This window comes from Hyla sarda, chromosome 9, assembly GCF_029499605.1.
Source record: "Hyla sarda isolate aHylSar1 chromosome 9, aHylSar1.hap1, whole genome shotgun sequence".
Lineage (NCBI taxonomy): Eukaryota > Metazoa > Chordata > Amphibia > Anura > Hylidae > Hyla > Hyla sarda.
In genome coordinates this window covers 167793154-167937332 of record NC_079197.1, presented here as the reverse complement: position 1 = coordinate 167937332, position 144179 = coordinate 167793154, and the positions used below count along the sequence as shown (strand labels likewise).

The 144179-nt window shown below is 44.1% G+C and overlaps 5 protein-coding genes across 9 annotated transcripts in view; 2 read left to right on the top strand and 3 right to left on the bottom strand.

Annotated features, from left to right (window-relative positions):
- Nucleotides 1-23302: 23302 nt before the first annotated feature.
- On the bottom strand, nt 23303-40741 carry NEU1 (neuraminidase 1). Its single transcript, XM_056540951.1, has 6 exons — nt 40482-40741; nt 37014-37206; nt 33166-33428; nt 26152-26334; nt 25857-26076; nt 23303-24834 (listed from the first exon to the last, which is right to left on the bottom strand). Exons 1-6 carry the CDS (start codon nt 40551-40553, stop codon nt 24617-24619), a joined length of 1149 nt encoding a protein of 382 aa, XP_056396926.1. The 5' UTR covers nt 40554-40741; the 3' UTR covers nt 23303-24616.
- Nucleotides 40742-45739: 4998 nt separating this feature from the next.
- STK19 (serine/threonine kinase 19) lies at nt 45740-64631 on the bottom strand. Of its 2 annotated transcripts, none has more exons than XM_056540953.1 (7): nt 64263-64631; nt 57405-57547; nt 56203-56348; nt 52940-53175; nt 51511-51608; nt 48210-48357; nt 45740-45907 (listed from the first exon to the last, which is right to left on the bottom strand). In XM_056540953.1, the coding sequence occupies exons 2-7, from the start codon at nt 57505-57507 to the stop codon at nt 45862-45864; spliced, it is 777 nt and encodes a 258-aa protein (XP_056396928.1). In that variant the 5' UTR covers nt 57508-57547; nt 64263-64631; the 3' UTR covers nt 45740-45861. The 2 variants fall into 2 exon arrangements, 1 of the variants encoding a protein (XP_056396928.1); XR_008848022.1 differs by having other exon boundaries at nt 45795-45907; nt 51511-51621; nt 64263-64403.
- On the top strand, nt 64455-74223 carry LOC130291746 (decapping and exoribonuclease protein-like). Of its 2 annotated transcripts, XM_056540948.1 has the most exons (8): nt 64455-64588; nt 64679-64805; nt 66663-67044; nt 67933-68159; nt 71239-71458; nt 71547-71682; nt 71905-71999; nt 73207-74222. In XM_056540948.1, the coding sequence occupies exons 2-8, from the start codon at nt 64775-64777 to the stop codon at nt 73328-73330; spliced, it is 1215 nt and encodes a 404-aa protein (XP_056396923.1). In that variant the 5' UTR covers nt 64455-64588; nt 64679-64774; the 3' UTR covers nt 73331-74222. The 2 variants fall into 2 exon arrangements, with proteins under 2 accessions (XP_056396923.1, XP_056396924.1); XM_056540949.1 differs by lacking the exon at nt 64455-64588 and having other exon boundaries at nt 64683-64802; nt 73207-74223.
- Nucleotides 74224-91565: 17342 nt separating this feature from the next.
- LOC130291747 (decapping and exoribonuclease protein-like) lies at nt 91566-115860 on the top strand. The gene is made up of 7 exons (XM_056540950.1): nt 91566-91979; nt 92379-92760; nt 94507-94733; nt 113495-113714; nt 113800-113935; nt 115069-115151; nt 115382-115860. Exons 1-7 carry the CDS (start codon nt 91970-91972, stop codon nt 115494-115496), a joined length of 1173 nt encoding a protein of 390 aa, XP_056396925.1. The 5' UTR covers nt 91566-91969; the 3' UTR covers nt 115497-115860.
- A 12393-nt stretch (nt 115861-128253) lies between these two features.
- The window catches only part of DDX39B (DExD-box helicase 39B), a 27770-nt gene continuing 11844 nt past the window's right edge, over nt 128254-144179 (bottom strand). For 2 of the 3 annotated variants that reach the window (XM_056540946.1, XM_056540945.1), the window contains exons 7-11: nt 136256-136387; nt 130573-130682; nt 129634-129778; nt 129316-129463; nt 128254-128791 (exon numbers count right to left, since the gene is read on the bottom strand). In XM_056540946.1, coding sequence (XP_056396921.1) covers nt 128775-128791; nt 129316-129463; nt 129634-129778; nt 130573-130682; nt 136256-136387 — 552 coding nt within the window. In that variant the 3' untranslated portion in view covers nt 128254-128774. The remainder of the gene's footprint in view (nt 128792-129315; nt 129464-129633; nt 129779-130572; nt 130683-136255; nt 136388-144179) is intronic. The other variant, XM_056540947.1, reaches the window with a different exon arrangement.

The following is a 144179-nucleotide window of genomic DNA, read 5'->3' as shown; positions in this document are numbered from 1 at the left end:
TAATGGGTCCTCCTCCTCAAAGTCTACAGGTAGGGGTTGGGACACAGCCAGCCCACCACCATGTGGCAGGCTGACCGCCGATACCCGCGCCGGCGGCGTGTCCGGAACCTCGTCAGCCGACGAGGAGGCACGAGATCCGGCCGAGGGGGCATGATGATTACCCATGACCCCGGAATTCTCACCGCACTGCCCGGGGTCATGGGTAATCATTCCACCCCTCACATTATGTATACAGTATCTCCCATAAGTGAGTCCACCCCTCACATTATATACAGTATATCCCATAAGTGACTCCACCCCTCACATTATATACAGTATATCCCATAAGTGAGTCCACCCCTCAAATTATATATAGTATCTCCCATAAGTGAGTCCACCCCTCACATTATCTATATAGTATCTCCCATAAGTGAGTCCACCCCTCACATTATATATACAGTATCTCCCATAAGTGAGTCCACCCCTCACATTATATACAGTATATCCCATAAGTGACTCCACCCCTCACATTATATACAGTATATCCCATAAGTGAGTCCACCCCTCAAATTATATATAGTATCTCCCATAAGTGATTCCACCCCTCACATTATATATATAGTATATCCCATAAGTGACTCCACCCCTCACATTATATACAGTATCTCCCATAAGTGACTCCACCCCTCACATTATATACAGTATATCCCATAAGTGACTCCACCCCTCTCATTATATACAGTATCTCCCATAAGTGAGTCCACCCCTCACATTATATATACAGTATATCCCATATGTGACTCCACCCCTCACATTATATACAGTATCTCCCATAAGACAGTCCACCCCTCACATTATATACACAGTATATCCCATAAGTGATTCCACCCCTCACATTATATACAGTATCTCCCATAAGTGAGTCCACCCCTCACATTATATATACAGTATCTCCCATAAGTGACTCCACCCCTCACATTATATATACAGTATCTCCCATAAGTGAGTCCACCCCTCAAATTATATATACAGTATATGCCATAAGTGAGTCCACCCCTCACATTATATACAGTATATCCCATAAGTGACTCCACCCCTCACATTATATACAGTATATCCCATAAGTGAGTCCACCCCTCAAATTATATATAGTATCTCCCATAAGTGAGTCCACCCCTCACATTATCTATATAGTAATTCCCATAAGTGAGTCCACCCCTCACATTATATATACAGTATCTCCCATAAGTGAGTCCACCCCTCACATTATATACAGTATATCCCATAAGTGACTCCACCCCTCACATTATATACAGTATATCCCATAAGTGAGTCCACCCCTCAAATTATATATAGTATCTCCCATAAGTGAGTCCACCCCTCACATTATCTATATAGTATCTCCCATAAGTGAGTCCACCCCTCAAATTATATATAGTATCTCCCATAAGTGAGTCCACCCCTCAAATTATATATAGTATCTCCCATAAGTGACTCCACTCCTCACATTATATATACAGTATATCCCATAAGTGACTCCACCCCTCACATTATATATACAGTATATCCCATAAGTGAGTCCACCCCTCACATTATATACAGTATATCCCATAAGTGACTCCACCCCTCACATTATATACAGTATATCCCATAAGTGACTCCACCCCTCACATTATATATACAGTATATCCCATAAGTGAGTCCACCCCTCACATTATATATACAGTATCCCATAAGTGACTCCACCCCTCACATTATATATACAGTATCTCCCATAAGTGATTCCACCCCTCACATTATATACAGTATATCCCATAAGTGAGTCCACCCCTCACATTATATATACAGTATCTCCCATAAGTGAGTCCACCCCTCACATTATATACAGTATATCCCATAAGTGACTCCACCCCTCACATTATATATACAGTATCTCCCATAAGTGAGTCCACCCCTCCCATTATATACAGTATATCCCATAAGTGACTCCACCCCTCACATTATATACAGTATCTCCCATAAGTGAGTCCACCCCTCACATTATATATACAGTATATACCATAAGTGAGTCCACCCCTCGCATTATATATACAGTATATCCCATAAGTGACTCCACCCCTCACATTATATATACAGTATATCCCATAAGTGAGTCCACCCCTCACATTATATATACAGTATATCCCATAAGTGACTCCACCCCTCATATTATATATACAGTATCTCCCATAAGTGAGACCACCCCTCACATTATATATACAGTATATACCATAAGTGAGTCCACCCCTCACATTATATATACAGTATATCCCATAAGTGAGTCCACCCCTCACATTATATATACAGTATATCCCATAAGTGAGTCCACCCCTCACATTATATATACAGTATCTCCCATAAGTGAGACCACCCCTCACATTATATATACAGTATATCCCATAAGTGAGTCCACCCCTCACATTATATACAGTATATACCATAAGTGACTCAACCCCTCACATTATATATACAGTATCTCCCATAAGTGAGTCCACCCCTTATATTATATATACAGTATCTCCCATAAGTGAGTCCACCCCTCACATTATATACAGTATCTCCCATAAGTGAGTCCACCCCTCACATTATATACAGTATCTCCCATAAGTGATTCCACCCCTCACATTATATATACAGTATCTCCCATAAGTGAGTCCACCCCTCACATTATAAACAGTATATCCCATAAGTGAGTCCACCCCTCACGTTATATATACAGTATATCCCATAAGTGAGTCCACCCCTCACATTATATATACAGTATATCCCATAAGTGAGTCCACCCCTCACATTATATACAATATCTCCCGTAAGTGAGTCCACCCCTCACATTATATATACAGTATCTCCCATAAGTGACTCCACCCCTCACATTATATATACAATATCTCCCATAAGAGAGTCCACCCCTCACATTATATATACAGTATATCCCATAAGTGAGTCAACCCCTCACATTATATATACAGTATATCCCATAAGTGAGTCCACCCCTCACATTATATATACAGTATATCCCATAAGTGAGTCCACCCCTCACATTATATATAGTATCTCCCATAAGTGAGTCCACCCCTCACATTATATACAGTATATCCCATAAGTGAGTCCACCCCTCACATTATATATACAGTATCTCCCATAAGTGAGTCCACCCCTCACATTATATATACAGTATATCCCATAAGTGAGTCCACCCCTCACATTATATATACAGTATATCCCATAAGTGAGTCCACCCCTCACATTATATATACAGTATATCCCATAAGTGAGTCCACCCCTCACGTTACATATACAGTATATCCCATAAGTGACTCCACCCCTCACATTATATACACAGTATATCCCATAAGTGAGTCCACCCCTCACATTATATACAGTATATCCAATAAGTGACTCCACCCCTCACATTATATACAGTATATCCCATAAGTGAGTCCACCCCTCACATTATATATACAGTATCTCCCATAAGTGAGTCCACCCCTCACATTATATACAGTATATCCAATAAGTGACTCCACCCCTCACATTATATACAGTATATCCCATAAGTGAGTCCACTCCTCACATTATATACAGTATCTCCCATAAGTGAGTCCACCCCTCACATTATATATACAGTATAACCCATAAGTGACTCCACCCCTCACATTATATAAAGTATCTCCCATAAGTGAGTCCACCCCTCACATTATATACAGTATATCCAATAAGTGACTCCACCCCTCACATTATATACAGTATATCCCATAAGTGAGTCCACTCCTCACATTATATACAGTATCTCCCATAAGTGAGTCCACCCCTCACATTATATATACAGTATCTCCCATAAGTGAGTCCACCCCTCACATTATATATACAGTATAACCCATAAGTGACTCCACCCCTCACATTATATATACAGTATAACCCATAAGTGATTCCACCCCTCACATTATATATACAATATATCCCATAAGTGAGTCCATCCCTCACATTATATATACAGTATCTCCCATAAGTGAGCCCACCCCTCACATTATATACAGTATATCCCATAAGTGACTCCACCCCTCACATTATATATACAGTATCTCCCATAAGTGTCTCCACCCCTCACATTATATACAGTATCTCCCATAAGTGTGTCCACCCCTCACATTATATACAGTATATCCCATAAGTGAGTCCACCCCTCACATTATATATACAGTATCTCCCGTAAGTGAGTCCACCCCTCACATTATATACAGTATATCCCATAAGTGAGTCCACCCCTCACATTATATATACAGTATATCCCATAAGTGAGTCCACCCCTCACATTATATATACAGTATATCCCATAAGTGACTCCACCCCTCACATTATATATACAGTATCTCCCATAAGTGAGTCCACCCCTCACATTATATACAGTATCTCCCATAAGTGAGTCCACCCCTCACATTATATACAGTATATCCCATAAATGAGTCCACCCCTCACATTATATACAGTATCTCCCATAAGTGAGTCCACCCCTCACATTATATACAGTATATCCCATAAGTGAGTCCACCCCTCACATTATATATACAGTAAATCCCATAAGTGAGTCCACCCCTCACGTTATATATACAGTATATCCCATAAGTGAGTCCACCCCTCACATTATATATACAGTATATCCCATAAGTGAGTCCACCCCTCACATTATATACAATATCTCCCGTAAGTGAGTCCACCCCTCACATTATATATACAGTATCTCCCATAAGTGAGTCCACCCCTCACATTATATATACAGTATATCCCATAAGTGAGTCCACCCCTCACATTATATATACAGTATATCCCATAAGTGAGTCCACCCCTCACATTATATATACAGTATCTCCCATAAGTGACTCCACCCCTCACATTATATATACAATATCTCCCATAAGTGAGTCCACCCCTCACATTATATATACAGTATATCCCATAAGTGACTCCACCCCTCACATTATATATACAGTATATCCCATAAGTGAGTCCACCCCTCACATTATATATACAGTATCTCCCATAAGTGAGTCCACCCCTCACATTATATACAGTATATCCCATAAGTGACTTCACCCCTCACATTATATACAGTATATCACATAAGTGACTCCACCCCTCACATTATATACAGTATCTCCCATAAGTGAGTCCACCCCTCACATTATATACAGTATATCCCATAAGTGAGTCCACTCCTCACATTATATATACAGTATATCCCATAAAAGACTCCACCCCTCACATTATATATACAGTATCTCCCGTAAGTGAGTCCACCCCTCACTTTATATATACAGTATCTCCCATAAGTGACTCCACCCCTCACATTATACATACAGTATCTCCCGTAAGTGAGTCCACCCCTCACATTATATATACAGTATATCCCATAAGTGACTCCACCCCTCACATTATATACAGTATATCCCATAAGTGATTCCACCCCTCACATTATATACAGTATATCCCATAAGTGAGTCCACCCCTCACATTATATATACAGTATCTCCCATAAGTGACTCCACCCCTCACATTATATATACAGTATCTCCCATAAGTGAGTCCACCCCTCACATTATATATAGAGTATATCCCATAAGTGACTCCACCCCTCACATTATATATACAGTATATCCCATAAGTGAGTCCACCCCTCACATTATATATACAGTATCTCCCATAAGTGAGTCCACCCCCACATTATATATACAGTATATCACATAAGTGAGTCCACCCCTCACATTATATATACAGTATATCCCATAAGTGACTCCACCCCTCACATTATATATACAGTATATCCCATAAGTGAGTCCACCCCTCACATTATATATACAGTATCTCCCATAAGTGAGTCCACCCCCCACATTATATATACAGTATATCACATAAGTGACTCCACCCCTCACATTATATATACAGTATCTCCCATAAGTGACTCCACCCCTCACATTATATATACAGTATATCCCATAAGTGACTCCACCCCTCACATTATATACAGTATCTCCCATAAGTGACTCCACCCCTCACATTATATACAGTATCTCCCATAAGTGAGTCCACCCTTCACATTATATATACAGTATCTCCCATAAGTGAGTCCACCCCTCACATTATATATACAGTATCTCCCATAAGTGAGTCCACCCCTCACATTATATACAGTATATCCCATAAGTGAGTCCACCCCTCACATTATATATACAGTATATCACATAAGTGAGTCCACCCCTCACTTTATATATACAGTATCTCCCATAAGTGACTCCACCCCTCACATTATATATACAGTATCTCCCATAAGTGACTCCACCCCTCACATTATATACAGTATATCCCATAAGTGACTCCACCCCTCACATTATATATACAGTATATCCCATAAGTGAGACCACCCCTCACATTATATATACAGTATATACCATAAGTGAGTCCACCCCTCACATTATATATACAGTATATCCCATAAGTGAGTCCACCCCTCACATTATATATACAGTATATCCCATAAGTGAGTCCACCCCTCACATTATATATACAGTAACTCCCATAAGTGAGACCACCCCTCACATTATATATACAGTATATCCCATAAGTGAGTCCACCCCTCACATTATATATACAGTATATCCCATAAGTGAGTCCACCCCTCACATTATATACAGTATCTCCCATAAGTGAGTCCACCCCTCACATTATATATACAGTATCTCCCATAAGTGAGTCCACCCCTCACATTATATATACAGTATCTCCCGTAAGTGAGTCCACCCCTCACATTATATATACAGTATATCCCATAAGTGAGTCCACCCCTCACATTATATACAATATCTCCTGTAAGTGAGTCCACCCCTCACATTATATATACAGTATCTCCCATAAGTGAGTCCACCCCTCACATTATATACAGTATCTCCCATAAGTGAGTCCACCCCTCACATTATATACAGTATATCCCATAAGTGACTCCACCCCTCACATTATATATACAGTATATCCCATAAGTGACTCCACCCCTCACATTATATATACAGTATATCCCATAAGTGACTCCACCCCTCACATTATATACAGTATATCCCATAAGTGACTCCACCCCTCACATTATATATACAGTATATCCCATAAGTGACTCCACCCCTCACATTATATATATACAGTATCTCCCATAAGTGAGTCCACCCCTCACATTATATATAGTATATCCCATAAGTGAGTCCACCCCTCACATTATATATACAGTATCTCCCATAAGTGAGTCCACCCCTCACATTATATACAGTATATCCCATAAGTGAGTCCACCCCTCACATTATATATACAGTATATCACATAAGTGAGTCCACCCCTCACTTTATATATACAGTATCTCCCATAAGTGACTCCACCCCTCACATTATATATACAGTATCTCCCATAAGTGACTCCACCCCTCACATTATATACAGTATATCCCATAAGTGACTCCACCCCTCACATTATATACAGTATATCCCATAAGTGAGTCCACCCCTCATATTATATATACAGTATCTCCCATAAGTGAGTCCACCCCTCACATTATATACAGTATCTCCCATAAGTGACTCCACCCCTCACATTATATACAGTATATCCCATAAGTGACTCCACCCCTCACATTATATACAGTATATCCCATAAGTGAGTCCACCCCTCATATTATATATACAGTATCTCCCATAAGTGACTCCACCCCTCACATTATATATACAGTATATACCATAAGTGAGTCCACCCCTCACATTATATATACAGTATATCCCATAAGTGAGTCCACCCCTCACATTATATATACAGTATATCCCATAAGTGAGTCCACCCCTCACATTATATATACAGTATCTCCCATAAGTGAGACCACCCCTCACATTATATATACAGTATATCCCATAAGTGAGTCCACCCCTCACATTATATATACAGTATATCCCATAAGTGAGTCCACCCCTCACATTATATACAGTATCTCCCATAAGTGAGTCCACCCCTTATATTATATATACAGTATCTCCCATAAGTGAGTCCACCCCTCACATTACATATACAGTATCTCCCATAAGTGAGTCCACCCCTCACATTATATATACAGTATCTCCCATAAGTGAGTCCACCCCTCACATTATATATACAGTATATACCATAAGTGAGTCCACCCCTCACATTATATATACAGTATCTCCCATAAGTGAGTCCACCCCTCACATTATATATACAGTATCTCCCATAAGTGAGTCCACCCCTCACATTATATATACAGTATCTCCCGTAAGTGAGTCCACCCCTCACTTTATATATACAGTATATCCCATAAGTGAGTCCACCCCTCACATTATATACAATATCTCCCGTAAGTGAGTCCACCCCTCACATTATATATACAGTATCTCCCATAAGTGAGTCCACCCCTCACATTATATATACAGTATATCCCATAAGTGAGTCCACCCCTCACATTATATATACAGTATATCCCATAAGTGAGTCCACCCCTCACATTATATATACAGTATCTCCCATAAGTGACTTCACCCCTCACATTATATATACAGTATCTCCCATAAGTGAGTCCACCCCTCACATTATATATACAGTATATCCCATGAGTGACTCCACCCCTCACATTATATATACAGTATCTCCCATAAGTGAGTCCACCCCTCACATTATATATATATAGTATCTCCCATAAGTGAGTCCACCCCTCACATTATATATACAGTATATCCCATAAGTGAGTCCACCCCTCACATTATATATACAGTATCTCCCATAAGTGAGTCCACCCCTCACATTATATATACAGTATCTCCCATAAGTGAGTCCACCCCTCACATTATATACAGTATATCCCATGAGTGACTCCACCCCTCACATTATATATACAGTATCTCCCATAAGTGACTCCACCCCTCACATTATATATACAGTATATCCCATAAGTGACTCCACCCCTCACATTATATATACAGTATCTCCCATAAGGGACTCCACCCCTCACATTATATATACAGTATCTCCCATAAGTGAGTCCACCCCTCACATTATATATACAGTATATCCCATAAGTGACTCCACCCCTCACATTATATATACAGTATCTCCCATAAGGGACTCCACCCCTCACATTATATATACAGTATCTCCCATAAGTGAGTCCACCCCTCACATTATATACAGTATCTCCCATAAGTGAGTCCACCCCTCACATTATATATACAGTATATCCCATAAGTGAGTCCACCCCTCACATTATATACAGTATATCCCATAAGTGACTCCACCCCTCACATTATATACAGTATATCCCATAAGTGACTCCACCCCTCACATTATATATACAGTATATCCCATAAGTGAGTCCACTCCTCACATTATATATACAGTATATCCCATAAGTGAGTCCACCCCTCACATTATATATACAGTATATCCCATAAGTGACTCCACCCCTCACATTATATACAGTATATCCCATAAGTGAGTCCACTCCTCACATTATATACAGTATCTCCCATAAGTGAGTCCACCCCTCACATTATATACAGTATCTCCCATAAGTGAGTCCACCCCTCACATTATATATACAGTATCTCCCGTAAGTGAGTCCACCCCTCACATTATATATACAGTATATCCCATAAGTGAGTCCACCCCTCACATTATATATACAGTATATCCCATAAGTGAGTCCACCCCTCACATTATATATACAGTATATCCCATAAGCGAGTCCACCCCTCACATTATATATACAGTATCTCCCATAAGTGACTCCACCCCTCACATTATATATACAGTATCTCCCATAAGTGACTCCACCCCTCACATTATATATACAATATCTCCCATAAGTGAGTCCACCCCTCACATTATATATACAGTATATCCCATAAGTGACTCCACCCCTCACATTATATATACAGTATATCCCATAAGTGAGTCCACCCCTCACATTATATATACAGTATATCCCATAAGTGACTCCACCCCTCACATTATATATACAGTATATCCCATAAGTGAGTCTACCCCTCACATTATATATACAGTATATCACATAAGTGACTCCACCCCTCACATTATATACAGTATCTCCCATAAGTGAGTCCACTCCTCACATTATATACAGTATATCCCATAAGTGAGTCCACTCCTCACATTATATATACAGTATATCCCATAAGTGAGTCCACCCCTCACATTATATATACAGTATATCCCATAAGTGACTCCACCCCTCACATTATATATACAGTATATCCCATAAGTGACTCCACCCCTCACATTATATATACAGTATATCCCGTAAGTGAGTCCACCCCTCACATTATATATACAGTATCTCCCATAAGTGAGTCCACCCCTCACATTATATATACAGTATCTCCCATAAGTGAGTCCACCCCTCACATTATATATACAGTATCTCCCATAAGTGACTCCACCCCTCACATTATATATACAGTATATCCCATAAGTGACTCCACCCCTCACATTATATATAGAGTATATCCCATAAGTGAGTCCACCCCTCACATTATATATACAGTATATCCCATAAGTGAGTCCACCCCTCACATTATATATACAGTATCTCCCATAAGTGAGTCCACCCCCCACATTATATATACAGTATATCACATAAGTGAGTCCACCCCTCACATTATATATACAGTATATCCCATAAGTGACTCCACCCCTCACATTATATATACAGTATATCCCATAAGTGAGTCCACCCCTCACATTATATATACAGTATCTCCCATAAGTGAGTCCACCCCCCACATTATATATACAGTATATCACATAAGTGACTCCACCCCTCACATTATATATACAGTATCTCCCATAAGTGACTCCACCCCTCACATTATATATACAGTATATCCCATAAGTGACTCCACCCCTCACATTATATACAGTATCTCCCATAAGTGACTCCACCCCTCACATTATATACAGTATCTCCCATAAGTGAGTCCACCCTTCACATTATATATACAGTATCTCCCATAAGTGACTCCACCCCTCACATTATATACAGTATATCCCATAAGTGACTCCACCCCTCACATTATATACAGTATCTCCCATAAGTGACTCCACCCCTCACATTATATACAGTATATCCCATAAGTGACTCCACCCCTCACATTATATACAGTATATCCTATAAGTGAGTCCACCCCTCACATTATATATACAGTATATCCCATAAGTGAGTCCACCCCTCACATTATATATACAGTATATACCATAAGTGAGTCCACCCCACACATTATATATACAGTATCTCCCATAAGTGAGTCCACCCCTCACATTATATATATAGTATCTCCCATAGGTGAGTCCACCCCTCACATTATATATACAGTATATCCCATAAGTGACTCCACCCCTCACATTATATATACAGTATCTCCCATAAGTGAGTCCACCCCTCACATTATATATACAGTATATCCCATAAGTGACTCCACCCCTCACATTATATATACAGTATATCCCATAAGTGACTCCACCCCTCACATTATATATACAGTATCTCCCATAAGTGAGTCCACCCCTCACATTATATATACAGTATATCCCATAAGTGACTCCACCCCTCACATTATATATACAGTATTTCCCATAAGTGAGTCCACCCCTAACATTATATACAGTATATCCCATAAGTGACTCCACCCCTCACATTATATATACAGTATATACCATAAGTGAGTCCACCCCTCACATTTTATATACAGTATATCCCATAAGTGACTCCACCCCTCACATTATATATACAGTATATACCATAAGTGAGTCCACCCCTCACATTTTATATACAGTATATCCCATAAGTGACTCCACCCCTCACATTATATATACAGTATATCCCATAAGTGAGTCCACCCCTAACATTATATACAGTATCTCCCATAAGTGAGTCCACCCCTCACATTATATATACAGTATCTCCCATAAGTGACTCCACCCCTCACATTATATATACAGTATATCCCATAAGTGAGTCCACCCCTAACATTATATACAGTATCTCCCATAAGTGACTCCACCCCTCACATTATATATACAGTATATCCCATAAGTGAGTCCACCCCTAACATTATATACAGTATATCCCATAAGTGAGTCCACCCCTAACATTATATATAGTATATCCCATAAGTGAGTCCACCCCTCACATTATATACAGTATCTCCCATTAGTGATTCCACCCCTCACATTATATATACAGTATATCCCATAAGTGAGTCTACCCCTCACATTATATATATAGTATATCCCATAAGTGAGTCCACCCCTCACATTATATATACAGTATATCCCATAAGTGACTCCACCCCTCACATTATATACAGTATATCCCATAAGTGACTCCACCCCTCACATTATATATACAGTATATCCCATAAGTGAGTCCACTCCTCACATTATATATACAGTATATCCCATAAGTGAGTCCACCCCTCACATTATATATACAGTATATCCCATAAGTGACTCCACCCCTCACATTATATACAGTATATCCCATAAGTGAGTCCACTCCTCACATTATATACAGTATCTCCCATAAGTGAGTCCACCCCTCACATTATATACAGTATCTCCCATAAGTGAGTCCACCCCTCACATTATATATACAGTATCTCCCATAAGTGAGTCCACCCCTCACATTATATATACAGTATCTCCCGTAAGTGAGTCCACCCCTCACATTATATATACAGTATATCCCATAAGTGAGTCCACCCCTCACATTATATATACAGTATATCCCATAAGTGAGTCCACCCCTCACATTATATATACAGTATATCCCATAAGCGAGTCCACCCCTCACATTATATATACAGTATCTCCCATAAGTGACTCCACCCCTCACATTATATATACAGTATCTCCCATAAGTGACTCCACCCCTCACATTATATATACAATATCTCCCATAAGTGAGTCCACCCCTCACATTATATATACAGTATATCCCATAAGTGACTCCACCCCTCACATTATATATACAGTATATCCCATAAGTGAGTCCACCCCTCACATTATATATACAGTATATCCCATAAGTGACTCCACCCCTCACATTATATATACAGTATATCCCATAAGTGAGTCTACCCCTCACATTATATATACAGTATATCACATAAGTGACTCCACCCCTCACATTATATACAGTATCTCCCATAAGTGAGTCCACTCCTCACATTATATACAGTATATCCCATAAGTGAGTCCACTCCTCACATTATATATACAGTATATCCCATAAGTGAGTCCACCCCTCACATTATATATACAGTATATCCCATAAGTGACTCCACCCCTCACATTATATATACAGTATATCCCATAAGTGACTCCACCCCTCACATTATATATACAGTATATCCCATAAGTGACTCCACCCCTCACATTATATATACAGTATATCCCGTAAGTGAGTCCACCCCTCACATTATATATACAGTATCTCCCATAAGTGAGTCCACCCCTCACATTATATATACAGTATCTCCCATAAGTGAGTCCACCCCTCACATTATATATAGAGTATATCCCATAAGTGAGTCCACCCCTCACATTATATATACAGTATATCCCATAAGTGAGTCCACCCCTCACATTATATATACAGTATCTCCCATAAGTGAGTCCACCCCCCACATTATATATACAGTATATCACATAAGTGAGTCCACCCCTCACATTATATATACAGTATATCCCATAAGTGACTCCACCCCTCACATTATATATACAGTATATCCCATAAGTGAGTCCACCCCTCACATTATATATACAGTATCTCCCATAAGTGAGTCCACCCCCCACATTATATATACAGTATATCACATAAGTGACTCCACCCCTCACATTATATATACAGTATCTCCCATAAGTGACTCCACCCCTCACATTATATATACAGTATATCCCATAAGTGACTCCACCCCTCACATTATATACAGTATCTCCCATAAGTGACTCCACCCCTCACATTATATACAGTATCTCCCATAAGTGAGTCCACCCTTCACATTATATATACAGTATCTCCCATAAGTGACTCCACCCCTCACATTATATACAGTATATCCCATAAGTGAGTCCACCCCTCACATTATATATACAGTATATCACATAAGTGAGTCCACCCCTCACTTTATATATACAGTATCTCCCATAAGTGACTCCACCCCTCACATTATATACAGTATATCCCATAAGTGACTCCACCCCTCACATTATATACAGTATATCCTATAAGTGAGTCCACCCCTCACATTATATATACAGTATATCCCATAAGTGAGTCCACCCCTCACATTATATATACAGTATATACCATAAGTGAGTCCACCCCACACATTATATATACAGTATCTCCCATAAGTGAGTCCACCCCTCACATTATATATATAGTATCTCCCATAAGTGAGTCCACCCCTCACATTATATATACAGTATATCCCATAAGTGACTCCACCCCTCACATTATATATACAGTATCTCCCATAAGTGAGTCCACCCCTCACATTATATATACAGTATATCCCATAAGTGACTCCACCCCTCACATTATATATACAGTATATCCCATAAGTGACTCCACCCCTCACATTATATATACAGTATCTCCCATAAGTGAGTCCACCCCTCACATTATATATACAGTATATCCCATAAGTGACTCCACCCCTCACATTATATATACAGTATTTCCCATAAGTGAGTCCACCCCTAACATTATATACAGTATATCCCATAAGTGACTCCACCCCTCACATTATATATACAGTATATACCATAAGTGAGTCCACCCCTCACATTTTATATACAGTATATCCCATAAGTGACTCCACCCCTCACATTATATATACAGTATATACCATAAGTGAGTCCACCCCTCACATTTTATATACAGTATATCCCATAAGTGACTCCACCCCTCACATTATATATACAGTATATCCCATAAGTGAGTCCACCCCTAACATTATATACAGTATCTCCCATAAGTGAGTCCACCCCTCACATTATATATACAGTATCTCCCATAAGTGACTCCACCCCTCACATTATATATACAGTATATCCCATAAGTGAGTCCACCCCTAACATTATATACAGTATCTCCCATAAGTGACTCCACCCCTCACATTATATATACAGTATATCCCATAAGTGAGTCCACCCCTAACATTATATACAGTATATCCCATAAGTGAGTCCACCCCTAACATTATATATAGTATATCCCATAAGTGAGTCCACCCCTCACATTATATACAGTATCTCCCATTAGTGATTCCACCCCTCACATTATATATACAGTATATCCCATAAGTGAGTCTACCCCTCACATTATATATATAGTATATCCCATAAGTGAGTCCACCCCTCACATTATATATACAGTATATCCCATAAGTGAGTCCACCCCTCACATTATATATACAGTATCTCCCATAAGTGACTCCACCCCTCACATTATATATACAGTATCTCCCATAAGTGACTCCACCTCTCACATTATATATACAGTATCTCCCATAAGTGAGTCCACCCCTCACATTATATATACAGTATATCCCATAAGTGACTCCACCCCTCACATTATATATATAGTATCTCCCATAAGTGACTCCACCTCTCACATTAAATATACAGTATCTCCCATAAGTGAGTCCACCCCTCACATTATATATACAGTATCTCCCATAAGTGACTCCACCCCTCACATTATATATACAGTATCTCCCATAAGTGAGTCCACCCCTCACATTATATATACAGTATATCCCATAAGTGAGTCCACCCCTCACATTATATATACAGTATATCCCATAAGTGAGTCCACCCCTCACATTATATATACAGTATCTACCATAAGTGACTCCACCCCTCACATTATATATACAGTATATCCCATAAGTGAGTCCACCCCTCACATATATATACAGTATATCCCATAAGTGAGTCCACCCCTCACATTATATATACAGTATCTACCATAAGTGAGTCCACCCCCTCACATTATATATACAGTATCTCCCATAAGTGAGTCCACCCCTCACATTATATATACAGTATATCCCATAAGTGACTCCACCCCTCACATTATATATACAGTATATCCCATAAGTGAGTCCACCCCTCACATTATATATACAGTATCTCCCATAAGTGAGTCCACTCCTCACATTATATATACAGTATATCCCATAAGTGACTCCACCCCTCACATTATATATACAGTATCTCCCATAAGTGACTCCACCCCTCACATTATATATACAGTATATCCCATAAGTGATTCCACCCCTCACATTATATATACAATATATCCCATAAGTGAGTCCACCCCTCACATTATATATACAGTATCTCCCATAAGTGACTCCACCCCTCACATTATATATACAGTATATTCCATAAGTGACTCCACCCCTCACAATATATATACAGTATATCCCATAAGTGAGTCCACCCCTCACATTATATACAGTATCTCCCATAAGTGACTCCACCCATCACATTATATACACAGTATATCCCATAAGTGAGTCCACCCCTCACATTATATACAGTATCTCCCATAAGTGACTCCACCCCTCACATTATATATACAGTATATCCCATAAGTGAGTCCACCCCTCACTTTATATACAGTATATCCCATAAGTGACTCCACCCCTTACATTATATACAGTATCTCCCATAAGTGAGTCCACCCCTCACATTATATATACAGTATCTCCCATAAGTGACTCCACCCCTCACATTATATACAGTATATCCCATAAGTGACTCCACCTCTCACATTATATATACAGTATATCCCATAAGTGAGTCCACCCCTCACATTATATATACAGTATATCCCATAAGTGACTCCACCCCTCACATTATATACAGTATCTCCCATAAGTGAGTCCACCCCTCACATTATATATACAGTATCTCCCATAAGTGACTCCACCCCTCACATTATATACAGTATATCCCATAAGTGAGTCCACCCCTCTCATTATATATACAGTATATCCCATAAGTGACTCCACCCAACACATTATATATACAGTATATCCCATAAGTGACTCCACCCCTCACATTATATATACCGTATATCCCATAAGTGACTCCACCCCTCACATTATATATACAGTATATACCATAAGTGACTCCCCCCCTCACATTATATATACAGTATCTCCCATAAGTGACTCCACCCCTCACATTATATATACAGTATATCCCATAAGTGAGTCCACCCCTCACATTATATATACAGTATCTCCCATAAGTGACTCCACCCCTCACATTATATATACAGTATATCCCATAAGTGACTCCACCCCTCACATTATATATACAGTATCTTCCATAAGTGACTCCACCCCTCACATTATATATACAGTATATCCCATAAGTGAGTCCACCCCTCACATTATATATACAGTATCTCCCATAAGTGAGTCCACCCCTCACATTATATACAGTATATCCCATAAGTGACTCCACCCCTCACATTATATATACAGTATCTTCCATAAGTGAGTCCACCCCTCACATTATATATACAGTATCTCCCATAAGTGAGTCCACCCCTCACATTATATACAGTATCTCCCATAAGTGACTCCACCCCTCACATTATATATACAGTATCTTCCATAAGTGAGTCCACCCCTCACATTATATATACAGTATCTCCCATAAGTGAGTCCACCCCTCACATTATATACAGTATCTCCCATAAGTGAATCCACCCCTCACATTATATATACAGTATCTCTCATAAGTGAGTCCACCCCTCACATTATATATACAGTATCTTCCATAAGTGAGTCCACCCCTCACATTATATATACAGTATATCCCATAAGTGACTCCACCTCTCACATTATATATACAGTATATACCATAAGTGAGTCCACCCCTCACATTATATATACAGTATCTCCCATAAGTGAGTCCACCCCTCACATTATATATACAGTATATCCCATAAGTGACTCCACCCCTCACATTATATTTACAGTATATCCCATAAGTGACTCCACCCCTCACATTATATATACACTATATACCATAAGTGAGTCCACCCCTCACATTATATATACAGTATCTCCCATAAGTGAGTCCACCCCTCACATTATATATACAGTATATCCCATAAGTGACTCCACCCCTCACATTATATATACAGTATCTCCCATAAGTGAGTCCACCCCTCACATTATATATACAGTATCTCCCATAAGTGAGTCCACTCCTCACATTATATATACAGTATATCCCATAAGTGATTCCACCCCTCACATTATATATACAGTATATCCCATAAGTGAGTCCATCCCTCACATTATATATACAGTATATACCATAAGTGACTCCACCCCTCACATTATATATACAGTATATCCCATAAGTGATTCCACCCCTCACATTATATATACAGTATATCCCATAAGTGACTCCACCCCTCACATTATATATACAGTATATCCCATAAGTGAGTCCACCCCTCACATTATATATACAGTATATCCCATAAGTGAGTCCACCCCTCACATTATATATACAGTATATCCCATAAGTGAGTCCATCCCTCACATTATATATACAGTATCTCCCATAAGTGAGTCCATCCCTCACATTATATATACAGTATCTCCCATAAGTGAGTCCACCCTTCACATTATATATACAGTATATCCCATAAGTGACTCCACCCCTCACATTATATATACAGTATATACCATAAGTGACTCCACCCCTCACATTATATATACAGTATATACCATAAGTGAGTCCACCCCTCACATTATATATACAGTATCTTCCATAAGTGAGTCCACCCCTCACATTATATATACAGTATATCCCATAAGTGACTCCACCCCTCCCATTATATATACAGTATCTCCCATAAGTCAGTCCACCCCTCACATTATATATACAGTATATACCATAAGTGACTCCACCCCTCACATTATATATACAGTATCTCCCATAAGTGAGTCCACCCTTCACATTATATATACAGTATATCCCATAAGTGACTCCACCCCTCACATTATATATACAGTATATCCCATAAGTGAGTCCACCCCTCACATTATATATACAGTATCTCCCATAAGTGACTCCACCCCTCACATTATATACAGTATATCCCATAAGTGACTCCACCCCTCACATTATATATACAGTATATCCCATAAGTGAGTCCACTCCTCACATTATATATACAGTATATCCCATAAGTGAGTCCACCCCTCACATTATATATACAGTATATCCCATAAGTGAGTCCACCCCTCACATTATATATACAGTATATCCCATAAGTGAGTCCACCCCTCACATTATATATACAGTATCTCCCATAAGTGAGTCCACCCCTCACATTATATATACAGTATCTCCCATAAGTGAGTCCACCCCTCACATTATATATACAGTATATCCCATAAGTGAGTCCACCCCTCACATTATATATACAGTATCTCCCATAAGTGAGTCCACCCCTCACATTATATATACAGTATATCCCATAAGTGACTCCACCCCTCACATTATATATACAGTATATCCCATAAGTGAGTCCACCCCTCACATTATATATACAGTATATCCCATAAGTGAGTCCACCCCTCACATTATATACAGTATATCCCATAAGTGACTCCACCCCTCACATTATATACAGTATCTCCCATAAGTGACTCCACCCCTCACATTATATATACAGTATATCCCATAAGTGAGTCCACCCCTCACATTATATATACAGTATCTCCCATAAGTGAGTCCACCCCTCACATTATATATACAGTATCTCCCATAAGTGAGTCCACCCCTCACATTATATATACAGTATATCCCATAAGTGAGTCCACCCCTCACATTATATATACAGTATATCCCATAAGTGAGTCCACCCCTCACATTATATATACAGTATATCACATAAGTGACTCCACCCCTCACATTATATATACAGTATCTCCCATAAGTGAGTCCACCCCTCACATTATATATACAGTATCTCCCATAAGTGAGTCCACCCCTCACATTATATATACAGTATATCCCATAAGTGACTCCACCCCTCACATTATATATACAGTATATCCCATAAGTGAGTCCACCCCTCACATTATATATACAGTATATCCCATAAGTGAGTCCACCCCTCACATTATATACAGTATATCCCATAAGTGACTCCACCCCTCACATTATATACAGTATCTCCCATAAGTGACTCCACCCCTCACATTATATATACAGTATATCCCATAAGTGAGTCCACCCCTCACATTATATATACAGTATCTCCCATAAGTGAGTCCACCCCTCACATTATATATACAGTATCTCCCATAAGTGAGTCCACCCCTCACATTATATATACAGTATATCCCATAAGTGAGTCCACCCCTCACATTATATATACAGTATATCCCATAAGTGAGTCCACCCCTCACATTATATACAGTATATCCCATAAGTGACTCCACCCCTCACATTATATACAGTATCTCCCATAAGTGACTCCACCCCTCACATTATATATACAGTATATCCCATAAGTGAGTCCACCCCTCACATTATATATACAGTATCTCCCATAAGTGAGTCCACCCCTCACATTATATATACAGTATCTCCCATAAGTGACTCCACCCCTCACATTATATACAGTATATCCCATAAGTGAGTCCACCCCTCACATCATATATACAGTATCTCTCATAAGCGAGTCCACCCCTCACATTGTATACAGTATCTCCCAAAGGGGGGCTGTGCCTCGTCAATACGGGGGCAGTGAGGACAAGCAGCCTATCACTGCTTGGGCTTCAGGAGAGTGGGAAAGTTGGGTGGCACACAGTATGTATGCCATTCAGCTTTCCTAGGCTCCAGAAGTTCTTCAATATGGCTGTTTTAAGAGACGGATATTCTCTCTGGGAGAGTGGGAAAGGTGGGTGGCAGGCCGTATACACTGCAGGGCTCACAGTACTTCCTTAGCTTTCCTAGTCGCAGATGACACTTAGCTGCTGTATTATTATGATATGACATTCATTTAATCATCGATTAGTTAATTATTTGATTATTTTACAGAGTGAAAATGCATCCAAAAAAATGTAAATCCAAGTGTAGTCTAAGGCAAATAAAAATAATGGACTAGGCTGCTGCCTCTGGCACTGGGGGCCTTGAATGTGTACAAGACATCATGAAATCTGAGGATTACCAATGGATTTTGGGTCGCACTGTACAGCCCAGTGTCAGAAAGCTGGGTTTGCCTCCAAGATCTTGGGTCTTCCAGCAGGACAATGACCCCAAACATACGTCAAGAAGCCCCCAGAAATGGACGGCAACAAAGCGCTGGAGAGTTCTGAAGTGTCAGCAATGAGTCCAGATCTAAATCCCATTGATCACCTGTGGAGAGATCTTATAATTACTGTTGGGAAAAGGCGCCTTCCAATAAGAGACCGGGAGCAGTTTGTAAAGGAAGAGTGGTCCAACATTCCGGCTGAGAGGTGTAAGAAGCTTATTGGTGGTTATAGAAAGCGACTAATTTCAGTTATTTTTCCCAAAGGTTGTGCAACCAAATATTAAGTTAAGGGTGCCAATAAATTTTGTCCAGACCATTTTTGGAGTTTGGTGACATTATGTCCAATTTGCTTATTTTTCTCCCTTTTTTGGTTTAGTTCCAATACACACAAAGGGAATAAACATGTGTATAGCAAAACATGTGTTACTGCAATCCTTTTCTGTGAGAAATACTTCATTTTCTTGAAAAATTTCAGGGGTGCCAACATTTACGGCCATGACTATATACATAGCTGATATATAAATATATATCTCATTAGCTAAATTCTAGGCGTTTCTTGGTCTTCTTATCTAAACCTTGTGGGAAAAGAGAAGTATATTCTGACCTCCTATTCCCATTCTAATGCTCAGTTTGGATTTCAGCAAGTTGTCTTGACCACGTCTACATTCCTAAATGCATCGAGTTGCTGCCATGTGATTTGTGAGTTGCTGCCATAAGCTATTTGTGTTAAGGAGTTAAGGAAGCAATTGAACAGGTGTACCTAATAGAGTGGGCAGGGAGGATAGTCGTCCTTGCGAATGTCGGCCCAACCATAAGTCCTGGGGGTTTTAGAGCCACTGTTAAAACCCTGGGAAAGGCATAAGTCCAGCTGTGTTGTCGTGTGACCAGCCGTGTACTCATACAAATACGCAGGTCCACCTAAACATTCATAGATAAAGCTTTGTGTCTGTGATGCTGAAGGACGAGCTCTTCAACATTCTGCTCCAGAGATCATGTGACTGAATGTTTTTCGATTTTGCAATGAGAAATATTCCATAAACTCGCCTAAGGCCTCGACAGCACAAGCTTACTGTGGCGAAGAACGATGAGGATGATGATGATGTCACAGACCTGCTCAAGCCAAAGGGCAAAAACATAACACAAAAAAATACAGAAAAACTTCCAAAATAAATTTTATTTACAAATATATATCTATATCCCAATTTTTGGCTTAAAGGAGACGTCCACTCGAAATGCGTGTTAACGTTTTCCTACATGCAACTGGTTAACATTTCTAACTCATTATACCTTCCCCTTTAAGAGCAACAGTCTCCAATCTAGTCTCCAATCTGTGCTACAAGACTACAACCCCCAGTATGTCTAGGGAATGCTGGGAGTTGTAGTTTTGCAACTGCTGGAGTCCTGAACAAACAATTTTCTGTAGCAGTGTTGCCTGACCAGGGTGCCTCCAGCTGTTGCAAAACTACAACTCCCAGCATGCCCGGACAGCCAACGGCAACAGCTGGAGGAACCCTGGTCAGGCAACACCGCCATAGCTTTTCTTTTCCATACGTATACAAATATATAAAGGCAAAAAATATATATACACCATCCGTTGAACACCCACTATACAGATGTAGCAAATCCCATTTGGTTTAGCTGCACTTGTTAATGCAAAATCAAAATGTGTAAATAAAAAATTATAAATATATATATAATAAATATTTAAATATATATATATATATATATATATAATATTTAAATATATATATATATATATATATATATATATATATAATAAATATTTATATATATATATATATATATATATATATATATATATATATATATACACGCTATATATATATTTATATATATTTATATTAAATATTATATATAAATTAGATAGTTACAAGGAGTGGTGCAAAACAAGGAACTCAGCTCTGCTACATCTGTACAAAGCTTATATCTGTGAATTGATTTTTCCCCAGGTAAAATTATCTCCATTTTTATTTATTTCACAATTTTTTTTATAAGTGATAGATTTCCTGGGAAATTATATGATTGGCCATAAAGGGGACTGCAGCGAATTCCATCAATCACTATTCACACACATTTTCTAAGTTTGACCCTGTGCCGATGGGTAGGAGAAAACTCGAAATCTACAGTATATATTATCAAACTGTCTCATTAATTATATAGCAACCAACAAAAAAAATAAAAAATAAAAAAAGTGTCAAGAATGTTGGTGGGAAGGGCCCTCAGTTGGTTACTCCACTTTTTCACTGAAGATTTCTCCGACTGGCTCCGATAGGGCCGAGGGGTCAACTGAGCACCAAGTACAAGAAAGCGGACAGTCTCATTCGAATGATCTGTGACTTCATTTGGTTATCCGGTGAAGAAATCAACAACCGTGTAAGGTGTCAAAAAGTATAATAAAGCAATATAATGTTATTATCCATAGTACAGAGATCAGCACTCCCTTGTAAGCTGTGACGTCTCGTCACAGGCTGTGAATGCAGAGAGCTCATGTCCCTCCTCCTCCCTTCCTTCCTGTCTGCTCAGAACAAGACCAGTGATTACTTATTAGATAAGGCAGCAGTCTGATGACTGAGAATGGCTTCCTGCTGCCTTATCTAATGAGCAGAAGATGAGCTCCCCTCTTCACAACAATGATCTCGGCCAGGAGGAGGGAGCAGACTGCTTTCACATCCCTTGACGTGATGTCACAGCTTACATGGAAGATTTTTACACTATGGCCAATGACATTATATTAGTAAGTTGCTTTATTATACTTTTTGACACCATTTACAAATTGTTTTTTTACTCCACAACCTGTTTAATATGCCTCACAATTCTTCTGAATTATGATTTTAAAAAGGGGCTGTCCGCTTAAAGAGGTGCTTCTCCCGACCAATGGAATTGCTCAGCAGATCTGATAATAGATGTCCATGTAAGAAAGAGATCCCCATGGTCTTTCATCTTTGTGGGAGCTTCTGGCTATATAAGAGAAGTCCTAAAGGAGGACCCTCTATAACAGTTCATACAAATAACTATGTGCAATACCCAGATGATACCGAAAAGTTCAAGTAGACAGTCCATTTATTGTGACCTCTTATTAAGAGAGATCACGTAGGAGAAGAAGTGGAATGTGCATAGAGAGAGTCTTGTGAATCCTTTATCTCCTCCTTCATGGGGTCAGATGTTGCCGTACATATTGACCTTCACTATAGCGATGGACTCTGTAATGTCTTTTCTTCCCTTTTCGTAGATAATATAGATGTTCTCGTTATCCTCCATGTGACGGGACAGGGTGGTGAGGCTGGAGTAGCCGCTAGCTTCTGGCCAGATCTGGATAGAATTTTGTTCCCAGGAGTCCCCGGAATTGAAGCTCCAACGAAGAGTGAGATTGACCCCTGAAGAGAAGAGACAGAGATGGGAGGAGTCCCACAGACTAGAACAATGTTTCCAAACCAGGGTGCCTCCAGCTGTTGCATAACTACAAATCCCAGCATGCCCAGACAGCCAAACAGGAACAAGCCCTAACCTGGGCCTAGTACCAGCGTTGCAAGCCCTGTACCACAGGACAGCTCTGGCAAAATTCCCTTGATACACACTGTGGTGCCCCCTACTGGCAGGCAAGCAGCTACAGATGGGTAGTGGAAAGTCAGGACCTGTCACTAGAGGGCCGCCCAACCGTCACTAGAGGGCCGCCCAACCGTCACTAGAGGGCCGCCCATCCGTCACTAGAGGGCCGCCCATCCGTCACTAGAGGGCCGCCCATCCGCCACTAGAGGGCCGCCCATCCGCCACTAGAGGGCCGCCCATCCGCCACTAGAGGGCCGCCCATCCGCCACTAGAGGGCCGCCAATCCGCCACTAGAGGGCCGCCCAACCGTCACTAGAGGGCCGCCCAACCGTCACTAGAGGGCCGCCCAACCGTCACTAGAGGGCCGCCCAACCGTCACTAGAGGGCCGCCCATCCGTCACTAGAGGGCCGCCCACCCGTCACTAGAGGGCCGCCCACCCGTCACTAGAGGGCCGCCCGTCCGCCACTAGAGGGCCACCCATCCGCCACTAGAGGGCCACCCATCAGCCACTAGAGGGCCACCCATCAGCCACTAGAGGGCCACCCATCAGCCACTAGAGGGCCGCCCATCCGTCACTAGAGGGCCGCCCATCCGCCACTAAGGGTTACAGACAAGGAAATAAAAAGCTACAGAAAGTCTCCAAACTATGGACCGACTAATGTTGCAACGGCAGTCCGGGAATATTGGGAGTTGTAGTTTTGCAACAGTAGGAGGCACCTTGGAAGGCAAACACTGCTTTACCTCTATATTCTTACAGATAGCTGTGATGCAGTGATCAGGCAATGTCCTGCATCATGTAGTACCCCCATATATAGCCCTAAAAGTTCTACAATGATTGAAAAATCTTACTGTGAGCCTGGTTAGCAGGGTTGACAAAGTAGGTAATGCCGCCTTTGTATAAGGCGCCGGCAGCCACCGCTGGGTCCGGTAAGCCCTCGTCGAAGCGGACGTTCTCCAGAGGAAGCGTGTCACAGCCGTCGGTGGAGAGGGCCACGATGCGGCAGCGGCAGTGGTAGAAGTACTGGTTCCGGGCGTTTATAACCACGGTGCCGTCCGGGAGCTCATAGGGCTGTGAAGGGGACATGGTCAGAGGAAGCAGAGAGGATCATGGGTAACACAACGAGAGTGTCTCCGAGGCACTTACCTGACACTCGTCCGGGCTGAAGTCCCCCAGTCGCTTCTGCGTTTTGAATGGCAGCCCCTCCAGATTCCCTCCTTTTTTCCAGCTGTCTCCGTGGTCATCGCTTAACAGACAGAAGATCCCGTCCTCGTCCAGCGTCCCGTGTCCGCAGACGATCAGCCGCCCCTTCATAGGGGAGAACTTTTTCTGTGAAGAAACAACAAAAAAAAACTCACATAGAAGAAGAAAAGTCACATAACTTTGCTCTTTCATCTTTAACCCTTTAATGACAGAGCCTTTTTTGACTCATTTTACTACAAAAATTTATAGCTAAAGTAATAATAAAAATAAAAAAAGGCATAAATAAATAATAAATAAATAAATAAAAGAACAATTTAGCAAATTTTGGGGCCTTTTGTTTCTACACAGTGCAATTTTCAGTATAAATGACATGCTATTTATATTCTGTAAGTCCATACGATTACAAGAATAGCCAATTAATATAGGTTTCGTTTTATCTTATTACTTTTAAACAAATAACTTTTTGTATGAAAATTAGGTGACCCCTAGAACTCTTATTTTTACGTATACGGGGATACATGAGAATCACTTTTTGGAACTGGGCTCTGTCGTTTTTATTGTTACCATTTTTGTTTTGATGGGACTTTTTGATGTTTTTTTTTTTTTTTTGGGTACATGAAGTGACCAAAAATCTTCTGGATTTTGATATTTATTTATGTTTACGCCATTGGCCGAGCGGTTTCAGTAACGTTATAGCTTAATAGTTTGAACATTTCCGCTCGCAACTATACCACATTTTATTTTTGTTTTTTATTTAAAAAATGGGAAAAGGGGCCGATAAAAAATTTTAGTAGCATTGATTATTGTTATTGGCACTCTGCTTATATAAGCTGCCGATCAGACGGAGGCAGGTAGGTACCCTCCGGCTGTCATCTCAGCTGATGGGGACCGCGAACCCACCGGCACCAGTAACTGATACTACGAGTGTTAAAGCGGTACTCTGGTGGAAAACTTTTTTTATTTTTTTTTTTAAATCAACTGGTGCCAGAAAGTTAAAACAGATTTGAAAATGACTTCTATTTAAAAATCTTAATCCTTCCAGTACTTATCAGTTTCTATTTGCTCCACAGGAAGTTCTTTTCTTTTTGAATTTTCTTTTCAGTCTGACCCACAGTGCTCTCTGCTGACACCTCTGTCCATTTTAGGAACTGTCCAGAGCAGCATATGTTTGCTATGGGGATTAGTTCCTACTCTGGACAGTTCCTAAAATGAACAGAGGTGTCAGCAGAGAGCACTGTGGGTCAGACTGAAAAGAAAATTCAAAAAGAAAAGAACTTCCTGTGGAGCAAATAAAAGCTGATGAGTACTGGAAGGATTAATATGTTTAAATAGAAGTCATTTACAAATCTGTTTAACTTTCTGGCACCAGTTGATTTAAAAAAAAAAAATGTTTTCCAGGGGAGTACCCCTTTAATGGGTTAATGCAGACCACTGGTGTTATTGCCGATGCCTGGCATTGGAGGTGAGCCCTGGCTGCTAAAGGAAGCCATTACTCATCATCTATTAAAGGGGAACTCCCATGGAAAACCTTTTTTTTTTTTTAAATCAACTGGTGCCAGAAAGTTAAACAGATTTGTAAATTTCTTCTATTAAAAAATCTGAATCCTTCCAGTACTTATTAGCTGCTGAATACTACAGAGGAAATACTTTTCTTTTTAGAACACAGTGCTCACTGCCGACATCATGAACACAGTGCTCTCTGCTGACATCTGTTAATTTTAGGAACTGTCCAGAGTAGGAGAAAATCCCCATAGCAAACATATGCTGCTCTGGACAGTTCCTAAAATGAACAGAGATGTCAGCAGAGAGCACTGTGGTCGTGATGTCAGCAGAGAGATCTGTGTTCCAAAAAGAGCATAATTTCCTCTGTAGTATTCAGCAGCTAATAAGTACTGGAAGGATTAAGATTTTTTAATAGATTTAATTTACAAATCTGTTTAACTTTCTGGCACCCGTTGATTTAAAAAAAAAAAATAAAGTTTTCCACCGGAGTACCCCTTTAACCCCTTAAGGACATAGGGCGTATCCATACGCCCCCGTTTCCAAGTCCTTAAGGACCGAGGGCGTATGGATACGCCCTGAGCATTTCCGGCCCCCACCGCTAGCCGGAGGGGAGCCGGAGCCGGATGCCTGCTGAAATCGTTCAGCAGGCATCCCGGCATATCGCCCAGGGGGGTCATTATGTCCCCCCATGTCGGCGATTGCCGCAGATCGCTGGACAATTCAGTCCAGCGATCTGCGGTGATTCCGGGTCAATCGGGTCTCCAGTGACCCGGTGACCCGGAATTACTGGCTGATCGGGGCCGTCAGAGACGGCCCCGAACAGCCAGAGGCAGCAGGAGTGAGGTGGCACTGGTGCCACCTCACGATCGCCCTGATTCGTCGGCCGGATTACCGGCCGACCAATCAGGACGCCTGCTGCGGGTGTCACTCCCGCAACCCGCTCCGCCCCTCTTTCGGAGGACGTGAGCGGGTGCGGGAAGACGACCCCCGGTGCTGGGGACCCCGATCCCCGGCGTCCCTGTTGGGATCGGGGCCCCAGGAGCGGCGGCGGCGGCGGCGACGACGAGGGACTGACCTGTGCTGCTGGATCGTTGGAGGTGAGTGACAGCCCCCTGCTGTTGCTTAGCAACAGCTCCCAGCATGTAACAAGGGCATGCTGGGAGCTGTAGTTATGCAACAGCAGGAGGCAGACCACCACAACTCCCAGCATGCCCTTATGGGCATGCTGGGACTTATAGTTTTGCAACAGCTGAAGGCACATTCTTTCTATGTAAAAGTGTACCTTCAGCTGTTGTGTAACTACAACTCCCAGCTTGCACAATCAGCTAAAGTGCATGCTGGGAGTTGTAGTGGTGCATCTGGTGGTTGCATAACTACAACTCCCAGCATGCCCGTTGGCTGTCGGTGACTGCTGAGAGTTGTAGTTTTGCAACAGCTGAAGGCACACTGAGTTAAGTAGTAAACCAGTGTGTCTCCAGCTGTTGCATAACTACAATCCCCAGCATCCCCAGCCAATGTAGTATGCCTCCGGCTGTTGCATAACTACAATCCCCAGCATCCCCAGCCAATGTAGTATGCCTCCGGCTGTTGCATAACTACAAGACCCAGCATGCCCTTCCGCTGTCCGTACATGCTGGTGGTTGTAGCTTTTGCAACAGCTGAAGGCACACTGGTTGCAAAACACTGAGTTTGTTACCAAACTCGGTGTTTCACAACCTGTGTGTCTCCAGCTGTTGCAAAACTACAACTCCCAGCATGCACTGATAGACCGTACATGCTGGGAGTTGTAGTTTTGCAACAGCTGGATGTTTCCCCCCCCCCCCCCCCAATGTGAATGTACAGGGTACACTCACATGGGCGGAGGATTACAGTAAGTATCCGGCTGCAAGTTTGAGCTGCGGCAAATTTTCTGTCGCAGCTCAAACTGCCAGCGAGAAACTACTGTGAACCCCCTGCCCGTGCGACTGTACCCTAAAAACACTACACTACACTACCACACAATAAAATAAAAAGTAAAAAACACTACATATACACATACCCCTACACAGCCCCCCTCCCCTCCCCAATAAAAATGAAAAACGTCTGGTACGTCACTGTTTCCAAAACGGAGCCTCCAGCGGTTGCAAAACTACAACTCCCAGCATGCACTGATAGACCGTCCATGCTGGGAGTTGTAGTTTTGCAACAGCTGGATGTTCCCCCCTCCAATGTGAACGTACAGGGTACACTCACATGGGCGGAGGATTACAGTAAGTATCTGGCTGCAAGTTTGAGAAGCGTTAAATTTTCTGCCGCAGCTCAAACTGCCAGCGAGAAACTACTGTGAACCCCCGCTCGTGTGACTGTACCCTAAAAACACTACACTACACTACCACAAAATAAAATAAAAAGTAAAAAACACTACATATACACATACCCCTACACAGCCCCCCTCCCCTCCCCAATAAAAATGAAAAACGTCTGGTACGCCACTGTTTCCAGAACGGAGCCTCCAGCTGTTGCAAAACAACTACTCCCAGTATTGCCAGATAGCCACTGACTGTCCAGGCATGCTGGGAGTTTTACAACAGCTGGAGGCCCCCTGTTTGGGAATCACTGGCGTAGAATACCCCTATGTCCACCCCTATGCAATCCCTAATTTAGGCCTCAAATGCGCATGGCACTCTCACTTTGGAGCCCTGTCGTATTTCCAGGCAACAGTTTAGGGTCACATATGGGGTATCGCCGTACTCGGGAGAAATTGGGCTTCAAATTTTCTGGGGTATTTTTTGCTATTACCCTTTTTAAAAATGTAAAATTTTTGGGAAAACAAGCATTTTAGGTAAAAAAAAAAATTTTTTTTTTACGTATACAAAAGTCATAAAACACCTGTGGGGTATAAAGGTTCACTTAACCCCTTGTTACGTTCCCCGAGGGGTCTAGTTTCCAAAATGGTATGCCATGTGTTTTTTTTTTTTTTGCTGTCCTGGCACCATAGGGGCTTCCTAAATGCGGCATGCCCCCAGAGCAAAATTTGCTTTCAAAAAGCCAAACGTGACTCCTTCTCTTCTGAGACCTGTAGTGCGCCAGCAGAGCACTTTTCACCCCCATGTGGGGTGTTTTCTGAATCGGGAGAAATTGGGCTTCAAATTTTGGGGGGTGTTTTCTGCTATTACCCTTTTTAAAAATGTAAAAATTTTGGGAAACCAAGCATTTTAGGTAAAAAAAAATAAAAAATGTTCACATATGCAAAAGTCGTGAAACACCTATAGGGTATTAAGGTTCACATTACCCCTTGTTACGTTCCCCGAGGGGTCTAGTTTCCAAAATGGTATGCCATGTGTTTTTTTTTTGCTGTTCTGGCACCATAGGGGCTTCCTAAATGCGGCATGCCCCCAGAGCAAAATTTGCTTTCAAAAAGCCAAATGTGACTCCTTCTCTTCTGAGACCTGTAGTGCGCCAGCAGAGCACTTTTCACCCCCATATGGGGTGTTTTCTGAATCGGGAGAAATTGGGCTTCAAATTTTGGGGGGTGTTTTCTGCTATTACCCTTTTTAAAAATGTAAAAATTTTGGGAAACCAAGCATTTCAGGTAAAAAAAAATAAAAAATGTTCACATATGCAAAAGTCGTGAAACACCTATAGGGTATTAAGGTTCACATTACCCCTTGTTACGTTCCCCGAGGGGTCTAGTTTCCAAAATGGTATGCCATGTGTTTTTTTTTTGCTGTTCTGGCACCATAGGGGCTTCCTAAATGCAACATGCCCCCAGAGCAAAATTTGCTTCAAAAAGCCAAATGTGACTCCTTCTCTTCTGAGACCTGTAGTGCGCCAGCAGAGCAATTTTCACCCCCATATGGGGTGTTTTCTGAATCGGGAGAAATTGGGTTTCAAATTTTGGGGGGTATTTTCTGCTATTACACTTTTTAAAAATGTAAATTTTTTGGGAAACCAAGCATTTTAGGTAAAAAATATATAATTTTTTTTACATATGCTAAAGTCGTGAAACACCTGTGGGGTATTAAGGTTCACTTTACCCCTTGTTACGTTCCCTGAGGAGTCTAGTTTCCAAAATGGTATGCCATGTGTGTTTTTTTGCTGTTCTGGCACCATAGGGGCTTCCTAAAGGTGACATGCCCCCCAAAAACCATTTGACGCTCCTTCCCTTCTGAGCCCTCTACTGCGCCCGCTGAACAATTAACATAGACATATGAGGTATGTGCTTACTCGAGAGAAATTGGGTTTCAAATACAAGTAAAAATTTTCTCCTTTTTACCCCTTTCAAAAATTCAAAAATTGGGTCTACAAGAAAATGCGAGTGTAAAAAATGAAGATTGTGAATTTTCTCCTTCACTTTGCTGCTATTTCTGTGAAACACCTAAAGGGTTAATACACTTACTGAATGTCATTTTGAATACTTTGGGGGGTATAGTTTTTATAATGGGGCCTTTTATGGGGCATTTCTAATATGAAGGCCCTTCAAATCCACTTCAAACGTGAACTGGTCCTTGAAAAATAGAGAGTTTGAAAATTTTGTGAAAAATTTCAAAATTGCTGCTGAACTTTGAAGCCCTCTGGTGTCTTCCAAAAGTAAAAACTCATAAATTTTATGATGCAAACATAAAGTAGACATATTGTATATGTGAACCCCAAAAAAATATAATTTGAATATCCATTTTCCTTACAAGCAGAGAGCTTCAAAGTTAGAAAAATGCAAAATTTTCATTTTTTTCATCAAATTTGGTGATTTTTCACCAAGAAAGGATGCAAGTTACCATAATATTTTACCACTAAGTTAAAGAAGAATATGTCACGAAAAAACAATCTCTGAATCAGAATGATAACTAAAAGCATCAGAGTTATTAATGTTTAAAGTGACAGTGGTCAGAATTGCAAAAAACGCTCCGGTCCTTAAGGTGAAAAAGGGCTCGGTCCTTAAGGGGTTAAGTGAGCACATCCCCAGAGCTCACTTTAGAGACTGTTAACTCTTAATGTTGTAAATAAACTTCATTTTGCATTAAAGGGGTATTCCAGTGGCAAGCGTTAGGTAGTAAATGTTCCGAACGCTGTTTCCGCGCTGCGACTGTCGACCACGCCCCTCGTGATGTAACAGTCACGCCCCCTCAATGCAAGTCTATGGGAGGGGGCGTGACGACCGTCACGCCCCCTCCCATAGACTTGCATTGAGGGGGCGTGGCCGTTACATCACGAGGTGCGTGGCCGAAAGTCGCAGCGCGAAAACAGCGTTCGGAACATTTAGTACCAAACGCTGGCCAGTGGAGTACCCCTTTAACGACCCTCCCATGATGTAAATTTATGACATAGGGCAGAAAGGGGTTAAAAAACACATGCACGCTTGGCCAAGCTGAGCATGCACACGTATGTAGGGATTCCAAGAAACAGTAATCAGCCTAGCTAGTATTTTTCTGACAGCCATCTTAGATATATGGTCAGCTTTACACAGTCTCCACCCACCTGGATTCCATACCCTGGACCGGGGGCAAACATTTTGGTGCCAATCTCATGGGAAATGTTCCTTGGAATGCTCCAGGTGATGCCATCGTCCGAGCTGTTAGTCACCATGACGCTAGAGACCCCACACTGGATGTAGTGGGCGCACAGCGTGTATACCAGGAATATATTCTTCGTCTCGTCATCCACCACCACAGCTCCCAGATTGAGCCCGTCCGGAGCCGTCCCGTCATCCACAATGAAGGAGGTCGGACCCCAAGTGTAACCTGCAGGGGGCAGCAGACGTCTCAGGTCCATAACATTTCAAAATCAATACAGAAAATAGGGGCTGAGGTCAAGGTCGGGGGTCTCCTGCGCAAATGAACCAAAACTGCCATGTAAGGCCGGGTTCACACCAATATACGTGTTCAATTTGAAAACCGTACGGAACCGTATAGAAGACCGTATGCATTGACTCTCCATTGAAAACCGTATGGCAAAAGATGCATCAGGTTGTGTCCGTTTTCCATCCTGTACGGTTTTATCAGTTTTTTTTCCCCGTACCCAAAACCGTAGCCTAACACAGTTTTTGGTCCGGGTGAAAAACCACATTGAAACGTATACGTTTTTAGTTTTTTTAAGCCTACGGATCCATCCGGTTTGCACCGGTTTAACTTAGCACTAACTTTTTGACTTAGCACAGTTTTTTTCTTGGAATTTCAATCAAACAAGTGAAACTTTATTCATAATGGAGTGAAAAGTTAAAAATGTATACGTTTTTTATTTCTTAAAAATCGAATGCGACCGGACATCATTTTTCACACTGTATACGGATTAAACTTTGTACACACGTTTGGATACAGTTTAGTCCGGTTTTGAGGAATCCATTTTTTTTTTTTTTTTTTTTTTTTAAATCAAAAACCTGATACAGGAACTGTATTGCAAAAACGTGGTGTGAACCCAGCCTAAGGGAGGGTTCACACCACACCACAAAGGGGGGGGGGAGGGAGGGAGGTCTTTATTGGTGTTTATTGGTCACTTTGCCACATCTCCTCCTCTTTGGCCTAGTTGAATCCTATCAATGCCGCAGACTTTAAGGCCAAAGAGGAGGAGATGTGGCAAAGCGACTGGCACAGTGTGAATCTCGGTGGATATACAAGATTAAAACCATGGCACCATTTGGGTTAAACGAAACCCTTTTTCCCCATTTTTTGGAATTATTCAGTTCTGATGCAAGTAGATCATTCCTTTTCCATTTCTTTTCTCTCATGTGGTTTTTATTTGTTTGTAGATATTATTTTAATCTGTGTTTCTGTCATATATTTGTACCTGCCTGAAGTATCCGGCCTACATACCATCTACTCTCATCAGCAATTATTTGGAACATCAATCGTATCCTTAAGGAACCATTGTATCAAGACGGATCCATTTGGTTTAAGCAAATCCATGACTTGCCTTTAGGCGGATGCTATTATTTTTAATATTTAATCATTTTTTATTATTATGCATTCTTGTAATGTCACATCTGCATACACCAATAAAATTCAATGCAATTCTGTACCTGGGTTCAATATTTAAAGGTTGGTCTACGATGTGTATAACATTTTTTGTATATGACTCTAGATATGCCACTTAAATATTGCTATGTATATGGGAATCGTGCTTCTTCTCTTCTTTCTTTCTTCTTTCACTCACCAGTTCACCATCTCACCTGGCACTACTTTTCACTACTTTTCACCACTCTTTCTATGCTTACTGTTCTCTAAGTCCGGGATGTTGCAATTTCTAACATGACCACTAGATGTCAATGTTTCCTCCAATGTTGTCTTTATCTGCAATGTTTACCTCCGCCCAACAGATGGTGCTCTTGCTTCATGTAAAACTATGTAACGCTGCGTTCGGCCCCCTCGTCTCCCTGGCCCCGGCTGTGTTGCGGTCACTTGGCTCCGACATCATACACCAGGGGTCACGTGATCGTGCCGCCGGGCCCGGGGAGATGATGGGGCTGAGGTGAGAGATGCGGCAGGATCAACCAGGTCCACGGCTGTTTTCATTACATGTTTGTACTATATGTTTACTGTGATTGGTTCATTGCTCTTATAAATACCTACCCCCATTATGAGAGAGCCGCTCCTGGAAGTAGGACTTTCGTCCGAAAAGGTCGTAGGGGTTGACGTCTCCTGGTCACGCTTTATTTTGCACATGTGGGTCTCGTTTCAGCTCGCACCTTTTGCACCAATGCACTTTGATAGGATGCATAATACCTTTTTGCACTTTAAATGCACTATTGCCTAAATTTACCTCCATTGGCATATATACATTATATATTGTGTGCAATCTGTGTATATATATATATATATATATATATATATATATATATACCTACCTCCCCAACTAATTATACAGCGTCTGGCACTTGCCGCTTTAGCATTTCCATGCACTTTATCCAGGAGATGTCCTTTGTTTCAGCTGCCATTACTCTTCGTCATTTATGTATTTTAAATTGTGTCTTTTAACAATAAAGTTATAAATTATTTTGCTACGTCAATCTGCCGCAGACTTTTTTTCTATTTTGGTGTTTTCAATATTAAAAGGGGTACTCCGCGTAAAACATCTTATCCCCTATTCGCATGGAGCGAACTCCACTCCGTGCCTGATGACTGGCGAACGCGGCCGCCACGCCCCCTCCATTCATGTTTATGGGAGGAAGAGTGTTGGCTACGTACGATGTTTAACGCGGAGTACCCCTTTAATATTGAGTAGATGTCTGCTGGCCCAGAGATCGCCAGAAGTGGGACCCCTGCGATCAGACATCTTATCCCTTATCCTTTGGATAGGGGATAAGATGTTTTCGGCAGAGTACCCCTTTAAAGGGGTACTACCGTGGAAAACTTTATTTTTTATTTTTTCTTAAATCAACTGGTGCCAGAAAGTTAAACATATTTGTAAATCACTTCTATTAAAATATCTTAATCCTTCCAGTACTTTTTAGGGGCTGTATACTAAAGAGAAATCCAATAAGAAATGCATTTCCTCTGATGTCCTGACCACAGCGCTCTCTGCTGACCTCTGCTGTCCATTTTAGGAACTGTCCAGAGAAGCATATGTTTGCTATGGGGATTTTCTCAAGTTCCTAAAATGGAAAGCAGAGGTCAGCAGAGAGCACAGTGGTCAGGACCAGTTGATAAAAAAAAAAAAAGTTTTCCACGGGAGTACCCCTTTAAAGGGGTACTCCAGTGGAATTTTTTTTTTTTTTTAATCAAGTGGTGCCAGAAAGTTAAACAGATTTGTAAATTACTTCTATTAAAAAAAACTTTACCCTTCCAGTACTTTTTAGCAGCTGTATGCTACAGAGGAAATTCTTTTCTTTTTGGATTTGTTTTCTGTCACGACCACAGTGCTCTCTGCTGACACCTCTGTCTGTGTCAGGAACTGTCCAGAGCAGGAGAAAATCCCCATAGCAAACCTATGCTGCTCTGGACAGTTCCTGACACGGACAGAGGTGTCAGCAGAGAGCACTGTGGACAAGACGAAAAAGAAATTCAAAAAGAAAAGAATTTCCTCTGTAGCATACAGCTACTAATAAGTACTGGAAGGGTAAAGATTTTTTAATAGAAGTCATTTACAAATCTGTTTAACTTTCTGGCACCAGTTCATTTAAAAAAAAAAAATGTTTTTCAGTGGAGTACCCCTTTAATTAGGTCGAGCGAGACTGAGGTAGATACACTGAGAGGATATCCACGTGTACTGACAAATCAGCCCTAAGGGTGTAAATTAAAACTTTTTTGGCATCTGTGAAATGTTTTAGGACACACGCGAACGTATCAGGTTTAAAAATAAATAAATAAATAAAATGCAGGCTTCCGCATTACCTCCATCATGTGAGCGCCGGGTGGCGATGAACTTTGCCCCCAAGTCAGAAGCAGAATGTTTTCGAGCTTCAGAAAAGGCAAGGAGATGCCCCCGAGGGGTGTAGGTGATCAGGGGAATGCGGTACGTGTCCACCTCCCCGATCATGCGCCCGCTGATCCACAACAACTGCTCCATGGTGATGACGGGGGCGACCTGCGGGCACAAGGAGACAGAAAGTCATACAGCGATATAGAATATTCTTGTCATCGGTCATGTGACTGGCACGTACCCTAATTCATGTGTAAGAAGGGATCAAGTTTTGCCACATATGGCGGATTTACATGAGTGTGTCCCAAAGAGTGCGCCCCCAGCTGTTGCAAAACTACAACTCCCAGCATGCCCGGACAGCCTTCGGCTGTCCGGGCATGCTGGGAGTTGTAGTTTTGCAACAGCTGGGGGCGCACTCTTTGGGAAACAATGATCTAGATCAGGGGTCTCAAACTCAAATTATCTGCGCCCCTCACATATAATGCCTCCATCATGCGCCCCTCACATATAATGCCCCCATCATGTGCCCCTCACATATAATGCCCCCATCATGTGCCCCTCACATATAATGCCCCCATCATGCGCCCCTCACATATAATGCCCCCATCATGCGCCCCTCACATATAATGCCCCCATCATGTGCCCCTCACATATAATGCCCCCATCATGCGCCCCTCACATATAATGCCCCATCATGTGCCCCTCACATATAATGCCCCCATCATGCGCCCCTCACATATAATGACCCCATTATGCGCCCCTCACATATAATGCCCCCATCATGCGCCCCTCACATATAATGCCCCCATCATGTGCCCCTCACATATAATGCCCCCGTCATGCGCCCCTCACATATAATGCCCCCATCATGCACCCCTCACATATAATGACCCCATCATGCGCCCCTCACATATAATGCCTCCATCATGTGCCCCTCACATATAATGCCCCCATCATGTGCCCCTCACATATAATGCCCCCATCATGCGCCCCTCACATATAATGCCCCCATCATGCGCCCCTCACATATAATGCCCCCATCATGTGCCCCTCACATATAATGCCCCCATCATGCGCCCCTCACATATAATGCCCCATCATGTGCCCCTCACATATAATGACCCCATCATGCGCCCCTCACATATAATGCCCCCATCATGCGCCCCTCACATATAATGACCCCATTATGCGCCCCTCACATATAATGCCCCCATCATGCGCCCCTCACATATAATGCCCCCATCATGTGCCCCTCACATATAATGCCCCCGTCATGCGCCCCTCACATATAATGCCCCCATCATGCACCCCTCACATATAATGCCCCCATCATGCGCCCCTCACATATAATGACCCCATCATGCGCCCCTCACATATAATGCCTCCATCATGCGCCCCTCACATATAATGACCCCATCATGCGCCCCTCACATATAATGCCTCCATCATGCGCCCCTCACATATAATGACCCCATCATGCGCCCCTCACATATAATGCCTCCATCATGCGCCCCTCACATATAATGCCTCCATCATGTGCCCCTCACATATAATGCCCCATCATGTGCCCCTCACATATAATGCCCCCATCATGCGCCCCTCACATATAATGACCCCATCATGCGCCCCTCACATATAATGCCCCCATCATGCGCCCCTCACATATAATGACCCCATTATGCGCCCCTCACATATAATGCCCCCATCATGCGCCCCTCACATATAATGCCCCCATCATGTGCCCCTCACATATAATGCCCCCGTCATGCGCCCCTCACATATAATGCCCCCATCATGCGCCCCTCACATATAATGACCCCATCATGCGCCCCTCACATATAATGCCCCCATCATGTGCCCCTCACATATAATGCCCCCGTCATGCGCCCCTCACATATAATGCCCCCATCATGCGCCCCTCACATATAATGACCCCATCATGCGCCCCTCACATATAATGCCCCCATCATGCGCCCCTCACATATAATGACCCCATCATGCGCCCCTCACATATAATGCCCCCATCATGCGCCCCTCACATATAATGCCCCCATCATGCGCCCCTCACATATAATGCCCCCATCATGTGCCCCTCACATATAATGCCCCCATCATATAATGCCCCCATCATGTGCCCCTCACATATAATGCCCCCATCATATAATGCCCCCATCATGTGCCCCTCACATATAATGCCCCCATCATGCGCCCCTCACATATAATGCCCCTCACATATAATGCCCCCATCATGCGCCCCTCACATATAATGCCCCCATCATGCGCCCCTCACATATATTGCCCCCGTCATGTGCCCCTCACATATAATGCCCCCATCATGTGCCCCTCACATATAATGCCCCCGTCATGTGCCCCTCACATATAATGCCCCCGTCATGCGCCCCTCACATATAATGCCCCCATCATGCGCCCCTCACATATAATGCCCCCATCATGCCCCAGATAGATATGATCCCCATCAGGTATGGCTCCCCAGTAGGTATAGAGGCCCCCAGATAGATATGATCCTATCACTGATGAGGGGTAATATCTATCTGGGGGCCTGTGTACCTCTATCTCTGGCCGGGGAGGCGGCGGGGGGGGGGGGGGGCCATTATCGTCAAGGTAATTGCCGCTACTGATAATGCCCAAAATATTGAATATCGGCTGATAATATCGGCCAAACAGATACCCGGTCGATCCCTAGTCCCGGTGTCCTGCACTGCGGATGCGATGACATCACCAATCGCGCGCGCCCCTCCAGGAAGGCTGGTTATAGGCTGCAGCAGGGATATATATAGGTACAGTAGCAGTGTGCGCCGACATGTGCGAAGTCTTGCGGCATTTGGCACTGCTTGTCCGAACCAGAGGCAAAAGCCTGAAGAAATCACCTGCCCGGCGCCCGGGACCCCTGATCTAGGTAAACCAGAGGGGGCGCGTCTGTGCGTGTGAATCACGCGGTGCGATCTTACATCATACAGGATGGCACAGCAGAGGGTGCGGCGCAGTGTATCAGATGCTCACACCCATTATCACTGCATCTAACCGTCACGGCAGAAACTTACAGAGCAACATGGCGGAACCGTATCACATGGTGTATTAACCCTTCAGATGCTGCAGATGCTCAGGGCATGCTGGGAGTAGTAGTTGCACCACGGCCGGAGATTGCAGATTGTTGCAATCTAAAGATAACCACTCACAGCTGAGGGTCTGCTACAATTGCATCTGTTCTAAGTAGGGAAGGAATTGGCGTTTAGTAATTGCTAGAGCTTCCCCTTACACCAGTGTTTCCCAACCAGCGTGCCTCCAGCTGTTGCAAAACTACAACTCCCAGCATGCCCGAACAGCCAAAGGCTGTCCGGTCATGCTGGGAATTGTAGTTCTGCAACAGCTGGAGGCCCCCTGGTTGTGAAATCCTGCCATATACTATGGTTCTCTCTCACCTGGGTATCAGGGGCACAGTTGCCCACCAGCAGGGTGATGACCAGCAGGGAGATGGGTACACCGCCGTCCATACTCAGCTCTGGCGCCGTCTTTCTTTCCCCTATGGCGGCAGCTGCACGACAGACATCAAATACCGCACCGGAACCGCAGCTTCCTGGAAAGTGACAAAACACAAGGTCCGCGGTCACATGACCCGATCAGCTGACCTGGAAAAAAAACATACAGATCCTGTTTCCTTGTCGGCTAACGGCCTTCTGGTGACGTCATGCCCATGTGACCATCCCCTCTTGTGTAGACGGGGCTACTGTGGAGGTGACGCTGCGGAACCCTGCATAGACTGGGGAGGACTGGGATGTAATGCTCTGCAGGGACTGGGTGCACTGAGATGTAATGCTCTGCAGGGACTGGGTGCACTGAGATGTAATGCTCTGCAGGGACTGGGTGCACTGAGATGTAATGCTCTGCAGGGACTGGGTGCACTGAGATGTAATGCTATGCAGGGACTGGGTGCACTGTTCTCTTAGGAGTGTAATGCTCTGCAGGGACTGGGGGGCACTGTCCTTGGGATGTAATGCACTTGGGGCACTGTCCCTGGGATGTAATGCTCTGCAGGCACTGTCCTTGGGAGGTAATGCTCTGCAGGCACTGGGGACACTGTCCTTGGGATGTAATGCTCTGCAGGCACTGTCCTTGGGAGGTAATGCTCTGCAGGCACTGGGGGCACTGTCCTTGGGATTTAATGCTCTTCAGGCACTATCCTTGGGATGTAATGCTCTGCAGGCACTATCCTTGGGATGTAATGCTCTGCAGGCACTATCCTTGGGATGTAATGCTCTGCAGACACTATCCTTGGGAGGTAATGCTCTGCAGGCACTGGGGGCACTGTCCTTGGGAGGTAATGCTCTGCAGGCACTGTCCTTGGAATGTAATGCTCTGGGGGCACTGTCCTTGGAATGTAATGCTCTGCAGGCACTGGGGGCACTGTCCTTGGAATGTAATGCTCTGCAGGCATTGGGGGCACTGTCCTTGGAATGTAATGCTCTGGGGGCACTGTCCTTGGAATGTAATGCTCTGCAGACACTGGGGGCACTGTCCTTGGAATGTAATGCTCTGCAGGCACTGGGGGCACTGTCCTTGGAATGTAATGCTCTGCAGGCACTGGGGGCACTGTCCTTGGAATGTAATGCTCTGGGGGCACTGTCCTTGGAATGTAATGCTCTGCAGGCATTGGGGGCACTGTCCTTGGAATGTAATGCTCTGCAGGCACTGGGGGCACTGTCCTTGGAATGTAATGCTCTGCAGGCATTGGGGGCACTGTCCTTGGAATGTAATGCTCTGCAGGCATTGGGGGCACTGTCCTTGGAATGTAATGCTCTGGGGGCACTGTCCTTGGAATGTAATGCTCTGCAGGCACTGGGGGCACTGTCCTTGAAATGTAATGCTCTGCAGGCACTGGGGGCACTGTCCTTGGGATGTAATGCTCTGCAGGCATTGGGGGCACTGTCCTTGGAATGTAATGCTCTGCAGGCACTGTCCTTGGAATGTAATGCTCTGCAGGCACTGTCCTCACTGCTCTGAAATGTTTAGTGTAAAGTTGCGATGTTCTGCTCATACACAAATTACTGTCTTAACCCCTTAGGTGTCGGTATGTCATGGCGGTGTTTAAGGGAACCAGTCAGGTATGTTATGTCCTCACTAAGGACCGCAGACCAGGGACAGACACTGGGGGAGATTTATCAAAACCTGTGCGAAGGAAAGGTCCACCTGTTGCCCATTGCAACCAATCAGATCACTGCTTTCACTTTTTTTTTTTTTTTTTTTTTTTTTTTTCTTAAAGGCCTCTGAAAAATGAAAGAATCAGTAAGCGGTGCAGATTCTGTAAATGTCCCCCCACTGCTGCACCCCCTGCCAATGATTGCCGGGCATCACTCTATACACAGTGTAATGTCCTGATGAAGATAATGGGGGCAGTAGGGTGTCACATGAAGTCCCCCTAGGTGTCACATGAAGTCCCCCTAGGTGTCACATGAAGTCCCCCAAGGTGTCACATGAAGTCCCCCAAGGTGTCACATGAAGTCCCCCAAGGTGTCACATGAAGTCCCCCAAGGTGTCACATGAAGTCCGGTCCCCTAGTCTGCACTCGCTGTGGTTTATTTTTTGAAAATCATAAAAAAAAATTTTTTTTAAATGTCCAAGAATGATATTTTGTTATTCCCTTTGTAGATAAGAGATGAGATACCACCATGAGAAGACCCCGTTAGGCCACGTGTGGCATTCTAATGCGGACATTCCACTGCAGAACATTCCACTATTAAAGTTAAAGGAGTTATCCATGAAAAAATCTTTATTTTATTTTTTTTTATAAATCAAATGGCTCCAGAAAGTTAAACAGATTTGTAAATTACTTCTATAAAAAAAAAAAAAAAATCTTAATCCTTCTAGTACTTATGAGCTGCTGAAGTTGAGTTGTTCTTTTCTAGCCAAGTGCTCTCTGATGACACGTGTCTTGGGAACTGTCCAGAGTAGAAGCAAATCCCCATAGCAAACCTCTTCTTCTACTCTGTGCAGTTCCCGAGACAGACAGAGATGTCAGCAGAGAGCACTGCTGCCAGACAGAAAAGAACAACTCAACTTCAGCAGCTGATAATTATTGGAAGGATTAATTTTTTTTTTTTTTTCATAGAAGTAATTTACAAATCTGTTTAACTTTCTGGAGCCAGTTGATATTTTTCTGGAATACCCGTTTAATATCATTAGGATTCGGTTGCACTGTGCATATGGTGGAATTTCCCTGGCAGAGGTTTAGTAATGTCTATTCTTTCTGCGGCATCCGCACGGAAATGCATTGCCGTCTATGAGACAGTGCATGTCCGAGCGGTCCTAGCGCCTTCATGTTCCGGCAGGGAAATGTCCACATAGAAATTCGGACATTCCACCCAACGATAGCCTTGTACTGCAGCTACAAGCTAGTGCTGTTGACTGCAGGGTTTCCCAACCAGGGTGCCTCCAGCTGTGGCAAACTACAACACCCAGCATGCCCGGACAGCCTTTGGCTGTCCGGGCATGCTGGGAGTTGTAGTTTGGCCACAGCTGGAGGCACCCTGGTTGGGAAACACTGGTCTACTGACTGAGTGTCCTTGGTCTTCTCAACCATCAATATGTGATAACTATGACATTGGTGGGATACCATCACAATTGCTAAAATGGGTATAAATTTTTATATTTATATATATTATATAAAAATGGCTCCAGAAAGTTAAACAGATTGGTAAATTACTTCTATTAAAAAATCTTAATCCTTCCAGTAGTTATCAGCTGCTAAAGTTGAGTTGTTCTTTTCTATCTGACAACAGTGCTCTCTGCTGACACCTCTGCTTGCCTCAGGATCTGTCCGAAGCACTATAGGTTTGCTATGGGGGATTTGCTCCTACTCTGGACAGTTCCTGAGACAAGCAGAGATGTCAGCAGAGAGCACTGTGGTCAGACTGAAAAGAACAACTCAACTTCAGCAGCTGATAACTACTGGAAGGATTAAGATTTTTTAAATAGAAGTAATTTACAAATCTGTTTAACTTTCTGGAGCCAGTTGATTATATATATGGGGGGGGGGGGGGGGGAAATCCTGGAATACCCTTTTAAGAGGTTACGACTCTAGCAATGCCCCTGCTGATCACTAAAGCATGTCTCTAAGCCATTGTTTCCCAAACAGGGTGCCTCCAGTATATGTCAGATGAAAAGGAACAAGCCATAATTTGGGTCTAGTGCCTGTAGCAGACTGTGTACCATGTGGCAGCTCTTGCTAAAATCTCTTGATACTTACACACTGTGGTGCCCCCTACTGGCAACCCAGCAGCTACAGATGGGTACTGACAGGTCAGGCCCTGCATCAGGCATCGTGAGTGTTTGTGTGTTTGGTCCTAGGCAGGAGCCATCTTGGATCAGCAGGACTGAAGGAACTGTGTGCAGAGATCAGTCACTAGAGGGCATAGATGAGGAAAAGGAACTGTCTGCGGAGATCGGTCACTAGAGGGCATAGATGAGGAAAAGGAACTGTCTGCGGAGATCGGTCACTAGAGGGCATAGATGAGGAAAAGGAACTGTCTGCAGAGATCGGTCACTAGAGGGCATAGATGAGGATAAGGAACTGTCTGCAGAGATCGGTCACTAGAGGGCATAGATGAGGATAAGGAACTGTCTGCAGAGATCGATCACTAGAGGGCATAGATGAGGATAAGGAACTGTCTGCAGAGATCGGTCACTAGAGGGCATAGATGAGGATAAGGAACTGTGCAGAGATCGGTCACTAGAGGGCATAGATGAGGATAAGGAACTGTGCGGAGATCGGTCACTAGAGGGCATAGATGAGGATAAGGAACTGTCTGCAGAGATCGGTCACTAGAGGGCATAGATGAGGATAAGGAACTGCCTGCAGAGATTGGTCACTAGAGGGCATAGGTGAGGATAAGGAACTGTCTGCAGAGATCGGTCACTAGAGGGCATAGATGAGGATAAGGAACTGTGCAGAGATCGGTCACTAGAGGGCATAGATGAGGATAAGGAACTGTGCAGAGATCGGTCACTAAAGGGCATAGATGAGGAAAAGGAACTGTGCGGAGATCGGTCACTAGAGGGCATCGATGAGGATAAGGAACTGCGGAGATCGGTCACTAGAGGGCATAGATGAGGATAAGGAACTGTCTGCGGAGATCGGTCACTAGAGGGCATAGATGAGGATAAGGAACTGTGTGGAGATCGGTCACTAGAGGGCATAGATGAGGATAAGGAACTGTCTGCAGAGATCGGTCACTATAGGGCATAGGTGAGGAAAAAGAACTGTCTGCTGAGATCAGTCACGAGAGGGCATAGACAAGGAAAAGGAACTGTCTGCAGAGATCAGTCACTAGAGGCTGCCCATCAGTCACTAGAGGGCATAGACTAGGAAAAAAAAAGCTAAAGAAAGACTAGATCAGTGGTGTCCAAACTGTAGACAGTCTAATGTTGCAAAACTACAATTCCAAGTATGCCCGGACAGCCAACCGCTGTCCGGGCATGCTGAGAGTTGTAGTTTTACAACAGCTGGAGGCACCCTGGTTGGGAAACACTTATCTAAGCTATTCTATACATTGATCAGTTTTCACGTGGAGGCTCCCAGTACCTCATGGACTCTCATACCAGAGGCAAATCCTCCTATATAGAACCAGGGCAACCACTCATCACATCGGAAATAAGTTGGACGCAAGACATAAAAGTGATAAATAAATAAAAAGGATGAATTTATTATAATCCTCATAAATTCATTGTACAATTTGTTCTGGCGATGGCGTATGATGAGGCTCATTGTGCAAGAATGTGAAGGCGCGGGGATGGCGAGAGTATACTCTACGAGTCCGAGAGACGGAGGAGGATCCCGGAGGGTGTGGGGACACTGAAAGGGAAGGGCGGCATAAGATCAAGAACAAAGACACAAGATATATATATATATATATATATATATATATATATACACATACACTATATATAATATATTATATATATATATATATATATACACACACACACACACACACACACACACACACACACACACAGTGGGGCAAAAAAGTATTTAGTCAGCCACCAATTGTACAAGTTCTCCCACTTATAAAGATGAGAGAGCCCTGTAATTTTCATCATAGGTTATAACCTCAACTATGAGAGACAGAATGAAAAAAAAAAATCCATAAAATCACATTTTTAAGAATTTATTTGCAAATTATGGTGGAAAATAAGTATTTGGTCAATAACAAAAGTTCATCTCAATACTTTGTTATATCCCCTTTGTTGGCAATGACAAAGGTCAAACGTTTTCTGTCTTCACAAGGTTTTCACACACTGTTGATGGTATTTTGGCCCATTCCTCCATGCAGATCTCCTCTAGAGCAGTGATGTTTTGGGGCAGTCGCTGGACAACACGGACTTTCAACTCCCTCCAAAGGTTTTCTATGGGGTTGAGATCTGGTGACTGGCTAGGCCACTCCAGGACCTTCAAATGCTTCTTATGAAGCCTCTCCTTCGTTGCCCGGGCAGTGTGTTGGGGATCATTGTCCTGCTGAAAGACCCAGCCACGTTTTATCTTCAATGCCCTTGCTGAATAAAGGAGGTTTTCACTCAAACTCTCATGATACATGGCCCCATTCATTCTTTCCTTTACATGGATGAGTCGTCTTGGTTCCTTAGTACCAAAAACAGCTCATTCTTCACAGTAGGTATGGTTTTCTTTGGATGCAACTCCGCATTCTTTCTCCTTCAAACATGACAAATTGAGTTTTTACCAAAAAGTTCTACTTTGGTTTCATCTGACCATATGACATTCTCCCAATCCTCTTCTGGATCATCCAAATGCTCTCTAGCAAACTTCAGACGGGCCCGGACATGTACTGGCTTAGTGTGTTACTGATGGTTGCCTTTGTTACTTTGGTCCCAGCAGGCCATTCACTAGGTCCCCCTGTGTGGTTCTTGGATTTTTTTCTCACCATTCTTGTGATCATTTTCACACCATGGGGTGAGATCTTGCATGGAGCCCCAGATTGGGGGAGATTATCCGTGGTCTAGTATGTCTTCCATTATCTAATAATTGCCACAGTTGATTTCTTCACACCAAGCTGCTTGTCTATTTCAGATTCAGTCTTTCTAGCCTGGTGCAGGTCTACAATTTTGTTTCTGGTGTCCTTCGACAGCTCTTTGGTCTTGGCCATAGTGGAGTTTGGAGTGTGACTGTTTGAGGTTGTGGACAGGTGTCTTTAATACTGATAAGTTCAAACAGGAGCCATTAATACAGGTAACGAGTGGAGGACAGAGGAGACTCTTAAAGAAGAAGTTACAGGTCTGTGAGAGCCAGAAATCTTACTTGTTTGTAGGTGATCTAATATAGTTATTTTCCACCATAATTTGCTCATAGTTGAGGTTATAACCTATGATAAAAATTACAGCCTCTCATCTTTTTAAATGGAAAACTTGCACAATTGGTGGCTGACTAAATACTTTTTTCCCCCACTGTAATATACACATACATACACACTCTCTCTTATTACTCCTTGATGTCTCACCACTCACCAGTCCGACCCCGATGATGTCATGGATGTGATACTCCATCCCTAATTCACCACTCACCAGTCTACTAGCCCGGCCCCGATGAGGTCATGGATGTGATACTCCATCCCTAATTCACCACTCACCAGTATACTAGCCCGGCCCCGATGATGTCATGGATGTGATACTCCATCCCTAATTCACCACTCACCAGTCTACTAGCCCGGCCCCGATGATGTCATGGATGTGATACTCCATCCCTAACTCACCAGTCTACTAGCCCGGCCCCGATGATGTCATGGATGTGATACTCCATCCCTAATTCACCACTCACCAGTCTACTAGCCCGGCCCCGATGATGTCATAGATGTGATACTCCATCCCTAATTCACCACTCACCAGTCTACTAGCCCGGCCCCGATGATGTCATAGATGTGATACTCCATCCCTAATTCACCACTCACCAGTCTACTAGCCCGGCCCCGATGATGTCATGGATGTGATACTCCATCCCTAATTCACCACTCACCAGTATACTAGCCCGGCCCCGATGATGTCATGGATGTGATACTCCATCCCTAATTCACCACTCACCAGTCTACTAGCCCGGCCCCGATGATGTCATGGATGTGATACTCCATCCCTAATTCACCACTCACCAGTCTACTAGCCCGGCCCCGATGATGTCATGGATGTGATACTCCATCCCTAATTTAATGGCGGAGGGAGGTTTCCGTGTGGACAGGTCTATGAGGAGGACTTCTTTATATCGGGAGCGGCTGATCTGTGACAGAAGAGTTTTTCGTCCTGCATAAAACAAGGAGAGATTAGGACGGGCGAAAAATGAGACATAAATCGGGGGATGTACCATATTTGCTCCTGACAAATCGACCAAGTCTTGTAAAGGTCATTTTAAAGGAAAACGGTCATCCAGTTCACCCACTACATCCAATACACTGGGTTATAGTGCGGGTGAACAGGAGTCCGCTGAGGGGTCACTGACTAGGTCCGGTGATATGTGAATTGTGCGCTGGAGGCGGGCCCCGCCATCTCAATTTACATATTTATTGTCTGTGTCGCTGGTCACATGGGCACTCTGCTCTTTGCATAGAGAGCATGCGCCAACGGAGCGTTCACATGATAAATATGTAAATTGAGACAGCGGGGCCCGCCTCCAGCGCGCATTTCACAGACTATAGCAGCGGATCCTCGGTGGGAAATATCTCCGGATCGAAGGACATATTTTAGTAAATGACCCCACATCGGTCTCCTGTTCACCCGCACTATAACCTAGTATATTGAGTTTAGTGTGGGTGAACAGGTTTTCCTTAAAATTTGGGCATTAACCCCTTAAGGACTCAGCCCATTTTGGCCTTAAGGACTCAGACAATTAAATTTTTACGTTTTCATTTTTTCCTCCTCGCCTTCTAAAAATCATAACTCTTTTATATTTTTATCCACAGACTAGTATGAGGGCTTGTTTTTTGCGCGACCAGTTGTCCTTTGTAATGACATCACTCATTATATCATAAAATGTATGGCGCAACCAAAAAACACTATTTTTGTGGGGAAATGAAAACGAAAAACGCAATTTTGCTAATTTTGGAAGGTTTTGTTTTCACGCCGTACAATTTATGGTAAAAGTGACGTGTGTTCTTTATTCTCTGGGTCAATACGATTAAAATGATACCCATTATTACATACTTTTATATTATTGTTGCGCTTAAAAAAAATCACAAACTTTTTAACCAAATTAGTACGTTTATAATCCCTTTATTTTGATGACCTCTAACTTTTTTATTTTTCCATATAAGTGGCGGTATGGGGGCTCATTTTTTGCGCCATGATCTGTACTTTTTTTTTTATACCACATTTGCATATAAAAAACTTTAATACATTTTTTATAATTTTTTTTTTAATAAAATGTATTAAAAAAGTAGGAATTTTTGACTTTTTTTTTTTTTTTTTCGTTCACGCCGTTCACCGTACGGGATCATTAACATTTTATTTTAATAGTTCGGACATTTACGCACGCGGCGATACCAAATATGTCTATAAAAAATGTTTTTTACGCTTTTTGGGGGTAAAATAGGAAAAAATGGACGTTTTACTTTTTTATTGGGGGAGGGGATTTTTCACTTTTTTTTTACTTTTACTTTTACATTTTTTTACATTTTTTTTTACACTTGAATAGTCCCCATAGGGGACTATTCATAGCAATACCATGATTGCTAATACTGATCTGTTCTATGTATAGGACATAGAACAGATCAGTATTATCGGTCATCTCCTGCTCTGGTCTGCTCGATCACAGACCAGAGCAGGAGACGCCGGGAGCCGCACGGAGGAAGGAGAGGGGACCTCCGTGCGGCGTTATGAATGATCGGATCCCCGCAGCAGCGCTGCGGGCGATCCGATCGTTCATTTTAATCGCGAACTGCCGCAGATGCCGGGATCTGTATTGATCCCGGCACCTGAGGGGTTAATGGCGGACGCCCGCGAGATCGCGGGCGTCGGCCATTGCCGGCGGGTCCCTGGCTGCGATCAGCAGCCGGGATCAGCCGCACATGACACGGGCATCGCTCCGATGCCCGCGGTTATGCTTAGAATGTAAATGTACGTCCTGGTGCGTTAAGTACCACCTCACCAGGACGTACATTTACGTCCTGCGTCCTTAAGGGGTTAAAGGGGTACTCCGCTGCTCAGCGTTTGGAACAAACTGTTCCGAATGCTGGAGCCGATGCCGGGAGCTTGTGATATCATGCCCCGCCCCCTCATGACGTCACACCCCGCCCCCTCAATGCAAGTCTATGGGAGGGGGCGGGACAGCCATCACGCCCCCTCCTATAGACTTGCATTGAGGGGGCGGGATGTGATGTCATGAGGGGGTGGGGCTATGATGTCACGAGCTCCCAACTCCAGCGTTCGGAACAGTTTGTTCCAAACGCTGAGCAGCGGAGTACCCCTTTAAGGGTAAAATGGAATGTCCCCTCCCTACAAACTATTCTTACATTTTTCTTTCTTTAAAAGGGGGTACTCCGTTGGAAAAAAAAAATTTTTTTTAAATCAACTGTTGCCAGAAAGTTAAAACAGATTTGTAAATTACTTCTATTAAAAAATCTTAATCCTTACAGTACTTATTAGCTGCTGAATACTACAGAGGAAATTCTTTTCTTTTTGGAACACAGAGCTCTCTGCTGACATCATGACCACAGTGCTCTCTGCTGACATCTCTGTCCATTTTAGGAGCTGTCCAGAACAGCATATGTTTCCTATGGGGATTTTCTCCTACTCTGGACAGTTCCTAAAATGGACAGAGATGTCAGCAGAGAGCACTGTGCTCGTGATGTCAGCAGAGAGCACTGTGTTCCAGAAAGAAAATAATTTCCTCTGTAGTATTCAGCAGCTAATAAGTACTGGAAGGATTAAGATTTTTTTAATAGAAGTAATTTATAAATCTGTTTAACTTTCTGGCACCAGTTAATTTAAAAAAAATAAATAAATAAATAAAAAATAAAGTTTTCCACCAGAGTACTCCTTTAAATAACCATGAAGGTTTTTTGGGGGAGGGGGGGAGTAGTGTTATAATGAAGCAAGTACTGTATACTAGTGCCAAGTAACCTGCAGCACAATATTCTTGTTAAACTATATGCCAAGGAAATAATGGCAGCCCTATGGCCCTAGGTCATGTAGGTCACCAGCACCCTCCATACTAGCACTGATAACAGTCTGTGAATACATTAGTCATACTCTGACAACATTCTCCCTATAATTTATTATTTTCCGATGAGGCCGGCACTATGGGCATTACAATAACTGGTGGCGGCTACTGGGAGCCTAGTATTATATGGGCATCAACAAGACTGGCATTACCATGTGCACGGTACTAGAGAATGTCCTTACATCCATTGCTATTAGACTGAGACGATGACTGACAGGACGTATCGGATGGATCATTACCTTTTATAAAATGTTTGCTGAACTTCCCAGCTCCGGGAATAGACAGCCACCAGCTCCCGGCATCCCTGACAGTGAGCAGCCCGGCCCGGACCAGCTGCCTGAGAGAAGAACCTATAGTGAGAGGAATCTCAGCAAAGCTTATCACATCTTACATATTCATTCTCCAGTATGGACGGATGTCACCGGGACTGGAGGGGTCTGAGGTCAACTGGTGACATAAGCGCCTATTTAATCCCTCCTGACAGTTCACAGATCCCCTCCCCTTCCAACTCTCTGTATACTGCTGGTCTCTCTATAGAATCAGAATATATAGTAGCTATACATCTCCCCCCCAGCTCTATCTGTATACTGCTGCTCTCTCTATAGAATCAAAATATATAGTAGTTATACATTTCCCCTCCAGCTCTATCTGTATACTGCTGCTGCTGCTCTCTCTATAGAATCAAGATATATAGTAGCCATACATCTCCCCTCCATTTCTATCTGTATACTGCTGCTATCTCTATGAGATCAGGACAAATTAGTTATACACCTCCCCTCTAGCTCTCTGTATACTGCTGCTATCGCTATGAGATCAGGATATATAGTAGTTATAGAACTCTTCCAGCTCTATCTGTACACTGCTGCTGCTATCTCTATGGGATCAGGATATATATAGTAGTTATACATCTCCCCTACATTTCTATATGTATACTGCTGCTATCCCTATGGGATCAGGACAAATATTAGTTATACACCTCCCCTCTAGCTCTCTGTATACTGTTGCTATCGCTATGAGATCAGGATATATAGTAGTTATGCAACTCTTACAGCTCTAGCCATATACTGCTGCTATCGCTATGAGATCAGGATATATAGTAGTTATGCAACTCTTCCAGCTCTAGCCATATACTGCTGCTATCGCTATGAGATCAGGATATATAGTAGTTATGCAACTCTTCCAGCTCTATCTGTATACTGCTGCTATCGCTATGGGATCAGGATATATAGTAGTTATACAACTCTTCCAGCTCTATGTGTATACTGCTGTTGCTATCGCTATGGGATTAGGATATATAGCATTTATACACCTCCCTCCAGCTCTATCTGTATACTGCTGCTGCTATCTCTATGGGACCTGGTTCTGGCTGTATAAAAGCACACTTAGGCGTGCGACCGAAAGCACGTCTCTATGGCCCCACAATGTTGTCGATAATCCCGGCAACATTATGCGACCATTCATGAACACATGAGGGCGTAGTTTCGGCAGACAGTTCCCAGTATTAAATAGCAGTTTCTTTCCTATATTCAGTGGATCTCATGAACACTTTATCACACATTATACTGGTGTTTGCACAATGTGGGAGGAAGTAATATAGATGAGGGTGTCAGGAGGTGAACATATATTTCTACCTACTATTAAACCTATAACAAAATGTCCAATCCTTACGTGATCTCTGCATCACTGAACCGATGTTTCTCCATCATCTCTTCCCGGTTGTAGCTGATTTTAGAGGGATTGAACAGGCTGGAGTCCAGGAATCGGCGGACAACGTTGGCTCCAGAACTTCCATCTATGCTTCTGATCACAGACCCAAGAAAATCTTCATTCTTCACCACAAGGAAAGTGTCAGGATCAAAGCCGGGCTGGACAAGGCACACATCCCCCTTCTGCTGTAAACTGCTCTGAAAGAGAAATGGAGATGTTATCATGTGTTCTCTTGAGCTGTAATAATCAATAGGACACATACAAAAATATAACTACTATAATACTGTTCTCTATGTACAAGAATATAATTCCTATAATACTGCCTCCTATATACAAGAATATAACTACTATAATACTGCCTCCTATATACAAGAATATAACTACTATAATACTGCTCCTATATACAAGAATATAACTACTATAATACTGCTTCTATATACAAGAATATAACTACTATAATACTGCCTCCTATATACAAGAATATAACTACTATAATACTGTCTCCTATATACAAGAATATAACTACTATAATACTGCTCCTATATACAAGAATATAACTACTACAATACTGCCCCTATATACAAGAATATAACTACTACAATACTGCTCCTATATACAAGAATATAACTACTATAATACTGCCCCTATATACAAGAATATAACTACTATAATACTGCCTCCTATATACAAGAATATAACTACTATAATACTGCTCCTATATACAAGAATATAACTACTATAATACTGCTTCTATATACAAGAATATAACTACTATAATACTGCCCCTATATACAAGAATATAACTACTATAATACTGTCTCCTATATACAAGAATATAACTACAATAATACTGCTCCTATATATAAGAATATAACTACTATAATACTGCCTCCTGTATACAAGAATATAACTACTATAATACTGCTTCTATATACAAGAATATAACTACTATAATACTGCCTCCTATATACAAGAATATAACTACTATAATACTGCTCCTATATACAAGAATATAACTACTATAATACTGCCCCTATATACAAGAATATAACTACTATAATACTGTCTCCTATATACAAGAATATAACTACAATAATACTGCTCCTATATATAAGAATATAACTACTATAATACTGCCTCCTGTATACAAGAATATAACTACTATAATACTGCCCCTATATACAAGAATATAACTACTATAATACTGTCTCCTATATACAAGAATATAACTACAATAATACTGCTCCTATATATAAGAATATAACTACTATAATACTGCTCCTATATACAAGAATATAACTACTATAATACTGCCTCCTATATACAAGAATATAACTACTATAATACTGCCTCCTATATACAAGAATATAACTACTATAATACTGCCCCTATATACAAGAATATAACTACTATAATACTGCCTCCTATATACAAGAATATAACTACTATAATACTGTCTCCTATATACAAGAATATAACTACAATAATACTGCTCCTATATATAAGAATATAACTACTATAATACTGCCTCCTATATACAAGAATATAACTACTATAATACTGCCTCCTATATACAAGAATATAACTACTATAATACTGCCCCTATATACAAGAATATAACTACTATAATACTGCCTCCTATATACAAGAATATAACTACTATAATACTGCCTCCTATATACAACAATGTAACCACTATAATACTGCCTCCTATATACAACAATGTAACCACTATAATACTGCTCCTATATACAAGAATATATCTACTATAATACTGCTCCTATATACAAGAATATAACTACTATAATTCTGCTCCTATATACAAGAATATAACTACTATAATACTGCCTCCTATATATGAGAATATAACTACTATAATACTGCTCCTATATACAAGAATATAACTACTATAATACTGCCTCCTATATACAAGACTATAACTACTATAATAATGCTCCTATATACAAGGATATAACTACTATAATACTGCTCCTATATACAAGAATATAACTACTATAATACTGCTCCTATATACAAGAATATAACTACTATAATACTGCCTCCTATATACAAGAATATAACTACTATAATACTGCTCCTATATACAAGAATATAACTACTATAATACTGCTCCTATATACAAGAATATAACTACTATAATACTGCTCCTATATACAAGAATATAACTACTATAATACTGCTCCTATATACAAGAATATAACTACTATAATACTGCCTCCTATATACAAGAATATAACTACTATAATACTGCTCCTATATACAAGAATATAACTACTATAATACTGCTCCTATATACAAGAATATAACTACTATAATAATGCCCCTATATACAAGAATATAACTATTATAATACTGCTCCTATATACAAGAATATAACTACTATAATACTGTCTCCTATATACAAGAATATAACTACTATAATACTGCTCCTATATACAAGAATATAACTACTATAATACTGCCTCCAATATACAAGAATATAACTACTATAATACTGTCTCCTATATACAAGAATATAACTACTATAATACTACTCCTATATTCAAGAATATAACTACTATAATACTGCTCCTATATACAAGAATATAACTACTATAATACTGCTCCTATATACAAGAATATAACTACTATAATACTGTCTCCTATATACAAGAATATAACTACTATAATACTGTCTCCTATATACAAGAATATAACTACTATAATACTGCTCCTATATACAAGAATATAACTACTATAATACTGCTCCTATATACAAGAATATAACTACTATAATACTACCTTCTATATACAAGAATATAACTAATATAATACTGCTCCTATATACAAGAATATAACTACTATAATACTGCTCCTATATACAAGAATATAACTACTATAATACTGCTCCTATATACAAGAATGTAACTACAATAATACTGCTTCTATATACAAGAATATAACTACTATAATACTGTCTCCTATATACAAGAATATAACTACTATAATACTGCTCCTATATACAAGAATATAACTACTATAATACTGCTTCTATATACAAGAATATAACTACTATTATACTGTCTCCTATATACAAGAATATAACTACTATAATACTGCTCCTATATACAAGAATATAACTACTATAATACTGTTCCTATATACAAGAATATAACTACTATTATACTGCCCCTATATACAAGAATATACCTACAATGACTCACCAGTAACCTATCTACGGTGGTGCGATCTTGGATGAGGCTGTACAGCTGATGTCTCAGGATCATAGGGGGAAGAGAGTCATTGAACAGTTTGCGTGGGAAGAGATCCCAGAGGTAGGATAAAGCCTCCTGAGGTTCCTCTGTGAAATCTAAGATGTGTAAGAAGAACATAAAGCAGCGGTCTTTAAACGGTGGATGTTGCAAAACTACAACTCCCAGCATGACCGGACGGCCAACGGCTGTCCGGGCATGCTGGGAGTTGTAGTTTTGCTATTAAAGCGGTACTCTGGTGACATTTTTTTTTTTTTTTTTTTTAAATCAACTGGTGCCAGAAAGTTAAACAGATTTGTATATTACTTCTATTAAAAAAAATCTTAATCCTTACAGTACTTATTAGCTGCTGAATACTACAGAGGAAATGCTTTTCTTTTTGGAACACAGTGCTCTCTGCTGACATCTCTGTCCATTTTAGGAACTGTCCAGAACAGCACATGTTTGCTATGGGGATTTCCTTTTACTCTGGACAGTTCCTAAAATGGACAGAGATGTCAGCAGAGAGCACTGTGCTCGTGATGTCAGCAGAGAGCTCTGTGTTTCAAACGAAAAATAATTTGCACTGTAGTATTCAGCAGCTAATAAGTACAGGAAGGATTAAGATTTTTTTTATAGAAGTAATTTGCAGTTCTGTTTAACTTTCTGGCCCCAGTTGATTTAAAGAAAAAAAAATAAAAAAAGTTTTTCACCGGAGTAACCCTTTAAGAACTGTCCAGAGTAGGAGAAAATCCTCATAGCAAACATATGCTGCTCTGGACAGTTCCTAAACTGGACAGAGATGTCAGCAGAAAGCCCTGTGGTCATGATGTCAGCAGAGAGCTCTGTGCTCAAAAAAAAGAAAAGCATTTCCTCTGTAGTATTCAGCAGCTAATAAGTACTGGAAGGATTAAGATTTTTTTATAGAAGTAATTTACAAATCTGTTTAACTTTCTGGCACCAGTGGATTTAAAGAAAAAAAAGTTTTCCACCGGAGTGCCCCTTTAAACTGTGGACTCCCAGATGTTGCAAAACTACAACTTCCAGCATGCCCGGACATCCGTTGGCTGTCCGGGCATGCTGGGAGTTGTAGTTTTGCTATTAATTCCCACTTAACTATCCCAAATAGATGCCCTCATATAGGGTGGCACTTAGGACGGCGGTGGTGTCCTTACCTGGGTATGGTGACGGGTACACGTTCACATCAGATTTCAGATTTTCTTCCCTTGGTTTCTTTATTCCGAAGGGGTCACAGATCCGCTTGCGTTTGCGGTCCATGAAGGGGGCAGGGTAAGGGGGGGGGGGAGGTGCCGGCTTCCTGCAGAGAAAGAATCAATATATGTCAAGATTGACAGTGCCTACATGAGATCCCTCCATTAGACGGTGTAGGTTACACTACAGATGGCAGCACTGGGTATAAGATACTGATCACTCTCTGCCACCCTCTATTACACCTGGGCGTATGCGCCATCTCTATATATAAAGCGCCTCCACCCACAATAATACCAGGGCTGTACAGGGAAACGCAGAGTAATGTAGGACATGTATTTTTAAAAAGGTCTCGGTAACACACAACAGCATCACAAGGTGGCACACATGGGGGCACCTAAGGGGGTTGTACTGACATGGGGGGGCACCTGTGGGTGGTGGTGTACTGACATGGGGGCACCTAAGGGGGTTGTACTGACATGGGGGCACCTGTGGGTGGTGGTGTACTGACATGGGGGCACCTAAGGGGGTTGTACTGACATGGGGGCACCTGTGGGTGGTGGTGTACTGACATGGGGAGCACCTGTGGGTGGTGGTGTACTGACATGGGGGCACCTGTGGGTGGTGGTGTACTGACATGGGGAGCACCTGTGGGTGGTGGTGTACTGACTGACATGGGGGGCACCTGTGGGTGGTGGTGTACTGACTGACATGGCGAGCACCTGTGGGTGGTGGTGTACTGACATGGTGGGCACCTGTGGGTGGTGGTGTACTGACATGGGGGGCACCTGTGGGTGGTGGTGTACTGACTGACATGGGGGGCACCTGTGGGTGGTGGTGTACTGACATGGGGGGCACCTGTGGGTGGTGGTGTACTGACACGGGGGCACCTGTGGGTGGTGGTGTACTGACATGGTGGGCACCTGTGGGTGGTGGTGTACTGACATGGGGAGCACCTGTGGGTGGTGGTGTACTGACATGGGGGGCACCTGTGGGTGGTGGTGTACTGACATGGGGGGCACCTGTGGGTGGTGGTGTACTGACTGACATGGGGGGCACCTGTGGGTGGTGGTGTACTGACTGACATGGGGGGCACCTGTGGGTGGTGGTGTACTGACATGGGGGGCACCTGTGGGTGGTGGTGTACTGACATGGGGGGCACTTGTGGGTGGTGGTGTACTGACATGGGGGGCACCTATGGGTGGTGGTGTACTGACATGGGGAGCACCTGTGGGTGGTGGTGTACTGACATGGGGGGGCACCTGTGGGTGGTGGTGTACTGACATGGGGAGCACCTGTGGGTGGTGGTGTACTGACATGGGGGCACCTGTGGGTGGTGGTGTACTGACTGACATGGGGGGCACCTGTGGGTGGTGGTGTACTGACATGGAGGCACCTGTGGGTGATGGTGTACTGACACGGGGGGCACCTGTGGGTGGTGGTGTACTGACATGGGGGGCACCTGTGGGTGGTGGTGTACTGACACGGGGGCACCTGTGGGTGGTGGTGTACTGACATGGGGGGCACTTGTGGGTGGTGTACTGACATGGGGGGCACCTATGGGTGGTGGTGTACTGACATGGGGAGCACCTGTGGGTGGTGGTGTACTGACATGGGGGGCACCTGTGGGTGGTGGTGTACTGACATGGGGGGCACCTGTGGGTGGTGGTGTACTGACACGGGGGCACCTGTGGGTGGTGGTGTACTGACATGGTGGGCACCTGTGGGTGGTGGTGTACTGACATGGTGGGCACCTGTGGGTGGTGGTGTACTGACATGGGGGCACCTGTGGGTGGTGGTGTACTGACATGGTGGGCACCTGTGGGTGGTGGTGTACTGACATGGGGGCACCTGTGGGTGGTGGTGTACTGACTGACATGGGGGGCACCTGTGGGTGGTGGTGTACTGACATAGGGGGCACTTGTGGGTGGTGGTGTACTGACATGGGGGGCACCTGTGGGTGGTGGTGTACTGACATGGGGGGCACCTGTGGGTGGTGGTGTACTGACATGGGGGGCACTTGTGGGTGGTGTACTGACATGGGGGGCACCTATGGGTGGTGGTGTACTGACATGGGGAGCACCTGTGGGTGGTGGTGTACTGACATGGTGGGCACCTGTGGGTGGTGGTGTACTGACATGGGGGGCACCTGTGGGTGGTGGTGTACTGACATGGGGGGCACCTGTGGGTGGTGGTGTACTGACATGGGGGGCACCTATGGGTGGTGGTGTACTGACATGGGGAGCACCTGTGGGTGGTGTACTGACATGGTGGGCACCTGTGGGTGGTGGTGTACTGACATGGGGAGCACCTGTGGGTGGTGGTGTACTGACTGACATGGGGAGCACCTGTGGGTGGTGGTGTACTGACATGGTGGGCACCTGTGGGTGGTGGTGTACTGACATGGGGGGCACCTGTGGGTGGTGGTGTACTGACATGGGGGGCACCTGTGGGTGGTGGTGTACTGACATGGGGGGCACCTGTGGGTGGTGGTGTACTGACATGGGGGGCACCTGTGGGTGGTGGTGTACTGACATGGTGGGCACCTGTGGGTGGTGGTGTACTGACATGGTGGGCACCTGTGGGTGGTGGTGTACTGACATGGGGAGCACCTGTGGGTGGTGGTGTACTGACATGGGGGGCACCTGTGGGTGGTGGTGTACTGATATGGGGGCACCTGTGGGTGGTGGTGTACTGACTGACATGGGGGGCACCTGTGGGTGGTGGTGTACTGACATAGGGGGCACCTGTGGGTGGTGGTGTACTGACATGGGGGGCACCTGTGGGTGGTGGTGTACTGACATGGGGGGCACCTGTGGGTGGTGGTGTACTGACTGACATGGGGGGCACCTGTGGGTGGTGGTGTACTGACATGGGGGGCACCTGTGGGTGGTGGTGTACTGACATGGGGGGCACCTGTGGGTGGTGGTGTACTGACATGGGGGGCACCTGTGGGTGGTGGTGTACTGACATGGGGAGCACCTGTGGGTGGTGGTGTACTGACATGGGGGGCACCTGTGGGTGGTGGTGTACTGACACGGGGGCACCTGTGGGTGGTGGTGTACTGACATGGTGGGCACCTGTGGGTGGTGGTGTACTGACATGGTGGGCACCTGTGGGTGGTGGTGTACTGACATGGGGGGCACCTGTGGGTGGTGGTGTACTGACATGGGGGCACCTGTGGGTGGTGGTGTACTGACATGGTGGGCACCTGTGGGTGGTGGTGTACTGACATGGGGGCACCTGTGGGTGGTGGTGTACTGACTGACATGGGGGGCACCTGTGGGTGGTGGTGTACTGACATAGGGGGCACTTGTGGGTGGTGGTGTACTGACATGGGGGGCACCTGTGGGTGGTGGTGTACTGACATGGGGGGCACCTGTGGGTGGTGGTGTACTGACATGGGGGGCACTTGTGGGTGGTGGTGTACTGACATGGGGGGCACCTATGGGTGGTGGTGTACTGACATGGGGAGCACCTGTGGGTGGTGGTGTACTGACATGGGGGGGCACCTGTGGGTGGTGGTGTACTGACATGGGGAGCACCTGTGGGTGGTGGTGTACTGACATGGGGGCACCTGTGGGTGGTGGTGTACTGACTGACATGGGGGGCACCTGTGGGTGGTGGTGTACTGACATGGAGGCACCTGTGGGTGGTGGTGTACTGACATATGGGGGGCACCTGTGGGTGGTGGTGTACTGACTGACATGGGGGGCACCTGTGGGTGGTGGTGTACTGACATGGGGGGCACCTGTGGGTGGTGGTGTACTGACATGGGGGGCACCTGTGGGTGGTGGTGTACTGACATGGGGGGCACCTGTGGGTGGTGGTGTACTGACATGGGGGGCACCTGTGGGGGGTGGTGTACTGACATATGGGGGGCACCTGTGGGTGGTGGTGTACTGACTGACATGGGGGGCACTTGTGGGTGGTGGTGTACTGACATGGGGGGCACCTGTGGGTGGTGGTGTACTGACATGGGGGGCACTTGTGGGTGGTGGTGTACTGACATGGGGGGCACCTATGGGTGGTGGTGTACTGACATGGGGAGCACCTATGGGTGGTGGTGTACTGACATGGGGAGCACCTGTGGGTGGTGGTGTACTGACATGGGGAGCACCTGTGGGTGGTGGTGTACTGACATGGGGGGCACCTGTGGGTGGTGGTGTACTGACATGGAGGCACCTGTGGGTGGTGGTGTACTGACATGGGGGGGCACCTGTGGGTGGTGGTGTACTGACATGGGGGGCACCTGTGGGTGGTGTACTGACATGGGGGCACCTGTGGGTGGTGGTGTACTGACTGACATGGGGGGCACCTGTGGGTGGTGGTGTACTGACATGGAGGCACCTGTGGGTGATGGTGTACTGACACGGGGGGCACCTGTGGGTGGTGGTGTACTGACACGGGGGCACCTGTGGGTGGTGGTGTACTGACATGGTGGGCACCTGTGGGTGGTGTACTGACATGGGGGGCACCTGTGGGTGGTGGTGTACTGACATGGTGGGCACCTGTGGGTGGTGGTGTACTGACATGGGGGCACCTGTGGGTGGTGGTGTACTGACATGGTGGGCACCTGTGGGTGGTGGTGTACTGACATATGGGGGGAACCTGTGGGTGGTGGTGTACTGACTGACATGGGGGGCACCTGTGGGTGGTGGTGTACTGACATGGGGGGCACTTGTGGGTGGTGGTGTACTGACATGGGGGGCACCTGTGGGTGGTGGTGTACTGACATGGGGAGCACCTGTGGGTGGTGGTGTACTGACATGGGGGGCACCTGTGGGTGGTGGTGTACTGACATATGGGGGGAACCTGTGGGTGGTGTACTGACATGGGGGCACCTGTGGGTGGTGGTGTACTGACTGACATGGGGGGCACCTGTGGGTGGTGGTGTACTGACATGGGGGGGGGCACCTGTGGGTGGTGGTGTACTGACATGGGGGCACCTGTGGGTGGTGGTGTACTGACTGACATGGGGGGCACCTGTGGGTGGTGGTGTACTGACATGGAGGCACCTGTGGGTGGTGGTGTACTGACATATGGGGGGCACCTGTGGGTGGTGGTGTACTGACTGACATGGGGGGCACCTGTGGGTGGTGGTGTACTGACATGGGGGGCACCTGTGGGTGGTGGTGTACTGACATGGGGGGCACCTGTGGGTGGTGGTGTACTGACATGGGGGGCACCTGTGGGTGGTGGTGTACTGACATGGGGGGCACCTGTGGGGGGTGGTGTACTGACATATGGGGGGCACCTGTGGGTGGTGGTGTACTGACTGACATGGGGGGCACCTGTGGGTGGTGGTGTACTGACATGGGGGGCACTTGTGGGTGGTGGTGTACTGACATGGGGGGCACCTGTGGGTGGTGGTGTACTGACATGGGGGGCACTTGTGGGTGGTGGTGTACTGACATGGGGGGCACCTATGGGTGGTGGTGTACTGACATGGGGAGCACCTATGGGTGGTGGTGTACTGACATGGGGAGCACCTGTGGGTGGTGGTGTACTGACATGGTGGGCACCTGTGGGTGGTGGTGTACTGACATGGGGAGCACCTGTGGGTGGTGGTGTACTGACATGGGGGGCACCTGTGGGTGGTGGTGTACTGACATGGAGGCACCTGTGGGTGGTGGTGTACTGACATGGGGGGGCACCTGTGGGTGGTGGTGTACTGACATGGGGGGCACCTGTGGGTGGTGTACTGACATGGGGGCACCTGAGGGTGGTGGTGTACTGACTGACATGGGGGGCACCTGTGGGTGGTGGTGTACTGACATGGAGGCACCTGTGGGTGATGGTGTACTGACACGGGGGGCACCTGTGGGTGGTGGTGTACTGACACGGGGGCACCTGTGGGTGGTGGTGTACTGACATGGTGGGCACCTGTGGGTGGTGTACTGACATGGGGGGCACCTGTGGGTGGTGGTGTACTGACATGGTGGGCACCTGTGGGTGGTGGTGTACTGACATGGGGGCACCTGTGGGTGGTGGTGTACTGACATGGTGGGCACCTGTGGGTGGTGGTGTACTGACATGGGGGGCACCTGTGGGGGGTGGTGTACTGACATATGGGGGGAACCTGTGGGTGGTGGTGTACTGACTGACATGGGGGGCACCTGTGGGTGGTGGTGTACTGACATGGGGGGCACCTGTGGGTGGTGGTGTACTGACATGGGGGGCACTTGTGGGTGGTGGTGTACTGACATGGGGGGCACCTGTGGGTGGTGGTGTACTGACATGGGGGGCACCTGTGGGTGGTGGTGTACTGACATGGGGAGCACCTGTGGGTGGTGGTGTACTGACATGGGGAGCACCTGTGGGTGGTGGTGTACTGACATGGTGGGCACCTGTGGGTGGTGTACTGACATGGGGAGCACCTGTGGGTGGTGGTGTACTGACATGGGGAGCACCTGTGGGTGGTGGTGTACTGACATGGGGGGAACCTGTGGGTGGTGGTGTACTGACTGACATGGGGGGCACCTGTGGGTGGTGGTGTACTGACATGGGGAGCACCTGTGGGTGGTGGTGTACTGACATGGGGGGCACCTGTGGGTGGTGGTGTACTGACATATGGGGGGAACCTGTGGGTGGTGTACTGACATGGGGGGCACCTGTGGGTGGTGGTGTACTGACTGACATGGGGGGCACCTGTGGGTGGTGGTGTACTGACATGGGGGGGGGGGCACCTGTGGGTGGTGTACTGACATGGGGGGGCACCTGTGGGTGGTGTACTGACCTCAGTTCTAGTCCTGCTGGTACTTCTAGTTATCGGACAGTGAGTGAATAGAAGAAGTAACTACAGCCATATAGACATCACATACCTCCACTCTACACGTCTCCTACCCACTGCCGCACATACACCAGCCGGAGTCTGAACGTCTCTATAGATCAGAACCTGCGTTATCCTGACGCCATTTTGTCGGAGACCAAAACCTATTAGATCCTCCTAATGAGGGGCGCGCTGCGGGTATGTGTGGCACCGAGCTGTATAGGCTTAGGTGGCGCTGACTGTGGGCATGGGGAGCAGTTCGGGCAGTTAGGGGTTACAGCTAGGCATAACCCTCCCTTGTTTCCCTTAGCCGGGAGCTATTGGTCAGGAGAGCAGGTCAGGTGACAGAGGGGCAGAGCTTCCCCTTGTGGTTTTTAGGTAGCTCCACCCCTTACCCCTCCTCTTTTCTGTCACCAGCGGAGACAGCTCTGGCTGAGGTACCACGTGATGCTCTGTTTGTTTTTCTAGTGCAACCGAACCTGTCACTACGGAGGCCGAGAGGTTCACACTTGCCGGCGCCTTCATTTGACGTCATCATTAATTTTAAAGAGATAGACAAGAAAAATGGATGGAACTGTGCATAAAGACGAAGGTGGTGAGGATTTGTGGAGACATTCTCTGTTTATACAGACCAATGCTTTCCTATATGGAGGGAGTTTTAGTGAAGCTGTTGTTCACAGGGCATAGTATTATGAGCCCTTTTACATAATGTTATTATTGATAGTAGTGGAGGGTAGACGATAATTACAAGAACCCTGGCTGGGCAGTGTGTGGTAGTGGTAGTGCTCTCTGTGCTGGGGGTGGTAGCAGTAGTGCTCTTGGTGCCCCAGGTTGTAGCGGTAGTCCTCTCTGTGCCCGGGGTGGTAGCGGTAGTGCTCTCTGTGCTGGGGGTGGTAGTGCTCTCTGTGCTGGGGGTGGTAGTGGTAGTGCTCTCTGTGCTGGGGGTGGTAGTGGTAGTGCTCTCTGTGCTGGGGGTGGTAGTGGTAGTGCTCTCTGTGCTGGGGGTGGTAGTGGTAGTGCTCTCTGTGCTGGGGGTGGTAGTGGTAGTGCTCTCTGTGCTGGGGGTGGTAGTGGTAGTGCTCTCTGTGCTGGGGGTGGTAGTGGTAGTGCTCTCTGTGCTGGGGGTGGTAGTGGTAGTGCTCTCTGTGCTGGGGGTGGTAGTGGTAGTGCTCTCTGTGCTGGGGGTGGTAGTGGTAGTGCTCTCTGTGCTGGGGGTGGTAGTGCTCTCTGTGCTGGGGGTGGTAGTGCTCTCTGTGCTGGGGGTGGTAGTGCTCTCTGTGCTGGGGGTGGTAGCGGTAGTGCTCTCTGTGCCCGGGGTGGTAGCGGTAGTGCTCTCTGTGCCCGGGGTGGTAGCGGTAGTGCTCTCTGTGCTGGGGGTGGTAGCGGTAGTGCTCTCTGTGCCGGGGGTGGTAGCGGTAGTGCTCTCTGTGCCGGGGGTGGTAGCGGTGGTGCTCTCTGTGCCCAGGGTGGTAGCGGTGGTGCTCTCTGTGCCCAGGGTGGTAGCGGTGGTGCTCTCTGTGCCCAGGGTGGTAGCGGTAGTGCTCTCTGTGCCCAGGGTGGTAGAGGTAGTGCTCTCGGTGCCCTGGGTGGTAGCGGTAATGCTCTCTGTGCCCAGGGTGGTAGCGGTAATGCTCTCTGTGCCCAGGGTGGTAGAGGTAGTGCTCACAGTGCCCAAGGTGGTAGCTGTAGTACTCTTTGTGTTCAAGGTGGTAGGGATAGTGTTCACGGTGCCCAGAATGGTGGCAGTAGTGCACTCTGTGCCCAGGGTAGTAACGGTAGTGCTCACAGTTGCCCAGGGTGGTAGCGGTAGTACTCTTTGTGTTTCTGGTGCCTAGGATGGTGGAAGTAGTGCTCCAAGGTGCCCAGGATGGTGGAAGTAGTGCTCCCAGGTGCCCAGGGTTCTAGTGGTAGTGATTACAGTGTTGACGGTAGTGCTCAAAGTGCCCTTGGTGGTAACGCTGGTGCTTACGGTCACCCAGGGTATTGATGGTAGTGCTTATGGTGCACTGGGTGGTAATGGTAGGGATCACAGTGTCAGCTGTTCGGGGGTCATCATTGGTGGCTACAATACCATGAGGGGACATCAGTGATAGTCATGGTGCCATAGGTCAGGCGCCAGTAGTGGTTATGGGCATCAATGGTGGTCACAGTTCTATGGGTCAGGCATCAGTGGTCATCATGGTGACATAGTGGGGTAGTTGCCTTGCCATGGTGGTGGCAGAGGGTAGGGGGCAGGGACACTGCCATGGAGTTGCTGGTTTTGTACTCCCAATAGACAGCTGCATATAATCACTGTGTATATCCTGATTTACAAATGTTGTAGAGGGCGTAAGCCTTTTTTTTTTATGAGCCGTTTCTTAAATATCATATTTGTACCCTGAAGGCCGGCACACCAGACCCATCCTTGGCAGGCACTATGCTGCACTATATCACTTCATGTTCTGTATTTCAGCAAGAACCCATAAGAGAAGCCTAGACCAGGACACGTCAGATTTCCCGCCATCCAAGAGCCCTCACGTTTCGTCTTCTATAAGAACACATCCCTCCTTCTACCAGGGCTCATTTCCCTTTTACAGACTGCCTTCAGAACTGGGTTGTTTCTCTCTGGATGAGAAGCGATGTTACCACGGTGATGCCCGACGCCTCCGCTATCTTAGTTCCCCCACAGGAATGGATAGTGGAGGGGCTTCCCTTGGATGGGACCTGATGGAAGGATTTGAGGATCGCTATGTACGACGTGACGAAGATGTTAAAGAAGGACTTCTGCATATTTTAACTTGGGTGAAAGAGAACAGGGGACTTGTGCAAGGAAATGAACGCTCTGGTAGCAAAAGGTATGTCTGTATGATATTGGATATATACATGGTGATGTGCATTTAAAGGGGTACTCCGGCACTAAGACATCTTATCCCCCTAACTAGAGATGAGCGAATTTACAGTAAATTCGATTCGTCACGAACTTCTCGGCTCGGCAGTTGATGACTTTTCCTGCATAAATTAGTTCAGCGTTCAGGTGCTCACGTGAGATGAAAAAGGTGGATACAGTCCTAGGAGACTCTTTCCGAGGAATGTATCCACCTTTTCCAGCCCACCGGAGCACCTGAAAGCTGAACTAATTAATGCAGGATAAGACATCAACTGCCATGCCGGGAAGTTCGTGACGAATCGAATTTACTGTAAATTCGCTCATCTCTACCCCTAACCAAAGGATAGGGGATAAGATGCCAGATCACGGTGGGTCCCGCCGCTCCGGATCTGATGACTGGCGTTCACGGGGCCGGAGCATTGTGACGTCATGGCTCCGCCCCCGTGTGCCGTCACGCTCCGCCCCCTCAATGCAAGCCTATGGGAGGGGGCGTGAAACGCTCCCTCCCATAGGCTTGCATTGAGGGGGCGGTGCGTGACGTCACACAGGGGCGGAGCCGTGATGTCACAATGCTCCGGCCCCGTGATTGCTAGTCATCAGACCTGGAGCGAACATGGTAACGGGGTGCTGCGTGAAAGATTATGGGGCTCCCCTGCGATCAGGCATCTTATCCCCTATCCTTTGGAGTACCCCTTTAAGTCAAATGTCAGGTTGGATGTGTGATGCAGGAGCAGAGCTACTCTATACATAGCAGCTACTGACTGCTCTCTGCAGCCGACACCCACCTTCAGCAGCCGGCATTGAGGACAACTGAATTGCAATAGTTTCCTCATAACGTTGTCTGTACTGTCTCCAGGCCCGTGGACCGAGACTTTGTCACCTGGCGAGGTCACCTGACTAAGATTCTATGCGCCCCGTATGAGACCCAAGAAGGCTGGATCCTGGCCGTCACTCTGTTTAAGGGCTCCCTGTATATCAGCGAGAGGGAGACGGCAACCGCTTATAAGAGGAGGAAAGAGAGGACTCTGGATCAGGAGAAGCTCATGTACTCTGGATACAGATTTGAGAGCTACATGTGCGCAGGTTTGTCTGTCTCCATCTTATTCTCACCTGTCTCTTTTATGATGCACTCAGGCAGTCGGTAATAAAAACGTACAATAGGAAGCGTCAGGACATATGTGGGACTGGTTTGTCTTAGATTAGTGTCTCATGATCTCTCTGTACACTTGCATGCTTGGCCCTAACCTCTGGCTTCGGCTTAAAGGAGCACTCTCATTAAAATAAATTTTTGCTATTGCACTCCTTATGCTAAATAAAAAATATTTCTAATATACTTTGTTTAAAAAAAATGAAGTTTTCTATGTTTTTATTTGTGCTTAAAAAAAAGCTCAAGAGCACATTTCCCCTCATCTCATACACAGACTTAAGACCAAAGTCCAAACACAGGAAGTGCAGCCTGGAGTGCTGAGGGGGGTGTCCAACCAACAGCATATGGCAGTTAAGTGTGAGAGGAGCTATGATTGGATGAGGCTGGACACACACCCCTCAGCACTCCAGGCTGCACTTCCTGTGTTTGGACTTTGGTCCTAAGTCTGTGTATGAGATGGGGGAAAATGTGCTCTGGAGCTTTTTTTTAAACACAAATAACACATAGAAAACTTCTTTTTTTTTTATTTTTTAAACAAAGTATATTAGAAATATTTTTTTATTTACCATAAGGAGTGCAATAGCAAAAATTAGTTTTAATGAGAGTTACCCTTTAACTTTTCCGAAGGGATTGGGAATGTTGATTCAAAATGCCTGACCGTTCTCTCTTATGACATCTGCCATTGGGGAGGAGTCAGAAGCCCTCCCCCCCCCCCCCCCCCCCCCCCATACACATTATATGGATGGACATCCCACCGAAATTGGCAGGTTAGGTTGACCTTAATTTAATGTGTATAGACAGGTTCCCTTTAAGTAGATCCTTCTGGGGATGTCTTAAAAAGGGTATTTCTTATTCCCTATCCACATGGTAAGGAATAAGAAATGACCTGTTTAAAGACATCCCCAGAAGGATCTACTTAAAGGCAATCTGTCCTCCACACCCCTCCCCTTCCCCGCCCGCAATCGCCTGTACGGAACCCGACTCTCGTCCTGAACTTACCAAACTTCTGAGTAGAGATGAGCGAATTTACAGTAAATTCGATTCGTCACGAACTTCTCAGCTCGGCGGTTGCTGACTTTTTTCCTGCATAAATTAGTTCAGCTTTCCGGTGCTCCGGTGGGCTGGAAAAGGTGGATACAGTCCTAGGAAAGAGTCTCCTAGGACTGTATCCACCTTTTCCAGCCCACGGGAGCACCGGAAAGCTGAACTAATTTATGCAGGAAAAGTCATCAACTGCCGAGCTGAGAAGTTCGTGACGAATCGAATTTACTGTAAGTTCGCTCATCTCTACTTCTGAGCGCTCTGGCTCCCCTCCTCATAGACGAGTATAGGTAATGACCCGCTCAGCCAAACACCAGCTGAGAGGGCTGTCACTCCTGCTGGTCACAGAAAGTGGGGGACAGAGCGCTCCGAAAACTGATCAGACACATGACCAGACACTTATCCCCTACCTCAGTGTTTCCAAACCAGGGTGCCTCCAGGTGTTGCAAAACTACAACTTCCAGCATGCCTGGACAGCCAAAGGCTATCCAGGCATGCTGGAAGTTGTAGCTTTGCAACATCTGGAGGCACCTGTTTTGGGAAACACTGCTCTACCATTTAGGGTCTATTCACACTTGCTGTATTCTGCACAGATTTGATGCGCAGGATTTCAAGTCAGGCTGCGTTCACACCACGTTTTTGCAATACAGTTCCCGGATGAGGTTTTTGATGAAAAACGGATTCCTCAAAACCTGACTAAACTGTATCAAAACGTGTGCACTAATTTTAATCCGTATACGGTTTGAAAAACTATGTCCGGTGGCATCAGTTTTTTAAGAAAAAAAACGTATACGTTTTTAACTTTTCACTCCATTTTCAATAAAGTTTCACTTGTTTGATTGAAATTCCATGAAAAAAAACCCCAGCAAAGTCAAAAACTGTATGGTGAAAACCGGATGGAACCGTACGCACTTACGGTTCTGTACAGTTCCCATTGACTCCCATTAAAAAAAAAAATAAAAAAAACATACGGTTTAATACAGTTTTTCACCTGGACTAAAAACCGTGGTAGGCTACGGTTTTGGGTACGGGAAAAAAAAACTGACAAAACCGTACAGGATGCAAAACGGACACAACCTGATGCATCTTTTGGCATACAGTTTTCAATGGAGAGTCAATGCATACGGTTTTCAATATGGTTCTGTACGGTTTTCCCATAGAAAATGTATACGGGAACTGTATTGCAAAAACGTGGTGTGAATGCAGCCTCATTCAGTTTTACATTGAAATCTGCGGCAGAAAATCCTGTGCATCAAATCTGCGCAGAATACTGTACATGTGAATAGTCCATTAAAGACATCACTAGAAAGAACCAGTCTCTAAAGCTGGCCATGCACGTGTGGGATGGTCCGACCATTTAATGTGTATTGGGGGGGGGGGGGGGGCGCTACTGACTCTTTCCCCAATGGCAGATGTCAGGGGATAGAAGGGGATAAGTTATGTTCTCTGGAATACTTATTTTTTTTTTAAGTTCTTGGAATGAGTGCAGTGTTTCTAACATTACCAGTCTACTTTGGATGGTATATCTCCCTTACCTTAAAGGGGTATTCCAGGAAAAAAAACTTTTTTTATATATATATCAACTGGCTCCAGAAAGTTAAACAGATTTGTAAATTACTTCTATTAAAAAATCTTAATCCTTTCAGTACTTATGAGCTTCTGAAGTTGAGTTGTTCTTTTCTGTCTAAGTGCTCTCTGATGACACGTGTCTCGGGAACCGCCCAGTTTAGAAGCAAATCCCCATAGCAAACCTCTTCTAAACTGGGCGGTTCCCGAGACAGATGTCATCAGAGAGCACTTAGACAGAAAAGAACAACTCCACTTCAGAAGCTCATAAGTACTGAAAGGATTAAGATTTTTTAATAGAAGTAATTTACAAATCTGTTTAACTTTCTGGAGCCAGTTGATATATATATTAAAAAAAAAAAAAAAAAATTTTTTTCCTGGATAACCCCTTTTAATTACTCTACCCAGATTCCCCTGATGGCACTCCTTGCCCGTCTGAAGTTGTGAACACCAACGAAGGATATTGCAGTGTCATGCTGGGCCGTCTGGCATCCCATTCCTTCCTGGTTTCTGGAGAGGTGGACTGCAAAGACCAGAACAGTGCTAACCCTTCACCTCCATCCTGCTACGTAGAGCTGAAGACGAGTGCCCAGATACGGAGCCAACACCAGGAGCGCAGCTTCCACAGGTGCCAGGCATCACTAATATTACACTGATTACCCATTCCTCCGGTCACTATATGGAATATAAACGTTTTATCTCTATGTCCCCCACAGGTATAAGCTCCTGAAGTGGTGGTGCCAGTCCTTCCTGCTCGGGATCCCTCTCATTGTCGCCGGATTTCGGAATCAACAAGGAAGAATCGTCTCTCTAGAGAAGTTCAAAACATCAGAAATCCCCCATTTAGTGCGGGTAGGTAGAGGGGTGTCTGTCGGTTGTTACTCTATTATTGGTATGACTAAGGGTCTGTAACAAGCCGAAATGCGTCACCAGTGTCCACTATGTCTGTATGTACCTCGGTGTTGTGAAATAAAGGACAAATCTTTTAACGGGAGCAGCGCTGGACATTGTTTCTTGTTACCCTATTATTGTACCTTGTTGTAGAGAGAACATTTTATTTGTCCTTTTATGCAGAGTGACAAGCAGAGCTGGGATCCGGCCACCTGTATGAACTTCTGTAACGCCTTCCTCAGTTATATGAAAAAAGTGGTGACCACAGATGACCCCAGGTAAGAAGACAACAGCAAGGAAGGGCGGATCTGCTGAGCTTTATCATCCATGTATGGGGGGGGGGGGGGGAGATCCAGCCTGATCTCTAGAACCTATTGTTTAAAGGGGCACTATCCCCTAACCAAAGGATAGGGGATAAGATGTCTGATTGCGGGGGTCCCGCCGCTGGGGACCCCCACAATTTCTGTGTAGCACCCGACATTCGTTTAGAACGTTGGGTGCGGGCGGCTGGGGTCCTGACGTCATGGCCATGCCCCCCGCGACGTCACACCCCCTCAATGCAAGTCTATGGGAGGGGGCGTGGCATGACATCACGAGGGGTGTGGTAGTGACGTCACGACCCCTCCGCTCCAAGCATTTGGAACATAATGTTCCGAACACTGGGGCAGCGGAGTACCCCTTTAACCCCTTAGGGTCTATTCACACGTACAATATTCTGTACAGATTTGATGCGCAGGATTACAAGCTTTGTTCAGTCATTCAGTTTACATTGAAATCTGCAGCAGAAAATCCTGCGCATCAGAATACTGAACATGTGAATAGACCATTAAAGTGCAAAAAGTAGAATATTTTTGTTTGTTTTTTTGTTTTGCACTTTTCCTTTTTCCTCCTCACCTTCTAATAGCCATATAAGTTTTCCACCTACAGACCCATGTGAGGGCTTGTTATTCGTACCACCAATTGTACTTATTGTACCACTAAATCTACGGTGAAAAAAAAAAAGAAATAATTTATTTGTTGGGCAAAATTCTACACAGGGTACTTTTCGGTACAGATGACCTGTTATGTAACTTCTGTAGGTTCATACGATTACAATGATACCCAATTTATATAGGTTTTGTTTTATTTTACTTTTTTTTTTTAAATGATAACTTTTTGTAGGAAAATGAGTATGCTTAAAAACGTTTTCTCCTGACCCCTACAACTGTTTTTTTTTTATTTTTCCGTATACGTGGCTGTATAAGGGTAATTTTTTGCGCTGTAATCTGTAGTTTTCATCGTTGCCTTTTTTTTATGGGACTTTTTAATCGCTTTTTATCTTTTTTTTTTTTTTTTCTGCAATATGCAAAAATGAGCATTTCTGGACTAGCAATATCTTAAAGTGGGCAATGTGCAGTACATTATCACAGACAGGGGGCGCTGTATAAGGGGCTGTCTATGTACTTGTTGATGCACCATCATCACACTGACTTTCTCCCATCTCAGGGTTGTCTATGTGTTCTCCTGGGAGCCGGGTCAAGACGTCACGTATACCGTCGAAACAAATTCTGATGATCCGGTTGTGCCGGACTGGTACGTGCGGGAATTATCACAGATGTCCGGACAGTAAAGACCCCCCCCCCCCCCCAAACCTCCTTACCCTGCTGATACTACAGATCGGAGGCCGAGGAGCTTGTCTTCTGTATGGAGACGGAGCAGTGGACGTACTTACCCGAGGCTGGTCCTCGATACCATGAAGCAGTGTAATCCATTCATTAAACAGAGATTTATTTTACTTTACATTCTGCTTTTTTTTCTTTTCTTTTTTTTAAATTACATCAGCCCTAATAATCAATAATATTGATCAACCAGACCCTGGAATAAGCAATAAAAGAGGATCTGGGGATGGGGAGCTATGTGGCACCAAGAGAGCTGTGTATAGGGGTAAGTATTAGTATTATACAGCACCTATCTACAGAACTAGGCCCTCCTGCTCCTTCACATGGGCGGCTACTATATCCTGGTTTCATGTACAGGTTTAATGGGGTTAACCAGGATTATAAAAAAAAATAAAAAAACACGAAACAGGAACACTCCTGTCATCAAGTTGTTTGGTATTGCAGCTCAGTGAATGCAGCCAAATGGTAACATCACACACAACCTGAGAACAGGGGTGGCGCTGTTTATTTATTCATTTATTTATATAAGAAATTACCTCTGTTTCTGGATAACCCCTTTTTAAGGAAGATTTTTTTTCTATTATGATCATCATTATTATTATTCTTAGATTATTATAATATTAATAATTCTTGTTTTTTAGAAGAAATTACCTCCTATTTTTGTATTCCTGGATAACCCCTTAGAGCAGTGGTCCCCAAACTGTGGCCGAAGATTTATTTTTTATTTTTATTATGATCATCATTATTATTATTTTATTATTATTAATAATTCTTGTTTTTTAGAAGAAATTTCCGTGTTTTTGTATTCCTGGATAACCCCTTAGAGGAAGATTTTTTTTTTTTTATTATGATCATTATTACTATTATTATTTTATTATTATTAATTATTCTTGTTTTTTTTTTTTTTTTTTAGAAGAAATTACCCTGTATTTGTATTCCTGGATAACCCCTTAGAGGAAGATTATAATTTTTATTATATTTATTTAAAAAAAGAAGAAAATTTTTTTTTTTGGGGGGGGGGGGCTTTTTATTCATTTTTATTTTTTTTCCTCCTCTACTTTTTAAAATCCATAACTTTTTCTATTTTCTGCCTACAGACCCATATGGGGGCTTGCTGTTTGTGCCACCAATTGTACTTTGTGGTGACATCGCTCATTTGATTACAAAATTTACAGTGCAGCTCCTAAATAATTATTTATGGGGCAAAATAAAAAAATAAAAAAACATGCAATTTTGTCACTTTTGTTGGATTCCGTCTCTACGTAGTGCAGTTTAAGGTTAGGACAAGTTATCTTTATTCTGTAGGTCTATACAATAGGTGATAGCGGCTTATTGACTTTAATAAAATTATTATTTTTTCACTAGTTTTAAGTCCCCATAGGGAAACGTTATCTGCAATCGTTGGCATTTCATGCACTGTTCAATGCTCTACTATAGCAATTGGTTGGACCTTGTAGACACCGAGCCTATTACAAGGCCCGACTATCATGCTGGCAGGGCGATATGAACGCTTGCTGGATCGATCACGTGAAACTTTGATCGCTAGTCGTATTACAGAAGGGGATATCAGCCAATTATTACCCCGAAGTAATAGGGCCCTATGTGACCTCTGAAGGGTCCGTGCCAGAACAGACTATTGCTTACACCCAGATATAACGACAGCTGATGTGTCCTATCCATCCCCCAGAATCAGCATGGGATCGGAGAGGTAAGTAAGTGCCGCCTTGTTATTTTAACCCTTTAATCTAGAACATTGGTCTGCAAACTGTGGACCTCCAGCTGTTGCAAAACTACAACTCCCAGCACGTTGGCTGTCCGGGCATGCTGGGAGTTCTAGTTTTGCAACAGCCAGAGGTCCACAGTTTGGAGACCATTTATTTATAATATTTACAATTCAGATTTATTTATTTTTTTTCCTACCTAACAACCCAAGAGATGATGGTTCACCTGGCTGGCGCTTTTCAGGAGTCTCATAAAGCTGTGGTTGTTGTAGAGAAGATTCCCACCACCAGGAAGAACTGTCCAAGTGTCCGAGCTAGACCTGAACACCAAATGAAGTCACACTGCTGACCCCCGCCCCCCCCCCCCCCCCCCCCCTCATCAATACCATATGTTAGGAACGTACAGCCCCCTGCCACTTCATGTCACACCTGTTACATGTGTTCAGCAACCCGGTCAACCAACCCCCACTTAACCCTGTAAAAGGGGTTATCCAGGAAAAAACTTTTTTTATATATATATATCAACTGGCTCCAGAAAGTTAAACAGATTTGTAAATTACTTCTATTAAAAAATCTTAATCCTTTTAGTACTTTTGAGTTGCTGAAGTTGAGTTGTTCTTTTCTGTCTAAGTGCTCTCTGATGACACGTGTCTCGGGAACTGTCCAGAGTAGAAGCAAGTCCCCATAGCAAACCTCTTCTACTCTGTGCAGTTCCAGAGAAAAGCAGAGGTGTCAGCAGAGAGCTCTGTTGCCAGACAGAAAAGAACAACTCAACTTCGGCAGCTGATAATTATTGGAAGGATTAAGATTTATTGAATAGAAGTAATTTACAAATCTGTTCAACTTTTTGGAGCCAGTTGATATAATTTTTTTTTTCCTGGAATACCCCTTTAAAGACGCAATGTTTTTTAAATTTATTACCTCCCAGCCTTTTAATAGCCATAACTCTTTTAATTTTCTACCAAGAGACCCATATGACAAAACAAAAAAAAAAAAAAAATTGTTTGTGGGAAAAAATTTGAAAATACAAAAACACAATTTTGCTACTTTTAGGGGGATTTTGATTCTACGCAGTGCACTTTACGGTATAAACAACACGTTATTTTTAATCTGTAGGTCAATACAATTACGATACCCAATTTGTATAGGTTTTGTTTTATTTTACTACTTAAAAAAAAATGTATGTAAGAAAATTAGTGTGCTTAAAGGGGTTATCCAGGAATAGGAAAACAGTGTTAATTTCTTTCAAAAACCGCATCCTGTCTATCTCCAGGTTGGGTGTGGTATTAAAACTTGGCTCCATTCACTTCAATGGAACTGATCTGCAGAACCACACCCAATCTTGAGACAGACAGGGAGCGGTTTTGTTTTAGAAAGAAATTACCTCTGTTTTTCTATTCCTGGATAACTCCCTTTAGCCCCTTCCCGCAGAATGTCATATATAAACGCCGGGTTGTGCAGTGCGTTCGCGCATCCCGGCGTTTATAAATGACATTCAGTTAACCCGGCGATGCGCAGCATCGCACGGGTTAACTGGCAGAAGTCCCGCTGTTTCCAGCAGGGGACAACTTCTGCTTCACCCCCAGGACCATCCATTGATGGTCCTGGTCAGCGATCACTGTGATTGGTCCCTGTGGACCAATCACAGTGATCTGGGGTGAAAGTTCAGATCCCCCGCACTGCCCGCCCCTGGAAGTCGGGCAGAATGGGGGACGAAGGCTGCAGGGGCTCGCGGGGACCTGCGGCATTCGGGGGGAACACGTGGGGACCGGCGGACTTACCTGATCCAGCGGCAGGACCGAGGAGCAGCCCGGGACCGGCCACGTGGACGAGCAGCGACGGGTAAGTATGTGGTCCTCAGAGGCAGCAGTGAAGATCTTCACTGCTGCTTCTAGGAGTCTGAAAACTACAACTCCCAGCATGCCTAGACAGCCTTTGGCTGTCTGGGCATGCTGGGAGTTGTAGTTTTGCAACATCTGGAGGGCCCCAGTTTGGAGACCATTGTATAATGGTCTCCAGTCTGTGCTCTTCCAGCTGTTGCAAAACTACAACTCCCAGCATGCACTGACTGTCCAGGCATGCTGGGAGTTTTAGTTCAGCAACATCTGGCCCTTCAGATGTTGCCGAACTACAACTCCCAGCATGCCCTTCAGCTGTCTGGGCATGCTGGGAGTTGTAGTTTTGCAACAACTGGAGACACACTGGTTGGGAAACATTGTTTCTAACTCAGTGTTTCCTAACCTGTGTGCCTCCAGCTGTTGCAAAACTATAACTCCCAGCATGCACTAACAGACCATGCATGCTGGGAGTTGTGGTTTTGCAACAGCTGGTGCAACCCCCCCCCCCCCCCCCTGTGAATGTACAGGGTACATTCACATGGGCGAGGCTTTTACAGTGGGTTTCTCGCATCTTGAGATGCAGCAAATTTTGCGCTGGGAAACTCGCTGTAATCCCCCGCCCATGTGACTGTACCCTAAAAACACTACACTACACTAACACAAAATAAAATAAAAAGTTAAAAACACTACATATACACATACCCCTACACAGCCCCCCTCCCCCAATAAGAACGTCCGGTACACCACTGTTTCCAAAGCAGAGCCTCCAGCTGTTGAAAAACAACAACTCCCAGTATTGCCGGACAGCCGTTGACTGTCCACGCATGCTGGGAGTTTTGCAACAGCTGGAGGCACCCTGTTTGGGAATCACTGGCGTAGAATACCCCTATGTCCACCCCTATGCAAATCCCTAATTTAGGCCTCAAATGCGCACGGCGCTCTCACTTTGGAGCCCTGTCGTATTTCAAGGCAAGAGTTTAGGGCGACATATGGGGTATCGCCGTACTCGGGAGAAATTGTGTTACAAGGTTTGGGGGGCTTTTTCTTCTTTAACCCTTCATGAAAAGGAAATGTTGGGGTCTACACCAGAATGTTAATTTTTTTACACTAAATTTTTTACACTAACATGCTGATGTTGCCCTATACTTTACATTTTCACAAGAGGTAAAAGGGAAAAAAGCCCCCCAAAATTTGTAATGCAATTTCTCCCGACTACAGAGATACCCCATATGTGAGCGCAAAGTGCTCTGGGGGCGCACAACAAGGCCCAGAAGGGAGAGTGCGCCATGTACATTTGAGGTGATTTGCACAGGGGTGGCTGATTGTTACAGCGGTTTTGACAAACGCAAAAAAAACAAAACCCCACATGTGACCCCATTTCGGAAACGACACCCCTCACGGAATGTAATGAGGGGTGCAGTGAGAATTTACACCCCACTGGTGTCTGACGGATCTTTGGAACAGTGGTCCGTGAAAATGAAAACTTGTACAGCCCACTGGTCCAAAGATCTGTCAGACACCAGTGGGGGGCAAATGCTCACTGTACCCCTTGTTACGTTCCTCAAGGGGTCTAGTTTCCAAAATGGTATGCCATGTGTTTTTTTTTTTTGCTGTTCTGGCACCATAGGGGCTTCCTAATGGCGATATGCCCCCCGAGCAAAATTTGCTCTCAAAAAGCCAAATATGACTCCTTCTCTTCTGAGCATTGTAGTTCGCCCATAGTGCACTTCAGGTCCACTTATGGGGTACCTTCATACTCAGAAGAGAAGGGGTTACAAATATTGGGGAGTATTTCCTGCTATTAACCCTTGCAAAAATGTGAAATTTGGGGGGAAACACATTTTAGTGGAAATATATTTTTTTTTTTTTACATATGCAAAAGTCGTGAAACACCTGTGGGGTAATAAGGCTCACTTTATTCCTTGTTACATTCCTCAAGGGGTCTAGTTTCCAAAATGGTATGCCCTGTGTTTTTTTTTGCTGTTCTGGCACCATAGGGGCTTCCTAAATGCGACATGCCCCCCGAGCAAAATTTGCTCTCAAAAAGCCAAATATGACTCCTTCTCTTCTGAGCATTGTAGTTCGCCCATAGTGCACTTCAGGTCAACTTATGGGGTACCTCCATACTCAGAAGAGAAGGGGTTACAAATATTGGGGGGTATTTCCTGCTATTAACCCTTGGAAAAATGTGAAATTTGGGGGGAAACACACATTTTAGTGAAAAAAAATATATTTTTTTTTTCATATGCCAAAGTCGTGAAACACCTGTGGGGTATTAAGGCTCACTTTATTCCTTGTTATGTTCCTCAAGGGGTCTAGTTTCCAAAATGGTATGCCATGTGAGGGGTTTTTGCTGTTCTGGCACCATAGGGGCTTCCTAAATGCAACATGCCCCCCAAAAACCATTTCAGAAAAACGTACTCTCCAAAATCCCCTTGTCGCTCTTTCCCTTCTGAGCCCTCTACTGCGCCCGCCGAACAATTTACATAGACATATGAGGTATGTCCTTACTCGAGAGAAATTGGGCTACAAATATAAGTATACATTTTCTCCTTTTACCCCTTGTAAAAATTCAAAAATTGGGTCTACAAGAACATGCGAGTGTAAAAAATGAAGATTGTGAATTTTCTCCTTCACTTTGCTTCTATTCCTGTGAAACACCTAAAGGGTTAAAATGATGACTGAATGTCATTTTGAATACTTTGGGGGGGGTGCAGTTTTTATAATGGGGTCTTTTGTGGGGTATTTCTAATATGAAGACCCTTCAAATCCACTTCAAACCTGAACTGGTCCCTGAAAAATAGTGAGTTTGAAAATTTTGTGAAAAATTGGAAAATTGCTGCTGAACTTTGAAGCCCTCTGGTGTCTTCCAAAAGTAAAAACACGTCAATTTTATTATGCAAACATAAAGTAGACATATTGTATATGTGAATAAAAAATTTTTTAATTTGTAATATACATTTTCCTTACAAGCAGAGAGCTTCAAAGTTAGAAAAATGCAAAATTTTCAAATTTTTCATCAAATTTGCTGATTTTTCACCAAGAAAGGATGCAAGTATCGACAAAAATTTACCACTATGTTAAAGTAGAATATGTCACGAAAAAACAATCTCGGAATCAGAATGATAACTAAAAGCATTCCAGAGTTATTAATGTTTAAAGTGACAGTGGTCAGATGTGCAAAAAACGCTCTGGTCCTTAAGGCCAAAATGGGCTTGGTCCTGAAGGGGTTAAGATTGTCGTCTTCTGATCCCTATAACTTTATTTTTTCGTATCATGGGCTTTGTGAGGGCTAATTTTTTATGGCCATGATCTGTATTTTTTATCTGTACCATTTTTGTTTTGATGGGACTTTCTGATTACTATTTATTTTATTTCTGGTGTAGGAAGTGATGAAAAGTCAGCAATACGATTTTTACATTTACACCATTCATTTAGCAGTTTCACTAACCTAATATTTTGATTAACATAATGGCCCTGATTTACTAAGACTGTTGTGTAGCTTTCTTTGTGGGTTTTAATTCCCTACATTTTATTTTTTTTTTTACACATGCTCTGATCTGTCTGGATTTCATCAGCTCAAATCCACTACATTTTATGTGGAAACCTCAATATGTTGTTTTTTTTTTTTTTTTTTTTTTTTAAATATCGTGGACACACCCACTTTTTGACAACCACTTTTCCAGGCTGCCACGCCCTTTTTTGGGTTTTCTCCATAAAACGAACAGTTAGTCAGGTTTTTTTCAATTCTGGAGACAATTTTGGCACACATTCTGGTGCAGACAGAATTTCTGGGGCAATGCGCCAGAATCTGGTGCGCAACCCGACAAAACATGTTGGGTTTACAATAGTAAATCAGGACCAATATCTGATATTTTAGTTCAGACATTTCTCCCCCCGGCAATACCAAATATGGGTATTTTTGTTTACATTATTATTATTTTTTTATTTATTTATACTTTTAATATGGAAGGGCTTATTCATATTGAATAACACTTTTATTTTTATTTATTTTTATTCACTATTTTTTAGTCCCCATAGGAGACTATTGCATACCATTTGCAATTGCAAACACTTCAATGCTGTGCCATAGCATAAGATTGATCAGTGTCATTGGCACTCTGCTTCTAAAGTCTGCTGAAACAGACTGGATTAGCAGACATAAATGGGCACTCTTATTAAAACACATTTTTGCTATTGCACTCCTTATGGTAAATAAAAAATATTTCTAATATACTTTGGTTAAAAAAAAATGAAGTTTTCTATGTTTTATTTGTGCTTAAAAAAAGCTCAAGAGCCCATTTCCCCCCATCTCATACACAGACTTAGGACCGAAGTCCAAACACAGGAAGTGCAGCCTGGAGTGCTGAGGGGGTGTGTCCAAGTGCCCTCAGCACTCCAGGCTGCACTTCCTGTGTTTGGACTTCAGTCCTAAGTCTGTGTATGAGATGGGGGGGAAATGGGCTCTTGAGCTTTTTTAAGCACAAATAAAACATAGAAAACTTCATTTTTTTAAACAAAGTATATTAGACATATTTACCATAAGGAGTGCAATAGCAAAAAATTGTTTTAATGAGTTACCCTTTAAAGGTATTATCATAAATAGAAAAACAGAGCTAATTTCTTTTAAAAACAGCTCACCGTCTGTCCCCAGGTTGAGCTGCTGAACTACACCCAACCTGGAGACAGACAAGGAGAATTTTTTTTTTAAAGAAATAAACTGTTTTGCTATTCCTAGAAGAAAGAGGAAGAAAAATTAAATCAAGAATATGTCAGCATGCGAACTAGGATTAAGGGTCCATTGTTAGTATGAAGATATACCAGGTTATACTACAGAATTCAGAAGGCAAGATGGATATGTTCTTTCTTTGGGTGGAATTCTGCCAGACTGCATTGCCGTCTATGAGACAGAGAACCTCTGCGGGTTCCTACCGCCGATGATTTTGGCAGCACCTTTTACAAGAGTAATTCCGCCTGCTAAATGTCCGCAGTATGCTCAAGTCTTTACTGTTGATATAATCCTCGATCGGATACTGTTTACTTTCCTTGGTGTTGGTGAACAATAAACAGGAGATCATAAAGTGACACATAGAACAATCATTACATCACAGCGATCCTATGTACCTGGTCAATCTCTGGAAGTGACTTCTTGTAAGTAGGTCATGAAGATTGAATGGGCACTGTCATTAAACTTGATTTTTAATATTTCATTCCTTATGCCAAATTAATAACTTTTGTAATTGGCTTCCATTAAAAAGAAACAAAAATAAAGTTTGTTAGTTTTTCGGCTGTATACTTCTGGCCACCAGGGGTCTCCCGTCTTGGCCAGAACACATTCAGTCTGGTCAAAACTCAGGAAGTGTTTCTCTGCACTGAGCTTGATTGGCAGCTGCAAAGAGCCTCACTGAAAGCAGCTGCACAGATTAAAAGCTGAACAGAGCCTCACTGAAAGAATGATGTGAGGGCGGAAGTGGTCCCCAGCAGACTTCAGTGATGTCATGCCTGCTGGAAAACGCCCACTATGTGAGCAAGGTGAAAGGTAAAGATACACAGCTTTTTAAAGTTCTGAAATTTTTTCTAAGGGCGGGAGAAGTGTTAGGAGTAGTTAGGGAACATAGTTTAAGTTATTTTTGAAAAGTTTATTCAGTGACAGGTGCTCTTTAAGAGACCACAACAGTTCTATTAGGGACAGCTGTGCTGATGTGGTCTTCTGTGAGAACACCCCAATGCCATGGGTCAAGTCCTTGGTAAAAAAAAAAAAGTGTGGGAACTTGCCCAAGATTTCCACTCAATGCCTGCTCCTGCAGGACTCCTGCTAATAGGAACCGTGCTTCTGCTATGGAAAAAGTGCAGGACCTCCATTCCCATGCGTTCTTGCAGGACTTGAGCTCTGCCCAAAGCTGATTCAAAATTGTCCTGACATCATTTTCATTGGTTGTTATATGTTGAAATAAACCACAGTATGTCATCCAGTTCTCTTGTCTCAATAAGTCCTGTATGTCACAGAAGTTCTGGCTTCACGAAAAGCTGTAGAGATGAGTCTTTTTGGATATCCACAACCATGGAATCTTTGTAAATGCCAGATTTGTGATATCGGTTATGTTCCAAAAAATCACTAACAGTGCTACAGTTCCTCATAACACAAAAACTGTCTAGTGAGAATGCTGTGGAGAGTAGGTTGAAATTGAAATGAGGAAAAGTGGTCTTCTTGCTGTGAAAATTTGTCACTAAGCGATTCTCACATTTTGAGAGTTGAAGGTCCAAAAATCCAAATGCGTAAAGAGAAATAGTAGATGTTAGATGAATGTTCAAGTAATTTTGGTTCCAGGAGGAACTAAACTCAATACATTCCTCCCTAGAATCCTACCAGAAGAAGAGAACATCATTGAAAAGAGGTAATAATGAAGAAAGAAAGAGGTTGGCTTAGGAGGGGCACACTATGCTCCCATGGCGGTACCATAGACCTGAAGGTAATATCTATTGTCAAATGTAAAATAGTTATGTTGTAAGACAAAATTCAATAAATCAATAAGAAAGGAACCAATTTTAATCACTATGGGGGAGATTTATCAAAACCTGTCCAGAGGAAAAGTTGCTGAGTTGCCCATAGCAACCAATCAGATCGCTTCTTTCATTTTTAAAAAAGGCCTCTGAAGAATGAAAGAAGCGAGCTGATTGGTTGCTATGGGCAACTCAGCAACTTTTCCACTGGACAGGTTTTGATAAATCTCCCCCTATATGTTTGATGAAAGTCTAAATAAAAGAGTTAGAGTAAAGCGACAGGGCATCTAAGGTAATAAGCAGGACATTATCTGGTAACCTCAATTTCTGCATAGGCTGGACAAGTTGGATAGCGTCACGACAATCCCATAGACTTACATTGTAAGTTGGTCTGGCGTAGTGCGCTCTTCTCCCTGCTGGTTCTAGCTATCAGTCGGGGTCTGAACACTTAGACCCTGTCCGATCAAAGCTTTCCATTCCACCAGGGAAGCACGTGGACACAACTAGGAGAGGAATAATGGAAATATGTGAAGGTCAGAGGATGCAGGTGAAAACACAAGGTTCAAGTCCCACTCGTCTAAGGAGACGGGGGAAGGAGGGGGGGTTTTGAGGAGCCTCTCACTGCCAGCACTATGTAAATGAACTCTGCGGCAAGGCTCAATCCTGGATGCTGCTGCCTGCAGGGCTACATTGCTTCCCCCAGCTGCAAACACTATAGCAGCTGCCGGGGGCCCTCTACAGGACGGGGGGCCCTGGCAATTGCCCAGTTTGCCATGCCCTAACGCCGACCCTGGTTGTAGCTGTGTTTGACCTTTTTTAGGAGTTTTAAAAAAATATTGTAGTGTCTTTGCATGTATGTATACTTTTTGCTGGTAAAACTATAATTTTATATATATATATATATATATATATATATATATATATATATACATCCACTATACAGTTGGTGTTTCACCCTTGTTTGCCTTTTAAGTTATGCCCTTGAGTACTATCCGTAACGCCCTTGAGTACCATGAAAAAACATCACTTTCCTTTCTTCAACTCTTCCAATATATAAAGTCTCTTCTAAAAAACCTCACTCTGCTCAGCCCCCTCCAACATAGAGTCACATTTGGCATTCAGTTTCGTTTCTCTTTCTTCACCAGCATAAGTATTTATTTTTTTAGGCACACTGCTATTCTATTCTGTTATGATCAAGGTACACAGCACTGTTATCCTTACGCTCTTCCCTGAAAGGCTAGACACAACGCTAAACGTGAAAAATGGATGAAATATGCAGAGAAGGTAAGAATCTGTAGTAGTTAGGAATAGAGGCATATTTATACAGGCTTATAGTTGTGGGGGTATCTGTGGTGATTATGGTGGCATAGGTCAGGCATTTGTGGCAGTCACAATGTCATTGAGAGTCTATTGTAGTTATCCTACCATTTGGGCATTAGTGGTGGTCCCAATGCCAAGGGGTTGTTCAGGGTGTTGATGGCAGTGACTCTGCCATGAGATCACTGTTGTATACTCAACAAGGGCCATGTGAAGAAATTGCAAGCCAACTATAATGAAATAAAATTACATAAATATGGAATTTGTCTCTCTTGTTTTGCCTTTCTGGGCAGGTACTATGCTGTACTCAATTGTTACATGTTCTGTATTTCAGGAAGAACCAATAAAAGAGGTCATGACCAGGACACATCAGATTTACCACCATCCAAGAACCCTAAGATTTTGTATACTATAAAAATACATCCCTCCTACTACTTCTTCGATCCGCCTTCATACATGAAGCCTTCAAAACTGGGTTATTTCTCTCTGGATGTTACCATGGTGATGCCCGACGCCTCCGCTATCTTAGTCCCCCCACAGGGATGGATAGTGGAGGAGCTTCCCTTGGTTGGGATCTGATGGATGGATATGAGGATCGCTACATACCGTTTAACGATGACCAAAAAAATGGGACTTGAGCCTATCTTAACATGGGGGAAAAACAACAGGGGGCTCTTGCAAGGCAATGGAGGCTCTAATAGCAACAGATATGTAACATGGGAGGAGATGGAGATTTATTGTGTCTCTATATATATAATTGGATACTGTATGAAAACTTTTACAAGAAACGTCTTGTTGCCCAAAACAACCGGAGGACTATTTTCAATTTTCTAGTTCATGTCAGTAGTGAAGGGGGGGGGGATACTTTTCGTCAAACCGCCCACTGGAAGTAAAGTGACAGATGCCACGCCCTCTTTTCTAACAGAGCCTCACTAGGCCACGCCCCTTTGTGACATCATGCAACACCCCAATTCCCTGCACAGCTTTACCCCACTTTCTCCCACAGGCACTGACGTAATCTCCTAATTTTATATCAGGTTTTCAACAACTACACAGAATGTTATATAAATAATGATATCACATTATATAGAAACAGATGCTTTTTATGGTATATTCACACATGTAGATGTAATCTGATAATCCATCATTACAGCTGAATACTTTGTTTATAAAATATGTGGCTATATCAATGAATAGAGATGCCTCTACGTAAGGGAACTTGAATTATTTTAGTGTGGGATCTAAAAACATATCATTTATAGCACCGTACATTGCATAATATTAATACCGCCTTCTAATATAGCGTTCCATGACCCATAAAATTAAGAACACACCTAATATTGTGCACCAGCAGTCATAACATGAATACCACCACCTAAAATGTTTCAACAGCCATAATATTAATACCGCCTTCTAATATAGCGATCCATGACCCATAACATGAATACCACCACCTAATATATTTCAGCAGCCATAATATTAATACCGCCTTCTAATATAGCGATCCATGACCCATAACATGAATACCACCACCTAATATATTTCAGCAGCCATAATATTAATACCGCCTTCTAATATAGCAATCCATGACCCATAACATGAATACCACCACCTAATATATTTCAGCAGCCATAATATTAATACCGCCTTCTAATATAGCGATCCATGACCCATAACATGAATACCACCACCTAATATATTTCAGCAGCCATAATATTAATACCGCCTTCTAATATAGCGATCCATGACCCATAACATGAATACCACCACCTAATATATTTCAGCAGCCATAATATTAATACCGCCTTCTAATATAGCAATCCATGACCCATAACATGAATACCACCACCTAATATATTTCAGCAGCCATAATATTAATACCGCCTTCTAATATAGCGATCCATGACCCATAACATGAATACAACACCTAATATTGTGCCCCATCAGTCATAACAGGAATACCACCGCCTAATATGTTTTCAGCAGCCATAATATTAATACAGCCTTCTAATATAGAGATCCTTGACCCATAACATTAATACCACCCTCTAATATTGTGACCCATGAGCTGTATATAATATTAATACTACGGCCTGATATTATGTCTCACCAACCATAATATTAATACCACTGCTTCATATTGTGTCTCTAGGTTGAAGTCTTTTTTCAACCTTACAAACTGTTATAATGTTTTCATTTGGAGCATTCCGGGTTTTGTTTTCTTTCTTTGTAAACAATGATATTCTCAAAGTTCACAATTTACAGTTACAGTTATTTTACACCGCTCTATAAGTGCTTTAGGTACTGTATACATGACAAAGATTCAGGACCTCATTGAACACTAAACAATAATATACATAGCAACAAGGTACTGTTCCAAATGTAAGGAAAAAATATATCCAATCATACATATATTGCTAACATATAAACTAAAAGAAAATACTATATTGATGATGTTATATAATTATAATACATAAATAATTCCATTTATTATTATCAGTGACAGTAATAATAATAACATGATACATTTATCAAAACATTTCATAGAATAAGAGATTTTATTTTGTACATTTGTAAAGTTAAATACCATTTACAGGAATAAGGTAATACTAACTCTTAATATTGTGCCCCAGCACCCATAACATGAATACCACACCTAATATTGTGCCCCATCACCCATAACATGAATAACACACCTAATATTGTGCCCCATCACCCATAACATGAATACCACACCTAATATTGTGCCCCATCACCCATAACATGAATAACACACCTAATATTGTGCCCCATCACCCATAACATGAATAACACACCTAATATTGTGCCCCATCACCCATAACATGAATAACACACCTAATATTGTGCCCCATCAGTCATAACATGAATAACACACCTAATATTGTGCCCCATCAGTCATAACATGAATACAACCGCCTAATATGTTTCAGCAGCCATAATATTAATACCGCCTTCTAATATAGAGATCCATGACCCATAAAATTAATAACACTGCCTAATATTGTGACCCATGAGCTATAATATTAAAACTATGGTCTGATATTATGTCCTACCTCCATGTCTTGCGTTCCCGGACCGACATGTGAGACAATTAAGTTACTAATTTTATTGTTCTTCTTCCTATATATACGTATTGTGGTCATTCATTCTTTGTGAACCTAATGAAGACGCCAACTCGGACGTTGAAACGCGTTGTTCGAATAAATTTATTTTTTACTGTATCTCGCTACTGCCTGAGTGTCCTTGGGACTACTGCTGCTAATCACCTGTTGCGCCATTTAAATCCCTGAGTGGTTGGAGGCTTTATTATTGTATCTTGACACCTAATTCCTGGTGGTGGGATCGGCTGCATGGTGGAACCTCTACTTACATGCTGACATCAGTGTTGTGCCTTACTGGTAGCACAACCTACGGGGTGAGCAATTTTCTTACTATTTTGTTTGAGATTTTCACCCTAATTTATTGCACTACGGAGCGCTCTGTGGTTTCTTGTCTTATGTACCTTTTTGTCCGTGGAATCCTTGAAGGCAATGGCATCTGCCAGTGGCAGTGTAGTCGCCTTAGAGATCCGGGAGATTGGTCGATCCACTGAGGGAGGGGAAACCACCTTAGTGACAAGGTCCTTGTCAAATGGATAACGTTCTTGAATCGTCTTGATTCCTGGGAACCTCTTGTCTGGATGTTTCCATGCAGATTCCAGAATGGCGTCAAAGTCAGCGTGAGAGCTGAACCTTTGAGGTGCTGGCTTAGCACGATGAAATTATACTCCTGGAGTGGCATCCGAAGATCCTGGGTCCTCTAAGTGAAAGGTGTCTCTTATGGCGGTTACCAATGAGTTCACCGTTTCAGCTGAATCCGAGCGGTCCTTTGAGTCAAATGCCGGCTCGGAAGCCTCTTCCGCCAGTTCACCAGGAGAATGTGAACGAGATGAGGCAGTCCTGGAGGGGGGCGACCCTGAAACGGTACGCGGCTCTGGCGTGGCAGAGCGGCGACTCCGAGAACGTCTTCTGGAGGAGCGACGTTTGTGCCCAGATGACAGGGGGGGCGGGATCCACGAGGGGGACGGCCATGTCTATCTGAAGACTCAATGGAAGAGTCAGACGAGGCACCCCTAGTAGGCTTGTGAGAGCGTGAAGCATGTGGAGATGAGGAGCGGGCCCTCTCAGAGGCCCTGCGCAGGGTAGACCCCTTCAAGGTGGACACCACCTCCCGGGAGGCCTCAGCCACCGAACGGGAAACTTGGGTCAAGTCAGCCATATACTGGGTCAGGGAAGAAACCCAGGCTGGTGGAGCGGCTGAATCCACTGAAACCGAAAGGGGATCAGGGGGTATCAGGGGGTCTGGGGGAGCTGTGGAGCAGGCTGGGCAAGTGGGCTCAGCAGAGCCAGGCATCTTGGTATTAAAATAAGTCACTGACGTCAGGAACTTTCTCACCCTAGTCTGTGTCCCCTGGCAGCTGCGGTGAGGAGAACCCGGCTCCGTGCAGCTAGAGTGACAGAAACAGGCCAGCCAATAGCTGAGAGGGGCGTGCCTGAAGCAGAGGCACTAACTAATTGGCCCCTCCTAACTGAAAATCGCGCCCACGGCGCTGATTGGAGGCTACTTCGTGCCTCTGAAGAGCTCCGACAGCCCTGTGGGCAGAGCTACAAACTGGCCGAGATGAAGCTGTAATGGCGCCCGCTCCTTGTCCCGAGCGCACATGTCAGCCGCATATGCGCTCGGGGGAATAGAGCGGGCGGCCTATACGCCGGCAGAGAGATGGCCAGAGAAAATGAAAGTAAGCCGGCGCTCAGAGCGCCCGGCCCGTACAAGCGCCACAGCTGTCAGCCGCATATAAGGAGCTGGAGTCAAAGTAACCACACACACACACAGAGTGAAGTAAAACACAGATTACATGCCCCCAAAAATGCCACTGCTCCCCCAGACAAAAAAGTCCAGCCACTGTATAAGCCAGCCCTATAACCTGAAAAGGTGGGCCAAAAACAGGGGGTCTCCAGAGGTTGCAAGTCCGCACCTAAGGAGAAAGGGGGAAATTACTCACCTCAGTCAGAAGAACTTACCTAATGGAGTCTTCAGTGAAGTCTTCAGTCAGCTTTTGTCACCTGCATCACGCCTGGCTGCTATGCGCGTGTGAGGCGAGCAGGTAAATAGGGGGACCCGAACCCATGAGGTACCAACCCAGGCACTGACTGTTGGCGAGGGGGGGTGAACAGCGCATATACGCAATGTCTGTGCCCTCTTACTCGCAATGGGGAAACAGGGAACCAGAGTCCCTGAGTCCCCACCTGAAAACAGGAAAGAAAAAGGAATAAAAAACTAACACGTCCCTATGCTAGGAAAACAAAAAATCAGAAGACCTGGTCTGGAGAATTCCAGACCATGTCCACCTCCTTCAGACACTAAGCTTAAACTGATTACCTCAGGGCTTGAAGGCGGGTATATCCTGCTGGGAGGAGCCGACTTTTTTTATTACCATAGTGTCACACCTCCTAGAGACAGCAGCATACACCCACGGTCTGTGTCCCCCAATGGAGCCGATAGAGAAAACATCATACATAGAGCGATGAGCATATGTATGTGCAGTAAGAAATATCTTTGGCAGCGCATGCACAGTGAAAGGTACCAACAAGCCTATACATAAATCCACACGTGTGAACGTGAATTCAACCGGGGAGCACGTGGACACAACTAGGATTGAAGGAGAGAAATAATGGAAATACGTGGAGGTCACAGGATGTAGGCGAAAACACAAGGTTCAAGTCCCATTTGTTCATCCCATGAGTCAAAGAGTGCAGACAGATCTGATATCTCAGACCAATTCACAGTATCGAGAAATTCTGTGAATAATAGGAGAGCATCCTCCATTATCTATAGTGTTCTCAGGACATGTGCTTACCAGAGGTGAGTATGTTCATAACAGCCCCCATAGAGTAGTTAGGACCCCATGGTGTTCCCATATAGTAGTTTGCCCCACACACTGCCACTTTATAGTGGTTAGGCCCCCACACTGTACCTATATAGTATAGTCCCCCTCTGTGTCCCTACATAGTAGACAGGCCCCTTTATGCCCCATATAGTAGTTAAGTCACCCACACTGCCATCATTTAGTAATTAGTCCTCTCACACAGCCCCATATAGTATAAACCCCCTTTGTGCCACCACATAGTAGACAGGCCCCTCTGGGCCATCATACAGTAGTAAGGCCCTCCGGTGCCCCCATATAGTAGTTAGGCCACCTACACGGGCCATATATGTGGCAACCTAAAAAATAGGCCTGGCCCTCTCCTCTTCTCTGACCTTTTTTAATGTGGACAGCCAGCAGCAAATACGCTGCCTGCATCGGAAGTCCTGCCAGCCCCTATTTAATAGCTCAACAGTGTGTTTGTCTTGAAGACACATACACAGTTTAAGACTGCGCTCACTCGGGAATCTAGCAAATGTGTCCCAGATACCCGAGTTGGCCCCCTTTCCCTTGCGTGTTCAATCTTGGCCACATCCCTTGTGACTGTGATCGCTACACCATTTTTTTTTTTTCAGTTTTACAACAGATATTACTTTACACAATAAATAAAACATCATAGATTGAATATTAAAATAAAAGCTGAATTATGTACCAAGTTCCAAAGGAAGCCAAGTATATCAGCATAGTTATAAATAATAATAAAACAAGTTTATAACATTTGCAGCGAAGGATTGTAGATATTTGTATAAATGTCCGGATTACTTCCACACTCCTTTTTATTTAGTAAGGATAAACTAGATGTCAAAAAGATAAAATACCCTAAAGTTATTGTGATCAAATATCTAGAAGGGATCATGTGATATCAGGAAATTTATATAACCCTTTTTCCATCGTTTATCGTTACACCCTTGAGTACCATGTAAGAACATCACTTTCCTTTCTTAAACTCTTCCAATATATAAAGTCCCTTGTGAAAACCTCACTCTGCTCAGCCCCCTCCAACATAGTCACATTTGTCCCTCAGTTTCGTTTCTCTTCCTTATCCAGCATAAGTATGTATGCAGACACACTGCTATTCTATTCTGTGATGACTAAGGCACACAGCACTGTTATCCCGAGGCTCTTCCCCAAAAGGCCACACCTTTTACTTGCCAGAAACAACTCTATTCTAGACACGACAACAACACCACTACCGCAGTTCCATTCTAGACACAACCCTAAACGGGAAAAATGGATAAAGGTAAGAAATTTGTAGTAGGGATATATTAATATAGGCTGATATTTTCTCACATGCTGGGAGAATCTATGTGGGGGTATCAGTGGTGATTATGGTGGCATAGGTCAGACATATGGTGGAAGTGGCAATGTCATTGAGAGTTTATTGTAGTTTCCCTGCCATTTGGGCATTAGTGGTGGTCCCAATGCCAAGGTGATTGTTTAGGGTGTTGATGGCAGTGACTCTGCCATGGGATCACTGTTGTATACTCTCTTATACAGGGACCTTTTGGCCGCCCAACAAGGGCCATATGAAGAAACTGCAAGCCAAATATAATTATATAAAATTACATAAATATGGAATTTGTCTCTCTTGTATTGCCTTCAATTTCTGTACTTATTTGTTACATGTTCTGCACCTCAGAAAGAACCGATAAGAGAGGCCGTGACCAGGACACATCAGATTTTCCATGGTCCAAGGACCCTAATAATTCGTCTACTTTAAAAACACATCCCTCCTACTACTTCTTCGATCCGCCTTTAAACAGGAAGCCTTCGGAAATGGGTTATTTCTCTCTGGATGGGAAAGGATGTTACCATGGTGATGCCCGACGCCTCCGTTATTTTATTCCCCCCGCAAGGATGGATAGTGGAGGATCTTCTCTTGGGTGGGATCTGAGAGACGGATTTGAAGATCGCTATGTACCATGTAACGAGGACATAAAATTGGGACTTGAGCCTATCTTAACATGGGTGAAAGACAACAGGGGACTCTTGCAAGGGAATGGAGGCTCTAATAGCAACAGGTATGTAACATGGGAGGAGATGGGTATTTATTTTGTGTGTATATATATGATTAGACAATATATAAACATGTGGCCTTGTGTATGAAAACTTTTACACAAAAAGTCTTGTTGCCCCAACACAACCAGAAGGCTAATTTCATGTTCATGGTCATGTCCACTGTGGCAAAGTCAGCAGTCCTTCACCCCACCCAAAACGTTCCCAACAGGCAATAATACAGTACGTGATACCAGAGCAACCTTAACCTCAACATTCGGAGGATTGAGATAGCTCTCCTGGTACAAACGTGGGGGGCAATGATGACCACGATGCAAGGTTAAGGGAAACTATCTTTACTGAGGCAGGAATGTTGTTAAATCCTTCACAGTACAGATTTGGTGCAGGAGGAAGTGCAGAGTGAAACCTGTCACCTTACTGGGATTTGTAGTTGCTGCTACTGCAGACTTGAGATTAATGACAGCCCACTCTGAATTGACTCTAATGACAGCCCACTCTGAATTGACTCTAATGACAGCCCACTCTGAATTGACTCTAATGACAGCCCACTCTGAATTGATTCTAATGACAGCCCACTCTGAATTGACTCTAATGACAGCCCACTCTGAATTGACTCTAATGACAGCCCACTCTGAATTGACTCTAATGACAGCCCACTCTGAATTGACTCTAATGACAGCCCACTCTGAATTGACTCTAATGACAGCCCACTCTGAATTGACTCTAATGACAGCCCACTCTGAATTGACTCTAATGACAGCCCACTCTGAATTGACTCTAATGACAGCCCACTCTGAATTGACTCTAATGACAGCCCACTCTGAATTGATTCTAATGACAGCCCACTCTGAATTGACTCTAATGACAGCCCACTCTGAATTGACTCTAATGACAGCCCACTCTGAATTGACTCTAATGACAGCCCACTCTGAATTGACTCTAATGACAGTCCACTCTGAATAGGAGCTGAACTTCACCTGAGTGTTCTGTGGCTGTAGATTTTAGGTTTCTTCTCCTTACGCCTCCTCAGACTTCTCCTCACACTGTTACTTCACACTGTACCTCAGCTGGAGTACAACTCAACACTGACTAGCTCCCCCCCCCCCCCCCCTACACTACATAAGGATAATGTTCCCATTGGGGCATCAGGGTCCACCTGGATAACACTGCAAAGCTTCCTTAAAGGACAACTGTAGTGCAATATAACTTATCCCCTATCCAAAGGATAGAGGATAAGTTATACATCGCAGGGGGTACAAGCACTGGGCCCCCCCGTAATCTCCTGGACAGGGCCACGACAGTCTGCAGGAAGTGCAGTTTTGTCCCCAGCAGAAAGCCGCGGCAGACACTCCACCTCCATGTATCTCTATGGGGTACATGGAGGGGGAGTGTCGGCCACTAGGTCATGCGGGATGGAACACCCCCTTTCCAGCATACTGCCGCGGCCCCGTCCAGGAGATCGCGGGGGGGGGGGGCCCAGTGCTCGGATAGGGGATAAGTTATATTGCACTACAGATGTCCTTTAAAGAGACATTAACATAATTAATTATAACATAGCAGAAAACACATTACATATTACAACAGAACAGCATAGAGTAGTGGGCCCAGAACAGTGACACCAGAGGCACCTAAGGCAACATTTAGCCAACAAGACAACATCCTGTACTGGGACACCATAAATTAATACAGGCAGGGAGTCTAATATCAGAATAGCAATAGTTTCCTAATTTCATTGTCTGTCCTGTTTCTAGGCCGGTGGACCAAGACTTTGTCACCAGGCGGGGTCTCCTAAGTAAGATCATGTGCACCCCATATGAGCCCTATGATAACTGGACTCTGGCTGTAACTCTTTTTAAGGGGACCCTGTATATCGATAACAGGGAGACTGCAGATGCTTACAAGAAGAGGAAAGGGAGGACTCAGGACCAGGCAAAGTTAATGTACGGTGGATATAAGTTTGAGAGCTACTTGTGTGCAGGTAGGTCTATTTCCATCACCTCTTGCTTAGCTGATATAATGCACTGATATATTACATTACAAAGTATGAGGACATATGTGGAACTGGACTGTCTCCTAGTGATGTCTCCTTTATTGAACTATCTTTTGTAAATACAGTCCCTAGTACATGTGCGGAGGTTCATCTTTTTAGCAGTAGTGGCAGTAAGATGTATGTGGGGAATGTTAGGAAGATTATGTACTCCTCTAGCCTTATGCTGATGTAAGGGAAAACCATCCTGAAATGCTTCACTTAAAGGGGTACTCCGCCCCTAGACATCTTATCCCCTATCCAAAGGATAGGGGACAAGATGTCTGATTGCGGGCGTCCCACCGCTGGGGACCCCCGCGATCTTGGCTGCGGCACCCCAGACATCCGATGCACGGAGCGAACTTCGCTCCATGCAGAATGACTGGTGATGCGGGGCAGAGGCTCCTGATGTCACGGCCACGCCCCCTCAAAGCAAGTCTATGGGAAGGGGCGTGACAACCATCATGCCCCTTCCCCCTTCTTCACGAGCCTCTGGCGCTGCACCCGAAGCTCTATACGAATGCTAGGTGTAGCAGGGAGATCGTTGGGGTCCCCCCTTTGTATAGGAGATAAGATGTCTAGGAGCGGAGTAACCCTTTAAGGGATTTTCATTGGTTGGCTCCCAGTAGGCTAAAACATGTAGAAATAAAGTACTCATTATACCTGAGCTGCAGTGTCCACTGCGGGATGCAGATCTTTTAGAAAACATGTGGTAGCCACAATGCTCTGGCCTCAGCCTGAAGTCGTGCAGGTACCAGAAATGCAAAGAGACATTTATCCACAATGCTCTGGCCTCAGCCTGAAGTCGTGCAGGTACCAGAAATGCAATGAGACATTTATCCACAATGCCTTACAAATTACTGCTTTTTGGAGAGGATTTCCTTGGAGATGATTGATATCCCTTTAGATAGGACTGAGGGAAATCATGGAGATGAATAGGCAATATGCTGGGGTCCAATAATAATCTCCATGTGGTCCCTGGCATGAATTGAGGTCTAGCTGTGGAGGAGAGGAAACAGATCACTAAATGATAGAGCAAAGGCAGATACTATACTTAAAGGGGTATTCCGGGCAAAAACATCTTATCCCCTATCCAAAGGATAGGGGATAAGATGTCTGATCGCGGGGGACCCCCGCGATCTCCCTGCAGCAGTTTCGGAGATGGGGACGTGACGTCACGCCTCGCCCCCTCCATTCATGTCTATGGGAGGGGCCGTTGCGGCCGTTATGCCCCCTCCCATAGAAATGAATTGAGGGGGCGTGGCGTGACAGAATAGCTCAGTAACATATAGGAAAGAGTCCAGGTGGGTAGAAATATATGTATATATAAGTGTTTCCCATCCAGGGTGCCTCCAGCTATAGCAAAACTACAACTCCCAGCATGCCCGGACAGCCGTTGGCTGTCCGGGCATGCTGGGAGTTGTAGTTTTGCAACAACTGGAACCACCCTGGTTGGGAAACACTCATATATACAGTATACATACATTTTTCAATGTCATCTTTTGTGGCATTGCGTCAAATATTATATATGCCATAATAATACATTATAAATTATTATTTTCATGCTGGTGAGTTTGTGCATTATATTTATTGTGTAAAAGTAGGTATAACTTATATGGTTTTTTTTTTTTATTGTGAATTCCTGTCTGCACACATAAGAGTTAAAAGTTTATAGCCTATAATAGTTTATAGCGTTCTTGGTACATTGCTCGAGAGAAACGAAACTTACTGTCTGGGAATACATCTAACTAATTCCAGCTCTAACAGATTGTCTTCAATGTGTAAAAGGGGTATGCCGAGATTATTTTTTATTTTACTGTACTACAGGGGCTGTAAAGTTAGTGTATTTCATAATATAGTGTCTATAGCTGTGTTTAACCCCTTTGGGACATGGGTTTTTATTTTTTTGCACTTTAGTTTTTTCCTCTTCGTCTTCTAAAAGCCATAACGCTTTCAATTTTCCTCTTACAGACCCATACGATGGCTTGTTTTTTGCGCCACCAACTGTACTTTGTAATAACATCACTCTTTTTACCACCAAATTTACAGCGAAATGAAAAAATATATATTTTTGGGAAGAAAAAAAAAAAGAAGCAATTTAGCAAACTTTGAAGGCTTCTGTTTCTACTCAATGCAGTTTTCGGTACAAATGAGAGGTTATACCTATTCTCTAGGTCGATACAATTAGAATGATACCCATTTATAGGTTTTGTTTTATTTTCCTATTTTTTTTAAATTATACATTTTTGAATGAAAATCGGTACGTTTAAAATTGGCCTCTTCTGACCCCTATAACTTCTTTATTTTTCCATATAGGGGAACATATGAGGGCTAATTTTTTTGGGTCATGGTCTTTCATTTTTAGTGATACCATTTTTTTCTCATCCAAAAATATGCAATTCAAAAAGATGCAATTTGGTATTTTTTTTTTATTTTTTTTACTGTGGTTAAATCAACATGATATTTTAATAGTTCGGACATTTACGCATGCGGCAGTACCACATATGTTTATTTTTTTTTTACATAATTTTGTTTTAAAAAAGTGAAAAGGGGGTGATTCAAACTTTTATTAGGGTAGGGGTTAAGTCACATTTATTAACTTTTTTACAGTTTTTTTTGTCCCCATAGGAGACCATTACATGCAATCTTCAGATTGCAAACATTGATCAATGCTGCACCATAGGAGAGCATTGATCAGTGTTATTGGTTCTCCATTGCTCCAGCCTGAAATAACTGGACGAAGGATAGGAGCGCCGATCAGACGGCAGGAAAGGAGGTAAGAGACTTCCCTCCGTCCGTACAGCTGATCAGGACATTGCGGTTTCCCCGTGATGGTCCTGATCACCTCCGCTGAGCTTCCGGGAATAGATTTCGGCACTTTTAGATGCTGTGATCAACTTTGATCGCAGCGTCTAAAGAGTTAATGCCAGGCATCAGCCTAAACGGCGATGTCCGGTATTAGCCACGGGTTCTGGCTGCTGATAGCAGCTGAGACCATACGGGTATGATGCAAGCTCAGCTCCAGAGGTCGCTTCATAACCCTACAGTGCCGCAGCGCCATTCATAAACAGCGTTCTGCAGAAAGGGGTTAATGGTTGGTCTCGCAATTCTTATGTGATCTTGCACGGATGTTCACTTCTAACAGCATACAAAATTAATGTTGTCTCAGGTATTCCCCAGGATGCAGTGTGGCCCCAAAACATTACATCACTAGTCAGGTGTTGGCAGTGCTTCAATGGGTGGAGCGTCCTTTGGGTGGGAGATAATTCTCCACAGGGCTGAAGAGAATTGTAGTTTCAAGCACAGCATACATGGAAGGGAGCCTAGCTGTGCTGCAATGGGTGGGGTGGTTGATGTACACGAGGGAGATAAGTCACCTCCCACCTCAAAACAAGGGATCCTGGGGATTGTAGTTGGGGGGGAGCACATAAACAGGAAATAGCCAGTTCACGCAAACAAAGCAGCATCGTTATGGGGGACACAGGACATGGCCATTTACCACCAACACAAGCAAAGATCCTTGGTAATCATGTCCATTACTGTCTGGCAGGTAAGTATTAAAGTCCCCTAGATATATCTGATCATGGGGGAACCTGGCCGCTGGGACCCCTGTGATTTCCGGGTCGGCAGTGCAGAGTGACGACCCGTGCCAGTGTCATCCTGCACGGAGCGGAGTTTGCTCCGTGCAACAGATGACTGGGTTGCCGCGGCAGAGATCGCGAAGGTCCCCACCTATCAGACCCCAGCGATCAGACATGTTATACCCTATCCTTTAAAGGGGTACTCCGGCGCTAAGACATCTTATCCCCTATCCAAAGGATAGGGGATAAGATGCCTAATCGTGGGGGTCCCGCCGCTGGGGACCACTGTGATCTTCCACGCCGCACCCCGTTAGAATCACGCTCCGGGTCTGATTACTGGCGATCACGGGGATGGAGCATAGTGACGTCACGCTCCGCCCCCTCAATGCAAGCCTATGGAGGGGGCGTGACGGCCGTCATGCCCCCTCCCATAGACTTGTATTGAGGGGCGGGGCGTGTCATCACAGGCTGGGTGGAGTTGTGGCGTAACGCTCTTCCGCTCGCATGGTCGGGATCCGAAGCCTCCAGCGTTGCTGGAATCCGTTGAGGTGGGTGCTGCAGCCGAGATCCCGGGGTCCCCAGCAGCGGGACCCCCGCGATCTGACATCTTATCCCCTAGCCTATGGATAGGGGATAAGATGTCTAGGGGTGGAGTACCCCTTTAAGGCCAATGTGGTGACTGGGCAGTCAGACCCCTGCAATGTCCTACCTCTGTTTCTTCTCTTGGGAGAATATATTCAGTTATATTCAGTTAAGCAGTTAATATTCTTAATTCTTATTAATCTAAAATGATTTTATTCATTTATTCATACATCATGTATGAATGTTTAGTTATAATGTTTGAATGGATCGCTATAAAAGCTGTGCAACCACCTAATAAATCAGAGATCCACTTCTTCACTCCATGGAAGTGTGTGATGGGTAGTTCTTACACTATATATTATGCTATGATTTCTTTTTAGTTAGACCACTGCTGGGACCCTTCGAGTAGATGGTCTCCCAAATTTTTTTTCAGAAATTGTGACAATTATTATTATTATTTTTTGGCTAGCCTTTAAGTTTATAGGGTTTATCCAGGCTTAAGTGTATAAAGTGATTAGTAGTAGAAATCTCATCTTTAAAGGCAGTAAGTGATGGCTACGATCAGTAACCGGGCACTCGCTGCTAATGTTGATCACAAATCTAAAAGAATAAATGACAGGTGCAGGTTCTTTGCTGGTGCGTAATTACGGGGGTCCAATGAGGTATAATGGAGGCAGAGATCCCCTTACCCAGTTTCCTGCCACCGGATCATCGCTCCTATGATATAGCCTGGCAAAGCCAGACTGTATTAGTAGGGCACCGAGCTCACTGTGCAATGCTGTGCAATAGCATAGCATTGTACAGTGAATGCAATCCAATGATTGTGTATAATGATCCCTTATGATGACTTAAAATGTAAAATAAAAATTTTAAAATGTTTTAAAATTATATAAAATGTAAATGTAAGATCATCCCCTTTTCATATTTTACCAAAAAAAAAAAAGAATTGGTATCGCCACATGTGAAATTGTCTGAACTATTAAAATATGTTTAAGATCCTGTATGGTGAATGGCGTAAACGTAAAAAAAATTACAAACAACAGAAAAGCTGATTTTTGGTCACTCCATCGATGCAAAAAATAAAATAAAATAAAAAGTGATAAAAAGGTTCCATCAAAACTAAAATGATACAGAAAAAAACTACACATCAGGATTAAAAAATAAGCCTTAATACAGCCCAGTATTTAGTTAGGTCAAAATAAAGTTATAGGGTTCAGAATTGGAAGATTTTAAGCATACTGATTTTGATAAAAGAGTTTGACTTTTATTAGTACAATAAGGAAAAAAAAACTATATATAAATTGGGAATCGTTTTAATTGTACTGTCCCAATTTTACTGTAAAGTTTCAGGCAAATACTGAAATTCAAATTACTGAAGCAAATAAACAAGGCAGCAAATCAGAACGAGGTGATAATAATGGGGGACTTTAACTATCCTGATATAAACTGGAGACTGAGACCTGTGAATCTCATAAACGAATCAGGTTTCTGACTATAACTAAAGACAATTATCTGTCCCAAATGGTGCAGGGCCCGACCAGAGGGGGCGCCCTACTAGACTTAATATTAACCAACAGACTCGACCAGAGGGGGCGCCCTACTAGACTTAATATTAACCAACAGACCTGACCAGAGGGGGCGCCCTACTAGACTTAATATTAACCAACAGACCTGACCAGAGGGGGCGCCCTACTAGACTTAATATTAACCAACAGACCTGACCAGAGGGGGCGCCCTACTGGACTTAATATTAACCAACAGACCTGACCAGAGGGGGCGCCCTACTAGACTTAATATTAACCAACAGACCTGACCAGAGGGGGCGCCCTACTGGACTTAATATTAACCAACAGATCTGATAGAGTAACTGATGTGCAAGTTGAAGGACACCAAGGAAATAGTAACCATAATATAATACATTATAACTTGTTCTTCAATAAGGGAATCTCTCGAGGGGCCACAAAAACAATGAACTTTAGGAAGGCAAAGTTCGATCAACTCAAAGAAGCCCTTAACAATATAAAATGGGATAATGTCCTCAAAAAATATGAATACTGACACTAAATGGGAGACTTTTAAAAATATCTTAAATTCTCACTGTAAGATGTATGTATGGGAATAAAAGGGTCAGAAATAAAAGAAAACCAATATGGATGAATAAAAACGTTAAGGTTGCAATAAATGACATAAATAAAGCATTTAAACTACTAAAAACAGGACGGCAGTGAAGAAACATTAAAAAGCTATAGAGAAAAATGTAGAATATGTTAAAAACAGATAAAAGCCTAAAAAATTGAGACAGAAAGACTCATTGCCAAAAAGAGAGTAAAACTAACCCCAAAATGGGGTTTTTAACTATATAAATAGCAAAAAGGTTAAAAATGACAGTGTTGGTCCTTTAAAAAACAATAAAGAAGAAATTATAAACGGGGATCAGGAAAAAGCAAATATATTAAACAACTTCTTCTCCACTGTGTTCACCGAGGAAAATGAAATGCCAGGTGAAATACAGCGAGATAAGGTAAACTCCCCAGTACAGGTCACCTGTCTAACCCAGGAAGAAGTACAGTGCCGCCTACAAAAAATCTAAACAGACAAATCGCCAGTTCCAGATGGCATTCACCCCCGTGTTCTAAAGGAATTAAGTAATGTAATAGACAGACCCCTGTTACGCCGAGCGCTCGGGGTCCCCGCTCCTCCCCGGAGCGCTCGCAACATCCTCGCTACTGCAGCGCCCCGGTCAGATCCACTGACCGGGTGCGCTGCGATACCGCCTCCAGCCGGGATGCGATTCGCGATGCGGGTGGCGCCCGCTCGCAATGCGCGCCCCGGCTCCCGTACCTGACTCGCTCTCCGTCGGTCCTGTCCCGGCGCGCGCGGCCCCGCTCCCTAGGGCGCGCGCGCGGGGTCTCTGCGATTTAAAGGGCCACTGCGCCACTGATTGGCGCAGTTGTTCTAATTAGTGTGTTCACCTGTGCACTCCCTATGTATACCTCACTTCCCCTGCACTCCCTCGCCGGATCTTGTTGCCATTGTGCCAGTGAAAGCGTTCCCTTGTGTGTTCCTAGCCTGTGTTCCAGACCTCCTGCCGTTGCCCCTGACTACGATCCTTGCTGCCTGCCCCGACCTTCTGCTACGTCCGACCTTGCTCTTGTCTACTCCCTTGTACCGCGCCTATCTTCAGCAGTCAGAGAGGTTGAGCCGTTGCTAGTGGATACGACCTGGTTACTACCGCCGCTGCAAGACCATCCCGCTTTGCGGCGGGCTCTGGTGAATACCAGTAGTAACTTAGAACCGGTCCACTAGCACGGTCCACGCCAATCCCTCTCTGGCACAGAGGATCCACCTCCTGCCAGCCGAATCGTGACAGTAGATCCGGCCATGGATCCCGCTGAAGTTCCACTGCCAGTTGTCGCCGACCTCACCACGGTGGTCGCCCAGCAGTCACAACAGATAGCGCAACAAGGCCACCAGCTGTCTCAACTGACCGTGATGCTACAGCAGCTACTACCACAGCTTCAGCAATCATCTCCTCCGCCAGCTCCTGCACCTCCTCCGCAGCGCGTGGCCGCTTCCGGCCTACGACTATCCTTGCCGGATAAATTTGATGGGGACTCTAAGTTTTGCCGTGGCTTTCTTTCACAATGTTCCCTGCACTTGGAGATGATGTCGGACCAGTTTCCTACTGAAAGGTCTAAGGTGGCTTTCGTAGTCAGCCTTCTGTCTGGGAAAGCTCTGTCATGGGCCACACCTGTCACGATGCCGGCTGGCAGGAGGTGGATCCTCTGTGCCAGAGAGGGATAGCGAGGACCGTGCTAGTGGACCGGTTCTAAGACACTACAGGTTTTCACCAGAGCCCGCCGCAAAGCGGGATGGTCTTGCTGCGGCGGTAGTGACCAGGTCGTATCCACTAGCAACGGCTCACCTCTCTGGCTGCTGAAGATAGGCGAGGTACAAGGGAGTAGGCAGAAGCAAAGTCGGACGTAGCAGAAGGTCGGGGGCAGGCGGCAAGGTTCGTAGTCAGGGGAGATAGCAAAGTTCTGGTACACAGGGTATAAACACACAAAAACGCTTTCACTAGGCTCTAGGGCAACAAGATCCGGCAAGGAAGTGCAAGGGAGGAGACTAGATATAGCCAGGAAACAGATGGGAACCAATTAAGCTAATTGGGCCAGGCACCAATCATTGGTGCACTGGCCCTTTAAGTCTCAGGGAGCTGGCGCGCGCGCGCCCTAGAGAGCGGAGCCGCGCGCGCCAGCACATGACCGCAGGAGACGGGAACGGGTAAGTGACCTGGGATGCGATTCGCGAGCGGGCGCGTCCCGCTGTGCGAATCGCATCCCCAACGGCCATGACAGGGCAGCGCTCCCGGTCAGCGCTGACCGGGGAGCTGCAGGGAGAAAGGCGCCGTGAGCGCTCCGGGGAGGAGCGGGGACCCGGAGCGCTAGGCGTAACAGTACCCCCCCCCTTAGGTCTCCCCTTCTCTTTATCGGGTAACTGCCTCCCCTGGGATGAGGACACCGGGAAAGGAAGGAGGGATTCCTCAACGGCAGGCAGAACCGCAGGAGTAGGAATGGGGAGAGAGGGCAGAGGGCGAGACCTGGCACGGGGCAGTGTGACACCAGGACGGGGGCCATGGGGTGGCACAGAGGCTTGCCTGACGGGACTGGGAGGGGGGGAGGGGCATTTCCTGTGGCAGGCAGAGTCCTTAATGACCTTAGGGGGACCGGAAACAGGAGGAACCACAGGGTCACGGCAGGGAGTACTGGGAACCGGTTTTAGACAGTTCTTGGAACAAGAGGACCCCCAACTCCTGATCTCCCCAGTGGACCAATCCAGGGTAGGGGAATGTTGGCGCACAATGGTGGACACTTCCGACAGCTGGTGGGTTAGATGGGCGATCTGTCGGGCGATATCAGAGACAACTGGCAGGGGAACCTCAGCGGGATCCATGGCCGGATCTACTGTCACGATGCCGGCTGGCAGGAGGTGGATCCTCTGTGCCAGAGAGGGATAGCGAGGACCGTGCTAGTGGACCGGTTCTAAGACACTACAGGTTTTCACCAGAGCCCGCCGCAAAGCGGGATGGTCTTGCTGCGGCGGTAGTGACCAGGTCGTATCCACTAGCAACGGCTCACCTCTCTGGCTGCTGAAGATAGGCGAGGTACAAGGGAGTAGGCAGAAGCAAAGTCGGACGTAGCAGAAGGTCGGGGGCAGGCGGCAAGGTTCGTAGTCAGGGGAGATAGCAAAGTTCTGGTACACAGGGTATAAACACACAAAAACGCTTTCACTAGGCTCTAGGGCAACAAGATCCGGCAAGGAAGTGCAAGGGAGGAGACTAGATATAGCCAGGAAACAGATGGGAACCAATTAAGCTAATTGGGCCAGGCACCAATCATTGGTGCACTGGCCCTTTAAGTCTCAGGGAGCTGGCGCGCGCGCGCCCTAGAGAGCGGAGCCGCGCGCGCCAGCACATGACCGCAGGAGACGGGAACGGGTAAGTGACCTGGGATGCGATTCGCGAGCGGGCGCGTCCCGCTGTGCGAATCGCATCCCCAACGGCCATGACAGGGCAGCGCTCCCGGTCAGCGCTGACCGGGGAGCTGCAGGGAGAAAGGCGCCGTGAGCGCTCCGGGGAGGAGCGGGGACCCGGAGCGCTAGGCGTAACAACACCGCTCTGGGACCGCAATGACCCCGTCACTGCCTCTATACACTCCTTCTTCTCGGAAATTCGAAGTGTCTTTGAGGAACCTGCCCGAGCCTCTTCTGCTGAGACTGCCCTGCTGAACCTGGTCCAGGGTAATTCTTCCGTTGGCGAGTACGCCATCCAATTCCGTACTCTTGCTTCCGAATTATCCTGGAATAATGAGGCCCTCTGCGCGACCTTTAAAAAAGGCCTATCCAGCAACATTAAAGATGTTCTGGCCGCACGAGAAATTCCTGCTAACCTGCATGAACTCATTCATCTAGCCACTCGCATTGACATGCGTTTTTCCGAAAGGCGTCAGGAGCTCCGCCAGGATATGGACTTTGTTCGCACGAGGCGTTTTTTCTCCTCGGCTCCTCTCTCCTCTGGTCCTCTGCAATCCGTTCCTGTGCCTCCCGCCGTGGAGGCTATGCTAGTTGACCGGTCTCGCTTGACACCTCAAGAGAGGACACGACGCCGCATGGAGAATCATTGCCTGTACTGTGCCGGTACCGAACACTTCCTGAAGGATTGTCCTATCCGTCCTCCCCGCCTGGAAAGACGTACGCTGACTCCGCACAAAGGTGAGACAGTTCTTGATGTCAACTCTGCTTCTCCACGCCTTACTGTGCCTGTGCGGATATCTGCCTCTACCTTCTCCTTCTCTACTATGGCCTTCTTGGATTCCGGATCTGCAGGAAATTTTATTTTGGCCTCTCTCATCAACAGGTTCAACATCCCGGTGAGCAGTCTCGCCAGACCCCTCTACATCAATTGTGTTAACAATGAAAGATTGGACTGTACCGTACGTTACCGCACGGAGCCCCTCCTAATGTGCATCGGACCTCATCACGAAAAAATTGAGTTTTTGGTCCTCTCCAATTGCACTTCCGAAATTCTCCTTGGACTACCGTGGCTTCAACGCCATTCCCCAACCCTTGATTGGTCCACAGGAGAGATCAAGAGCTGGGGTACTTCTTGTTTCAAGGACTGTCTTAAACCGGTTCCCAGTACTCCCTGCCGTGACCCTGTGGTTCCCCCTGTAACCGGTCTCCCTAAGGCTTATATGGACTATGCTGACGTATTTTGCAAAAAACAAGCTGAGACTTTACCTCCTCACAGGCCTTATGACTGTCCTATTGACCTCCTCCCGGGCACTACTCCACCCCGGGGCAGAATTTATCCTCTGTCCGCCCCAGAGACTCTTGCTATGTCTGAATACATCCAGGAAAATTTAAAAAAGGGGTTTATCCGCAAATCCTCCTCTCCTGCCAGAGCTGGATTTTTCTTTGTGTCCAAAAAAGATGGCTCCCTACGTCCTTGCATTGATTACCGCGGACTTAATAAAATCACGGTAAAGAATCGCTACCCCCTACCTCTTATCTCAGAACTCTTTGATCGCCTTCAAGGTGCCCACATCTTTACCAAACTGGACTTAAGAGGTGCTTATAATCTCATCCGCATCAGGGAGGGGGACGAATGGAAAACTGCATTTAACACTAGAGATGGACACTTTGAGTATCTGGTCATGCCCTTTGGCCTGTGCAACGCCCCTGCCGTCTTCCAAGACTTTGTTAATGAAATTTTTCGTGATCTCTTATATTCCTGTGTTGTTGTGTATCTGGACGATATTCTGATTTTTTCTGCCAACTTAGAGGAACACCGCCAGCATGTCCGCATGGTTCTTCAGAGACTTCGAGACAATCAACTTTATGCCAAAATGGAGAAATGTCTGTTTGAATGTCAATCTCTTCCTAGGATACTTGGTTTCTGGCCAGGGACTACAAATGGACCCAGATAAACTCTCTGCCGTCTTAGATTGGCCACGCCCCTCCGGACTCCGTGCTATCCAACGTTTTTTGGGGTTCGCCAATTATTACAGACAATTTATTCCTCATTTTTCCACTATTGTGGCTCCTATCGTGGCTTTAACCAAGAAGAATGCCAATCCTAAGTCCTGGTCTCCTCAAGCGGAAGACGCATTTAAACGGCTCAAGTCTGCCTTTTCTTCTGCTCCCGTGCTCTCCAGACCTGACCCATCTAAACCCTTCCTATTGGAGGTTGATGCCTCCTCAGTGGGAGCTGGAGCGGTCCTTCTACAAAAAAATTCTTCCGGGCATGCTGTTACTTGTGGGTTTTTTTCTAGGACCTTCTCTCCGGCGGAGAGGAACTACTCCATCGGGGATCGAGAACTACTGGCCATTAAATTGGCACTTGAGGAATGGAGGCATCTGCTGGAGGGATCAAAATTTCCAGTTATCATTTACACCGACCACAAGAATCTCTCCTATCTCCAGTCTGCCCAACGGCTGAATCCTCGCCAGGCCAGGTGGTCTTTGTTCTTTGCCCGTTTTAACTTTGAAATTCATTTTCGCCCTGCCGACAAGAACATTAGGGCCGATGCTCTCTCTCGTTCCTCGGATGCTTCGGAAGTAGAGGTCTCTCCGCAACACATCATTCCTCCTGACTGTCTGATCTCCACTTCTCCAGCCTCCATCAGGCAATCTCCTCCAGGGAAGACCTTCGTTTCTCCACGCCAACGTCTCGGGATTCTCAAATGGGGTCACTCCTCCCACCTCGCTGGCCATGCGGGCATCAAAAAGTCCTTGCAACTCATCTCTCGCTTCTATTGGTGGCCGACTCTGGAGACGGATGTTGTTGATTTTGTGCGGGCCTGTACTGTCTGTGCCCGGGATAAGACTCCTCGTCAGAAGCCTGCTGGTCTCCTTCATCCTCTGCCTGTCCCCGAACAGCCTTGGTCTCTGATTGGTATGGACTTTATTACAGACTTACCCCCATCCCGTGGCAACACTGTTGTTTGGGTGGTCGTTGATCGATTTTCCAAGATGGCACATTTTATTCCTCTTCCTGGTCTTCCTTCAGCGCCTCAGTTGGCAAAACAATTTTTTGTACACATTTTTCGTCTTCACGGTTTGCCCACGCAGATCGTCTCGGATAGAGGCGTCCAATTCGTGTCTAAATTCTGGAGGGCTCTCTGTAAACAACTCAACATTAAATTAAACTTCTCTTCTGCTTATCATCCTCAATCCAATGGGCAAGTAGAAAGAATTAACCAGGTCCTGGGTGACTATTTACGGCATTTTGTTTCCTCCCGCCAGGATGACTGGGCAGATCTTCTACCATGGGCCGAATTCTCGTACAACTTCAGAGTCTCTGAATCTTCTTCTAAATCCCCATTTTTCGTGGTGTACGGCCGTCACCCTCTTCCCCCCCTCCCTACTCCCTTGCCCTCTGGTTTGCCCGCTGTGGATGAAGTGACTCGTGTTCTTTCCACCATATGGAAAGAGACCCAAAATTCTCTTTTACAGGCTTCATCTCGCATGAAAAAGTTTGCCGATAAGAAAAGAAGAGCTCCCCCCATTTTTTCTCCCGGAGACAAGGTATGGCTCTCCGCTAAATATGTCCGCTTCCGTGTCCCCAGCTACAAACTGGGACCACGCTATCTTGGTCCTTTCAAAATCTTGTGCCAAATTAATCCTGTCTCTTACAAACTTCTTCTTCCTCCTTCTCTTCGTATTCCTAATGCCTTTCATGTCTCTCTTCTTAAACCTCTCATCATCAACCGTTTCTCTCCCAAACTTGTTTCTCCCACTCCTGTTTCCGGTTCCTCTGACATCTTCTCCGTAAAGGAGATACTGGCCTCCAAGACGGTCAGAGGGAAAATTGGGAGGGCTGTGGTCCTGAAGAGAGATCCTGGGAACCTGAGGACAACATCCTAGACAAAAGTCTGGTCCTCAGGTTCTCAGGCTCCAAGAAGAGGGGGAGACCCAAGGGGGTACTGTTACGCCGAGCGCTCCGGGTCCCCGCTCCTCCCCGGAGCGCTCGCAACATCCTCGCTACTGCAGCGCCCCGGTCAGATCCACTGACCGGGTGCGCTGCGATACCGCCTCCAGCCGGGATGCGATTCGCGATGCGGGTGGCGCCCGCTCGCGATGCGCGCCCCGGCTCCCGTACCTGACTCGCTCTCCGTCGGTCCTGTCCCGGCGCGCGCGGCCCCGCTCCCTAGGGCGCGCGCGCGCCGGGTCTCTGCGATTTAAAGGGCCACTGCGCCACTGATTGGCGCAGTTGTTCTAATTAGTGTGTTCACCTGTGCACTCCCTATGTATACCTCACTTCCCCTGCACTCCCTCGCCGGATCTTGTTGCCATTGTGCCAGTGAAAGCGTTTCCTTGTGTGTTCCTAGCCTGTGTTCCAGACCTCCTGCCGTTGCCCCTGACTACGATCCTTGCTGCCTGCCCCGACCTTCTGCTACGTCCGACCTTGCTCTTGTCTACTCCCTTGTACCGCGCCTATCTTCAGCAGTCAGAGAGGTTGAGCCGTTGCTAGTGGATACGACCTGGTTACTACCGCCGCTGCAAGACCATCCCACTTTGCGGCGGGCTCTGGTGAATACCAGTAGTAACTTAGAACCGGTCCACTAGCACGGTCCACGCCAATCCCTCTCTGGCACAGAGGATCCACCTCCTGCCAGCCGAATCGTGACAACCCCTATTTTTAATATTCATGGACTATATAGTGACAGGGACTGTTCCCCAGTACTGGCCCATGGCAAATGTAGTGCCAATATTTAAAAAGGGGTCAAAAGGTGACCCCGGGAATTATAGGCCTGTTAGTTTAACCTCCGTTGTATGTAAATTGTTTGAGGGCTTTCTAAGAGATGATATTTTGGAGTATCTTGATAAAAATAAATGTATGACTCCATATCAGCATGGATTTATGAGGAGGGCTGGGGGAGAATGTGTGTAAGTGGAAAAGTAACTGGCTCAGTGATAGGAAACAGAGGGTGGTTATTAATGGTACTTATTCTGATTGGGTGACTGTTACTAGTAGGGTACCAGAGGGGTCAGTCTTGGGTCCTGTTCTTTTTAATATATTCATTAATGACCTTGTAGAGGGGTTGAATAGTAAAGTAGCAATCTTTGCAGATGATACTAAACTCTGTAAAGCGGTAAACACTATAGAGGACAGGGCACTGTTACAAATGGATTTGGATAGGTTGGAGGTTTGGGCTGGGAAGTGGCAGAGGTTATCAGGTTCAACACTGGTAAATGTAAGGTAATGCACATGGGGAGGAAAAATCCGGGCTGGGATTATGTATTAAATGGGAGAACACTTGGGACGACTGATGTGGAAAAGGACTTGGGAGTGTTAGTTAACAGTAAATTTAGCTGTAGTGACCAGTGTCGGGCAGCTGCTGCCAAGGCAAATAAAATCATGGGGGGCATCAATAAGGACATAGATGCCCACGACAAGGAAATAATTCTACCGCTGTACAAATCACTAGTCAGACCACACATAGAATACTGTGTGCAGTACTGGGCACCAGTGTACAAGAAAGATATAGTGGAGCTGGAGAGGGTTCAAAGATGGGCAACCAGGGTAATACGGGGAATGGGAGGACTACAGTACCCAGAAAAATTATCAGAATTGGGGTTATTTAATTTAGAAAAAAGAAGGCTTTGGGGAGACCTAAAAACTATGTATAAATATATCAGGGGGCCGTACAGAGATCTCTCCCAGGATCTATTTATACCCAGGACTGTATCTATAACAAGGAGGCATCCTCTACATCTAGAGGAAAGAAGGTTTCTACACCAGCACAGACGGGGGTTCTTTACTGTAAGAGCAGTGAGACTGTGGAATTCACTGCCAGAGGAGGTGGTAATGGGGAACTCTGTAAAAAAGTTCAAAAGGGGTCTGGATGCATTTTTGTAGAGTTATAACATCACTGGTTATGTATACTAGATTTATAGGGACAGAACGTTGATACAGGGATTTATTCTGATGCCATATTTGGAGTCAGGAAGGAATTTTTACCTCTAGTATGAGTTTTTTTTTGCCTTCCTCTTGATCAACTCAGTAGGTATTCATTAGGGTTATAGGTTGAACTTGATAGACTCTGGTGTTTTTTCAACCTTATGAACTATGTTACTATGTGTTAAAAGAAAAGAAGAAGTAAAGAGAAGAATACTGAGAAGTGATCTCTCTAGAAAAGGAATTGCCAGCTTATTATTAGGCTTAAAGGGGTACTCCGCCCCTAGACAACTTATCCCCAATCCATAGGATAGGGGATAAGATGGACCCCACGCGATCTCCATGCAGCACCCAGTGTTATGAAAGTTCTTTTAGAATGCTGGGTTTGGGCTGCCGTGGTTGTGACCTCACACCACGCCACGCCACCCCTTTCTATGGGAGGGGGGCGTGGCAGCCTTCCCCATCCAAACCCAGTGTTCTGAAAACAACTTACAGAACACCGGATGGTGCATGGAAATCCCCAGTGGCGGGACCCCCACAATCGGACATCTTTTTGCCTATCCTTTGGATAGGGGGCAAGATGTCTAGGGGCGGAGTACAAATACAGATAGTAGAATCAATCATTAGAGAAAAATGAAATTGCAACAATTCTTAAATTTATATTTAACATGAAAACTTAATAGGTAATTTTCAGTTGATACATTCCCATTAACCCCGTAAGAACCAGGCCCCTTTTATTTTTGCATTTTCGTTTTTTCCTCCTCGCCTTCTAAAAATCATAACTCTTTTATATTTCCATCCACAGACCCATATAAGGGCTTGTTTTTTGCGTCACAAATGTTACTTTGTAACAACATCACTTATTTTACCATATAATGTACGGCGCAACCCAAAAAATATTATTTATGTGGGAAACTTGGAAAAAGAAACGCAATTTAGCAAATTTTGGAAGGTTTTGTTTTCAGAGTGTACACTTTATAGTAAAAAATGACATGTTTTCTTTATTCTGTGGGTTAATATGTTTAAAATGATACACATCATATATGCTTTTCTATAATTGTATTGCTTAAAATATATTTCAAACAATTTTAACAAAATTAGTATGTTTGAAATTACCCTATGTTGACCACCTATAACTTTAAAATTTTTCCGTATATGGGGCGGTATGTGGGCTAATTTTGTGCGCTGTGATCTGTAGTTTTTATCGGTATCACTTTTATCACAATTAATCTATTTTGGAATAAAATGTGGCAAAAATGCATCAATTTTGGACTTTTTAATTTTTTTACGTTTACGCCGTTCACCATATGGGATAATTAACTATATATTTTGACAGTTCCGACTTTTACGCATGCGGCGATACCAAATATATTTATTTTTTTTAACGTTTTTTGGGGGGTAAATGGGAAATTGGATAATTTACGTTTTTATTGGGGGAGGGGATTTTTCACATTTTTTGAACTTTTTTTTTACATTTCTGAACTTTTTTTTACACTTTAAAGGGGTATTCCAGGCAAAAACTTTTTTTTATATATCAACTGGCTCCGGAAAGTTAAACAGATTTGTAAATTACTTCTATTAAAAAATCTTAATCCTTCCAATAGTTATTAGCTTCTGAAGTTTTCTGTCTAACTGCTCAATGATGATGTCATGTCCCGGGAGCTGTGCATGATGGGAGAATATCCCTTGCATGATGGGAAAATATCCCCATAGGAGCTGGACAGTTCCCGGGACGTGAGTCATCAGAAAGCAGTTAGACAGAAAACAGCAACTCAACTTCAGAAGCTAATAACTATTGGAAGGATTAAGATTTTTTAATAGTAGTAATTTACAAATCTGTTTAACTTTCCGGAGCCAGTTGATATATAAAAAAAAGTTTTTGCCTGGAATACCCCTTTAATAGTCCTCATAGGGGAATATTTATAACAATCATTTGATTTCTAATACTGTTCAGTGCTATGAATAGGGCATAGCACTGATCAGTGTTATCGGTGATCTTCTGCTCTGGTCTGCTCGATCTCAGAGATGGACGGAGGCAGGTGAGGGGACCTCCGTATGCCATTATGGATAATCGGATCCCTGCGGCAGCGTTGCGGGTGATCAGATAATTCTTTTAGAGTATCGCACTGCCGCAGATGCCGTGATCTGTATCAATCATGGCATCTGAGGGGTCAATGATGGACACCCACGCGATCATGGATGTCCGCGATTACCGGTGGGTCCCTGGCCGGTGCTCGCGGTCATGGTGGAGCGTAAATGTACGTCATGGTGCGTTAAGTACCACGGCACCATGACGTACATTTACGTCCATTGTCGTTAAGGGGTTAAAGTGTACCTGTCATTATTTTAAAAAAAAACTTTCGATTTGTCATAGAGACAAATGTTTTTATCGGTTGGGGTCTGAGTGTTCAGACCGTGACTGACAAGTAGGACGACCTGGGCGAAGCGCATGCTTAGAGCGTTTTCTCATGGCTGTGTGTCTCATGACCAAAATGAAGTCATAATGTAAGTCTATGGGGCTTTCTTGCTCACATAAACAGAGAATGGGAAGAGGATCAGACAGAGCGGGGAGAGGAGCTCACAGCAGCTCATTCTACTGATTGATTGGGGTCTGAACACTCTGGCCTTGACTGATGTCAAAAGTGTATAATAATGATAGGCTATCCTAAAGTAAAGTTTTCATCAGAACAAGTCGGGAGAAGGCTGCGCTGCCCCGTGCTCCTCCCACATAGAAACATAGAATGTGTCGGCAGATAAGAACCTTTTGGCCCATCTGTCTGTCCAATAATCTGTTTCACATGATCGAGACACGCTCCATAGACTTAAATTACGAGTGTGTCTCGATCACGTGACACAGAGCCGGGTGAAGAATGCATGCAAACTTCTCCAGGCTTTATCTTCTAATGGGTGGAGGTCTCAACACTCAGATCTGGACATCTTAAAAGTTTTTCCAGATAACAGTGACCATTTAAGGAGATCTTTCTGGTGACAAATCTTCAACCACTTGGGGATGATCTAGACATTGCTTACCTCACCAGTCTACTTTGGATGATATATAATATCTATTCCCCATTTGTTGTTCCACTCAGATTCTCCTGATGGTACTCCTCAACCGCATGAGGTTGTGAACACCAATGAAGCATTTTGCAGCGTCCTACATGGCTGTCTGGCATCCCATTCCTTCCTGGTTTCTGGAGAGGTGGACTGCAAAGACCAGAACAGTGCTAACCCTTCACCTCCATCCTGCTACGTAGAGCTGAAGACGAGTGCCCAGATACGGAGCCAACACCAAGATCGCAACTTTCGCAGGTGCCAGGCATCACTAATGTTACACTGATTACCCATTCCTCCGGTCACTATGTAGAAGATGAATGTTTTATCTCTATGTCCCCAGCTATAAGCTCCTGAAGTGGTGGTGCCAGTCCTTCCTGCTTGGGATCCCTGTCATTGTCGCCGGATTTCGGAATCAACAAGGAAGAATCGTATCTGTAGAGAAGTTCAAAACTTCGGAAATCCCTCAGATAGCACAGGTAATATGAAGGGTGTCACCCCAATAATGTAACTTGTTGCACAGATAAAATTGAAGCAGATTTACTGATACCATCTAACGGTGTATTCACACGTACAGTATTCAGCATATTTCATGCGCAGGATTTGAAGCTGCAGAATTCACTGTAAAATAAATGACTGAACACAGCTTTAAATCCTGTGCACACTGTATGTGTGAATACACCCTACTGCAGCAGATTTATCACAGTGGCTCAGTCTGAATGCATTTTAGATGGGAAGTTTGTGGCCAAAAGGTGGAGAAGGTGCCGTAAAATAGTCAGGCAAATTCTGGAGAGACAATTAATAGTTTTATGGCGGCAGTGGTGTATTTAGGTTTTGTGCTGACCTGGGCCTGACTAAACTCAAGCATCACCCTAATCTAAATCTGCCGCCCCTTCTAAACAAGACCACACCTTTTTGGGTTTAAGCCCTATCCCTTCCTCTGTTCACTCCACCCCTTCTCCTTTTGGCCCCACCTTTCCTCTTTATGCTCCACCCTTTTCTCCACCTTTGTGCATTAAACAGACACGGAGTGCCTATTTGTACATTTTGTGGCAGGGAAGATGCCGATATAGATATCGTATACCATTGTCTTCCCTGGACACATGTTGGGTGGGTGGGTCGTTGCGCTCCTAACAAGTAGGCATGTTTTATCATTAGAACACTGGCCATATGATGAAATAAATAGGAATTATTTTAATCTGTCCCTGAAGTTTTTGGACTTTTGGATGCATTTTCCTATTTATAACACTGCTACTATTACATCACAAGCATGAATAAGGACTATAGGTCCGAAAAACGACGGCACGGTTTGTTGTGATGGAATTTTAGTGAGGAAAGAATACAAATTAGACTTTTATGTACTAGACCAGAATGCAAAGACAGTGACTTTCAGCACTATGCTTAGCCAGGAGTCTGGGAGAACCTTTTAATGCTCCATACATACAGGAAAAGCTAGAAGATTGGTAATAGTGCTGGACTCTCTTTTCCGCTCTGTCCAAAAAGTGCCTAAATTACATAAAAAAATATATGGTGCAGGTCTTTTGTCACAAATTGGCAATGGTTTTGGTGTATTTGTAATAGTAAATCTGCCCCAATGTGTTTCTTTGTGCAGAACTGGGATCCAGTCGTGTGTTTGAACTTCTGTAACGCCTTCCTCAATTATATCAAGAAAGTGGTGACCACCGATGACCCCAGGTAAAAAGACAACAGTAATAAAAGGTGGGATTATGTAGATGTGTGCCCTCAACTGCTGCATTAGTGGAGGAGTGTCCAATGTCATTTTTGGGGATGTCCGTGTACATGGTGTTGGGCTCCAGCTGGTTCTTCAGATCCGATTGTTTACAAACACAGCCGATGTTTGTAGAAGGTTCTGTCTATGAGCTTGTTGTTGATGCACCATTATCACACTAACTTTCTCCTCTTAGGGTTGTCTTCCTCTTCTCCTGGGAGCCGGGTCAAGACGTCACTTATACTAAAGAAGAAGCTCCTTCTCAGTATGTCCTCCCAGATTGGTATGTGCAGGAACTGTCACAGATTTAGGTCCGGAAAATGAAGACACTGAACTACAATACCCTACTGGTACAACAGGGGCTGAGGTCTTGTCTTCTGAAGTGTGACAGCATGGAAAGATGGCGCTGTAGTAGTAACGCTTATCAAGGCATTGACTTTTCTTTACACTAAATATCAACTCAAATCACTCATGGTAATGAACACTTATACTTCATCACTGGAAGGAACTTGTTGTCTCCAAACTACGGTAGTTGAAAACTACAACTCCCAACATAACCAGGGGAAGATCGAACACCAGCATAGGAAAGATTTAATTCACGGCTACCAGAGGATACACCAAAAAAGTTAAAGGGGTAATCCGGTGAAAACCTTTTTTCTTTTAAATCAACTGGTGGCAGAAAGTTAAACATATTTGTAAATTACTTCTATTAAAAAATCTTAATCCTTCCTGTACTTATTAGCTGCTGAATACTACAGAGGAATTTATTTTCTTTTTGGAATTCTCTCTGATGACATCACGACCACAGTGCTCTCTGCTGACGTTATTATAATAATAATAATGCTTTATTTATTGTTGTCCTTAGTGGGATTTGAACCCAAGTCCCCAGCACTGCAAGGCAGCAGTGCTAACCACTGAGCCACCATGCTGCCCTTAACATATATCTGCTATGCATGGTTGCTAAAATGGACAGAGATGTCAGCAGAGAGCACTGTGCTCGTGATGTCATCAGTGTTCTAAAAAGAAAGGAATTTCCCCTGTAGCATTCAGCAGCTAATAAGTACTGGAAGGATTAAGATTTTTCAATAGAAGTAATTTACAAATATGTTTAACTTCCTGCCACCAGTTGATTTAAAAGAAAAAAGGTTTTCACCGGAGTACCCCTTTAATTAACTAGATATAATTACCTTGATTATGATCATGATCCTGCTATGATGAATATATAGCAAAATATAGATTAGTATATAATTGATGTGGCCCCCAGACAGACACAATAGTAGAGCAAGGGTCAGCTGATCAGCAGATAAGATGTCTTGATTCCTCCGGACTCCTCTGAAGGTACAGCCATATTTTCTTTGGACGCACAAAAAATATTTGATTCCGTTGAATGACCCTACCTCTAGAGGACTATGGAGGTAATGGGCTTCAGCCCCAAATTTATCTTGTGGGTAAAACTATTATATAGGGACCCCAGTGCTCGTATTAAAGTCATAGCACCCCTTGCGGCATATATTCGACTATCTATATAAAGGGCTTCTGCTATGGACCTCATGAAAATCAGATCGCCCTGTATGCAAATGATGCACTACTTCTTATTAATGATATGGGGGTCTTCGATCGTGGCAGTGATAAATGCTCTTTCTCGGTTCGGGACTCTTTCGGGTATCTGTATCAATTGGCAAAAATCTTTTCTTATGCTGTTAGACAAGTAGTTGACTAAAATATCTGTAAATGACAATGTTATCATTACCCGTGTTTCTCAAATTAAATATCTAGGGATAGAGATTAGTCCTCATATTCAAGGCTTTAAATTTAGTTTAATTGTTAAATAAATTTAAGAGTTAATCTGCTGCATGGTGTTAATTACTCTGTGGGTGGTGGGTAGAGCGAACCTTATTAAAATGCCCCAATTGTTATATATTCTCCATAATTCGCCTATATGGCTTCCATTTAACCAGAGAATCAGAACTCAGCTTAGAGACCTAATATAGAATGTACAAAACCTTAAAATAAAATTTGAATATCTCCAACATCCTAAGGACAGAGGAGGCCTGGCTCTCCCGAATCCATGGCTATATTTCCTTGCTTCTCAATGTCAACACTTATTGAGGTGCGGTGGTAATGGTGCTAATGCTAGTTCTATTGCTATTATTCAGCACTGTTTCTCTGATTTGTAGATAACTCTCTTTTGAAGAGTTATCATGAAGAAAAACTATCCTTCAGATAGGGGATACGTTTTAGATCGTGGGGGTCCGAGCACTGGGGCTCCCGCCCAAAGCGGAGGCTACCACGCCCCCTCCATAAAGCTCTTTGGGATTTGGCAATCTTCGGCTCTCCCATAGAGCTTTATGGAGGGGGCGTGGTAGCCTCCGCTTTGGGTGGGGGTCGTGATGCGCTCCTGAGCTGGAGAACCGGGGCTCCAAACAGGAGATTGCGGGGGGCCCCAGCACTCAGACCCGCCGCAATCTAAAACTTATCCCCTATCCTTCATATAGGGGGTAAATTTTTCTTCATGATACTTATCCTTTAAGAAAGCCAACTTATTCAACATTCAAACGTATGCATAAGGTGTGGAATAAGGTAAAACAAATTAGAGGCTTGGGAAGAATTACTGAGTACACCTTTTTCTGGGACAACTCTCTGCTACCAGAATATGGAAAGTTGGATAGTTCCATGGTGTAGAAAAAGGCAAGAATACTATTAATTAGGGATTTATTTAAGAAAGGTGTATTTGGCTCATTTGATGAATTCCAAAAGGATTTCAATCTCAATCGTCACTCCCTTTTTAATTATTTACAATTGAGACATGCCTTTAACACTCAACAGAACTTGGTTCCCTTGCAGTGCGATAGGGATTTAGCATTGGATTTAATACCTCACTGTATCAGTCTGGGGGTTTATCTCTACATTATACAGGTTATTACTCTCTAGTTTTCAGGAGAAGCGATAGGTTGGGGCATTTAGAAAACAAAAGCTGTCCCTGATCAGTCGCTTGTGGAATAATAAATGTTGTACCCGGTTTATCAGACACCAGTTTTTCTCCATAGAATAGTTTTTAAAAAAAAAATCTCTCTATGTCAGCGCTGGTCTCAAGGTGGAGTTGACCTCCACATGTTGTGGAGCTGCCCTTTTATTTATAATTATCAGTCATCTATTCTAAGTACAATTGATTACGTATTTGCTATTAGTACCCCAAGAACCCCTATAACCTGTATTTTAGGGTATATTAAAGACTTACCAATTGGGGAAAATGAGGAAGTAGCAGTTAGTCGTTGATTATATATATGGCTAGGAAAACAATTGCTAGTTTTGGAAGCACGTTAGACCCCCAACGATATGGCATTTTAATGATAAGATGGAAATTATACTTAACTGGGAAAGATCAATACATACAAACCATAATAAGTCCAGGTTCCTGCAAATATGGTCAAAATGGTTGTGAAAACCTATATGTTCATTGACGGGCCTCGTCATCGCTCTGCTCACTGAACAGACGGAGTAGAGCGATGGCGCGGCCCGTCAATCAAGCTGAGGGGGCGTCATTGCCGGCTGCAGTAACGGGACCTGGTAAAAGGAATCCCCGCCCAGGGGAATACTTAAGGCCGCGGCGGTGACTAGTTTATAAGTTCATATCTTCACCATCCCTGGGGCAGGAGCGTCCCCTGGGGATGGTGAGGATACAGATTTTACCCTATATAATGCTTTGCCAAGAGATATATAGGGTAAAATCTGATGATTGGTTTCGTTTAACTTCATCCACAGCGTGGGGACACATAGCTCAAACAGTTCGAACAACAGTACTAGGAAGTGACAGTAAAGGAGTTAAATGGGTACTCCTGTGGAAAACTAATTTTTTTAAATCAACTGGTGCCACAAAGTTAAACAGATTTGTAAAATGCTTCTATTTAAAAATCTTAAGCCTTCCAGTACTTATCAGCTGCTGTATGCTCCACAGTTGTATTTCTTTCTGGAATTATTTTCAGTCTGACCACACACAGTGCTCTCTGCTGACACCTCTGTCCATGTCAGGAACTTTCCAGAGTACAAGCAAATCCACAAAGAAAACCTTTCCTGCTTTAGACAGTTCCTGACATGGACAGAGGTGCCAGCAGAGAGCACTGTGGTCTGACTGGAAAGAATTCCAGAAAGAAATACAACTTCCTGTGCAGCATACAACTGCTGATAATTACTGGAAGGGATAGGATTTTTAAATAGAAGTAATTTACAAATCTGTTTAACTTTCTGGCACCAGTTGATTTAAAAAAATGTGTTTTCCACTGGAGTACCCCTGTAACCTGTGCGGAGTCAGTGTGGTCAGACGAGCAGTTCTTGAGGTTGTAGATCCCCTGGGAGAACTACTTCAGGAGAAATGCTGCAGGTTGGCAGCAAACAGACAATTGGGTACTACTGTAACCATATGGACCTACAGAATAAATATAAGGTGTCATTTTTACCAAAAGTAGAAACGGAAGCCCACAAAAATTGGTGTTTTTTTTTTTTTACCGCACAAATAATTTTCTTTTTTGCCACATATTTTGTAATAAAATAAGCGATGTCATTTATTGTCAAAATTGAAAGAGATATGATTTTTAGAAAGGGATGATTTTTAGAGAGGGAAGAGGAAAAAACGAAAGTGAAAAAACGAAAAGTGGCCTGGTCCTTAATGTCAAAATGGGCTTGGTCCCCAAGGGGTTAACCTAGATTTAGAATTGTGAAATTAAAATAAAAACATAAGTAATGTGTCAGCAAGGGATGAGAAGGAACATGCGGCTCCCAGTAGGTAAAATCCAAGGTTTATTGAATCATGTTAAAATCCAAGTGTAACAGACAAAAAGGAAATAAAAACACAAAGAAACGCGTTTCGTTTGCGTTTTTATTTCCTATTTGTCTGTTACACTTGGAATTTAACATGATGCAATAAACCTTGGATTTTACCTACTGGGAGGCGGATGTTCCTTCTCATCCCATGCTGATTGCCCCACCTGGAGACACAGCTCCAGTGTTGGTCCGATTGCTTCCACGAGGAAGGTTGTGCTGGTATCCGTAAGAAGCTGCAACATTGGTGAGCTGATCTTTTCCCTTATCTCTGCTTGAATAAGTAATGTGTGCATGAAACTATAAATGTAACCAACAATCATAAATCAATTACCTCTAGAAGTGATAAAATTGCATTAAACCAAGTGGATGTATGGAATATGAATGAATAGTGTATGAACAAAAAGATAGATTACTTACCGGGTAATCTGGTCTCCGTAATTATTCCAGATGTCCCCGTTGTCACCAAGAAGGGGCTGATTCATTACATATGCTTTGGGAATGTTTGGCTCTGAAGGTATTCTTGTCCTCTGTATTACAGAGGATCGGTGATGTTTTTGAAACTAAAATACCAGAAGACCCCAAGATATGTCTGTTGGGTTATATGGATGGCATACAGTTAGAACAAAATTATAGAACAGCGGTGGGCAGAATTTTATATATTGCTAGAAAAATTATTTGTAAACAATGGAAAAGTGAAAAAGCCCCATCTGTTAAAGGGGTTATCCAGGGAAAAACTTTTTTATATATATATCAACTGGCTCCAACAGATTTGTAAATCATTTCTATTAAAACATTTTAATCCTTTCAGTACTTATGAGCTGCTGAAGTTGAGTTGTTCTTTTCCAAGTGCTCTCTGATGACACCGGTCTCTGGAACTATCCAGAGTAGAAGCAAATCTCCATAGAAAACCTCTTCTACTTCTGCATTTCCCGAGACAAACAACAGAGGTGTCAGCAGAGAGCACTGTTGCCAGACAGAAAAGAACAACTCAACTTCAGCAGCTGATAATTAATGGAAGGATTAAGATTTTTTTTAAAGAAGTAATTTACAAATCTGTTTAACTTTCTGGAGCAAGTTGATATAAAAAATAAAGTTTTTTTCCTGGAATACCCCTTTAAAGAACTTTGGGCAAATGTAGACCTCTTACTTTAGAATGAAGAAGCTATCTATGTGAAGAGTAATCATATCTATCCATCAACTATCCATCTCTTCTAAAATCTTTTTTTTTTCCTCCCCATCTGCAGCAAGACTTGAGAGGTGTGGATGGGGGATGAAGGGTGGTTTGTATTATAATACATAATTGAAGATAGATATCTTATTAGCCTTGCTTGCTATCTTTATAAAGGATTTATTATTACTTGAGAAGTATGCTTTGCTGTATTTTAGTTTTTTCCTTTTCTGTGTAATTATATATCTTGAATAATAAAAAAAAAATAATCAATTACCTCTAGAAGTGATAAAATACCATTAAACCAAGTGGATGTATGGAATGTAAATGAAGTGTATGAACCGGGTAATCTGTTTTTCATTAGCTCATGACAGCACCACTGGAGAGGACCTCCCACCGCAGGACAGGAATCATGGGACTTTAATAAGGGACACGCCTTTCCACACCTCCGTTCAAAATAAAGTACTCCAAAGGAGCCAATAAACATAGAAAATGATTTTCATTCTCTAGAAACATTAGATAACATAAATTTCAGTGAGCTGAAAAAAAACAAAGGTGGATCCTGATTCTTTGTAGTGTAGGCTAATGTAATTGATGCTCTGATCCATTTGCTGATAGAAGATTTATAGGCACCCTTCTCAAATACGCTTGGCTTCCATTTTTAGACGGGTTATTTGGGCCTCCTCACTGTATGACTTGTGGTGGATTAACCACCCGACGGACCGCTCTTTCAGCTTTTTCTCTCATCCTCATAAATTGCACATGCGCATGGACTACTTTTTTGGCAACCTGCCCATGGTGCGCATGCTTTCCACTGCATCCATTGATCCGATCTCCTGGTCTGACCATAGTCCCATCCTCCTTTCTTTTTCTCCCTCCCCTTCTTCTCTTAGGAGCTGTCACTGGCAGCTCAATGACTCTCTTCTGAAGTCGCTACCTTCCCGGGAGTCCATCCAGCAGTGTTTGGTGGACTATTTTGCCACCAACGGGGGATCGGTCTCCTCACAGGCCATTCTCTGGGAAGCTCACAAGTCCGTCATCCGGGGCCATTGTATTGCTCTAAGTGCACGACTTAAACGTGACGCTCTGGGCCTCTCCCGGGAACTTCGTGCTCAAATCACCCGCTAAGAAGCCCTCCTGCTGTCCTCTCCCGCTCTGTCCACCCTGAGGCGCTTGATTGCTGCTCAATCCCAGTTGGGTGACCGGGCTCTCCAAAGTAGAGCTACAGATGTTGTTTGCTAAGCAACGCTTTTATAAAAAAGGAAATGAGGCGCGCACCATGTTAGACAGACGCCTACGGGATCGTGCAGCAACTCAATCTCCCTCTGCTTTGAAGGATCCCTCTGGTGTTCTTCACTACCACCCTGCTGATATTTCTCTCCCTTTTACGGATTACTATGCTAGTCTTTATTCTCTTCCCTCTCAGCTTCCGTCTGACCCGGCGGCGTGATCCGGGGAGTCTTATCTCTCTCGATGCTGTCTTCCTAACCTGTCGGGGGGCCGATCGTGAGGCCCTCAATGCTCCCATTTCTGAGGAGGAGCTCCTGGAGGTTCTCAAATCTCTTCTTGCTGGTCGCTCCCCCAGCCCCGACGGCTTCACATACGTGAACTATAAGACCTATTCCTCTATTCTTGTTCCTCTTTTTAATTCTCTTATGGGTGGGGGTGGGGGGGGGGGGGGAAGAGGAGATCCCACAGCCCTTTTTGCACTCATTGATCACCCGGATAACTAAACCCGGTAAGGATCCTCATGACTGCTCTAGTTACAGGCCTATTCCCCACCTAAATTCTGACCTAAAACTTTTTTCTAAGGTCTTTCCTGTCAGACTCTGCTCCTTTCTCCCTTCTTTGATCCATAAGGATCAGGCTGGGTTTATACTGTCGCCAAGGAGGGTAGTGGATCACCAGGAGGGTAGTGGATCTTGTTGACTTGATCAATCGGAGGTCTGAGCAGGCATTGATATTAAGTTTGGACACTGAGAAAGACTTTGATAGGTTGGGATGGCCCTTTCTTTTTGCCACTCTCCAGAAATTTGGTATCACAGGCAACTTTTTGATTGCACTGCGGGGTCTCTACTCCTCTCCCACTGCCTCTCTTAAACTTCCGCACGCCTCACCTTCCCTCTCTTTAATGGAACTCGTCAGGGCTATCCGCTGTCCCCCCCCTGATATTCGCCCTCTGCATTGAGCCCCTGGCTGCCGTGATACGGAGGGACCCGGACATCACGGGCATTCCCATACATAATGGGAGAGCTCTCCATGACTATAGCGTAGTATCTGGCTATAAGGTTAATCTCTCTAAATCTGCAGAACTTCCTCTTAATCTTCCGTTGCCTTTGTCTACCCTCTTGCGCTCTCAGTACTCTTTTAAATGGTCTACATCAGCTATTAAATATCTAGGGGTTTATATCACCTCCCACTATTCCTCTCTTTACCAACTATCTTCCCCTTTTCCGGGAGCTCCTGGAGAAATGGCGGTCGCAATATATTTCTTTTTTTGGTCGTATTGCGGCGGTTAAAATGATGATTCTTCCAAAACTGCTCTACTATTTTGAGACGTTGCCTGTCCGGGTCCCGCTCTCTGCCCTTTGCTCCTTCCAATCGGCGATTTTTCGTTTTATTTGGGATGGTAAGAGACACCGTTTGCCCATGTCAGTCATGATGGCTAGTCGGGCTATGGGAGGGCTGGCAGTTCCAGATGTAGTGAAATACTACTGGGCGGCTCACCTTCGCCATCTAGCAGCATGGTCATCGTACCATGCGTTCAGCCGCTGGATGGAACTGGAGAAGCTTTGGCTGGCCCCTGTCCACCCTAATGCTCTATTATGCCCCCCCCCCCCTGGCATCTGCTCTCTCCCTCTCCCCTCTGCTTGGCCCTATGTCCTTCTCTAAGTATGTATGGGGGTACTGCTCAGTCAAATTTAAGCTGTTCTCTCCCTCCTCCCCTCTGCGGTCCTTCCTCTATCATCCTGCTTTTCCTCCTGGTAAGTCATCTGTTATGGTTCGGGAATAGGGTTCTTGGGGACTTTTCTGTTGGGCTGATGTGATGGACCCTATTTCTTGTTCCCTCCTGTCCTTTGATCAGTTGGTGGCTGGATGGGAGCTCCCCTCGTCTGAGCGCTTCCACTTCTTACAATTGCGGTACTATATGTCCTCCACGATTGGTTCCGCTATGGTCTCTCGGCCTACTGGCTTTGAGAGGTTGTGTCGTGGCGGACCTCAGATGATAGGTCTTCTCTTCGAGATCTATTCTTTGCCTCTTCATCCCCCTAATGGCAACCCCCCGTCACACCGTTACGTGGGCCGTTGGGAAGCTGCTCTGAACACTACTATCACCTTGCCACAGTGGTGTGTCATATGGAAGAGGGCTTCCAAGGCCTCCATTTGACGGGTTATAAGGAAACTCAGTATAAATTGATTATGGGCTGGTATCACACTCCGGAGTTATTAAATAGATTGAACCCTGACATCCCTCCTCAATGCTGGCATGTGGGGTGGGGTTAGGCATGGTGCTTCATATTTTTTGGTCCTCTCCTTATAGACTATTGGAAAACAGTCCAGCATTTATTATCTGAGGTTCTGGATGTGATGGTCCCTTTGAACCCTCTGACTTACCTACTTCACCTATCTCCTCCTACTCTCTCTAAAGCCGTTTAAGTTATTTATGCATATAGCCTTGGCTGCTAAAACTTTGGTGGCGAAGTGCTGGAAGAGGACCTTTCCTCCTTCTGAAGGGGACTTGTTGGCCCATAAACATGAGATCCGCTCCTTGGAATTCCTCACGGCCTCTCTGAACAATTCTAGCCCCCCTTTTCTCTCTGTTTGAGAACCTTGGGACCGATTCTCCATTAGACAGCCACCTTGAGTTCTCTCCCTTTCAACTCTTCTTTCTTCCTTTTTTTCTCTCCCTCCTTCTCCTCCTCTTGTATCTTGTGGTTGTTCTGTGTTCTATTTTTGTCTTGTGGTCTAATTTTGTCTCTCCCCTCCCTCTTTTCCCTCCCGTGTTTGTGGCTTTTTGGGCCCATAGTTTGTCTTTGTGGATTGGCGTACCAGGCTCCCTTAGTTTTCTTACAATTACCGATAAGGTTGTCTTTGTGTTATTGGCACCCCATCAATGGAAGCCTCCTTCATATGCGCAGGGTGTCTTTTGCCTACTGAGGTACTCCTTATTGTTGTTTACATATTCCTTGTCTTACTTCTGGTTTTTGGTCCTTGGCCCTATTGATATGGCCTGTATGCTCTTATCTTTCTTGGATTTGTATTCTGAAAAATTCTTTAATAAACATTTACAGTTGAAAAAAATTTTTTAGAGGCAGTCTTGCCTTTGTTAAGGCCAGAGATTTGGACTAAAAGATTTTATGTAGAACGAAAGTCCTTAGTTGTATCCAGATACTTCAGGAGGCATCTTCTGACATGAAAGTTATGGAACTTGACTTCACCTTCATGTCTTATTTCATCACAGAAGGAGGGAAGGATAATCTCCTGAGATTTATGAAACTCTGAAACCACTTTTGGCAGGAAGGATGGTAAAGGTGGAAAGGCAGAGAGCGCTTGCAATCCTCCTATTCTAGCTGTTATTGCCAAGAGGAAGCACATCTTGAGGGTGAGCAACTTGATGGAAATAGAATCCAGAGGTTCAAATGGTGGTCCTGATAAGGCATTTAACACCAGATTCAAATCTCAAGGGGGAACAGAGGGTCTTGATAGACTTCTTGCTACCCTCTGTAGCCGGGCTGGAACTACTCTTCTTGGAGCATCCACCTCTATTTGCTGAATGTTCCGACATGCTGGAGGAAGTTTTCAGCAAAAAATACTGCAAGACAACCAGGAATGGTCTGCTCAGCTGTTGTGGACTGGAATTGCTGCAGACTGTTGGTACTACTTCGGGTTGCTGAACAGTGCTTGAGCTGCTGGATACTGCTGCCTGCTGTCCACTGGGTTCCGGACACTAAGGAACGCAGACAATGGATCCAAAATGACGAAATCCTGTGCCCCTTTTGAATGGAGCTGGAAGTGACGCTACGCTGCAGGACTGATGTCACAACCGCCGGCGTTACTGTGCAAACGACGCGCCGGCCCCAGAGATGGGAGAGCTGGTGGAAGCCACGCTATTCCACAGCTCCCACCTCCCTAACGCCACTGAAACCTGGGGGGGAAAGGATGGAGATGCAGGGCTATCAGGACGCCACTGGACCCCCCCCGCAGGACCCACAGGAAGCCTTATGGCTACTCCCCAGAGGAGACTTCTGCCGGATAGGGAGCCCCACTACCGGAGGACCTGCAGCCCCTTGGGAGAGGTATGTCAGAGACAGCTCCCAGGCCTCCTACCGGAGGACAGGAAACCTGAACAGAGGTGTGGAGAGGAGTGTCCCTTTTTATATTCCCAGGTTTCCTGTCCTGCGGAGGGAGGTCATCTCCAGGGGTGCTGTCATGAGCACTTAGGTAAATATAACATAAATAAAAGCTTTTAAAACAAAATGTGTGGCCCACGCTGAAAAATGATGTAAAAATGCCGCCATTGTGTATTGATTAAGAAAAAAACTGGCCACATACAGAAGTTTAAGGGGTTACATAGTTCTTAAGGTTAAAAAAAGACCAGAGTCCATCAACTTCAACCTATATGCCTACTGTGTTGATCCAGAAGGCAAAAAAAAAAAAACATGAGGCTGATGCCAATTGCCCCATACTAGGAAATCCTTCCAAACTCTAACATGGAATCAGAACAAATCCATTGATCAACATTCTGTCCCTATAAATCTAATATCCATAACCTGTAATGTTATTACTCTCCAGAAATGTATCCAGGCCCCTCTACCATGACCAGATCCTCTGACTGAGAATTCCATAGTCTCACTGCTCTCACTGTAAAGAACCCCCATCTGTGCTGGTGTAGAAACCTTCTTTCCTCTAGACGTAAAGAATGCCCCCTTGTTATATATACAGTTCAGGGTAATAATAGATCATGGGAGAGATCTCTGTACTGCCCCCTGATAAACCGTGATACACTTCCGATTTTGCAGGTTTTCCTACTTAAAAAGAATGTAGAGGTCTGTGATTTTTATCATAGGTTCTTTTAAAAATGAATTTGCATTTTATTGCATGACATAAGAATTTGATCACCTACCAACCAGTAAGAATTCTGGCTCTCACAGACCTGTTATTTTTTCTTTAGGAAGCCCTCCTGTTCTCCACTCATTACCTGTATTAACTGCACCTGTTTGAACTTGTTACCTGTATAAAAGACACCAGTCCACACACTCAAGCAAACAAACAGACTCCAACCTCTCCACAATGGCCAAGACCAAAGACCTGTATAAGGGCATCAGGGATAAAGGCAACAACTGTTGGCGCAATTATTAGAAAATGGAAGAAGTTCAAGATGACAGTCAATCTCCCTCGGTCTTGGGCTCCATGCAAGATCTCACCCCGTGGGGCATCAATGATCATGAGGAAGGTGAGGGATCAGCCCACAACTACACGGCAGGACCTGGTCAATGACCTGAAGAGAGCTCGGATCACAGTCTTCAAGAAAACCATTAGTAACACACAATGCCGCCATGGATTAAAATCCTGTTGCACATGCAAGGTCCAGCTGCCCAAGCCAGTGTATGCCCAGGCCCATCAGAAGTTTGCTAATGACCATCTGGATGATCCAGAGGAGGAATGGGAGAAGATCATGTGGTCTGATGAGGCAAAAATTGAGATCTTTGGTCTAAAATCCACTCGCCGTGTTTAAAGGAAGAAAGAGGAGTACAACCCCTAAAACTTTATCCAAACTGTAAAACATGGAGGTGGAAACATCATTCTTTGGGGCTTCTTTTCAGGATACGTTGCCCTGGTTGTGTACATGAGGAGCAGCACTATTTCTGGCCATTATATAACTTATGTGTAGTATTTTTCAGCAGATATAGATTTCATCTATAATTTGCAGTTCTCCCAGAGCTGGTGGGCGGAGCTTTCTCCCCCCCCCCCCCCCCCAAAAAAAAAGACTAATCTTGTAAGTCAACTAAATCAATACAGATGACTAAAACATAAATCAAAATTTCTAGTAAAAATGTACACTGATCACAACGTAAACATGATAAAGTTAATGAGGAAAACACAATTTTTTTTTTAATCCTTGTGACACGGTGTAATAGGTCACTAAATACAAGACTGTGCAGTTAAAAAAAAAAAATTATTCTCACTGTATAAAACTGGAACTAAATACTACACCAGAACTACATAACTTAGCGGGCTGGATGCGGGCCCCAAATTCATTCATTAATCACAGACGGGCAACAACTGGATCTGCCGTTTATCAAGGAATGGGGCTGTGCGGCCAGGCACTACACCAAACAGAACACCCAACATGGCAACAACGCCACCAGAGTTTTGCTTCTCTCTGTAAATTATTTTCCTATTTTTTAAGTTTCCAAGTTTTCTTTGTTTTTCTTTTTTTTAACGCTGGAGAACGGGTCACTGGCAGAAGGGAAACACAAGAGCGACATTCTGCTGGATGCAGACGGGAAGGGCCATGCTCCACGTCAAACAGGTGACTGCTAATCCCAATCCGATGCAGGGAAGAACAGGAGTGTGCAGCATCCGGAGCAAGAGATCAGCTTCATCGCGTCTGTTCAACTGGGAGAGAAACAGGATATTTATTAGAAATGTCTACTATAGAGGAAGGGCATATAATTGAATTTGAGCGATTCTGACCTTTTGGCACCTCCCCTTTGGCCAAAAAGCACCTTTTTTTGGGTCCACCCTGGCACTTTGAGTTAAGCAAGCTGATTTAGTGCTCAGGTTTGTCACTCAGGCGCAAAAAAGGTTAGCCATCACTTCCCTAAGCTGATGTCTAAGCATCTGCTTTTTTCCAGAAATAGTACCTCATTTGTGATTGGGCTGTCTTTGATATTTCAGCTCATCCCTAGTCAGCGGAATGGGGCTTTTTATGGTCATATACATGGACAGACACAGTGCTGTTTCTGACCCTAGACAAACCTCAAGTAGGGAAGTTTGTCTATAATAGAACATCAGAACAAACTGCACTGTGCCAGCCATTCAGAATGCCAAATCTTGCAGTCTTTGGGGATGAGGTATTGCAATATCTAAGAGATGGGATGTGTTGGGATGGAAACATGTTTGAGAAAGACGGCACTCACTGTATGATGAAATGTCAATCTCATCGGGCAGCTCGCTGATGTTGACCTCAAAACGATCTTGAACCTCATTCAGAATTTTTGCATCTCCCTCATCAGAGACGAATGTGATGGCGAGACCCTTGGTACCAAACCTGCCGGCTCGTGCCACCTAACAAGAGGGTCAGAATACAAAAAGACATGGTAATTACAAGAACACTTTAAGAAATAGACAAGACAAAGATTCAAAGAGAATTCTGTATCATGCCCTACCCTTCCAGATTCTGTACCTGGCATATTATTACAAGCTTGCTTTCTGATAAAAGAAGCCTGTGTACATACCCTATGCAGATAGGTATCAGAGTCCTCCGGCATGTCATAATTGAAAGCGATATTCACTCTTTCAATATCCATCCCACGACCAAACAAATTTGTGGCCACCAGAATTCTGCGCTGGAAATCCTTGAATTGTTGGTATCGGGACAATCTGGCATAAAACATAAATACAAAGTATATACATATTAAGGCTAGGATCATCAAAGTACAGCATCCACCCTGCTTTACCTCCCCACCACTTATCACAGGAGATATTAAAGGGGTACTCCGGTGGAAAACTTTCTTTTTTATTAACTGGTGCCAGAAATTTAAACAGATTTGTAAATTACTTCCATTAAAAAAAATCTTAATCCTTCCAGTTGTGTTAATGTATTAATGGCTGAATACTACAGAGGAAATTCTTTTCTTTTTGGAACACAGAGCTCTCTGCTGACATCTCTGTCCATTTTAAGAACTGTCCAGAGTAGGAGAAAATCCCCATAGCAAACATATGCTGCTCTTGACAGTTCCTAAAATGGACAGAGAGGTCAGCAGAGAGCACTGTGCTCGTGATGTCAGCAGAGAGCTCTGTATTCAGCAGCTAATAAGTACTGGAAGGATTAAAAATAAATAAATCTTGCAACCTACTAAAGCTTTTAATACTGAAATTCCACAAAAGCCTGCGAGTAGAAACAAATCTTGGGCAAGTAATTTGTAAAAGCTATGGCTGGTAAATTATAGGAAGGGTAGTGTAATCCTTTATTTACAAGGCTGGGATACAGTTTCTATTGCACACTTTGCATTACACCAGTGTTTTCCAACCAGGGTGCCTCTAGCTGTTGCAAAACTACAACTTCCAGCAAAGGCTGTGCAGGCATGCTGGGAGTTGTAGTTTTGAAACAGCTGGAGGCACGCTGGTTGGAAAACACTGCATTAGACTATACTGGTCCTTTTCCTCATCCTTACCTCTCCTCTTGTTGCATCCCACGATGAATAGCAATTGCTGGAAAGTTCTGTTCCACCAAGAGTTGAGCCAGAGCGATGCAGCGTTGAACGGACTTGACGAAGATGACCACCTGTAACATTATAATATTCATTGAGTCTCGCTCCCTACAGAAATAAAACCCACAAATTGTCAGCCCAGGTTCGGACCTTACACTGCCCTTCGACAAAAAATATTACAGTCTCCACAGAAATTAGAACAATTATCCAGACAGGGATTGGTGGATGGGGATAGAAATAAAACATCCAACCAAAACCTGATTGACAAACAGTTTTCTGTATACGGCTTAAATGCTGACCTATGTGTATCCACAGTTACAAACAAACCCTGTGTAGTCCGAACTTGCAGTCATGTTTAATTACCTCCCCTCTCCTTTAAAAGGTTATAACAGGAATGGCTGTAGCTCCTATACAAACCTATGTATTTCCATATTCACAGACTACAAACAAACCCTGTGTAGTCTGAGCCTGCAGCGCAGGCTCAGACTACACAGGGTTTGTTTGTAGTCTGTGACTATAGAAACACACAGGTTTGTATAGGAGCTGTATACACAAAACAGCAGAATATCAGAATATCATTTTTCAATAAAGGGTGGGTTCAGACTGTCTCCATTTCACGGTTTCCGTCACTCAACATTTAAAGGGGTACTCCACTGGAAAACATTTTTTTTTTTTTTTTTTTTTTAAATCAACTGGTGCCAGAAAGTGAAACAGATTTGTAAATTATTTCTATTTATAAATCTTTACCCTTCCAGTACTTATAAACTGCTGTATGCTCCACAGGAAGTTCTTTTATTTTTGGATTTCCTTTCTGTCTGACCACAGTGCTCTCTGCTGACACCTCTGTCCATTTTAGGAATTGTCCAGAGTAGGAGAAAGTCCCAAAAGTAAACATCTCCTGCTCTGGACAGTTCCTAAAATGGACAGAGGTGTCAGCAGAGAGGACTGTGGTCAAACAGAAAGGAAATTCAAAAATAAAAGAAAGAACTTCCACTGTAGTATACAGCAGCTGATAAGTACTGGAAGGATTAAGATTTTTAAATTGAAGTAATTTACAAATCTGTTTAACTTTCTGGTACCAGGTGATTAAAAAAAAAAAATGTTTTTCAGGGGAGTACCCCTTTAATTTTGCAGTATGCAAAAGCAAAGATAACTATGCAATTGTGTACAATGTAAATCAATAAGAAACAAATTCTGTGGCTTACAGTAGCATCCGTTACCAGTAACTTTTTTTTTTTTTTTTTTTACTTTCAATCTAAGTTGCTTCATTTTTAATTTTATACGCACTGGAGAAATATATATTAGGGATGCACCGAAATTTCGGCTACCGAAAATTATCGGCCGAAAATGACGGTTTCTGTCGATAATTTCGGTGGCAGTGGCTTAAAGTAGGGTGTGGTTTGGAACTTACATAGGCAAGTCTGTGAGAAGACGCGCAGTTGGCGCCAAGAACCAGCAGGAGCACCTCAGGTGAAGTAGTGCCAGTAGGTAACGTGCACAGTATTTCTTCCCCCAATGGTCCCATAGTTTATAAATGGAACAGGGTGTGATGGGGGTACTGAATTACTTAGTATTGCTCTCTCCAGCGCCACACTGCCCTAACCTGCGGGTCCTGAGCTCGCTTCATACTGGCTAATGCCGGACATCACCGATCCTGGTGATGTCAGACATTAACCCTAAATTGGCTTAAATAGTCTTTGGTAGCTCAGTGGAGCCGATCGGGACACCCGCGAGGTCCCAATCAGCTGGCTAATGCTGGACATCACCGATCTAGGTGATGTCCGCCATTAACCCTTTAGATGCCGCGATCAATGTTGATTGCAGCTAACACTCTTCGGTAGCTCAGTGGAGCTGATCAGGACACCCGCGGCAAAACCTGCAGGTCCCGATCAGCAGAGGACGGGCGGAGGTTCCCTACCTGCCTCTGGCTCGTCCCATCGGCGCTCCAATATGCAGGAAGCCTTAGCAGCCTGTAGTAATGGAACGCCTATAACACTGATCAGGGCTGTGCTATAGGCTTCTATGGCACAGCAATGATCAGTGTTTGCAAACACAAGAGTGCATCTGTGTGTCTCCAGCTATTACAAAACTACAACTCCCAGCATGCCCTACAGCGTTTGGCTGTCTAGGGTATGCTGCGAGTTGTAGTTTTGCAACAACTGGAGACACCCTGTGGAATATACACTGCCCTGTGGGGAGAAAAAGTGTGAAAAAAAATATAAGGCAATAAATGTAAAAAAAAAAGCCCCTCCCCTAAAAATTTTTTTTTAATTCTCCCCCCTTTTTGAAATAAAGGTTAATAAAAATATTTGGTAAAGCGGCATGTATAAATATCCAAACTATTAAAATATAATGATAAAGCGAACTAATCATCAGAACTTACCCTATATAACGCTTGGCAAAGCGTTATATAGGGTAAAATCTTTATCCTCCCCCATCCCCAGGGGACTCTCCAGCCCCCCAGGGATGGTGAGGCCCCATAAGTAGTCCCCTGGGCGGGGAGCTCCTCTCATCTAGTTCTGTCTTTGGCCGGCAGCGACGGTCAGGGACAGTTTGTTCTTACCCCAAGGTAATAGCACTGCAGCCAGGTGAACAATAGGGGGCGATAGGACCGAAAGATCAGTGTTTCCCAACCAGGGTGCCTCCAGCTGCTGCAAAACTACAACTCCGAGTTTTGCAACAACAAAACTGGGAGATGTAGTTTTGCAACAGCTGGAGGCACCCTGGTTGGGAAACACTGCACTATAAAAGCAGGGCCATTCAGGAGTATAGGAGATCTGGGTAGTAGCCTTCAGCTGTCCAAGAATGCTGGGAGTTGTAGTCTTACCAATAAAAACTACAGATCACGGCACAAAAAATAAGCCCTCATACATCCCCGTATACGGAAAAATTTTAAAGTTATATAAAAACTATATTTAAAAAAAAAAAAAAAAGTGGGCAAAGCAATGCATTTTCGGTTTTCGGCCAAGCACAGATTAATTTTCTTTTTCGGACAAAAATTTCCCTTTCGGTTCATCCCTAATATATATTACCTACATTAAAAGAGAACATATATCAGCAGATGTGGAAGTCATAGTGGAGGGTGTAGTGTCTCAGACTCTTCCCTCTGGAGAAGTAAAATAGCAAAAAAACAGGCGGCACCACAATAAAAGGAGTAGTAGTCTGCATGATCAAAACCAAACCAATCCATAAAATTATCATGCATGAAAAGGAGCTGCACATGCTAAGAATATTTACACAGTACAACAAACATTACAGACAAATATCACAACTAAAAAGAACTTGTCTGAGACATATGACAGTCTGAGAAAAATGCCAAGTCTTATTTTTTATTTACATTTTTCTAAAGCTAAGTTCACACTGCCGCTGGGCTCCGCTAAAGGGAATGTCGTCGCTTTACCCATTAAAAGGACGAGAGTTGAGCGGATAAATATGAATATCGATGTCCTATTTTTTTTTTCTTTGCTCAACTCAACTATAAAATACCGGATTCCTGACGGATTCCATTTAAGTCAATGGCATCCGGTGGGACTTGGCGGCATCTGTTGTGAAAAGGGTCCGTTTGGCACCAAACGGAAACCGAATAGGACTGGGATAGGGAGCGGGTTGACTGATCACTAAGACTCTTGTGTGTCTTGTTAGACATGTCCGTGGGATGATTATTTGTAGTTCTGATATTTTGGTTTTGCTTTATAAATATTCTTTAGATGAGCAGCACATTTTCCTGCAGAATACTTGTGGAATGGTTTGATTTTCTTCCCTCTGGAGGACTCTACAGGAGTTGTGCCACCATTAAAAGGGAACATGTCACCAGATTTTTCCATATGTAATTGGTGGCAACACATTATACAGGGTAAAATAAGGTTTCTTACCAGGTCCGGACATCCTCCAGAGTGTCCACTATACTGTATAAATTCAGCTTTAGAAGTGTCCCGAACCAAATCAAGTAGTCACTGGGGCATGTGGCATCCTGAAATAGTCACCGGGCCCAGGCTGTAATCACTGAACCTTCACAGGCCCAGAGGCAGAGCGGTGTCGTCTGCCAGGCCCGGCTGTCAATCATGCCCAAGTAGGAGTAATTACAGCCCAGGTTCGGTGACCACTTCTGAATGCCGTACACTGCAATTACTACTCGGACGCTCAAAAAAGACATGGGAAGAAAACTTACTTTACCCTATATAACTTGTTCCCATCAGTTATATAGGATAAAACCTGGTGGAAAAGATTCCCTTTAAGTGCTAGTACACACAAAGTAGTTTCTGAGGAATTCACATAGACCCACCTGGAATAAGGCTCCCATTGAATACAATAGGATGTCGAGGGGTACTACGGTGGAAAACATTTTTTTTTTTTAAATCAACTGGTGCCAGAAAGTTAAACAGATTTGTAAATGACTTCTATAAAAAAAAATCTTTACCCTTCCAGTACATATTAGCAGCTCTCTGCTGATGCTATGTGCTCTCTGCTGACACCTGATGCCCTTATCAGGAACTGTCCAGAGCAGGAGAAAATCATCATAGAAAACCTATGCTGCTCTGGACAGTTCCTGACACGGACAGAGGTGTCAGCAGAGAGCACTGTGGTCAGACAGAAAAGAAATTCAAAAATAACAGAATTTCCTCTTTAGTATACAGCTCCTAAGAAGTACTGGAAGGGTGAAGATTTTTTAATAGAAGTAATTTACAAATCTGTTTAACTTTCTTGCACCAGTTCATTTAAAATAAAAATGTTTTCCACCGAAGTACCACTTTAAACAAGTAATACAATGCTGCCCGTAAACTGCTACATTTGTGGCAGTATAAGCACCTTCCCTTGGTAATACATTAAAGTGTCTGTCATTTAATAAAAACTTTTGACTGTTTCCCAACCGGTGTGCCTCCAACTGTTGCAGAACTACAACTCCCAGCATGCCCGGACAGCCAACAGCTAGGGGCACGCAAGTTGAGAAACACTGGTCTGGAGTCTTGTGTGGGTCAGGTTACGTGATTTGCCGAAGGCTGTCCGGGCATGCTGGGAGTTGTAGTTTTACAACAGCTGGAGGCACACAGGTTGGGATACACTGCATCACACACGTCAAAAGGTCAGGGTCATAGTGCTGAGACCCACATTTATCAGAAGAACAAGAATAATCCCATGGGAGTGCACTCTACTTCCCGACTCGGTTTTGCTGACTCAGACTTAGGGTACGTTCACACGCGCAGATTGTCGCAGTGTATTTAGCTGAGGATCCACTGGTGAAGGCCCCGCTCTATGCTGGCTTTACATGTGCCTGCTTGTAGCGGCAATACGCGGCGTACTCGCACATCGCGGCCGCTCTCCCTGCTCTGAGCTAGGCAGAGAGTATGTGTGAGTATACCGTGACTCGCACATCGCAGTGTGTCTGCTGGTAGCGGCGTATTGCGGGCCTTCACCAGCGGATTTGCAGCGTAAATCCGTGCGTGTTAACGTACCCTTATAATGGAGCACCAAGACAAAGATCGCCGAGAACAAGCGAGTAAAGCGCACGCTTATCACAACTAGTTCTTCTGTTTGGTGAGGGTCTTAGCAGGAGACCCAGTCCAAATCAAAATGAGGGGAGGGGGTGGTTCTTGATCAAACCCAGAGCCACCTTCCTCCACTGCTTCTTTCTAGACTTAACCTAATTCACCTGATTAAACTCCAACAAGTCCAGGAGGTCAAAAAGTTTGCGGTTTTTCTCATTGTCCTTGAGTTTGACGTAGTATTGCTGCAGGCCATGAAGGGTCAGCTTGGTCTCGTCATCCACGAAGATTTCCATTGGCTGGAGGAGGGGGTGGGAAATTAAGGGTTAAACAGTAAGGGGCGGCGCCGGCTTTCTTTTTTTTTTTTAGCTCTTTGAGAAGTCCTATTACAGGTGAGGACTGGATCAGGATGGCCTCCTATAAATGACGGCTTTCTCAGGCTAAGATGGCGTCTCGCATACAATCTTGGATAATAACTGTAGACATTATACTAATAACCACAGATGGGATTACCAAAAAGTTATACTAAGAAAGGTCCTGACCGCAGTAGTAATATTGGCCATTAAATATTATTTTAACTCCCCCTGTGCCCGAAATCTACCTTCCGTGATATCTGGTGAAACACCTCTCTCTTGTTCCCACAGCGATATCTTTCTATAGAGAATCTTTTTACCATGTATTGGGAGTCATTGTGCTTTTCCAGCTGTTAATTTCAGGCCAAAGCTGCAGGACAAGTATCAGGGACAATTTTTACAACACAGCAATAAAGCAGCTCTGTCAGGTCTCCTATCTGAGGGCAGCAATAGGATAAAGAGGATTACGTTATATGGGGAGAAGTCATTTTCTAGAAACAGCCAATGAGTCCTGCTTCACCTTGCAAGTCCTAAAGTGTCTAAAAGTGTGCAGGGGAAGAGAGAATCATAGGCTTTTCTCTGAGTGGGCGGAATAAAGCAGGACTCACAGGCTCTGAGGGGGCGGCATAAAACACAACAGATAGGCTCTAAGGGGGCGGGGTAAAGGGTGACTCAGGCTCTCTGAGAGGGTGGGGTGAAGCAGGACTCACAGTCTCTGACAGGGCGGGGTTAAGGACGACTCACAGGCCCTGAGGGGGTAGCATAAAGAAAAACAGATAGGCTCTAAGGGGGCGGGGTAAAGGATGACTCACAGGTTCTGACAGGGCAGGGTTAAGGACTCACATGCCGTCTGAGTTGGCAGGGTTAAGCAGAACTTAGACCCTCTCTAAAGGTCTCACAGGCTCCGAGTGGGTGTGATGAAGCATGGCTCTCAGGCTCTAAATGGGCAGAGTGAATGAAGATTTAAAGGGGTACTCTGCCCCTTACCTATAAGACGTCTGATCTCATGGGTCCCACCACAATCTCTCCTGCAGCACCCACTTGTCATCAGCTGCGCAGAGCGAAGATCGGTCCATGCTGATGACTACAGGGTCGGAGTATCATGACATTACGGTCCCGCCCCCTCGTGATGTCACACCCCACCTCCTCAATACAAGTCTATGGTAGGGGGCATGGCAGCCGTCAAGCCCCTCCCATAGGCTTGCATTGAGGGTGCATAACATCATGAAGGGGCGGGGCCGTGACGCCACATTACTCCGGCTCCTATATCGCGAGGCATCAGCATGGATCGATCTTTGCTCCGTGCAGCTGATGACAAGCGGGTGCTGCAGGAGAGATTGCGGGGGTCCCCAGTGATCTGATGTCTTATCCCCTAGGGGATAAGATGACTAGGGGCGGAGTACCCCTTAAATCAATCTTAGTGGGCAGGGTGAAGCAGGACTCACAGTGTCTGTCTGAGGGCTCTATAAGTGGGTATGGTGACTCTCAGGCTCTAAATTGGCAGAGTGAATGAAGATTTACAGGATCTTAGCTGTTAGGGTGAAGCAGGACTCACAGGCTCTTAGACTGACTGGTTATCTCTAGGATTCTAGCTTGATAAAAATACGGAATCAAATAATAGAAAACTATAAAATCGCCGAGCTCAGCATCTCCCCCTCTGCCCTCAGATAAAGACGTGACAGATCTGCTACCAACGTTAGGAAAAAAAACATTACTTGAGACACTTTTGCAAAATCTACTATGCGAGAAGCCATCTCAATCTGTGAAAGAAAGGGTACAACTTACAAAATATAAGGTTACAATGGTCACTCAAGGTGTACATTTCCTTAACATGCATTCACAACCTGACAGAATGGTACAAGCCACGACAAACTCTGCTTAGTCCATGACGATGAGCATTCTCTACCACTCTCTCAGAGGATCAAACATAGTACAAGTCAGCAGAGGATTAGAGGAAGCTTACATACATCCACCACTGTTTTGCCGAATCAGGTTTTGAAGGTTATTAATGCAATTAATTGTTTCTCTAATATGGGCAGTGGACATTAAAAAACAATGGCTATTCACCAATGAGGGAATACAAAAAATAAATGTACACGATACCTTGGTTGTGTGGAGATACTGAGTCTTCCTCTAATCTTATGAAAACTGTACAGTGTATAGTCAACCAGAAGAATCAGAGAAATGAAGCATTCAGAATAGAAAATGAGCAATATTGTTCAAAACAGAATAAAATTACCAGCCAGAAAAACAGCAAGACAGACGTCTGATCGTGACAAGCATTTGTTGTTCAATCTAATAACCCATGGACCATCAGCTTTCATTTATTAACATGCCTAAGTGTTTACTGCTTAACCCCTTGGTGAAGAAGCCATTGCAGTGAAAAATAACTTATCCCCCATCCAGCAGTCGGGCCCCCCGCGATCTATAATTTATCCCCTATCCTTTGGATAGGGGATAAGTTATCTTTCACTACAGAACTCCTTTAAGGACAAGGCTTAATGCTGTGCCCGTCATTAACTCTGGGTCCTGGCTGCTGATAGCAGTCGGGACCCACCGGGTTTGACACGCACTCAGCATCTGAGCGCATTTCAAACCCTGGTAATGGGACGAAGGCATAAAACATTTTTTATTTTTATTTTTTAAATCAACTGGTGCCAGAAAATTAAACAGATTTGTAAATTACTTCTATAAAAAAAAAATCTTTATCCTTCCAGTACTTTTAAGCTGCTGTATGCTACAGACGAAATTCTTTTCTTTTTGAATTTTTTTTGTCTTGTCCACAGTGCTCTCTGCTGACACCTGATACGGGCATCAGGTGTCAGCAGAGAGCACTGTGGATAAGACAAAAAAGAAATTTAAAAAGAAAAGAATTTCCTCTGTAGCATACAGCTGCTAAAAAGTACTAGAAGGGTAAAGATTTTTTAATAAAAGCAATTTACAAATCTGTTTAACTTTCTGGCACCAGTTGATAAAAAAAATAAAGTTTCCACTGGAGTACCCCTTTAACAAAACAAAAAAAATAAACTTTTGACATGTGAAAAGTTTCAATCGGTCAAGTTTCAGGGTCGAAACCCTACAGATGTCAACAGTTCTGTGTGCGTTTCACTCCCTGGCTCAATCTGTCAGATTGTAGGTGATCAGCTCCATTTTAAGTCAATGGAGTCTGTCACCTGCAAACAGATGGCGCAGCGCCAAGCATACTTCACCTGGCCATGTCTAAAGCTCAGTGGGGGTTTCAGCACCTAGACTCCAAATGGTAAAAAAAATGTTGATGTCTGCAGGACTAGTAAAAAGCTTTTGAAAGAGACATTAACGCTTTAAAGAGCTTTCCTACCAATGAAAAATATGGCTTCAGGCCAATTGCAAGCCTGTTTATGGTGAAAGGAGATAGTCAGGGGCCGGAAACAGCTGAGTCGGCTGCGTTAAGCAACTCCCTTACCTTATTGGGGGTTGCACAAATGCCATAGACCTGCGACCTATACTGTTCACGTAACTTCCAGTGTTGCATTAACCGCGTGCCTCCCGAAGGCATTTGCTATGCATTATTTGCGCACCTCACAATCACATCACTGGGAGTTGTGCAAATTGCGTAACACAGCTGACCTTACCTTCTCCGCCGACTGCAAACATGCTTTAGGTGGCTGGGAATCCATCTTGTATTATTATTAGGGAATCCCCATTAATATAATCCGTTTTACCTGCCTTTTCTTGACAACACACAAGACTTATGTTCATAAACTTCTGATACCTAGAATACATTCTAAATCCTCATCCATAAGTTATACATGCATCTCACAGCCCAGTGCAGAGGTCCCTGTACACACCAGAAGTTACAGACTGGACAAAATTGTTAGTACATTTCCGTCTAAGGGTGGGTTCACATTACGTTTTTACAGTACGGGAACTGGATCGGGATGCGAAAACCAGGTGCTCCCGCATCCCCGCTGGATCCAGCCCGTATCTTATTCATTTCAATGAGCCGACCAGAGTCAAACGGTGACTCCCGTTGGCTCATTCTTGCCCTGTATCCGGTTTTCTGATCGGACCTGAAACCGTGGTATGCTACGGTTTTAGGTCCGGTCACCAAACCGGGTACAGGGCAAAAATGAGCTGAACGGAATCACCATTTGACTCCAGTCGGCTCATGTTAATTAATTAGATACGGGCCGGTTCTGGCTGGGAATACGGGAGCGCCTGGTTTTCGCTCCCCCCAGCCCGATCCGGTTCCTGTACTGTAAAAACGTAATGTGAACACACCCTTAAACAGAAACCCCCCCCAAAAAAACAGAATGCTCCTGGAATAACTTGAAACTGAAAAAAAGTTATGAATTAAAGGTACCTGACAATTAAATTATATTAATCAGACATTACTTTTGAATTGTGGATCAACAGTATAATTTAAAAAAAAAGAAAATTATGGAACTGACCTTTTGGGGCAGTCACTGCAATCCAGCGATTTCTGTACCTCTCAATTTACATAACTCCCAGTGACCTCAATCTGTTCAAAGAACATTCGGCCAGAAGCTGTGTAGCTTGTTCTTTGAACAAATGAGACAAAACTCAAGCTTTTTCACACATTACTATAGCTCTATGTTCGCAGATGCAAAAATGACACAAGGAAAAGAACACTGAACCTACTGTGATCATGGAGGAGGCTTGAGTATGTTTAGGGTGTCTTGAATCTGTAGAGAGTACAATAAAATCTTGAGTGGCCCAAACACACTCAACGGCAAAGAATGTGTTAAGAGCAAAACATTGGACTATTGTAAAGTGGCCTTCTATGAGCCCTGATCTGAACCCCTGATCTGTGGAAGGAGCTGAAACCTGCGGTCTGGGGAAGACACCTGAGAAAGTTGGAGCAGGATCTTATGAGGAGTGGGCCAAGATACCTGCAGTCTGGAGAAGACATCCTACACACCTAAGGCCCATTCACACCTGGGCCAGCTGGAGCAGGATCTTATGAGGAGTGGGCCAAGATATCTGCAGTCCGGAGAAGACATCCTACACACCTTAAAGGGGTATTCCAGGCAAAAACTTTTTTATATATATATAAACTGGCTCCAGAAAGTTAAACAGATTTGTAAATTACTTCTATTAAAAAATCTTAATCCTTTCAGTACTTATGGGCTTCTGAAGTTAAGGTTGTTCTTTTCTGTCTAAATCCTCTCTGATGACACCTGTCTCGGGAAACGCCCAGTTTAGAAGAAGTTTGCTATGGGGATTTGCTTCTAAACTGGGCGTTTCCCGAGACAGGTGTCATCAGAAAGCACTTAGACAGAAAAGAACAACCTTAAAACGGGTATTCCAGGCAAAACCTTTTTTTATATACATCAACTGGCTCCGGAAAGTTAAACAGATTTGTAAATTACTTCTATTAAAAAATCCTAATCCTTCCAATAGTTATTAGCTTCTGAAGTTTTCTGTCTAACTGCTCAATGATGATGTCATGTCCCGGGAGCTGTGCATGATGGGAGAATATCCCCATAGAAACTGCACAGCTCCCGGGACGTGAGTCATCAAAGAGCAGTTAGACAGAAAACAACAACTCAACTTCAGAAGCTAATAACTATTGGAAGGATTAAGATTTTTTTAATAGAAGTAATTTAAAAATCTTGTAAGGCAAAGGGATATGGATACCGCTCTCACCAGCTCCGGACACCTCCTGCACCTGTGCTGCGGACTGCCGGCACCGCCTCCGGCAACTCCTTATACTTGAAAGAACTCCGTCCGGCACCAAGGTATGAGGTAAAAAAGGCTTGTCTTTATTTATTCCACAGCAGGATACATACAGATAAAGATGTCTGACGCGTTTTGCCCTTTGCAGGGCTTAATCGTAGACTAATACATCTTATAACAAACACGATTAAAATACTGAGCGGTCCGGTCACATGACCTACCGCATCATCACATTAAAATTGCATGGAAAAACTGGATACCTGGATAATACATGGATCACACCCTATTTTAGGAAAACCTGAGGTGGCTCTCTACGAGCTAATTCACACCATCCTATTTGGCCGTTACTCCTGTGTGCGAATTTTATCCTAAATTTATACCGATATGGCTGTAAGCCTGACTATTTTGATAATAGATATGTATTATCCAGGTATCCAGTTTTTCCATGCAATTTTAATGTGATGATGCGGTAGGTCATGTGACCGGACCGCTCAGTATTTTAATCGTGTTTGTTATAAGATGTATTAGTCTACGATTAAGCCCTGCAAAGGGCGAAACGCGTCAGACATCTTTATCTGTATGTATCCTGCTGTGGAATAAATAAAGACAAGCCTTTTTTACCCAATACCTTGGTGCCGGACGGAGTTCTTTCTAATTTACAAATCTGTTTAACTTTCTGGAGCCAGTTGATATATAAAAAAAAGTTTTTGCCTGGAATACCCCTTGACGCCCCTTCACCCCTGAGACATCAGGAGCAGGATCTTATGAGTGGGCCAAGATACCTGTAGACAAGTGCAGACATCTCATTGAGAGTTACAGAAATCGCTGGATCGCAGTCCCTGCCTCACATGTCTGATTTTCATCAGTAAATATTCAGTAAATTTTTATTCATTATTGTTTTTGTCAGTGTCAAGATATTTCAAGGAAGCTTTGTTGTGATGTTTCTATCTTTAATAGCAGGGTACCAAAAATGTTGTCTAGGTCTGTATCTACACATCAAACACAAAGGAAAGTGCATGCAAACCCACAACTGATCCAAAATGTACACCTTGATTTACAGTCACGTATGTATGGAATTGCCTTGTAACAAACCTATGTTCCTAATGAGGTGGAAGGCGAACGGCTGTTAGTACATGAACAATTCTATACATACGCATGTACCCAGCCAGTCTCATGGACAAAGCACATTCACATACAAGAAATAGACTTTAGAGAAAATAGATAAGAGAAAGAAGATAGAAGAAATAAAGATGGGTCCTGAATTCATCCTAGGATTAAGGCTGCATCTGAGCGTCACTCACCCAATTATATATAATCGCTATTATTGCTTAATCCAAATTACTGTCATCTCGTTTCTGTATCTGATCACTATTGCCTCCCCACCTTTTCTTCAGTGATGGCGATTTTGTTCTACAGCCTAATACTGAATACTGAAAAAATGTATAGCTGATTCTTAGAGGATCTGGACCTTACTGCTTAAAGGGGTACTTCACTGCTCAGCGTTGGGAACAAAACATTCCGAACGCTTAGAGCTGATGTTGGGGACTCATGATGTCACGGCCCCACCGCTTGTGATGTCACGCCCCACCCCCTCAATGCAAGTCTATGGGAGGGGGCGTCACGCCCCCTCCCATAGACTTGCATTGAGGGGGCGGGCCGTGATGGCACAAGTCCCCAGAACCGGTTCTAAGCGTTCGGAACATTTTGTTCCGAATGCTGAGCAGCGACGTACCCCTTTCATTATCATCTGTAGGGCTGCGGAAAAGTACTCAGCAGTCAATTATTCTGAACTGCCTATTTTCTATATGCTATGAAGGTGCCCATCTTAAGAGCCAACTGATACCCAGGACAACTTGAACATCCTGCACCAGTATCTTCAAGACAAAAAAAAAATCCCCTCTCCCTGACATGAAGATGATATAAAAAATATCTCACATAGTTAAAAAAATTAAATAAAAAATTCAAGAAAGTATGACTGCTCTGGACTAATCCTATAGCCTGGCATCAAGACGACCAGATAGGTGTCAGATACTAGAAAAAGGATTTTCAGGTGGAAATA

Bases quoted from the DNA above. Each gene is read 5' to 3' on its own strand.
- STK19 (XM_056540953.1), bottom strand. From the start codon at position 57,507: ATGGACCGCAAACGCAAGCGGATCTGTGACCCCTTCGGAATAAAGAAA. The intron at 53,176-56,202 runs GTGAGTCATTGT...TTTCTCTTTCAG, and splicing joins CCACCGTAGATAGGTTACTG to AGCAGTTTACAGCAGAAGGG. The intron at 45,908-48,209 runs GTGAGTGGTGAA...CTTCCCTTTCAG, and splicing joins GGGGCCGGGCTAGTAGACTG to TGTCCCCACACCCTCCGGGA.
- LOC130291747 (XM_056540950.1), top strand. The intron at 94,734-113,494 runs GTAGGTCTATTT...TGTTCCACTCAG, and splicing joins TGAGAGCTACTTGTGTGCAG to ATTCTCCTGATGGTACTCCT. The intron at 113,715-113,799 runs GTGCCAGGCATC...CTATGTCCCCAG, and splicing joins CAAGATCGCAACTTTCGCAG to CTATAAGCTCCTGAAGTGGT.
- NEU1 (XM_056540951.1), bottom strand. From the start codon at position 40,553: ATGGACGGCGGTGTACCCATCTCCCTGCTGGTCATCACCCTGCTGGTG. The intron at 33,429-37,013 runs GTAATGCGGAAG...TGCCCCCTGCAG, and splicing joins CCGGCGCTCACATGATGGAG to GTTACACTTGGGGTCCGACC. The intron at 24,835-25,856 runs GTAAGATTTTTC...TCTTCTCTTCAG, and splicing joins CCCTGCTAACCAGGCTCACA to GGGTCAATCTCACTCTTCGT.
- LOC130291746 (XM_056540948.1), top strand. From the start codon at position 64,775: ATGGATGGAACTGTGCATAAAGACGAAGGTG. The intron at 71,459-71,546 runs GTGCCAGGCATC...TGTCCCCCACAG, and splicing joins CAGGAGCGCAGCTTCCACAG to GTATAAGCTCCTGAAGTGGT. The intron at 72,000-73,206 runs GTAAGAAGACAA...CTCCCATCTCAG, and splicing joins GTGACCACAGATGACCCCAG to GGTTGTCTATGTGTTCTCCT.